Genomic DNA, 144,179 nt, shown 5'->3' with positions numbered 1-144,179 from the left:
GAGGCCATAGTGCTGGACATGGGCTCCATGTACTGGGCCCATGATTGCCCAGGATGTTTCCTCCATCACATCAGAAAAGCTGCCAAAAGTCTCCACCTCCATCTACCTGCCTCATGGGGTTGATGTGTTAAAAATCTTTTTTTGTTTTCACATGGAAAGGCCCTAATCAGTGTGATACATTTCTTAAAAGAAGGAGAAAATTAATGTGATTCATGTTTTCAGACACACGACTGCTTAAATGCTTTGCCAGCGTACACCAGCTACAACCCTCACGATGATTTCCTTAAGATTTAAAAAAACAAAAGAGGGGAAGGAGAGGAGGAGGAAGAACAGGCACTCCCAAACATCCCTGAATTAAAGAAATGGTGTAATTTTTTTGGCCTTGTCGTTATTTTCATTTCCCTCTTCTCCCTCTCCCCTACAAATTATTAAATCATTAAAATGACTTAAAAATATTGTAGCAGATGTGTGGCCTGTTTGATCTTGAGCCTGAATAGGAAAAAAATAAAAAAGAAGCAGGGACTCTGATTATGGAAAAAAAAAATAGAAGAGAGTTTGGAAATGTAGCAGGAAAGCCATGAAGGGGAAGATGTGGCTTTGATCTCGGCCCTGCGCCGGCTTTCCCGCAGGGAGGGCTCTGTCCCGTAAAGCCGGGGCGTTGTGTGACTGTTGCGTAGGATCAGAGGGGCAACGCTTTACATGAACTGCTCAAAGGAAAACTAGTCACCAGGGTGAGATTTCCATCCTTTGGGCAAGAAAAAGGAAAGAAAAAATGGATTTGATGTGTTTAGAATGAACATAGATCTTAGATTGCTGTGCTATTTTGACAAATTTCACCATAAAGACTACTAGGAGACTGCCAACCTTGGCTGGCTTGTTCTTTTTAACTCCTAACTTGTACACCCTCATGTTTGCCCTGCTGAAGGGAATCCAGGGTTTAGGAAACAGCCACTAGAAACTGGAGCTACAGCAGCAAAGAGCATTAGCAGGCGTCTGCAGGTAACCTGCACAAATGTCTCTCAGTAATTCTCAACAGTAAAAAGTGCCAGGGAACAAGAAGGGTCATTTCCCATGCAGGCACAGCTAATGCACTCTCTAGGTGTGCTGGAGAGGCAGAATTTGGGTATTTACACCTTCACCAGGTCCCCATTGCTCCTTTATGTACACAGACCTGCCACTTACACCACAGACTCGAGAGGCTATCTGTACTGCTTTCTAGATCGAAGACTAGAGATGACCTCAGGCCAGAACACATTTCTCAAAACTCTCCAGCATTTGGTGCTTCTGATAAAAACATGAAGCGGAACCATGCCCTTTTGGAGACTGCAAATTCCTTCCCTGTAGCTCCAAATGCAAAGCATCACAAACGTAGTCCAAACCCTTTCCTTAGCTAGCCAGGCTGCCCCCAACCCACCGCCTGAGATGCCTGTGAAATCAGAACAGAATGCAAAATATCCCCAGGCCTGTTTCTCTTTTCTTTTTGTTGGAGAAGCACAGTCATAAGCAGAAGACATGCTAGTAAAAATGGTATAGTCTTGCCTATCACATCCACTTCTTCCTGGAGCATGGATTTTACTTGCTTATCACAGCCCTTTCCCAAGGGGGCCAGGCCCCAGCTCCTCTGCCACCAGCATCCTGCCTCTGAGCAAGCCAAAGCAGATGTTGCAGGAGAAAGAAATGCAGATGTGAGGAAATCTACCCCATAGAGATCCATCTGAACTACTAGCAGTGACTGACTCAGGCTGTGAAACCCACAGCTTCATATTTCTTCAAAAATTCTTTCAGAATTACGCACCTGAAAGGCTGCACGGCTGGAAGGGGGGATTTGCTGTCTTCACCCTGGCAGCAAGGCAGCTCCAGGGGAGAGGGGAGGGTGTTGCCATGCCCTGGATATCAACACCCTCCTGAACACGCTTCTGGCAGCAAAACCACGGTACATGGCAACTTTAGAAGGCGCTGCAAGTGTCTGAATCCATGCATGGCTCATAGGGAGAAACTCATTCCAGGCATTCAGCTTCCAGATAATGCTAGTGGAGGCAAAAGTCTCAACCATTTGGGTACTGAATACAAAAACACAACTTGTTGGCCCAACAGGCACTGTTGCCTTCTCTGCACGCTGGAAAATTTGCCCTTAGGAGTGTGGGTATGATAAAACCTTCCATGAAAATCTGCTGCTTGGAGCAACCAGGCCTGTCATTTTCCAACTGGCAGAATGTTTTGATGAAAATTGAAGACACATGTTCACAGGACACAGAGGACACCTGTGTAAGCATTCAATGAGAAGATCAAGGATAATTCACACCAGAACATCATGTAGTTAACAAGCATCACCTGTACTACAGACTACAGGCACATAGGAGGTTCCAGGGCACCAAACTGCTGCTTTCCATGCATAGGGACCAGCATGACCCTCCACTGTCCCTAGGGATGCTGTGAGATGCTTCAGGGCTTGCTAGGTTCAACGTGGGCTGTGGTGAGACGGCATCACATGCTGCTTCTCTGGGGCCGAGTCTCTTTTTTTCCAACTACGTGTCCCACACACCAGCCCCAGATATGATGGGTGCAGCCAGGGCCCAATTTAAAGCACAACTGTGCCAATTTAAGGCACAGTTGTTCAAACAAAACAAAAAAACAGAAATACTATTCCTACCTAAAAATTCACCCTTCTGTCAGGGTAAACTTCCTTTTCTGTGGGGCTGTGATCTTCTACTGTTTCTCAACAACTAAGAGTCAGAGAGGATGTGACATGGTGGGGGAGCTGAGCACATCAGCGCTATGAACATAGTCAAGTCTAAAAATGGACAAGGCAGCGAAGGGGCACGGGGCAAATTATTCATCCTTTATTGCCTCTCACTGCTCAGACAGCTCAAAGCAGCTCTGCAACAAGAAGAAAGGATTGTATTCGCTCATGCTACCAGCAAACATGTGCTAAACAGACCTGGCTGAAAAATGTGGTGAGAACCCTTCCAAGAACAACATGCAGAATGGACCACTTTTAAAATTGAGATTTTAAAGGAACATTTTCATTGTCTGAAAATGATCTAGTCCTGAAACAAGATTCACTGCTTAGTTTTTGTAAAAGAAAGCATGAAAAGCATTTCTGCATGCAAAATCCAAAATTTAGCTTTTATCCAACTCTATTTCTATAGAAAATACTTCACATTTCCTTGTGTGTTTGATATTGAAAATATCTTGTCTTGCTCACTGATAAAACTACACCTTGTGGGCCCAATCTCATTTCCAAAGAAAACCATATCCGACATTCATCTCTTCTCTCCATGTGGATTTTGCCACTGATTTTAGGGGAAATCCAGATCCAGCCCAGGGTCCCCAGCACAAGCAGTTGGATTTGATTTACTGTGCATCTTGCTTCTTGTTTGTAAGGGTTTAACATAGAGATGGGTTTAAAACAGCCCACCTGAGGACTAGTGGGGTGAGCTGGGGCAGGAGCAGTTACCACCAGCTCTGGCCAGTGCAGGAGCCCTGGGAGGCAGCCTGGGCTCCACGGCACATCCACAGAGTAAGCATCACCCCCACTAGCTCTTTGACGCTTGCCATGACACCATCCTCTTCCCCATGGATTTGCTCTCCAACCTGGTCTCCAGGAGCTCCTCTATGTGCAGGAAATGCTTCTTCCCCAGGGCCATGGGCAGTACCCATCCATGGGCTGCCCAGCCAGTTCTCGCACTCTGACTTCGATCTGACCTGACCTCCCTGAACAGCAAAGAAGGAAAGCTCTGCTGGCTGCCTTAATGCACAAGAGTTTGCATTTTATGCCACAAAGCTTCTGCTTGAAGACCAGCAGGTCTTTGCACACCTACATCAATGGCTTTTCTCTGGGTTGCCATTGGTGCAAATGATATAAATACAATAGAGTCCAAGGCATACGAGAGTGTTTTGGGGCCAGAGCAGCTGCAAGCAATCTGCCAGTGCACAGATAAAGTCTGAACCACTTGGAGCTCATAGCTGGAGCAATGCTGAAAACAAATTTGGGAAGTCTGCAACATTCATGCTTTCAGCTGAGCCAAAAGAACCATGACAGTGTTCTCCTGCCATATCCTGAGCAGAGTCTTTCCTGGACAGGGTGAATATGCATGGAGCAACATCTTTGCTGACCATGGAGGTGGGCATGCTGGATGCTGGAAGCTTCCAGGGAGACCTCTCCCTTTCAGAGTGCTAGCACTCTTTTGGAAATGGAGAATGAAAACCAGAATCATCTTTTCCGTATGGTCCTGCTTCTTCCCTACCTGCTAATGACGGCTTTGCTACTCAAGGTGGCATCTGACTCTGCTTCAGAGCAGAAACACAGGCACATGAAAGCTGAGTTATGGAGAGGTTCCTGACAGGCTGGCAACAGCCTCAGTGACTCACTAACTTGTGATTTCCTCTGTGGTGGTTTTCCAGCACAGCTGCTCCCAGCCACAGCACATGGCAAGCGCTGGCTGAGCGAGCGCAGTGTCATTTCCCAGAAGACCAGGCTCTGCGGGCAACCCGCGCATCGCTCACGCAGAGCCCCACAACGAAATCCAGTAATTGCCTCTATGGATAACAGGCAGTAAATCTGGGCAGCTGCACATGTGGGGCACGCATGGTCTGCCTCCTGGAATCAAAGCACATGTGGTTTTGCTGTTTGCAGTGGCTGAATATGTTTCTTATTCTGGATTTGCTTTTTCAGAGGAAATTCCCTCCCTCCATCCCCCTTACTTCTCTCATCCTCCGTATGTAAAGACTTCAGGCAGCTTGGAAATGTGGGGAGAGATTTACGCTGTTCCTGTGAGACATCCCAAATGTTTAGTGCCACTTGACAGACAAGGAAGTTGCAGACAGAGCAATGGTGCAATTTTTTACCTGAAGCCTGCAGAAGATGCTGGAGCAAAATACAGTTCTCTGTCTTCCAAACATCATCCTTTCTCTTTAGGCTTTAAATCATGGCACCTTTGCTGTACACAGTGTTGAGTACAAAATGCTCATAAAGCCTGTGTTACAGGTTTGTTTGGAAACCTGAAACTTGGCTCTAGAATCACAGACCTATTTTGAGACAACCTGAGCTAAGATTTAAGGAAGAAAGAAATCATTTCCTTAACAACTCCACAGAGGAAAAAAAAGAAATTTAAAGAGGTTTTGTCAAACAATAAGCAGCCTGGCCAGCACAGGATCCTCATACAAAAGGGCACTGTGCTCTGCTTAAGAAATGGCAAGTCCAGCCAGTCAAGGCTTGTCCTGCCAAGACAGCGAGACTCAGGTAGTAAAATAACCTTGTTATCTTCACTTCTGAGAGCCAGCGGAAAAGCATCTTCCTTCCTCCTTTCCACTTCTTTATGGAAGGGACTCATCGGGGCAGACCAGAGTGCAATACTGCATTTCTGTCCCTCTGCCACATCTAGTATCTCGTGCTGTTCCAGCTTGTTCGCAGCCCGTGCACAGAGGACACTGTTCACTGAGGATCAAGAAAACACAGAGCAGTTTTCCGGTTGTCTCTGTGAGGGCTTGCACTGAACTGCCTTAATAAGGAGCCATAGAAACGTGCTCTGCCCCTTGGAAGCAAATCAGCGCCCATTCCCATTTTACAGTGGAACTAAACCAGAAGAAACAAGAGCAGCAGCTCAGATCCCGACGCAGCACGCGCATACGTCACCGCGGCATTTGTGAAGCCTCCCGGGAACCTGCGGCACGCGAAGGGCTGCCAGCATCAGGACGTCTGTGTCCAACCCACTGCAACGCTGCCGTGAACAAGGCAGTCTCCAGAGCCGGGCAGTGCAGAAGGTCCGGCCTCTCCCCCAGCCACGCTGCTTTCCCATAACAGACCTGGGAGCCACTTTAAATGAAGCAGATGTTTTAACCACTTGCAGGGAGGCAGGGAACCCAGACATGCTTTCCTGGCCATGGAAACCACATGAAAACCTCTACAAGAAACTTTCCCCACCATTCCCAGTCTCCTTTTACAGGCCAATCCAAAGGCAGGCTTGGCCGTAAAAAGGAGATTTGCAGAGCTGCATGTCATAAATCCAGGATTTCACTAACATTCAGCAAAGGATTTTCTCCCTTCTGTGGGGGTGCCTGAATCATCCTTGATGGAGGGTTAGGGAATATAGAAGATGTGGTCTGTACAGTTAACAGTACTTATGCAGTCTGTTGCATTTCCAAATCCCTCAGAGGAAGGTGCCTTATCTTGTGCACATGCCTAAATCTCTTATGTCATTTGTTTTTCATCCTCTCTGATATTCTTCCCATTTTCTTTTTAGCCATTCTTTTTATTTATTTTGCTGTCAAGCACAGGAAAAATTTTGTACGTTACCGGAACACGTAACTGGTAATTACAACTAACTACCTCTCAGCTATCCCTATGAGATTGTTTATCTAGTCTATAGAAAGTCTTGTAGTCTGTGAAAAGTCTCCCTAGAACGTAGTCAGATGAAACCTCCTGGGTACTATAAGAATAACTTCTACCTATACAACTGAACATAAAACACTACAAGGCTTTAGAAAAAAGCTACAGCTTTGAAAGATTCAGGTCAGCTTCCATCAGACAAGAGAAGAAAAACAATCATGCAAACAGAGATTTTCTTCAAGGATGAAGCTTTCTCAGAAAGACATAAAACGATGCTGCTCAGCAAAACACCATCCACTTACAGAGGATGTATGCTCAGCTGGTGAAAATACTGTGTGTGGGCTTTCGAATATCCAGCTTAAGAGCTGGCAGGCCCTGAAACACAGGTGAATTCATGGCAGAAGTTTCTCTTAAGCTGGAAAAAAACCCACAAGCTTTTACAGCTGTGACTCAGCCCTGATTAAAAGAACGTATTGCCCGTGCAGGGAACGCAGCCCTCCTCCAGCTCACTCAACCCTGCCCGCGGAAGGAGGCTTGCAAACTTTTGCTGTGCCCTGACCCGTACCCTGGCTGTTTTCATAGCCGTTTGCAACCACTGCAGAAGGGCCTGGATGGGGCCGCGCAGGCCTGTGGGCTTCATTTCCTACTGCCCAGGAGGTGGGATGTGCAGCTTTTGTTCCCCTGAGAAAGGCAGCTCAGCTGGAGGGGGATGCAGGGCTTGGATTGAGAACAGCAAACTGCACACTGCTGTGCTGAACAGCTCAGCCCTCCATCTCCCTGCTCTGCTAGGTACTAATCACCTCTCCCAAATCAGCCACCTTGCCACCCATGCAAAAAACCCACATGTTAAAAAAAAAATAAATCTTTTGCTGTTTTAAAATATTCAGTAATGGCATTGTTATTTGCTTCATTATACACCATTTGCCTTTTCCATTTATTTTGGCTGCATTAGTAATTTTTCTCCCTCTGTATTAAACAGGTTTGTTTTTCTGGTAGATGCAGAAAGGCTGCATTTTGCTCCCCCTATTATCTGGGCTTTCTATTTGCCATTAGGACTGTTTATCACTTTTAATGGCTGTTCCTTTTTTCCTGCACAACAGGACAGGTGAGGAATACTGCCCTATTCTGAGCAGTTCTACAACTTGGCAGAAACCTTCTCAGAGCTTTTCCCAGGCCAGGGCTTCTCAATAGCTACCACGCTGTGCCTGCCACTCTGTGCCTGCTCATTCAGCCACCGCTGTGCCCAGCCTCCTTCCCGGCAGCAGAGCCACGCACCTTGAGTCATCTTTGCAGGTATGGTAGGGCTAGAAAAACCTTACTTTTTTGCCCCAGATGGTATCACAGAAAGCTTATTTCACATTTGGAGGCAAAATTCATTTTTCTCTGTTCGTTGTATTTAAGATCAGCTGCAGGGAATGCCTGTAAAAGGTGAATGGAAAGGTGCGACGGCAGCCAGAGCTACTCCAGAAGACCTGGGCTCAGTGTGGTCTTGGCAAGGCTCAGCACCTCCTCGAGGGAGCTGCTGTGCCAAGGCTGGCTCAAAGGATAGACCCAACAGGCGCCTACCCACCCCCAGGAAAAGCTCGGGCCACCAGAAAAGCAACTTTGCAAAAGTAAAATATTTATTCTCCATTTCCTGTTGAGCTTGGCAGGAACAATAATTTTTTTTAAACTTATAGTATTTTATTAGAATATAGGAAGTTAACTGGAAAGACCAGCAAAACAATTTGCTTTCTGTAGAAAACAGGGTAAGTCGAGACCCATGTTTCCCCTCTCAAGCTTTAACAAGGACACAGGCCTCAACTTTACCCTTGGACATTGCAGGGAAACCTTTGATCTGGTGGCTGGAGGCAGAACTTCACAGCCAGCAGGCCATGAGCAGCAAGCCCCTCAAAAGTACCTTGAGGAATGGCATTTTAGAGAAACTAACTACATCTGGCAAGAGCAGCTGTAGCACTAAGGTCACCGCACAAGCCGCTTGCCCGGTGCTGCGCGGCCGTTGCCAAACCAGGCAGACGCGCAGCCAAGCGCCGTCCCGAAGCAGCCTCTAACCTACAGCAGTCAAAGACAGTGAAACGCAGCAATTTATCCTGGTTGGAAAAAGCTAGAGAGAAATACCATCGTGCTGCTCTGACAGAATCAATGGATTAACTTTTCTCTTCTTTAAAGCACTAGAATAAAATTAAAATAGACATTTGCATGTGTCTTAAGTGCAGCAATAGACACAGCAGACCTCCCCACTTAGGCTGGGCTGTAAACCCAGTGCTTTGATTGAAATATTAGAGGGATTCATCACAGGGTAATTAGGCTTTAATCCAACTGCAAATTTATCCACTCAGTGATTAAACCTGTCCTGATTGCTAAAGACATCCTAATAACAAATGCATTGGTGTTTTGTTTTAATTCAGAGTATCTAAGTCCCATGGCAAGCCATTAACATGAATTGAAGACCAGTTTATAAGATGAGGAAGCAATATAAAGCTATCAACATTCATTTTCAGTAAGGCAGCATGAAAACTGTAGCATTTATCGTGCCATTACTTTGTAGGACAGGTCACATGAGCACAGAAACTGCATGCGCCCACCAGAGCACTGTTCATCTCAGAAAGGCTTTTGCTAGTTCTATTCCTTCTCTTTCATTTCTCCACATATATCCCTTTCCCCAAGCCTCTCTCCTCATAAAGTCTTTTCTGCAGGAAAAAAAAACTTATTTTGCAAGAGAAGAGGACAAAACGCAAGAGGCACCACTCTGTGTCTGAGGAAATACAGGATGAATCATCCTCAGCCAGCTACCACCCATCATGGGCTTATCTCAATTTTCTACTTGGAGCCTCAGCTAAGAGTCCCTTTTTGCTACCCAGCACCTAATCTCAGAGACCCTCTTTTCACATCCATCATTTTCCCTTTCTTCTCACCTGAGAACAGAAGCACCTGGACTACCTGTAGCCAAAGATATAAAAACTCCCATGCCTAAAAAGACATACTAGACCCCCCAGCTCAGAGCAACCTATTCCCCAGCAGCATCACCAACAGGGTAAGGCAGCCTCTTCCCTGGACAGCTTCTATAGGCAGTACAGTTATGTGGCTCACCTGTGTCAGCTGAGGTTGGGCTCCATCACCCTTGCAACAGCAGACCAAAGGCTTTTAACTGCAGTTCCTCCTGTTGATTGACTGCACCTGTAGGCACAGCTGAGGGTCAATAAGGCCAGCACACCCTGCAATTTCTGAGGCAGACCTGTGGGGTGACTATGCATTGTGCTGCTCGGGGAAAAAGGAGTCTGCTGTGGACCTTGAGATTATTTCCACAAATATTCTACTCATCCCAGGACTGTTTCCCCAGCAGTTGGAAAAGTGTATTTCTCAGCATTTTCCTAGGTGTACTGCAAAGTGCATGGAGTGTCTGTAAACAGTTGTCAAAGCACAAGCTCTCCTGTTTGTACCGAGAAACACTTTCTTTGGCATTAATGGCAAGCCAGCTATCACCTTTCTCAAAAGATACCACCTTTTATTTGAGCATGCAGAAGATGAATATAATGAATACAGTGGATTGGCCCTCCTGAGAATTTGAGAAGCGATGGCAGGTACACAGCAAAGGGACTTGCAAGGAAGTAGGATTCCATGGGGAAAAAAACACCCAGATCTCTGGCAACTCAAGGACTGACGAGTAAAAACTGCCTCCATTACCAGGAAAGCAGCTGGCTCGTGCACAGGGGAGGAAATCCTGCTACCTGGGAGCTTTCCACTCACTGCTGGGGAAACCTGCCAGCGCTCTGCAAGCAGCAGGCCAGCTCGTCATTGGATTCTCTCCTGAATTTCCAGCTGGCACGATGTGAGCCAACATAACTCCATTCCGCAGAGCAGGATGTCGCTGCAGGCAGGCAGGCTTGCAAGGTCAGATTGTACCAGCCCTTGGCTGGCAGCACCCCGACTTCTGTACCCGGGACCAGAGCCGCCTGTGTCCCTGGGTGCAGGTCCCCCTGAGGGTGGCTCTCACAGCCAGGGTTTTTGTTTTTTTTTTTTTTTCACTTTGAGTTTGTCCAAAACTGAACGTGAATACAATGGAAAGTTTCAAACTGTGCAAAAGTTCCTTCCCATAAAGCAAATGTGTGGATGGAAAGTTTTCATCCAGTTGAGTGCCAGAGTCCAGTGCAAGGGCTGGGAAAGCAGGGCTGCACAGCCAAACCAGGAGAGAAAACCCTGCAAATTGCTGTCCATGATCCAGGGGAGAAGAGGAGGCAGCTATCTGGAGACTAAACATGTGTGTGGGCAGAAATCACCCTGTAAAATGCCATTTGCTAGCTGTGGCTCAGCACATCCCAGTCTGCCCTCACAAGTTTCTATGGCCTGCACAGGGCCATAACGCACCTCCATTTGAAAGGACCCCCCTCCCTTTCAGCTCCATCGGTTCTGTGTATTTAATGGCTTCAAAGACACTTGTGTTAACAGGCTGAATCTTACCTGGCGAACAAGAGAGCCATCGCAGTGCACTACAGTCAATATTGTAAAGTCAATATTGGCAGAGCTCCCCTTGCTGCATCCTGGCTGGCTGGGAATCCCAGAGGTAGAGGAAAATTCTCCTCCAGGATCTGCTCAGGTGGGGATGAGCGGAGATTAAACAGCAGGAGCCGCAGAGCAAGTTTTACAGGAACTAGCAACTGAGATCTCTCAGTTCCTCAGACACAAGCAGTCTTCTGTCAGCCACCAACATAAAGAAAAAGTTGTGCATGTAAATCATTTTTAGGACAATATGCGCATTGTTGTTTTTAATAATCAGATGCAGATGGAAAGAGCCATTTAGTAATTATCCCCATAGTAAGAAAAAACATACATAAGACATAGGGCCTGACAACTCTGCTGACGGAAGCAGTGCGTAGCCTTACTTTCTCTTTCTGTCTCAGACTTTTTCATTTGCTCCTCTGCCCTAAACACAGGTTCTTCTTTCAATCCCCCTGAGGTTTTCTTTGCAAAATTCCCAGTGTGAAAGGCAAGTCCCTAGCGATACCAACAGGCCTCCCAGAGCTGATATCAGTGCCTAACCTTAACATCCCACCTGGTTGTGGTTCATTTCTCACTAGTCACTCACAGCGCAGTGCTCTGGTTGTAGTGACCAGCGTACAGGGTCACTACAAACCAGGGTTACAGAAGCCACGAGACCCTGCAGCAGGTTGGAGAGATCCTGGCTGGGTCACGTGTGGAAGAACAGGGGTCTTCCCAGTCCTTATGTTCAGCAAGAAAAGGCAATGTCAGGTGATATAAGTGAGGGAACACCCTGTAAATAGCAAGCTTCCAAACCAGCAGCTGCTACAAATAGTTCACAAGCAGCTTCTGCACTGAAATGGCACTTGAGCCGTGCTGAATGATAAATGTTGAAAGGAAAAGTCAGTTCAAAGAGAAGCACTGATCCTCCCACAGGAAAATGAAAAGCCTTGGGGAGAGAAAGAGAAACAATTGAAGAGCAATGGTTATTGAATATACTAACCCTGTCATTAGGTCTCCTGATTCTGTTTATTAGAAGTGGACTGGATACAATTAACATTGCATAGCCAGAAGCACAAATCACTGATGAATTGCGAAGGGCTCTGTCAAAATGAAGCTTGTCTACAAACGCAAATCCTACGTTGTCTAGCAGTATTGCCTGCTGTAAACAGGTAACTTTTGGTGTGAAATACATGGTAAACATCTATCTCCATCATTTAGTTCTGCCCTTCAGAATGAAGACATGAGAAGTAAGTTTGTTCAGCTAGTGCCTTTTCCAAGTCCACCATGGAGAGCAGGATTTGCGATGAGATCTGTTTGCAGGATTGACTCAATGGTTAACCAGTCAGATTAATAAATGCCAGAAGGAGGAAATAACAGGCAAGTTAAACAGAGGAGAAAAATGTCTTCCCACCTGGCTAGATACCAAAAGTCTACAAGAAATCTGTGTCTTGCAGATAATTCTCCCCAGCTCTTATACAGTCTTGTTTTAAAAGAACTAATTGCAGCATCTTTCCAGTAGCAAGGCATTGGGGTTCTCCATGTTGGCATGTTCTTTGAAGATCACAGCTATTTCCACCCTTTCCTTTTCCACACTTCCCAGTGGAAATGAGAGATGGGACAGATGCCAGCTGGCAGGAGCTCCTCTTTCAGCAGCAATCGGACAAGTTCGTGTATAAAGTCAGTGGCGTCTGGCTGCTGCTGAACAGAAACTTTCTGCTGCTGGGGCACTCTGCTCTCAGCCAGACTCTGCAAGCATGGGATCGTGGGGCTGCATCTCCTGTGTGTCACAGCAGCACCTTCCCTTAGCAAAATGCATTAGCTCCTCATCAAGGGCAGTGAGGGACTGCTGTTAATGTTTGCAGCTGGGACAAGGAATACAAACACAGTCTATAGGAATTTTCCAACAACTGGGAATATAAGAAGCAAAACAACAATAGCAGTAAGAAGTCATAAGATCTCTAACGAAAAATGCTCACTGCCTCCACTTCCAGCCACTGTCCCCAGCAGCTCAGCACATCAGTGCAACGAAGGACAGTCTTGCATCAACAGGAGGCCATATCCCTGAGCCCTAGACCATCACTACTGGCCTGAGAAGACAGTGTTCAAACCCTGGCTCTGGCCCTATAGCCTCTGGCTGTCCCTTGCCATTACTAACATAGGGGGCCAGATGCTGGGTCCAGGGAGGCATCATGGAGAAGAGCTGTATGTGTGGCAAAGGCCATATATGTAATAAAACCTTCTAAACACACATTTTATCTCTCAGTTATGAGTAACAGACTCCTTTCCTCAGACATTTCTCTTTTTTTTCAATCTACCCCTAAAACATGAAGTCTTTTTTATGACACCGTAGAAATGAAAGCACACAGACCTTGATATTTAAAGGTTAAGATATATTGGCTTAATCCTGTCAGAACTTTAATGTAGATTATATAGGGACAGGCAATGACCAGAGGGAGGGAGAGGTGTAAATAATCCAGAGGAGTGTGGACTTGTTGGCAGGGTGAATTTATGCCCTGTCTTAATAAAGTGCCCTTTCATCTCTGGAACCTGGGCTCAGAATCTAGTCTAGACAGGAATTAATGGGGCTCCTTCTCTGCTTACAGTTCTCAAGGTTTCCCAACACCCAGTGTTCTCAAATACAGAGAAGTGCAGATTTACAGGATACACCGGGAGCTCAATCAGCCATGGATATTTTTTGCAGTGAGCCTTTAAATACAAGCCCTAACCATTCACACAAGGGGGTCTGCTACTAAACCAGAAGACAAAATTCATTTATGGGTCCTCTTCATGTGATTATTGCACTAAGATGAAGCCAAACATCTTAGTCTAGTGTAAAGGGATGGACCAGAGGATGATAAGAAAGGAAGATACCAATGTGTATTGCTTGGACCAGTGCTTTGTTCTGCCTGAGCACCACACTCAGGGCTAGGGCTGCAGATGAGGAATTGTCTACAGTCTCCCATGGCAAAGGAAACTTTCTTTGCTGCTTGCAGTGGAGCTTCCCCTCTGTTTGCCTTTCCTCCTTAGAAGTCCAAAACTGTGGGTAGGGATGAAGCTTTCAAAAGCATTTCTCAGTGAAGAATCTGGGGCTTCGCTGTGACTACTGGAGAAGGGAAGAAAGCAACGAGGAGGAAAAAAGGCAGATCTGGCGTCATTTAGAGTACTTAAAGCAAAATACTTTGGAGAACAGTTTGTTAGGGATTATCATTTCTTGAACTCTTCGATTGTTATTCATGGAGAGAAGGGCACATCTTAAAATCCCACCTCCAGCCATGCACAAGGACACCCAGATGCAGAGACATTCTGCTCCTAGTTTTTCATCTATTTCATTTTCATCAACATGAGACATAAAGCAGCAGGATACACAGCCAGCTATTAGGAAGCCCCTTTATTATGCAAAACTTGCATCTTGTCTAAGTACAAGGACTGCAACAAATAAAGACAAAAACAGTTAAAGAAAAGGAATCAGAGAACAAAGTGGTCTCTAAAGGCACAGCAAGAGGCAAGGATTCACTGTGGTCAGTGATGGACACTGTGACAGGTTCTCTCCCCAGCATATTTCTCCTGAAGACAGCTGGACAGGACAAATGGAGATGGCCAAAGAACTTCATTCTGGGATCTGGAAGGTTTGCCCCAATAGCTCTTTGCTGGTAGAAAGGCTAGCCCTGGCTTGTGCAATTTGTAAACCCTTAAAGTATGCAGAGGGCACAGGAGGTATATAAGAAAGTGCCTGTCCTCTGTGAAGTGACTTGTTCTGTCAATGAAGCCTAGCTCTCAGAGATAACAGATAAAACACAAGCTTTTCTTCCTGGGCTGCCCAGGATCATGCCCAGACCAAGAGCTGTCTCCTTCCTCTTCCTATTCCCCACGGGGTCAGTTTTCCACAAGAATGGAGGACACTGCTCCATAAAGCTCCTGGTTTTTAGGGAAGGAAAGGTGGCAGAAGCTTGTTTTTAGAGGAATGGTGGCTGTCAGAGCATGCGTGGTAGCACATGTGCGTTAGACAGCAATTGTCCTCCAGCCCAAGAATCTCCTGGGACTGGTCTGCAACCAAAACGCCAACGTCAAAATGCAAACTAGCTCCAGGTCTGGTGAAGAGGAAAGTTTCCTCCCAATGTAAGAAACGGCAGCGAGGTCTTGTGAGAAGCAGGATCCAAACTCAGCTAGGTCACTTCATGAAGAGTACACGCTGTGCAAGAAACCTGCCTTTGCCACCTGGTGCACCTGGTCTATCACAGGCAGGACTCCTCAACTACAGTCAAGAAATGTTAAAGGGGTTAAAAGAAAGGAAGGGTATGAAAGAAGACCAAGGGCTTCATTGTCACACAAGGTTTTCTGCATTAGTAGAATTCATTAGTTTAATGTATAAGTAAGTGCAGTAATAAAGCTAATTAGATCACTTTGCTCCTATAAAGGGGTGCAAAGTTGGCCTATGGCAGGTTGCAGCTATAGACTCACTCAAGCTGCAGCCAGAGCGCAGCCTTTGCTTGATAGCAGAAAAGACCAAACACGTGAAGCCCTTCTGCCATTAGCAGAGCTAAAGAGAACCAGGACAACGCTGTTCTCCCAGATGTGTTTCCCAAACAGCTCCCTTGGGTCAGCTTTCGCTAAGCTCTAGTGTAAAGGAATGTGAACAGTAGGGTGAACCCTACATTTCAGTCTTACATTTATATGGGTACTACTCCACAGATGGTTTGGAAGATGCCATGGCCTCTTCTGAGACAGTATCATAGATGCTCTAGTGTGTTTGGGGCTCTGTGCTGGCCAGCTGTTGTTCCCCAGATTCATCCATGCCCAGAGCTATGTGTGTGGGGATCAGCAGAACCACAGGCACAACTGAAAGCTGCAACACAGAGGGAAAACACATCCCCAATACACATCCTCTCCGAAAAGCTTTTCCCACTTGTGTTCTCATGGCAACTAACAACTTTCTACTACCTGCAGGGGAAGGAAGCCATAGAGAAGTGGGTGAGAGACAGAAGGCATTCCAGGTAATGGGTCATCCAGGAAATTTCCATGGCTTGACCTGGCTCAGCACCTGGTGGGTGGTACCAGAGACCACACCAAGTTTGTGAAGCTGCCTAGAGTCTTTGCTGTTACCATGGCTGCAGCTCACTGCTCTGCTGCCCTTTTCATCCAAGAAGCCTCAATGTTTTCTCACAGATGCATTAGCAAAGGACTAGGCTGCAAGGACTCTAATTTACAACCCTTTTGGCACGAACAGCTTTTCTCTCCTGGGCAAGTGAAGATGTCAGGGACAAGACCTAGGGCACTTTTTCACACCACTGTTCCTGCAGTTGTTGAGTCCAGGTGCCTGCCATTAGCACACACATACAAGGCAATCTCTCCCCATCCCTGATGAGGGGAAGTTGTCACCCGGCACTCCAGCATGGTGACTGATGCAGGCCCCATCTCTCCCTCCAGCACTGCCATCCAACGCAGGGCGAAGAGGCCGTGCTGAGGGGTGAGCCCTGTGATGAGGGGGTAGCAGGGGCTGGGTTTCCTGAGGAGCAGCAATTTGGGCTTACGGCTCCCTGGAGCGCAAGGGCAATTTGCACAACTGAGCAAGATGCCGCCTATTGTGGGGCAAATGGGACTGGCTTGAGCTCTTCCTCCCACCTGCTCTGTCCCCTGCCAGTGCCATGCAGATGCTAATAGGCTCAGGGGAGGCTGCCTCCCTGCTGGGGGATGTTCTGCTGTGAATCTTGCTGGCTCCCCCTGCTCTGACAAACATCCACGAGCCAAGGATCAGGGCCACGTGTCCCCCGTGCCTGCAGATTTTGGACCGCAACTCTCACGTTAAACCTAGCTTTGCTAAGTTCTTCATGTTCTGTTGTAGGGAGGACTGAGGAAATGTAAGGACAACTAGAAAGCGTGATAAACATTGGACTGGATCGGATAGACATTGATGAGATAAAAATGGGTTGTGCTGTGAAAGTGGAATGGGGCAAATCAACCTCAGCAGAGGTGGCTGCTCTTTGGGTGGACCATGAGCAGAAGTCTTCAATGTATGGGACAGGCAGCAGCAAGCTACGATGCTGTTAAGCCATGCAGGAACAATACCAACATCTCTGCAGTGACACTGCTGATGCTACAGGCCAGGATCTGACTGTGTTGAAGAGGGACCTGTGCTCTGAGAGGAGGCTGGAGGAGTTTCCCCCTGTCCCCTCTACCCTGGGCTGTGCCAGTGCCAGACAGGGTGGCCCCATCCATGCTGATAGCCCATCAGACTGAGGTAAAGAGACCTGGGGGAAAAGCAGTCCCAAATCCACTTTAAGGTCCCTCAACAGCCCTAGCTCTAGGTTGCAGGGTTAATTGGTTGCTGTGTATGTGGATAGTCACCACAAACTCCCACTTGCAATTAAATGAGAAAGGTCAGAGTGTGCCAAGCCAAGGGAGTGCTCTCTATAGGTGTTCTCCAAGCATTGCAGGGTGCCACCTTTGTGGTGGTGCCCCGAGCACAGCATAATGACAGGCTGGGAAGCCAGTTTAGTGAAGGGGGCAACTAGTTTTTTGGGGGAAGAAGACTCCTAGCTAATGCCAGTGTTTGACAAAGTGTGAAGCGTCCTATCTGCAGTGCAGGCAGCAGAGGGGCCTGCACAGAGGAAGAAGGCTTCAGCCAGCTGGGACTGAAGCTTTCGTCTTAAAGCAACTGTTTCAGGAGCTTGGACCAATGCAATCTAAAAATTACTGTTAATTACTGACCTTTGCAATGCCAAAAGTGCTGTGTGATAGAGGTGGTGTGTGCATAAAACAAAAGTCTACAACTCAATTCCAACGGTGATTAAGTTGGCAGAGGTTATGTCCTGTAATGCGGCGTTATGAAAGACAAGGCAAACAAGATTAACCTACATTGACAAGACATTTATCCACGGCTAAGAAGGGACCCACGCTGCAGCACCTCTGTCCCACAAGTTTACACCAGCCCACAACGGTCTAATCCCTCATGGCCTGTCAAGCTATTAGGCAAATCTCTGGCTCTCATTTGCCTAATCCAATAGCCCCTAGCTTCATAAGAAAGGCCTCCTAGGGGGCCTTAACAACCATGTTTGTTAGGCCTTATATAAGTAAACAAAGCCCTGAAAGCCAAACAGCTTCCCCTTCCATCTGGGATCCCAACACCCCCTTAACCTGGAGATAAAGCCAGCCACACTCAGGAGTGGAGGATGGGATTATAACAGGTTGAGTTCTGCCAGCACAATAAATAGCATTGGAAGGATTCTACCATCTACAGTTCTGTGCTTAAGGCACGCTGCAGAGGTGCCGGGTGTTTGCTTTCATCTCTGAGTCTTTGTATAGTCAGGACTTCATTGCACAGCTGATAGGACCACAGTGATCATTCCCTTTACCACCAGCTTCACTGGAGGAATAAGCAGTGCCAAAGCATCCTTTCAAGATCAACATGTTTTGTCTGCATGTGTTAGCATAGCTTGATGACCCGCACTTTTAAATGCTTTCTTGAAAACACTCTATAAACATTTTTCTGAATCCAGATGCTCTGGCAGTGATATCTCTGACAAAGAACAGCACAGAGGCAACATCTTAGGACACAGGAAAAGCCTTTGCTACACTGTCAGTGCTGCCCTGCTTCAACCCACCATTTGTATGGGTGCTGTATCGGGCATGGTGTGTATGTATGTATGCCCAGAGCCCTGTACAGGCTTGGCCTGAGGCCAGTGAGAAGCCTGGCTGGCAACGCCTGGCCGCCCTGGGCACATTGGAGCAAGGTTGGTGGGGTCCTCACCTTGTAGCATCATGTCTACAGGCAGCATCACCTCTCCGGAGGCTGGCGTGGGTGGTGGGCACGGCTCCCCAAACACTGATAGCTGTTAAGAGGGCACTTGATCCAGCACTGTAAATCCTTTGCATCCATCAGCTGAACTGCTGTTCAGGTCAGGTCTCATTTGTATGCAAAGCAGGTTAGTCATCAGCAAGGATCTCTAATGATGCAAATCAGTCATGTGTCATCCTAGCAATGAAAGTCAAGGGAGCTGTTACTTGGTTGAATCCGGCACATTTCAGCAAAAGTGCCATTTAGTAAAAGTAAGGGGATTTTTTTTCTGTGGAGTATGGCCCACCACCCTCAGTAACTTTCCAGCTGAGATCACAGCTAAATTGCACATCTTCACATTTCCATACAAATCTGATTATCCATGAACAGTTAATTGTTTCATAAGTGTCGCTTGGAAGCAATCCTTTTCCAGCACAAGTAAAGAAATTGCACTATAAAACTGTCTACCTTCACCATGAGTCACTTCAGCACATAGGATGAATGTTTGGCACTCTGCTTTTTCAGATTAACTCGCATATTTATTTTGGAAGAAAAAAATGGACAGTTTTAATTCCTTCCCCTCAGAATTCCTCATATGTGCTTAGCTTTTTCATAGACCCTGCAGTACATGAATATGTTATATAGCGATTCCTAATGAAGGAGACATTCACATCTCGTTTCATGTGAAGGGAGACAGAAAAAAATCTGTATATGTTGGATACTTAAAGTTATGTCACCTGCCATAAAGAAGGGTTTCTTCCCTTTGGCTGATGCCATAGAGCATCAACAGGTGAAAACTTCAGTGTTTCCTGGATGGAGCATGTGTTTCTCTTTCAAAGAGAAATTCTAATATACTTCAATTAAATTTCTTAAAGGTCTGTTCTGAGCCAGGCTAGGAAAAGCCCAGAGAAGGAAAAGAATTTGGTCTTCAGAAAATAAGTCAGTTTTCCACAGGCAGGAGTCAGTAATAAAATTCTTGTGAACTATAATCAAATAATTATTTCCACATTTCAGTAAAATATTTTCCCTATATAAAACAGATATTTCCTCAGCTGTTCACTCAGTCTCATGAGAAAGGAGTGAGATACCTTTGCAAAACAATACTGCTTAGCCAGAAGAAAAAAAAATGGCCTTGTATTCTCCCAAGCACGTGACTACCTACATTAAGTTAAAGTATTTTTTTAAAAAAGAATTCTGTTTAGCTAAACATCAGTTAACCATACGGTTTGTTAACTTCTTCAAAATACTTTATAAGACAAAAAACTTACCCTTTAAGTGGCCACAAAATATCCTTTTAAGTGGGTAGCTACGTGCCATATCCAGGCACTGAAACAATGAGCTCTGATTTTACTTTTGCTTTATGCCAACTAAAGTCCCTCCAGGCCAGTGGAACTGCAGGAGGAAGAAGCAACAGAAGTCACATGCACCTCCGAAGTGCTAATGGAGATCCAGGATGAGGAACGTGCCTTTTGCGCAGCCCAGGAGCAATGATCACGCTATGTATTTTTAGCCAAGCCAGTTAGATCAATCAGCAAAATGTGGCATTAATTTGAGAATGTCCTGTGAAGAAAACAAAACTATATACACAAGTGGTATATTATTACAAAAAAAAAAAAAAAAAAGGGCTGTGGAATCAAAATCTAATATTTTTGTAAATGTGAGTAAAATGGATCTGTCCAGTGACCTAGGCAAGAACCTGAAAGCTACAGAAATTGGAGGCTACTTCATTCAGGCATGTCCTTCAGTGCTAAAAGATTTCAACTCTGCAAGGGGCTACGTGCTCTCCATTACTATTAACTAAAATGCAGGCGGGGGGTGCTCCTCCCTCTCTAGATCGAAGCCTAAAATTGTCAGTTAAGAAAACAAATGTAGGTACTAGACATCTTTCTGTGAGTGTCAGTTCAGCAATCACTTTATTACAAGTAATTTTAGTATTGAATGTAGTGCAATTTCAGTAATTTAGCAAAGTACAATGATGGATTAAAGTGTCTGGTGATAGACGTTTATTTCACCTCCTGAAACACAATTATTATGCACTTTACTCAATAATAGTGTCTTGTTCCAACTAAAATACACGTCGTGTAATTCTTTAAACCATAGAATCATAGCAATTAGAGAAGGAAATGGCTTATTAGGTCACTGGATCCATCCTGTTGCCAGCCCAAGATTGCTCCCTGCCACGTATTGGCTAGGGTTTCACCCAAACTCCTTGCGTTTACGTGCTTCAGTGACAGAGATATTGATCAAAAAATGGTGAATTCAGCCACAGGTGAAAGACTCAGCTCTTACTGCAGAAAATACTGCGTTTTCACAGTGGAAAAAGCCTGAGGGGTCTTCTCCTTCATGTGGCCAATAGCTGAAATACTTTCAACCAGAATGATGTTCTTCAACAAATTCTCTTTATGACAACAGTTTTGCCTAAAAAAAAAAAAAAAACAAAAAAAACAAAACACACACTTCTCTGATAAATGGAAGCCGTAAGTCCTGCTTTTTAGTCTGAATTCCATTTTTTTTTTTTAAATTTGACACCACAATATCTAGCATCTTTTAAAATGCAAATGACAAGAAAATTAAGCCTGACTGCAATTCTACTCAACAAAGAAAGCAGCAATCCCTCACTAGTTGGCAGATGGGTGTTTGGGTTGAGGTTCCAGCTCCAGGCTGCCCAAGCAGCCTCAGTGCAGGCAGAACCATGGCCCTCCCTGTCCTGGGAGCCTTGGTGCCCGCAGCTTCATCCTAGCAAACGGACAGAGCAGACACCCAGGGCCTGACATTTTACTGCACATGGAGAAATATCTGCCTGCACTTCCCATGGGAACTGCACGTGTGTGGTTGGCTTTGTGCATTCTCCATGTCTATCCCTGGGTCATATCCTGGAGAGCAGGTGCAACCAATGGAAACAGCACAATTTTAAACAAATAACGGGATGTCATGAGAAAGTAATCTTTGGGCCTGAATTATGTAAACAGCAAGCCAGAAAAATGTGCACCTTGGAATTGCATCCATGCAAAGGGGGCAAAGACACATCCCTTCACTCAGGTCAGGATGCAGTTCACTACATACAACTGGAATCAACACACTGGACTAAAATAATCTTCCTTGGTGCAAGCTGATATTAGAATCAGCCTTTTAATGTGCTTTTTTCACCTCTAGATTGTCAGCAACCTGAGCCTTTTTGCCCAGTTATTCTCTACGAGGCCATCCTTCAACTGAGCTGCACACAAAAACATGGCAACTCTCTGGAAAACTGCCCTGGAATGACTGACCCAAAATGAAGCACCAAGCTACTCCCTGCTGAATGTCAGAGGTTTTGAGGCTGTAGCTACGGAGTGAACCCTTGTGAACCTGAAAACTAAGGGAAAATTTTCTCGTGCAACTGTTGGGTGCCATTCAGCTCCAGCCATGAAATCACAACATTTATTTTGTACAGATGTGCCTGTGTCTTGTCAGAAGCGCAGCCTCTCACAGCACAGGAACAGGCTCTGTTCCCGGCTCTACCACAGACTTCCCGCATCTGTCTGGAAAAAAATCACTGAGAATCACATCTGAAAAAATGTTACACGCTCAACTCCAGACATTTGATCTAACACCTGGCCCAGCTCTCAGCAGCGCTGGACAGTGCAAACACTATTGGCTTCAGCTGAGGCACTGCTAAAATCCAGACCTGACGGGCAATGGGGACGGAGGGAACATCTGCTTCTTCACTGCGTTACATAGACTTCACACTAAGGTACCTTTTCAACAGAGCTATGTACAAGTCAAACTAGCTAAACCAGCAAACAGTTGGTCTTTGTTCTGCACACATGCGAGAACATTAACATCTCCCACAGTTTGGCACCAAAAAAGACAGAGATTCAAAGCTAGTGGCTACTTTTGGAAACAGGAGCCATACACCCCTTTTACTTCTGTTTTCCCACGTGTAAACAGGGGATGCCAATTCCCGTTCTCTACTTAGGACTCTCAGGCACTTTCAAAGCACTGAGGGCATCCAGTAGAAGACACAAAAGCAGCATGCAGTACTTCTTGAGTCATTCATCTCATCAAAATATTACTAGGATGCTGGCTGCACACTACAAGGGTTTGTTATATCAGTCACAGAATAAATAAGAGTCTGTTGCTCATGCTATAAAATACCCCAAATCATGCTGAGCACTGTGTACTTTTTGACATTTCACCTGGTGCATTATGTTCTTAAACAAGGAATCAGTATGTGGCAATGGATAAACACACAAGATACTTTAAAAAGAGGAGAAAAATAGAGGAAAGTTTCAAAACCGTTTTTCTGCCTTGTCAGATATCTCTAGTCGTCTTGCTAAAAGTCCCGAGAGGGAATTCACCTGTGGTATTTGTGTTCAACAGGTGTCTTGTTGGAACAATTATGCTGTGTTGTGTGCCATGTTACACACAGTAAAGCTGAGCTGTTACTCTGTAGTGATGGTCTGTAAAAGGCATGAGCCAGAACCTCATGCCCTGTCAGGAATTGGTGCCGAGGAAGTGCTGTCCCAGCCAAGTGGGCAGAAACATGCTGGTTACTCACCACTGATCAATTCTGACGTCGTGATTTTATCAGCCCCAGAGGAACAGTATCTTCCATTGCTAGAGACCCAAGAACGGGCTTGATGGGCGCTCTCTGCTGCCCTGGGGAGAAGAACGATCCCCAAGCTCCCCCGAGACAGGGTGACTTCATGTAGTGCAGACACTGCAGGCACGTCACTTCTCTCCTCCCCGAGGAGAAGTCAGGAAGCTCAGGTTCCTCCTTGTCACACTCTGCTCCTTCTGCTGGAACCTGCCTCCGCCAGGGATCACTCCTCACCAGGGCTTTTTCAAATAGGCAGAAAAAAGAGGAAATGTCAAATAAAATAGAGTAAGAAAAGTAGCACCTTGTGATCCTGCTCTCTTTCATTCCCAAAGGTCTTCATGCCTTAAAAGGCTAGCAACATTTGTGAAAGCAAACCTTTTTGATAAATGAAACAGTTATTTGTTTTGCAGAAAGCCAAGATTTGTCACGATGCCGTTTTCAAAGTAACACAGCATCTAACAAAAAGAATCATAGGCAATTTACTTCATGACACTCCATTCGTCTCTAAGGAAGAAAAACCTTGTTTGACCCTCTCAGGATTTGAACCTGTAATTCCACTGAACCAAGGGCTTTGAAACCTGAAGCTCAGCAGTTTTCTCCCTGAAGATAAGACTAGGTTTTCCTGTTCCTCATGAATCACCACAGCCCCACAAACTGCTGTGGCACATGAATTTGCCGCTGCACAGGAAACACCAGCATCTGTACCTCCCATCAGCAGAAGGTGACAAACAAGACTGTCCATGACAAAGTCCTAACCAGTGGATGCTCCCATGTTGTATGCTGAGATCTGGCAGGTGAGAAGGGGACACATGGTATCTTTTCAGTGCTGCAAATTTCTAACTAGCTCATTGCTTATGCCTGGGAGGTGTCACTTAATCTTCAGCTGGGAGATCTGAAAGGCCAAACTGAGGTTTTCCTTTGCCTATCACTAGCAAGAGCTAGAAAAAAACCAGTTCTGCCTCATGCTGTGTGTGCTGGGGTATGATCTGTTGATACACAAGGAGCAATGTGGGAATCATAGGGGTCATCAATGCCATCCCAGATTTGCATGATTATAAATAGAAAAAAACCCAAGCATATAAACAAATGCAAACTTTGCAATCTGGATCAGCACCTTGCCTCCTCCTGGGAGCATGACCCCATCTGCCTGATGTCTGTTTTGATGCCGCACCGAGGCGCTGCGTCAGTGAGGACCTAATCAAGAGACAAGCCCCAGGGTTGCACAATCATTATAAAATAAAGATACTGAGCTGCACAGCAGATCTCGCAAGGACCCAAGCCTGTGACGCTGGCAGGACCTCACTGTCACTAGCCGCCCCTGCTGAACCGTGAGGCCCCGACCTGCTTGCAGCCAGCGAGGGCAGCGCAGTGCGCTCGGAGGAGCCCGCGGGGCCACGCGCTGCCTTCCAGAGCCAGCTACTCCCTGCGCCCCTGCGAGCGCTGAGCAGCGGCAGGGAGATGAGCCCAGGCAGCTCCCCGGGCTCTCGGAGGACAGAAGCATGCAGTTGTCGACAGCGTTTTCCCCAGTGCTACCCAAATCTGGGACAAGTCATAGCAGGCGTGTAATAAATTTGCCCTGTCAAATACTCCATTGGAAGAGTTTCTCCTGGCACTGAGGAGGGGAGACCTCCTGCCCTAGAGAGGAAGAAAGGAGGAGACTAAGGTTTGTAACCAGATACTACTGCGGTATCTCTTTCCTCTCTGTTGAGCTCAATGCAGCCCATGCAAGGCACATCTTCCCAAAGGTCAGACACCTTCGGATGATGGCTTGCCTGGCCAGACAGGCTGTGGGAAGCACCACCCGGATTGCTGGGGGCTGGCAGACAGGGCCCAGGGCAAGGAGAGGGTGTCTCCTGTTCTGTCTCCTGCTCTCCCTGGTTTTCCTCTCCATCCCTTGGCAGGCAGCTGGGATGCACCACCCACACTGTGGTTTGCAGGCCCCCTCTGTAGGCCCAGAGGCAGAGAGCTGGTTTTCTGTGCACAAGAAGTGCTGTCCTCCTGCACAAGAGCAACTTTCTTCATCCTGCCTGCAGGTTTTCGAACAATCATACATTCAAAGTGAACAGCCTCGTAAGCCGGGCAGGAGGAAAGGCAGGTTATTTCAGGCTTTCTTCTGCTAGGCAAGGACGGAGGTTTATGGCTAGAGCACAGAACTGGGAATTAGGACATCCCAAGCTGCATCCCTGCCAGCAGACTGCTCCTCCCAGCAGGCACAGTGGCAACCCATGTCCTTGGGAGCCCGATGTCACTCAGGGCAAAGCCTCTCCGTGAGGTTTCCCACGCTGGGCTGACCGTGTCCTGCTGGGGCAGCGTGATCTGCAAAGCAGCTCTGAGACACTTACTTTCCTCACCAGCTACTCTGCTTTTTTACAGCAAAACTGAAAGAAAACGTTTCCTGATGCACTAGTTCGGGGAAATGTCTTCCTGATTCACCTCTCCCCATTTCAGTGAAAAAATCACTGGAAGTGACAAAGAAACAGGAATAGCTCCCAAGGGATTTTCAGGTGGAGCAAGAGACAAGGTCTTGGGATAGGGAGGGGGAATTCAGGGTATTCGATGCTTCCAGATCAGCTCCACGTGCTCCTGCGAAGAGCATCCAATCCAGATTTGAATCCCTGACACTTTCCCAAAATACGAGCAGGCACCAATGGGCCCTACTTCAGACGAGCAAGGGAGGGGATATTCCAAGACATGACTTGCCAGGCAGGTATTGGAAGCTGGGGAAACCACCTGCATCCACCAGCACCAGGAACCTGGGGCTAAGAATGAGCCACTTGGGCATCCCTGTGACTGCCTAGTGCTGGGCTGCCAGCACTGCTGCCTGCAGCGCAGCCAGATCAGGACGTGCTCTTTACTGACAAGGCTTTGGTGGCAGCAAGAGTTAGCAGAAAAATTTCTCGGCCTTGGATCTTAATGAGATTCATCTCCAGAAAAGCCCAGGCTTCTCCCTGCACTTTGCAAGCGGAAAGGGATCACCTGAGGACTTCGAAAGAAAAAGAATTAGCACTGCAAGAGGAGAGCTCAGCAAGAACGGAGTTGAGCCCAGGCCATGTACGTGTCAGGGCAGCATTTCACTCCATCTGTGGTATGGACATTCGAGTCTGCTGGAGCCCAGGTTAAAGAAATACACAGTCATGTATCTGCCACAAGCAAGCGAGATGCCACATAAAGGTCACACGGAAACTGACCTCTCTGTGATTCCCTAGGAGTAAAATCGAATTTGTGGCTACAGTAATTTAAGAAAAAATACCAGAATTGCTGTTCAGGCTGCACATAGCTTGGGATCTGGTTTCAGGGGCTTTGCAGGGACATTCCATGCCACTTCCAAATAGTTAAAAAGTACTTTGTACCAGCAGAATTTTGCAGAGTTTTTTTCCAGCTAGTCCTGCAGGCTACCATGGGGAAACTCACCAGCAGGATTTCTGTAGGACTCTGACTCACACAGGAACTTTTATTGCTGCTTTTAAATATTTGACTGCCTTTTGGCTGCTGGCAGCAAAGTTATTAAATGCTTTACCAGACGTGGCCAGAAGCTGTTTTATAAAAACATCTTGGCCTGGCATAAGGCATATGTCTCTACTTATCTCTATATCACGTGTTCAAAGCCTTCACATGTCCCCTAGCAGCAGAAGAAACTTGGGACCTTTATATTTCTAGACTTTGGACAAACAGAGCATCCAATGTCCTGTGCTCATGCGAGTAAATCTTCTGGCTTGCAAATGGTCCAGCTGTAATAAACAGGATGCATCAACTTTGCAGGAGCAAAGACCACAGGGCCCCACTACAGACTTTGGGTTATGGTTCATATCTACAGCTCTGTGGCCTGATCTTGCCAGGATCTGTCTATTTGGATGCTCAGCCCTTGCTCAAGGGATTAGGTTGAGTGAGCTGCTCTTACTCTGACAAGCAGTTCTGTTAATGTCACTGAGTTGGGTGACATTTTTAGTACCGTGTGACACATTTCTTCTTTGCTCAAAGCTCTTTCCCCTCCGTTATTGTTGTTTTCTCCCTTCATGTTCCTCACACAAATTAAAGATGAAACAAAGAAAAAGACTGCCATGAACCAGAGAAGAAATGAACTCCTTTCCAGCACTGCATGGAAGAAAGCAGGAATAAAATCCCAGTCTGTTTCTGATTTCACAACAGCAGTGAATCAGAGTGTTCTCCTAAAGGGGCTGTTCATCATACACGTTCCTGTGTTTGGTTGCATCTCTCCCTGATTATTTTGCACGGTGATTTGGTGATCAAAATAAGAGTGTTAGCGCTAGAAGTGCTCATTACCCACCTGCTCAGATAGGTGTGCTTCAGTAAAGTAACAAATATAGCTTAAACTTTTCTGTAACCCTTAGCAAGCAGTTTAGAGCTGCACACACCTGAAGGGGTGATAAACACATGTGGGTAGGCAGAAGGAGAAAGGATTTGCACAACGTCATTGGCAGAGGAGGCTGGAAGCAGCCTGATTCCTATTGCTTTGAGGAGAGGAAGAAATGCCTAGACCGCCTCTGGGTGGCTTGTGACAATTTACCTCTAAATTGATTAATGCAGGTGCTGCTAAGCATCTCACCTCAGCAGCTCAGAGACTGCCAGATTCACCAGGACAGCCAGGCTCAGGTATCAGGCCTGCACTGAGCTCTTTGCTTCCTTGGTATCAATATTTGAACCAAGTAGCTTGTAACTATCTTAGGTTAGTCTACACAGCCTTTGCTTTCAGCATGTCTTGCATGTGATATAGAGTTAGTGAGGCTAAACTCAGCTGTAAACCAGGGCAGAATGAGCACCAGCCTCCGATGAGAATCATGGCACTGATAATTAATCTTGCATTCCCACCTTTTGCTCGGGTACAGTTGGCCCTGCTGGGCTGCAGGAGCAGAATGAACCCATTTAAGGAATCCAGAAGCCTCACTGGCAGCCTGCTGGGTGCAAGTCCTCCCTGCTCCTGGCCATGCATGTACAGCACCCAACACACACCTTGACCAACTGCATCCAAACCACCGCTCGCCACAAAGGCTGACTTAGGCTTCATTGCAGACACCCACACAGACCTGCTGGTAGGTGCAAATCCCAGCGCAGGCATTTGCCAAAACCTGAGGAGCAGGATGTGCTTTGTTTGAAGGTGTTTTCTCCTCACACCAGAAGACGCACTGAGCAACCCTGCAGGGGCCCAAAGAGCCCGGGCAGGGCAGAGTCCAGCATTATGAAGGGTCGCTGGTGCCCTCTGTTGTCACAAAAAAATATAGGAGTTCCTGACAGCAGGAGTGGGACATGGCACCCAGAGTGGGGTGCAGGGCACCTCTTTTGGCTGCAAATATTGCGACAGAGCTGAGCCTGGCAGCTCCGATGCAACCCCCAACATGGACTGTGCTAGGAGCTGAATAAGTTTAGCTTTGCACTGAGTAGGTTTCGAGTTGCACATACTGGTGGGGCCAGTCCTTGTGTGCACCCCCTCAGTTGTCTTCTAGAACAGCCAAACTCACCACAGTCCAGGTGTCAGTGACATCCACACAGGGCAGGAATGGCTGCTCCTGGCTTGGCTCCATCTCCAAACGGAACTGCTGCACCAGCCACAGGATCTCAGATCTTCTGAAGATACTGTTCTTGCCTGCCTAACTACCAACAAGGACACAACTGAAACACAATGCCCAGGCTTCCTAAGTAAATCTTGCACGTGCATAATAGCCCCTTTTTTCTTTAAAAGAGCAGCATTGCCATATGTCTGAGCCCAATGCCTTGATACACGCAGTAGCACTCAGTAGCATCCACTCAGCAAAGCCCCCCACTGCCCCAGGTCAGTATAGAGCTGCCACTCATCAAGAATTTCTCACAGTCAGAAACAGCTGCACATTCCTGTAGCAGTGCTTGGCATGTCGAGGCGTTGTGACCCAGCACTGTGCTGGGGCCCTGCAGCCCCGTAAGCACCGCTACCAGGGACCCAAAGCTCAGTCACTGGGGCTGGTCAACGCCACTCTCCCAACGTCACCTGGCAAGCTTGAGCAGCATCCAAGGGGACAAAAACCACCTTGACAGGGTGGCTGCCAAGATTTCAGGGGGCATTCTGCATCTCCCACACCGTGCTACTGCTGCCATTGTGCTTGTTAATCATCGCTCCAGAGCTGGTCACTCACCTACAATCTGCTGGGGCAAGCATTGCAAGGATGCAGGTGTTATGGTAGCACAGCTATCACCTTAAAAATTCATATATTAAATCAGGGTCTTAACTGGAGCAGATAGGTTTCATTCTGTTCAAAGCAGAACAGACATCTGTAGGAACTGGGCTGGTTTCTGCCCATGCAGTAATAGTCAGCTTTAAGTTGTAAGGACACTGCAAAGCAATACTATGGAAAGTGACTGCTCTGAATTTATTATGGTTAATTATTATTTTAATAATAGCAGTGGAGTTAGCACCTAACAAAAAGAACCTCTTTAAGGTCTATAAATGTTCATGTAATTAAGTCTTAACATTAGCAGTTTTTTGGAGATGAAAGAAAAATTGCTACCTGGTCAACTCGGTATAAATTTTAACTCTTTGTGAATTATCTCTGCACAAAATGCTTTTTTTTTTTTTCCACATTACTTGCTAAAACCAGATGCAACAATGGTAAGCCTTGCTTGCTTGTTACCTTTTGCTAGTAAAGCAGCACAGGAGTTAAATATAGCAGTTATGTGCCCTATTTTTTTCTGCAGTTCAATAAACTGTAATCAGGAATCATTTCCATATCACAGAGAAAATCTTTCCTCCTAAAACCACTCTGCAATTCTCTCTTCAAATCAAAAGACACTCTTGCCTCCAAAGACCTCGTCCTAGCTGTGGGAACTGTAGGTTAAGAAACTGTAGACAGCGGCAGCAATTCACAACGTCCCATGAATGAACGTCAAGCAAATATCCTCGAACACCAACCACCCTCTCTATAAGCTGGAGCCCTATCTGAGAGGGCAATGGGACCAAGTTTTTCCACTAAGGAGAAGGGTTGTTCTCAATGGGACTTGACAAGCCCCTAGGCCTTGCAAAGACCCCAGGGCAGACATGGGCTCAGATGCTGGAGCAGGGGTAGTGTGGTTCATCCTTATCTCTGTGAACCAGCTTAGGTCACCTGCACCGCTGGTCGTAGGACGGTTGCTGCCTCCACATCCCCCAGGCTGCAAGATGAAGGTTGAGCCCCATTAAGGTTTCCAGAGAGATCTTGGCCCAAATACTAGAGCTCTGTCCTCATTCTTGCTTGCAAATTCAGCCTGTTTGACCCCAAAGGCTCTGATTGTTAAGTGATCATCCTATTCCCCTCTCTGTGGGTCACACTGCTCACAGGGGAGGCGAGCACATCTAGCCCATCTAAACCTACCTTAGGAATTCCTATGTCGGCACTGTCTATTTTCTTTCACAATCCCATTTTCTTTTCCTGAATTTCTGGAAAGGTACTGGCATTTCTCCAGGCTTCTCTCAAGTGCAGCCTACACATGGAAATAAAAACAGTTAGAAAGGGATTGGTCACACTAATTGGCTGAGCACCTCCAGCAGTGCTGAGACACACAGGGAGCAGGAAGAGGTGTGGATCTTCACACCTTCTCTATTAACTACAAAGACTGTCTGTTTCCAGTGCATGTTTGCTTGCTCCACATCTCTTCACCCCCTGCAAAGCTGAGGGATGGTGGCTGTCTGAGCTCCCAGGCCATATAGAGTCCCACATATGCAAAGGCACAAGGTCTAGGAAGGATTGGTTTCTAGACAAGGCCCATGTAGGAGCATGGCATGGGCAACATTCTGCCTCTGTAGGCCACATAGATATGCAGAGCTCCTTGCAGGGGCTCCAATCTCAACTAGACCCAGTACGCACTAATACAGCCAATGATATATAGTGTAATTGCACTGAGCAAGCAGGGAGCCTGACCTTGTCACAGTAGATATCATCTGCACCTGGGCAGGTAGGACCTGGCAAATTGCTGCAAGGTCTTGTGGTGCCATCACAATAGCATCTTCAGGATTCCTGTGTGTGTCTCCACCTGGATCTTCCTCTCCTAAAAGTACATTGGAAATATTCCCTCCAGAGGGCTTATCCACTGCACTAATTTACCTTCCTCTATTTCAAACAAGTTTTAAAACAAAGAGGAGGTATCAGAGGAAGGCAAATCCTGGCAAGAACAGTTATTCCAAAAACTGTTCCATGATGACACAGGTGGAAATTACAACTAAAATGGACAGAAAATAAAGATATTATTTAAAAAAATGGAAGAAACCTTTGAGTGAGGCTTGCCACAGAGTTGGTGGAACTTCAGGAGATGCTTAAGAAAAATGCTACTGGGCTGTAGATGTTACAAGACAACTTTGCCGTGCTTTTCTGAAGCTAGAAAGTCAACCAACGAAAGGAAAGCTATAAAAAAATGAGGCTGATAGCCAGCAAGCAGAGTGCTTTAGTCTGTCAGGCTGCTTTCAATCTGAGTGGGACAATCAGACCAGGCCATCCAAAAACATATATTTTTAGGACAATGTTCAAGAAAATTATGTTTTTGAAAATAAAATTTCACTTTGCCAGTAATATTTTCCATGCTTGCTTCTTTCAAAACATTATGCTAAATATAGCCTTTGACCAGTGCAATTTATTCTGCTTGAGCCTGTCTTTCTTCTTTAAAGCGGGATTTATATATCAACACAACCTTTTTAGAGGGTTTTAGATTCCCAGGTTAAACATACTTTCAAAGCAGATATCTCCCCATGGCAGGCAGAGGAAAGCACAAAATTCGTGATATTTTAATCACACCAGGAAGATCAATGGATGATTTTATGCTTTTCTGCGGAGCAGGCATGTCAGGGGAAAAAAAATCACATATATCGATTCTCAGGCATCAGATAAATGAATAATAGGGTGAAATGTCCTGCGTAAGTTCTTTGCAGGTCTTATGCAAGCTGCCTGCCAAGGAAATGTAGCCGTGCATGTAGGTTGCGATTATGCTAAAGAGGCACTAAATTAGTACATTACATGCCCCATTTAGCGCTACTGTGCAAAATCTGAGAGTGCTAATACATTTTGTTTCTAGGGTCAAGAATCATTAAAGAATGGATTTGTGGTCATTCATTAGCCAGGAAATTAAAGTTTGACAGCTGCTTTTCAGTTCTGATTTCTCTTAAATGGCAGTATTATATTAGAAGACTTTTTTTTCCCCCTCTCTCCCTTTTTTATTTCCAGGCTGTAGAATGGTCATCCATAAAGCACAGTATCCTCAAGTCATCCAGCCATACTTGTTTCCTAGGACTGCTGTAAATCTTAGGAGATTATTTACAGGGGCTGACAACGTTGCTATGTACTATTGTTTCTTTCTTAGCTATATGGTTGTAAATGGTCCGGCTTGGGAGATTTAACTCCACTTCTGCTAGCTTTGCATTACAAAAGAACCATACATGGTGCACTGCAAAAACAAGGCCCTGCAGTCCCCTGTGTTCCAGCAGTCCCAGGAGAGCAAATGGAAGTTATACATGCGTATTTAGAGAGAATAAATCCTTTCATATAAACAAAGGGAATAAATAAATCAACAGGCCTCTCAACTCTAAGCAGAGCTCTGGATAGAAGAAACCCTGCTTGCCCACTAAGGTAGACATGTAAAACTGTCCCCAGTAACCCTGACAATATTCCTCAGATTAGGGTCTCCATTCTGCAAAAGTGTCTGCACGTGAGAAGTCTCACTGAATTCGAGGGTACAACTCGTGTGAATACATGACACGCTGTAGACACAAGTGTTTGCCAAAGTGGCAGCCAGCTGATGAAACACATAATCCAAAGAGAGATCAGCTGTCAGTGGAGATGGATTTGTTCTCCACTCTTTCAGCAGCCACTGCAAAGTAATATATATATATATATAATATATTAAACTCCTCTTTCCTGTTTTATTACCAAATTTATATCAACAGAGTCTTACTTTCCCCACATAATGATCCTAACAAGAGCAGTATTTTACTTCTCCATACCACTGCTCTTTCCATTTCATAAACTACAGCCAACACCTGAGCATCTTAATTGTTCTTCTGAGTTAAATCTCACTTCCTGATGTGAATAAAACTACTTATATAGTTTGTATTTAAGTGTTCAGGTCTCTGCAGAACTGGTTCCTCTCCCTCCAAAAAAACAGCACTGAAAATGCAGCTTTGCATGGGATGACAGCATAAAGAAGGAAGAAAAAAAATTATATGCTGGAGAAAAAAAAAAAAAAAAAACACCACATCTGCCTGGAACCTTTCCCACTGATCAGAGCCCATGGGCTGCCGTTTGATTAATCTCTGCATCAATACCTAAAATCCATGTAATACTCAGATATGTTACATTAATAATGCCAATGTCCAATTGGATTGGTCTCATTATTTGTACTCCCAGAACCACTCACTCCTAGTCAGAAGAATTATGATGTGACTGGCAACATTGCTAATTAACAAAACTTACAAAAAATGTTGTTCTGCATTCCACTCACCACAAACCACTATCCCTCTCAAGCAAACTAGCAAATAACCTCCCAACTGACACAGGACATCTGAGCAGAAACTCAAAGGACTTGCAGAAAAGAAACCGATTAAATCGAGTAATTTATTCATTAGAAATTATTTCCTCTTTTATAAATTGGTAGAATAGACAGGCCATATTTTACAATGATAAAGTATTGCTCACTTCTAAAGACCCCATAGGCTTTGACATATTTATGCTGCATGCATTTCCCTTTCACTGCAAAGTGGCTGTCCCTAGAGCAGAGCAGCAGGCACTGAGCATGACTGTCACACCAACCCACCTCTACCTTTGAGGATTACTCAGCGGCCTTAATACACCTAACTGCTGCTGTGCTCCCAGCCCCAGGCATTACAAGAATCAGGAGAAGGTCCTTGAAATTTCAAAGCCTGGTTAGAAAGAGCTTGGAGGGGATTCTGGCTTGTGTGCAGTGTCCTCACAGGGTACCATGAACGGTACCCTTCATGGTCTGAGATGCTTCTTGGCCACCATGAATGTGCTTGCGTAAAAAGTAGTTGATGGTCTCTTATAGGCAAGCAACTCTGGAAACTGAAGTTTTCCTGAGAACAAGACAATACCCAGAAAACGCACCCAGAAAAAACAATCATCCTCTGATCCTCTGATACAACTACGGGAGATGGAGGAAGCCAGCTTTGGATAGCTGCTAGCCAAGATACTTTCTAAGGCCCTACCTGCCGGTATCGTCATGGTTGAAGGTCATCAGGGATGCAGATACTGAGACCAGGCCTGAGACAGGACCAGTTCTGGGCACTGGCACCCTGTGCGCTTTCCTGTTGCTTGCTGTCACTAGCCCCATCGCAGCCATCCTTCTCCAAAGGGAGCCGAAGGCCAGGCCAGCCTTCACCATACTGCCCACTGCACTCTCGGCAGACTTTAAAAAAAAAAAAAAAAAAAAAAAAAAGAATCCAATCCCGACACCCCCGTACAGATGCTGTAGGAGGCAGATGTGCAGGAGCTAGGTGGTTGCACGGTGCTTGAAAGAACTTGATGAGGCTCCCAGGCCGAGCGTTATCTCCCGTTTCCTTTGAGATCCCCCCCGAGATGGCCTTCCCAAAGCCACCACTGAGGCGGCCCGCTCGGCTTTTGTCTCCGTCGGCAAAGCAGTTTCTGCCCCAGCGGCTCTGAACAAGGCTTCCATTAACTCCGTCCCTGCGAGGGCAGCACGTGGAACAAAAAGCCCAACACCGCGTCCCAGCCCTCAGACAAGCCTGGAAACAAATGGTGCAGGAATTTGTCAGAATAGAATCATCCGCTCAGTGTCACTGCATATATTTACCTACCTCAGCGCCTATTCAGGCCCTCCCAAAAAGGGCAATATTAACAGAGCTGGATGGGACACCATCGCCATGGCAACACCGCTGCAGAAAAATTACGGTTGCCCCGGCAAAGGAAATCCATTTTTTGAGAGCCATCCAAAGTTCAGGGCTACTTTTGATTTTAAAAACAGCTCCCGTTCAACTCCCGTTCATCCCTCAGGATGAAAACATTTAAGCAATAGTCACTGTGCCACCTGTGTGGTAGAAGGCCATGGGAGGATGTTCACTGACGAAGAGGTCTAGCAGATGTGCAACGCTACAAAACACATGCTTGTCAACAAAGTAAATTATTAGCCCACTGGGGGAAACTTGCAGGCTGAGAGAACTTGTTTGATGCCATTAGGCTTGCAGTAAAAGCCAGCGCACAAAAGATATCTGGATGCTGCATCCAAAACTGGGAGAGAAAGCTTAAGGAAAGGTTCCACCTTTCACTAAATCAATAATCATTCCTTTCAAAAAAAATGAATTTAAATAAAATGCCTTTTAATATGGGGGAAAAGAAGGGAGAAAATAGCAAAGAAAGCTGCCAGAAGGCAAGAACTGCAGGAGAAAAGTGGGCCTCATTGAAATGAGAGCTAGACACTGCAGAGGTTATTAAAGCTAATAGCAAAAAAATCCCTTAACTCTAAATCAAGGGGCTGATCTGTCATGTGGGAGATAGAAACTATTGAGAATTTAGGTATGTCCCCAAACCATAGGAGCACAAAGCCCCAGTTTTTGAATACAGGGATGCGAGCAGGAGAGCAGAGCGTAGGTGACTAACAGGAACAAGCACAAGAGACCAAGTCATTTGGGGAAATCAGTCCCTGCAGCTTTCACAGGGGGATGCTGTAAGGCTGGATGCATGCACAGCAAATCCAGCAGGAAGTCTATCTGTCCCGTCATGATGTTTCTGTTCTCATGCACCAAAGTTTAAGGATAAAGAGAAAAAAAGAAAAATCCTATGAAATTAATATCGTGTGTCATTTGTTTGACTTTAGTGGTATAGCTAGAGTTTAGGACACTCTTCCAAAAGAGGGAATAGGGGCATTGAACGAAGCATGTCGAACTTGGTTGAAGAACATAGGAAAGGTCATTCTGCTGGCAGTCATACCAGCACTGAGAAATCCATCACCAAAGGGCACTCTGGATGCCTGAGGAGGCTGTAAAGGTTTTTGAAGCTGTTTACTGAGTTAGGGAAGACAGGACCACTCTAATAGCTATAAGCAGATGTGGGGGATTGAACTGGCTGCAAGTGACTGGAGGGAGATTGCTAGGCTGTAAGAGCAAACCAGTAGGGCACCTCATCAAGAAGACTTGGAGAAGTCTTCTTCAGTGTTGTCTGTTGTGACCTTAGCATGCAGGGTGGAATGCCTATAAAATCAGTCAGGAACAAAAAGTTTGGAGGCACTGTCAAGAGGGAAAGCACTGATAAGGCAGAAGACAAGAGAACTGGATGGTTACAAGGACAGGAGGAAGACAAAACTAATAATAATACATCTAGATAGCAACAGCAGGAATTTCTGCAGATGCCTTGGCACTTTGTTGGAAATAGAAGTTGGAATAATCTCCCCATAGGAGCTGGACAAAGAAAATATGCTATTTTTGAGAGGGAATGTCACCAGCTGGAAATGTAGATCCTTACTGCTGGGCATGGGTTCATCCCTGTTCTGGGTCTGTGTTTCTGGAGCAGTGGATGGACTGGTAGGCCATCTCAGCTACAGAGAGGAGACACAGCAGCTGTAACTTTAGGAACTGTTTTCACTTAGAGGCACATAGCGCAAAAGCCTAGGATCCCTGTTTATAATCCTGTTGTAGGAATTGGATCTGGCTGACTTGCTGAACGTAACAGGGCCTCTGTATTTTCCTTAGTTTTCCACTGAATTTCTGCAGATGTGATGTCCCCTTGTGATGCACAAAGGGACCAGGAGAGGCCCTGCACATCATAACACCTGCAGTTCTTCTTCCCCGTAAAACTCTTCAGTAGGAACTGCTGTTACAGCCCATCTTCTTACTCCCCATAGGGCAGAGGCATTCCAAGACTCCTACAAGGTATGGGGCAGCGTTTGGCTGGGTGATGCTCTACATGCTGAGACTGGACAACGGAGAAGTTAAACAGAGAGGACAATGCTTTTTATGCTGATGGCATGACCCAGACTTTAGCTACTGGTAATGCTTTCAAAAGGTTTGTAGATACACGTGGAGGTCTAGGTGTTAGGTGCTGAATTTATAAATCCAGTGTGAGAAGCAGTTCTGGAAGGGAAGCAGTCCAGCAGCCTCACACTTTCACTTCATGATTCGTGACAATTTACAGCACTGATTTGCATTAAAACCAAAGGAGAATTCTTGAAATAGCGCCATAATTATCCTGCAGAGAAGCCTCAGATGACCTTCTATTAACATCTGCTGTGCACTGAATGCCGAGCATCAATTCACACTAGAATGAAAGCTGGGCTTGTAGCTATGTTTAATATGCCAGAGAGTTCAGCACACTCTGGCTATCCTGGCTGCAGTTTGGCCACCTGCACATAAACATCCTGGTGAAGACACTCTGAATGACAGAAGACTCAACAACCTCTACTGTAGGGCTGTTCGGGTGGCACTGGGAGGAAAAGCTCTGAATTGTAGCTTCACACAGTGACTTTGTGCCACTGAACTTCCAGGTTGTTACTGGAAAGGCTGCTCTATCTGTCCGAGCTACAGCTGGAAAATAAACCTGTCCAGCTGAAATACACTAGAAATACTAATGCTTATCAAGTGTGTGTGCTTAAGTCCTAGGAAGACTGACTAGAGTCGACATGCAAAAGTGCCTCTTCTTGCTTGTTTTGAGCCTTCCATTCAGGAATTTCATTTGATACCCTATATGAGGGGGTATGGATCATGGTCACCCTTTGTTCACCTTACTTGTTCCATAAAAAACTGCTTTTTCAACAGAGGTCAAGCAAACGACTCTGTGTTGCTAAAAAGGTAGTCCTTTCCCCTCACAGCCCTCCACAAAGAAAGTCCTCGTTCAGGGGTAAAGTGACATATACACAGAGTGAAACAGCAGGATCCAAGTCCTCCAGACTTCTGCAGGCAGAGCCCAACACTCCCCACACCACAGCCCCACTCGGCTGCCAGTATCTGCCTTCCTTCACCTGCCATTTAGGGACTGCCAACAGATCAGCTGCTGTCCCCACCTGCCTGTGGCCATGCGCCTGTCTGCTTTCCCAGGATTGGGATCCCAGAATCCCCACTCTCACAGCAACACCAGATTGCTTCCTCTGCTCACTCTTCTTTCCTGACAGGGCCCTATTCTTCCCTCACTCCCCGGTGCGGTGCCCAGCATCAGGAAGGCTCCTTGCCTAGGGCTCTAGGACCCCTTCCCAAGCAGAGGGAATGTAGCAAGTAGCAGGAAACTCCAGGAGAAAATTCTGCTACATCGCTCATGAGACTTCATATCCATGGCCAATGGGCAATCAGAGTTGAGAACATCAAACAACAAGCCCTAGACACCTGCTAAATGCTCTTAAGGATCAGCATGGTCCTAAGACATGCTCCCTTCTGAGTCTCTGTCTCTGTTCTGCCAGATTTCCTGAGTAACCTGCTCTGCACAGCAATTCTCTCAATCCCGATGGCAAGAAATATTTAAGAGACTGACGCTGCATGTGATAAACAGCATGACCCTTGGCAGCAGTAAGGCAGACCCTTTCCCTCAGCTATGACCACAGCGTCTCCATATTAAGCTCTTCATGTCATTAAGTGGCCCTGCAGGGAACAGCGGAAAGCATGATTGGGAAAGGTAATGAATATCTACAGCATTACAAGGAAAGGCTCAATGAATCAATGCCTTTTGTCTTATTCCCATGGCCATGACTTGTTCCCACTAGTAACAGGAGATGTTTTGAAATGGCAGAAATCTTCACTTTTCCCCCTGAAGGGGACTGTACTCCTAAGCACTGATTCCTGCTTGCAGGCCACAAAAGGTGACTCTGGCTGACTTGCTGTCCAAGTGCACCCTTGTGCCAGTTCTCACCCAACACTGCACATGCTAGAAGCCTGCACAGACGCTGGCTCTACCACACATCTCCTCCATGAGCCAGCAGTAGCTATGCTCACACCCACAACAGAAAGCAAATCAGTGGGCACCAAGCCTCAGGAGTGCAGCCAGAAGGTATGAGGCAGAAAGGGTAGATTAACAGATCTGGGGCTGCTTTAGGAAAACCCAGAAAGGATGTGCAAGACACCAGCTTGCATAGATGAGAACAGGAGAGGGGGATAAGCAGGTTTGACCTATTAAAATGAAGATCTGAGGCACAGGTTCAAAGGGTACCACAGGAACCCAGGTGCACAGCCAGGGGATTAGGAAAAGCCTGTACACCTGTCCCCATTCCCTCACAGCTGGATTCACACTCCAGCCAAACAGCTCACACTGGCAGCAGGGAGAGGGGGAGGGAAGGGGTCAGGCGGATGAAGTTTCATGGCTTTTCCAGGGTGATAAAGACAGAGATGCAGCCATAAAGTCACCCTCTACAACTGCCATTGCTTCTCTTCCTGTGCTGCTGCACAGCCCTGGGGAACAGTGACTTCCTCGGGGCAAGGGCCGTGGATCTATGTTTTTCTCTCCTGGGTTAGATGGCCACACCACCGGAACACTTAGACGGCCGTTTGCAGTAATAGTCATCAGCAGAAAAAAATGGTCAAAGTTGCCCATATTTCAGGTACATACCAGAGAAATAAGCCCATGGGCTTGCATCACTCAATCATGTTAAACTTCACATACTTACAGTCATTCAGCGATCAAACTTGGGCAAAAAGACTCAGTTCAGGCAGCTGCTGGGGCAATGAGAAGTTTGTCTGTAAGGATAAGAGTTCCCTCTACAGCAAGGATGGTATGAGAGCTCAAGTGTTCACGTAGGACAGCACTGAGGGGGACACAGAAGTAAAAAGGCATTATAAGAGGGTGGATCAAAGAAGTTGTAGACCTTTAGGGTTTTCTAGCAGGATGGGCAGGAGCATTTGTGGCACACTTGATGCAGGTGCCGGGATACTAGTCTGAGCAGCACTGTCAACCCCATCTTCTCTGGGCCATCTGTCCCCAGCAGTTTACTACTACTTATAGAAGACTACTAGCAATAGTTGCCTTTGGCAAGGAGGAGATGAAAAAAACTCTCAAGTTTATCTCCCTAGATACGCATGTTAGGCAGCCACAGTCACCCCCTCCTAGGCTCCTATACTCTTGACAGTGAAATAAGATCCAAACCCTTCTCCTCATCAGCCTGTTGGTGTCCCTTAGTCCTCCAAGCATCTCCCCACTGTCCCAGTGGGTCACGAGCATCACTTAGTTTGACTTAACATAGGCAGGATGTGCTCCTGTCACTTGTCCAGTGTCAAGTATGGGCTGTTGCTGAGGTGGTGACTATATCTGCTCCTCACAAGACCATTTCCTAAGTAACCAGCCTGATGACTTACAGAGCCAGTATGAGGGACATGGGAAGCTAGAGTCTGCCTGTTATCACATAAGCATTGAAGTGCCTGTAATATTCTGGCCTTGCCACCAGACAAGTTTTACCATCAGCAATTTAACACCTCACAGAGCATTAACCTGACAAGACTTTCCCCTCAGATGCAAAAGTCCAGCAGAAGAGACTGCAAAGCAACCCTTTGCACCAGCCCAGCGTCTCTCACGCCAGGAGGGTCCCAGATCTCCCAAGGAGCAGGGCACGTAGCATGGACATCTATCTTCATCTCTCTGCTGCAAAGCACAATGAGGGAACCAGTTAGCAATTGCTCACACCAAAATCTGCCTTTAGCAACAATACAGTGACCAGTACTGTTCCAGCATTGCCCCTCTCCCTTCATAAACATCATGAGAACCAAGAACGATGTTGGGTTCAGGAGCCCAGCTCCAGCTCACACTGCCTTATTATCTTCTCAGCCTTGTTTAGTCTTTGTCTCCGAAGTAGATGGTAAACTCTGGGGGCAGTGACCATGACTTAGTTCACAGAGTGCCAGGCAACTGCTGGAGTCCAGTTAACGATGAGACAACTCCCATAGGCCTGTTGTCTTAAGTGGGAGTTTGGCATAAGTGAAGACTTCAGGGATTTACCCAATAATAAGTCAGTAATTCAGGATGCACCTAAAGACACATTCAGGGTGCCCTTGCAGCAATAGCCTTGGGAAGTGAGTATTTGTGCTCCAGAGCACAACTGCAGGGAAGTCTAATATTAATTAGGAGGCAAACTCAAGGGTCCTGAATAGGCCCTTGTAACAAAAGATCTTTCACTGAATAACTGTAGAGGAGTGCAATGCCAAAGTTTTCATGCCAAAGTAACAATAAATGAACTGCAATTAATGTCCTCAAGGCCAGTTAGTAAACTCAAACTTAGCTTAAACAAAACAAGAAACTTCTAAAACACATTCAAAAAACTACAAGAGGAAAATAAAGAAAGAATATAAACTAAAATAAAATACACAGGTTGCTTCAACCTGTTTTAGCTGATAAACGGCATGGTACTCGTTCTATGCCAAAGTGACACTTGACCTCTATATATCTTCTTAATGAAGTCAGCAGAGAAAGACACCCAGTGAGCCTTTGTAACACTGCAAGCGAGTTGCAAGCTGGGCTTCACTAATGGGAGCTGTCACTTGTTTTTTTCCAGGTCACAAACTAAGAAGAGCAATTAAATCAAATTGGAGGCCGTACAGATTGGTGCAAGCCTCAATAGACCAGGTACCTAAATCATTAAAGACATAGTTCTTTTCCATGATAAATTGTTGAGGAGAGTGAAACATGCTGCTGGTCATTAATCTAGGCTAATCAGCTTGAAAGCTGGGTTGTTTTATTTAGTAATTAACTGGTTATTTGAAAAAAAATGATACATGGCCTATAGAGCTGCCATCCAGCAGATAATAATGCAGAGCAGTGGGGAATCTCTTGAGGGCAATTCATGCCTTTTCAATTATAGTCATTGGCAAACTCTGAAAAATGGCTCTAGGTTTGTATTGACACATAGCAAAGAAAAACACTCCAATGAACATAGTAGGCATCTTGTTGCATGCTGGTAATTGCTCTGGCCTGCTCCTTACACAAATGGTACTACAGCAAACCAAACATTTTGAAGGTGTCCTCTTCCCTATCCCCTGGATTCAGAGTCTGCTGGAATTGGGGAAAAAAAAAAAAAAAAAAAGGCTGCTGTGAGAAGCTGGCCAGCTGTGCAATAACAGGGGGTGTCAGCCTACCCTTTCACAGGTGCCAGCTACCCCATAGGTGCCATCTCTCCTCATTCCAATGCACAGCAATAACCGGTCAGGACTTCTCCAGCGCTCCATGGGATTCCCAACTGGCTGAGACTAAACAGTCTCAGCAAAGAAGCTGCCAGTATTTTCCCAAGGAACCTGCTGAGCAGGGACACAAGTCAATAAATCTGTGCTGCTCCACATGTTTAATGATAGACTAGATGCACGGGACTGACCCGACTCCTATGGTGCTGCAGCAAGATCACAGTGAGAAAGTTGGTTCTCTTTGGAAGAACATACTACTGGGCCTGTGTTTTTATCCTCTAATTGGGAAGAACCAGTCAGTCCTATCTGTCAAATCAGTGAAAGGGCCATATCCTCCAGACACAGTTCTGACAGGCTTTTCATAGTCAGCTCTTCCAGTCCTTTTGCCAAGGGCTACCCAATTCCCACACACAAATTCTGCAGGCAGCAGCTCGTTATCCTCATGCAGGGGCTGGTGGCAATGACAATGGACTAGTTCATTCCAGAAAATTTGTAACTAAATAACTGTCTTTCATGGATAGAGAGGTATCTCGCCCTCACCAATACTTGCTTCCAAGTGTTCACCCAAACTACCCAGATGCAGGCATCATGCAGGAAAACCACATGTCTCTGGAATGGATTTTTGGCCCTTAAATGCAAACGACAGCAGGGAGGTTAAAATCGAGGGATATTGAATACACAGACAACAGTTCTGGCTCAGGCAGTTCCTGAAGCACAAGCTCTTGGCAGACTACACTGGAATATCATACCTGCTTGTCCTGTTTTTCACTCTCCTCTAGGCATGTGCTGCTGGCCACTGCTAGGGACAGGATGCTGGCCTAACCGGTGGTTTGATGCAGCATGACTACTCTTTTGTCAGGCACGTTCTCTCTCTTGAGATTTAGAGAGAAAGAAGCGTGTGGCTGAGAGAGCAGCAACAGAAATCCAGGCTGGAGAGAAAAGCAGTACCAAGCTAGGTAAGCATGGGGCAGATGGACAGGCATGTTGCTCAGTCACTGTATCAGTTGGTTGACTGTACTTCAAAAATACTCACTCTTTTGAGAGCCTTTGATGGAGATTTTGGAGGCAGGACGAGAAAAGAAAGGGCTCGTTCAATGGGGCAGGAAGCAACATCCACCCTGCACACAAAGCTTGCAGACACAGGCTACACAGTTATTAAACCTGACTGTGGGAGCTGGGAGAGCACCAGAGCCAGCAGCATCCCACGGTGCAAGCCAAGCAAGCACCAGCCAGCTTAAGAAAGCACCCGTTAATGAAAAACTTTAACGGGAAAGCAGATCACATCAAGGCCACACAGAAGTCTCAGATCCTTTAAGCTGCACTTTGAAGACCAGCAGCGACAGACCAACAGATAAAGGCAAGGTCACAGGCCACCAAGACCCCCTCCCAACATACCGTGCAGCTGAGTTGGAAAAAAGAAGAAAAATCATTGTTGCTATTTGACTAAACATTACAAACCAAAAATAGCTGAGTATCTCTGATTAGGAGAATTCCTGGGGCTTACAATTCTTGCCACTTGGGGTCCAATTTTTCTCTCTTTTATTACAGGCATTAGGTTTTGGACAATACCAGGGCTACAGAGGGCATATGTTAAGTTAGTCTAAGCCTACACCACGCGAACCTTTGCACCCTGTAAGGCTACTTTATCGAATATTTCTGTCTCTAAATGAGCTGTAAAGGCTGTGGCTGTTCGGGCGGCAGCCAGCACAGCTCCCATTAACACATGTTTCGTGAGCATAATTTTCAACAGTATTAATAATTGTCCTCGTAAAAGTCCATGAAGGAACTTAATGGACTAGACTATTTTTATTTCCATGAAATTCCTGCTCTCTTAAAAACTCTCCATGCCTGGACTTAATATTTTCTACTTTCAAAACTCAACCAACTGTTTCCAGACATAAACTTTACTACTTAACTGGGCTAGTGCCAAAGAGAAAATAGAGTGATCTAAAGTTCTGCCTGGCCTCGCAAGTTGGGTCAAAAAAGCCAAAGATGAAAGGGGTGCACCTGCCATTCACCCTCAAATAACTGCAGTGGAACTTCAGAGAATTACTAGCTCTGAACAACCTTTATTTATTTATTTGACTGCACTAAAGATCTCAATAGCTATTGGGATTGTCCAATGCAAGGCCTACTCCATGAGGGTTGGGAAATGTCTGGCTATGGCCACATCAGACCAAATCACGACCCAGGCCTGGATCTATAGCCTAGGGCCAGATAGTGGCAGGAGTCCCTACTGCTGCCCTCGTTTGCTCATTCAGCCACTGTCTTAGTTTCCATCTGCAGAGTAAGGTACTGTCTCTTCAGGCACAGAAAGCTGTGTCTATTGGAAAGCAACAGCATGAAGTATTATGGCTGATGCTGGCAGTCTGCTTAGAAACCCAGCTCCAGTAACTTTGCTCAAAAGAGAAAGAAACAGAACTATTAACCTCCAAGTTAGACATTTCAAGGACACGTATCCAATTCAAGGCAGCTCCTAATTCAATAGATAAGAAGTAGAATGAGATCCAAGCCCTGGATGATACAGCACAAACTTAGTCAATATAGGGTATCAATTGTGGAGCTACTGGAGACAGTCCAGCAGAGGGCTACAAGGATGATCGGGGCCTGGAACATCTGCCCTGTGAGGAGAGGCTGAGAGATCTGGGCCTGTTCAGCCTGGAGAAGAGAAGACTGAGAGGGGCTCTAATCAGTGTCTATAAGTACCTCAAAACAGGGAGTGAGAAGGATGGGGCCATCCTCTTTTCAGTGTTGGCCATTGATAGGACAAGAGGAAATGGCCACAAACTGAAGCACCAAAAGTTCCACAGGAGCTTAAGGAAAAAAATCTTGACAGTGAGGGTGACAGAGCACTGGAACAGGCTGCCCAGAGAGGTTGTGGAATCTCCTTCTCTGGAGATCTTCAAAATCCACTTGGACGCAGTCCTGTGCCACGTGCTCTAGGTGACCCTGCGTGTGCAGGGGGGTTGGACTAGATGACCTCTAAAGGTCCCTTCCACCTTAACGATTCTATGATTCCTTGAGGGAAAAAAAATATAGAAATCTTACCTGGGAACAAGATCCATCACTCAGCATTGTTACATCAGCCCTGGACGTCTGTTTCTTGCAGGTCTCCTTTAATCAGAAGTTGGTAAAGAAACTTTTCAATGAAATTAACTGCTTACATGATAGCAGAAGATAGAACAGTTGGTCACAGAGGCCTATTCTGCCCCTTCCATCTATGTGCCTACCAAGCAGTAGGAATTTAAACATTCACAACAAATGCTTACAGGCAGGCCATGGATCTTTATTTGTTTCCTGATGTCTCTCAGATTGCCCAGAAGAACCCGTTGGAAGAAAATAAGGAAGAAATCTAAGAGGTAAAAGTACTCATTTTCTTTATGAAGTATTTATCTTGCTCTGGAAAACGGCCTTGTAAAAACAAACAAGAAAAAGCATAAGAACCGGGATTGGTTCAAATATTTCATGCCAAGGGATCATTGATCCGAAATTTCTGAAGCCAGCAGAAAAAACTTCTTTTAAGTCAGAGGACTCACACTCAAGCAATCCTGAAATCCAAGATTAATGTTGATAGAACAAACCAAGATGACCACAATATGCATTACCCCCCAGAATCTCTCTCCTATTGACCAAGCAAACTCCTCACCTCAGATACACCTCAGACCTAACAGGTTTGTTCTGAAATTAGGCTGTTGGGACAACCTTTTCTAAGCTAATCCTGCCAGTGTTCTTCAGTACTGCAAATGCAAGAAAACCCACGACCTTGGATCACAGTTACGACTGAGCAAAATGCAACTAAGGGGAGTGATATTTTGGAGGGATATACAAAACTGAATACTAGGAAAGATAATGAAAAAACAAACTCACATACGGGGAAAATTACTGAAGAAAAAAAAAAAAGAGAGAGAAATTTCACACAGATCTGAGAATTTATTCTATAGTTTCCCCCTCCCCTGAAAAAACCCTTGACAAGAGCCTGGATATACTTAGCACATTTCCTCAGTTCTCTGTCATTTAACATTATGCAATTCCAAGGGAATCTTTTTGTCTCTTTACTCTAAATTACAGCTTACGTACAGGAAAGCTATTTCCAAGAGGGCTAAGAGAATGCGGATTTTAACCACAGCATACCTCAATAGTGAGGCCTTTCCAGAGAAAAGGCAATAGCAAAGCAATGACTTAAGAATTCTAATAAGTAAGAAAAGCCATCCTTGTATTTTTCATCAGCCACGTGGGTTTGTACAATTAAAACTCAATGGTTTCTTCCAGGGCTTTGTTGGGGCCCCGAATAGCCCTATGTAAGTGTTCAGTGTGGCATACCATGCTCTATTCTCCTTTCTCTGCAGGTCTGTCTGCCTAATATAGCTCCCCTACTCCATGAAAAACTCTTTTTCTCTGCTTGTTGGAAAGGAGTTGTGGTTTTGCTTGGCTGCACTTGAGCAGTGTTTCTGACCAAGTCTAGGGTCAGGTATTGGTAAAATACAGCAATACTTAGTTCAATCACACAGAAACCCTTGTTCAGAAAGCGTTTCCTTAAAGCAGATGACAATTTTCATAGTAGCATTTACCATAGTTATCAGGGTGAAGAAAACTGACAAAAACAACCTCCTACTACACATTTAGAAGGTTCATGAAAGAATTTTGATAGAGAAAATGTTTTGTTGAGGCATTTTTAACCATTTCTCATTCTAAAATAAACTGTGCATGTAACAGCCAGTCTTGCCAACACTTCCAAGTTGAATGCTTACACTACACTCTGTTCCTCTGCATTAGGCTTAATACTTGTTTTTTCTGTCTTGGAGGTGGAGCTGTTGAGGCTACTTAAGAGTGAAGACTGAAGAGTTCTCCTCCATTAGATATCCTGATTATCAGTTGCTGAAAAGCCAAAATATATCTGGTCATGATAATATTTGTCATGCAAATTAGCTCCTTCCAGATGATTTTACTCTTCTGATGAAGACACAATGAAAATGTTGAGAATCTGTAGATTTTCTGTACTGAGGAATCTGGACATTAGATTGTTAAGGAGAGAAAGATTCTCAGTACTTTATTAACTCAAAGCTTGCTTTTTGCTAGGTCAAGATCCAGTTTTAGATTATTCTGAGCACTAAATTTGAAGCCTGGTTGCAAGTCCCCGGTTGCTGGTTGCAAGTCCCTTTCTCTAAGGTTCAAAAAAGTATATGGGAAAGATACACTATCGAAAAGCAAGAGTCACCTAAGCCTAGCTTATTGAAAATAAATAAATAAATAAAAACTTTCATCTTTGAACTTGTGAGAAAGCCAGCAATGGGCTTTGCTGTACACAGCTTTGACAGTCTTGGAAAGAACAACAGCCAGTTCATTTGCCTACATTTGCAGGTAGACATGAAAATACTGGAGCTTTAGAAGATGGGCAGGCTTTTCTCTCTTAAAAAAAAATGATGAATGTGAGCTTCCTTTGTTCACTTACCAACCATTGTTGCAAAAAAGAAAAAAAAAATTGTTTGCTCTTACAAAAGCAAGAAACAGGCCTGCCTTCCTCCTGTCTGGGATTTCAGTCAAGCCCAGCACAGTGAAGGCCTTGTTCTCCCCTGAGAGTCCAGGACAGTTTGGTTCAGGGGATACAGAAGCTTCAGCAGCTGCTTTCTGGTCAAAGGAACCTCATAAACAATAGGTGAATCATGCCCAAAAGCAGTCACTTGACATCAGCCACAAAAGCTTCCAGCTTCATGATCAACGAGCCCCTCTGAACTAGCATAGGAAGAATTACAGTGTATTTTCGGGAAGCATGGAGCTTCCTCTCTCCCTTTTGCTGGGAATACAATTAAATCCCCCTACCCTGTAGCTGTGTATTGCCAAAAACAAGTCTGCTAAATAGCAAAATGCAGAAAGTAGATTGCAGGCCCTGTCCCTTCTCAGCACCTGTCTGCTAACAGAACACTGACCTCTTCCTTATTCTTTGACCTTACAGGCTTATTTTTAGGCTGTGACTGCATCAACCCCAAAGGCAAGGCTGTTGTTTTTTTCTCTGAGACACAAAGGAAAAGGAAATATCAGTAGTTCCGCATAAGAAGGGAGTAAGTAGCACAGCTCACAAGCTCCTCTCATCTATGCGTTCATAAATCTAAACAAACCAACCTAAAGAAGCAGGGTCCAACAGTCCACAAAGGCTCCCTTTTCCCTCCAGATTCAGCTTTGGGTTAATGCTTCTTATATAGTATCTTAACCGCAGCAGGATATTTTTCAAACATGTTCACTAGTATCTAACTTTTCTACCATTTTATCTTGCAAGCTGTGGCCTAAGTAAAGATTCCATGCAGCCCACGTACAAAATAGAAAATGTAGATGAAAGCAGAGATATGCAGAAAAATGAAATCAGATCTGTTTTAATCCCCATGCAAAACTTTGACATGAAGTAAATAGAGAAGAATTAGTGAAGAAGGAGCAAAGGCAGTCCAGAAAAAGAAACTCTATTAATGATAATATTATTTTGGGGCATGTTTCCATTGAACTGCACACAGCCAAACTACTCTGATCTGATCCTGAGTGACTATTCTCATGTTCGCACACAAGTGAGCCAGAGATGATAGTGAAGCAGAAGGAAGAAGATCATGAAATGAAGCTATGGAGGCTAGGACTAATATGACCCTGAACCTTCACAGAAGTTAGGAGTGAAGTTTAACTTTGAAGTGAGGGGAGGTGAGAGGAAAGGATCGATACTCCATTCAGATAGCAAGATGTTTATGGTAGAACCCTTTGTTGTCTCCATCTTGGCTCATAGCCATTTTGTCTCTTCTAACATGCTATCATGAAAGCTATCACGAAAGAAAAAAAAAAAAAAAAGTAACAGTGAATTCCTTCAACAAGAATCCCTAATAGCATTAATTGTACTAATTTCGTGTTTTTTTTTTCCCCCGCCCCCTCCTGCTAAGTATCATTCTTCACATCCCTTGCTTTTGAAGCCTAGTCTGGACTCTTTTGCTGTAAACCTGCAACATAAAGGGGTACAAAAGCTAGCTTTCCAGAACAGAAAACGACTCCAGCAGCAGCTTAGCCAACACCCTCCAGTGTTTGCAGGAAGAGAGGGGCTTGTTTCAGTATGAGCTTGGAGTAACCATAGCAGAAAGAGGATGTTTGGTTTCAGAGAGCAGGCAGTAAGTTTATATTGGCAGAGCAAACACTTGCAACTCCAGATCACAACATCCCTTGTTGTTTACAGAGTGTGCTGTGCCAGAATCAGATGCAAAGATGCACTTCACAGTAACAAAAGAGGACAGCGTCATTATCCTGCAACTGTCAACAGTGTTACAGTGCTGAAGACCTTAGTTCAATATTTGCTAAGCAGTAAAATGAGCAATTCCTGTCAGTTTGTTGACTTAGATGCATCGATTACTAGAAAAACTGAGTAGAGAGCAGTGCAGTTCTAACAGCTGGGAACTGAATTCCAGCTGTAGAAGTAAGTGTCAGTTTAACAAGAAAACTGCTGAAAACCGTTGAAAACACCAGGCTAGAACAAACAAGTGTCATTATGTTGAGACACTTCCAAATTAAGTGTAACACCAGTTTTGTCAGAGCCAGGCACTACAAATTCTGCAGACTGAAATTTGAGGAGGGATTTAAAATGCTGTAAGCATCCTGGAAAGGGTGAAAACCTTAAGAAAGTGTTGCCCTCATCTTCATGCAGAATGATCACTGCACCTTCACTGATGGATGCTCGGCAAACTTAAGGCTACAGCAAGTGTTAGCAGAGTAGTATGTTTGTACCAAACTATATTTCTGTTCACAATCAGCTATGTCTTAGTGCAGCCAGAAAGGTTACAGTTGTCTATATCTTTTGGGAGGCAAATGATCCCACAAAAGATCCCCCTCTCATGCCAGGGCAGGTGGACAAGAAGAGTTAATACTCCAGCCGTGGCCGGTTCAGGTTCAGCATGAAGTCACACACTGTTAAATCACTTCATTATTTATTCATGGCTGCAATCAGTGTATAGGAGAATGAAAAGCTGGTAGAAGGGGGTTGTGCCAAATCACAGAGCACAGTTTTCCAAGGGTCTGACTGGTGAAACTGATTACAAATGGAGCCTTTATGTTTCACCTGGAGATGCTATAGAGATTTTTCTCTGTCTTGCCCAAGGAAATTAATATTCATAAGGATACCCTCCTACCATTCATTGTCCTGGAACATGGGGTCCTGCATCACACTGTGGCTGCTTCCATTCCTAACTTCATGGAATCTAGATACTTCTATCTAGATATTTACTAACTAGTAAACAGCCAAAAACAAGCATCACGAATCGATGGTATAACTAAGGGCAGAGTACCCCCAGTTGGCTTCATCCCTTACTTTCTTAAGACAATGCACATATGTCACAGAGATTCCTCTCCAGCTTATCCAAGTTCTAAGAAAGGCTTTTCTTTAGGTTTTGAAAGAGACCCTCGGATGCTAAGATACCATTCTGTTTTCTTAAATAATGTCACAAGACTTCTTGTTTGGCCACACAGTAGCCCTTTAGAAATGAAAAGGGGAGTCCGTGCTTCTGCTCGGCACAAGTGGCAAGAACACTGCAAACTTTTTTTTTTAAAAGAATGGAATAAAAAATAAATTAAAAGAAATAAAGAGAGAGACAAAAAAGACCAGGAACTCAGTTCAGTCACTCTGGGAACCCAGCCTTTATGTACTGTTTACTAAAAGGATGATCTGCAAAATAGGGTGAAGAGCAAATGGGTGCATTAGATCTCACCTGCTGATACTCAGGAGTCATGAATATTCTTATAATCCCTGTCTCTTGGCCCAACAGGCTACAAGCCTTTTCATTATAAAATTTGATTTCACTGAGGATTCAGGAGACTTCTAAAGTCTAGGAAGTGCTATTATATTCCCTTGTTCTCACAGGAAAATAGCCTCTTGACACCAACCTGTCCCCAAAGATTCTTCTCTGCTGACTGACTACTAACTTCTCTGATACTAATTTCTAATAGCATTTGTTCTTCAGACTAGATTACATGCTTAAATACATTTTATTCTGGGCTATGTGTAGAAAAATGAGCAATTCAATGTTTCTGAGGTAGTCAACATCTTTTTTCGTTGCAAATATATGTATACACGGTACAGATGCTGAAATAGAGATACATTTATGAATTAAGTGCTACACCCTTGTACCGAAAATCAACACACCAAAAAAAAGTGAAGAGGCATGTGAAAAGTCACATGAATTATATAGTATACATTTTTCAAGCCAGACTGCACTATTAAGAATGTCTAATCTGACCTTCAGCACAGAGAATGTCACTCGGCGTGGGTGCGATTTACATGCCAATAGGACAGAGGAAGATAGGGGAAAAAGTGTGTTCTGGTAGGAAAAGCAAACGGGGCATGTGAAAACTGGCAACAAACAGATATAGAGATAGTACTTGATGGATAATCTATGCTTAGCTCTGTTACCATTAAACCTGGCCTGTACCACTTCCCAGAGACCCAGATGATTTTTGGGTATTCGACAACAGAAAAGAGTTTTCTTTTACTGAAAAGTGAAGAAGTATTATTTTCCCCAGCTGAAGTGATAAGACTATGCATCAACTGACAAGAGGCAAAACGACCTTTTTAAACGGAAAGCTCTTATTTTCTTTTGGACAATGGTATCCAGCGATCAGTTACAAGTGATTGTAAGTTATGAAGCACACATTTAAAAGATTTAAAATAAAAATAAAAAATAAAGTAAAAAAACAACTTCCATCACCAGCACTAAAGCCCTGTGAGTCACTTAGCAAGAAATCTGGGCAGAACTGTTTTTTTTGTTTGTATGAAACATTTAGTCCAGAATTAGTCCTAAACTGCAATAATGTGCACAAACAAATACCTTTCATCTGAGGTGCATTTGAGGCTTACAATGATTAGATGAGCTCATCTTCCACATGAGATGCTTAAATGCACCACAGAGGAGCCACAAATGAAGTGTGATCGAAGAGCTTGTCTTGAGGATGCCCTGAATCTTTGCAGGCTGTTGAAGTTTGATTTTCAATCTTAATCCTATTTGTTTCATATCATAGCATTATCAGGAAGTTTTATGAACACCTGCAGAACATATGTCAACACACATAAGAATCAAAATGATAAAAATAGCTTCAGCTTCTACCTTCAAGCTACACTGCACCATTAACATATATGTAGGTTTAAGAGAACACACTTGCCCGGGGCCCTTACACTTTCATTTCAGTTTTTCCTTTTTATGTCTGTATCTTTCCTACTAACCGTACGTACATACTAGCTGAAGTTCTTGCAGATTTGCAGTAGTGTCTGCTTTGCCTTGTGGAAAGCTCTGTAAAACATACATGCAACATAGTGATGCGTTCACACCACAGGCATTCTAATGAATTTCTACTGGTTTAAGCAGATGGCGGTTTTTGGCACATCTGCCATTTTCCTCTCAAAGATACTTGCTGCTGTTGCAATCCAAGTTTTACATAATATTTCAGATAAATACTTTCATGAACACTAAATTTCACTCAAGGTAGATTTTTTTTCCTATGTAATTATAATTTCACATTTCTTTCATACACTTTGAGGGAATAACATTTTATATTTGACACCTTCGGAATCCGTCACTACAGAAGAAAGAATGACCCTCAAACATCACAGTATTTCTGTGCAGAGGGTAAACTTAGGATGACTAGGATAGCTAAGGTGACATTTCCTCCTCAAATTTTGCTCTTGGTCATGTTTCTTTACTCCTCCTTCTGTGAAAGCATCTTCAAGGATGCACAGCTAGCAAGTCCGGTCGAAAGGAATCACTGCTCCTAAAACTCACTCTTGGAATGCAGGAAACCACTACTTTCGTTATAATTAAATATACGATCCAAGATCAATCTCTCACGATTTAACCAATTTCAGGAAAGGATTTGAGAGACTCCTTTGTAGACAGTTGTTGTCTACTGCAACCGTAATCAGCTTTTGCTTCAGCCTCTGCAACTTCTTCCCAACTAGAAACTGAAACACTGGGCTGCTCAAAGGTTGCTTTGCTTTGTTCCTTGTGTGCTCTCAAGACAGATGTTTCATGGCATGAGAGGACACAAACAGATGCACACTGAAAAACAGGTGTCCAGGTGTTCAAGTAATTCCAAATGTGAAAGTAGTCAACCCACTGCTTTCTCCTTTAATCTGGCAATTCCAAGGGACCAAGCGTGTCTGGACGTGTACCCAGAACACTTTCTGCTCGGGTGAATTCAGACAAGGTCTGCATTAACTCCCCAACCTGCAAGAAATTATTTGAAACAAAAGGTTTGTATATGTCCCATTCCCTCCAACAAGCCTGGAAACAAAATAGTACAGGAATGAGGTCAGAAAGGAATCATCCGCCTACCGTACCACTGAATTCATTTACCTACCTCAGAGCCCATTCAAGGAAAGGGGTGGGATGGGGAACAAGAGATGATATAAAGCGGAATGAAGCTCTGGGGTCGCTTGCTACATTACAAGATTTGACAGGCCCTTGCCAGCCTTCAGCTTCTTTGTGTCTTTCACATAATAGAGAAACACAAACTGAGCAGCCTGTGATCTGGGAGTTGCTCTATTAGACATAGCAAAACCTTTGCAAATGCTAATAGTATTGTAGCATCCTGTCAGGCAGTCACACAAAAAAGGATGTTGATTTTCACATGAACCAGAACAGTTTCATTGTATGTAAGGTGGCAATGAATGTTCCATTTCTAAACATCAAAAGCCATAAGCAATTGGCTTGTGAGGATGAGTCAAAATACTGCTATAAGAGTTCTTAAATATACTAAGCATACTTTCACCTTAACATTTTAGGGAGGTTAATGAAAAGAGAACAATATTTCACAGAACCAACTTTCAAGGGGATTACCTTGCATTTTATTTATCTTACCTAATAAAAATTAGCATGGGCTTGATGATCATGATCTATACAGATTTCTGCAAGAGAAGAAAGATTACTAGACTGATGATAAAATAAAACAAGATGTGATAGCTTTAAAATGAAACAAGCAATAAAAATAAACAGGTACCTTACAGGATGGAAAGGCAAGGGCATCCTACCAAGGGAAGCAACAGAATCCATCAATATTTAAGCTGTTCAAAATCTTCATGTCAAGACGAAAAAGGTTAAGCAGCCAGTTAACCTCTATACAAAATATTTTCGTTATGTAGGAGATTAGGTAATCTCATAAAATGTCTTCTAGGCTGGAAAACAAGAATCTAGAACCACCTGTGTACAAGAGATAGCACTACGTGAAAATACAGTAGCTTATGCTAGAAAATACAGTACTTTATGCTAGAAATCATAGCCATTTCCCTCCGGGCTTCAGAGATGTGCAGGTTTCTAATTTTTAATCAGTGGAGCTCTCCAGTCAGCTGCTTCCTGAGGAAATGAAAGTAAGAGGAAAATATTGGGCATGTCTTTATCAGCTGCTGCTCTTTTCAGACAACCATATGTGCTAAACTATGGTGATAGTCTCTAAGATATGAGTAGTTTTCACCACAGAGTCTCCTTTCAGTCATGACCGAAGCTCTTCCTGAAGCACCTCAATAACCAGAAACACATTCCAAATAGTCAAATATCTGCTGCTGTTCTACAAATATGCAGAGATCGTCACTGATTTGGTTCACATGACAATACTTTCTCTGACAGCAAAAGATCCCACACACATCTGCAATACCAAATCTTACTGAGAACAAAGTTTTGACTACCTCAAAGGCTCTTGGTCCAGACCTATGGATCACATATTTCAAGGTTTTTGAAATAGACTGATGAAATCTCTTGTATCTTTCTTAAAACAACCCTAATTGCTTTTGAGATGTATAAAACAAGTCATCTCTAAACCTTTGCTCCAGTAACACGTTATCAGCGCTCAGTTTACATTCAAAATGTACTTGGTCACAAACAGCTCAAAAGATAATGAAAGAGAACACACTAGCTTATTAGGAAGGGCTGGAGAGTTTCCTTGGCATTTTCATCCTCTAAACTAACTTGACACTTTCAGCACATTTCTGAGTCTCATACTCCTGTAATTTAGGATGAGAAGACTAGAAACCACTAAGAAACATCAACTCTGTTGACATTTGTAAAAGCATCATTTGTACCATTTTCGTGAAAAGCTGTCAGAAAAACACTTTGTCATTAATGCTTAACTCTTGTTTCATTAACTGCTCAGTTTATGGGGAAAAAATATCTTACCTACATGATAGCAAGCAACATGCATTGGAAATATTAATTTATGTGATAATTAGATTTGCATTCCTTCATCCCTTTTCTAACCTCAAAAAGTCTCAAAATAAATTAGATTGGTCTTCATTACCCACAAGACATTGGTTTATGCATAACTTTATAACACAGAAAAATATCCTAGACTTATAAAATACATAAGAAAGATTTTTGCAGGTTTAATTAAAAATAATCCAATATATTAACTTGATTAATTTCAAACTTATTTTGCATAGCTACAGTGACTTTGCAAAATATAAGTTTTGGAAATACTTACACTTTTCCATAACACATGAAGCACAGACAGTTCAAACAATTGTTTACACTACATAAAAATTGTGTACAATATAATCAACACATCCTTACTCTCCTGTTGAACATAATTACAGCTAAATATCCACCAAAACACTCTTTACATGGAATGATTTTAAAGTGTCCAGTTAACAGCAATTACCAAAAATATTTTTTATCTTTGATATCTTGTTACCTTACTAAAGAGTTAAGCACAACTTACCATTACTGTTCCTTCCTCTATCCTAAACAGGAGAGAATCCTATAAAAAACAGCATGAAATTACTTATTTATTTGTCAAGATCTTTTTTAGTTTTCTTAGTTGAAGCTATTCAAGAAAACAAATTAATGCAGAATTACAATTCTTTACTGGTACTTAACATGCTTATGTCTACAAATTAAGATTTGCAGAGCAAATATACAGCATGCTCAGTATCACAGATTTACATTGAATATTTTTTCAATTAATTTTGTAACATTTTTTCTTAATCTGCAAAAAAATATTCATTGCATTGAATTCATTAGTTGGTAAGCACACTGCTCTATAATTCTCAAATCCACAGCTCCAGTAAGTATGCTTATTTTAAGTGTAGCTAACATATTCAAGTTCTGCAGCCAATATTCATTTATACTTGGAATATCAGTTCATCATCTAAATTTTGAGGGAGAGAAGCTTTCCACAATCCCATGATGATTTTTATAAGATGTCTTATCTAGCTGCTGTATTATAAAAATGGTAAGGCTATTATTAATTAATATAGTAAAATAACACTTAGCACAATTACCACTAAGTTGGTGCTGACACAGCACTTTAAAATTACACATTTTAATATCATTAACAGTATACCCTTTTTACAGTTTAAGAAAAGAGAAAAAGAAGGCCGAAGTGACTTTTAAATTAGGTGCAACAGCACCATGTTCAAAACCCATATTTTATTATTCCTTCAGTTACATTTGTATTCAATAAATACCTAATTGTCATGGAATACAGCATGCTAAGTCTTCATTGAGCAGCAGAAAAGTCAGAACTGAAACCACAAGGACATCACACTAAAAAGATGAATGCTGGACCACTGGATGTGACATTTTGCAACATTTACATTACACAGAAGTTTCAAACAGTGATCTTTTTACCTGCAAAAGGCTTTTTTTTTTTTTTTTTTTTTTTTACAAAGAGGCATTTAACACAAATACAGATATATTTCACTTGTTAGACAACCTATGGAATCTGCTCTCAAAATTGCACATTCAGATAACAATGACAACAGAACCGAAATTTTCATTTTTCCATCCTCAAGCACTCATTTTCAGAAAGTGGTTTTAAATAGAAAAAAATGTCAAACATGCAGTTAGATGACCTTGAAGTATTTAAACTTTCAATATCATTTTAAGACTAGCCCTGCATTAACTTTTCATGTACTGGACCAAATATTTTGTGTCTGAACATTTGCAAAATTTTCAATGGTTTTTCTCAGAGTAAATAGAAACATCCAGTGTCGTACATGCTCAGACCTCTCTCTCAATTTCCATTAGAAATCAAGATTTTTTTTTCAAAAGAGGACAAGAGACCTATGTCTTTTTTTCAATCCACATGATCAGACAACTGCAAAACTAACTTGTTTAAGTCTAAAACCTTCATAGAAGTATGCAGCAGTGTGTGCAGATCATTTGATAAACATAAGTTTGTTTTATCACAATTGGTTGCGAAGTGTGGGCATAAAAATATGGAGGTGGTAAATCACGAGGCAGCTATGACAGAGTGCCTAAATCATGCTTAAAATTTGTCAGAAGTAACATTTCTATGACAACACTAACTAAAAGACAGTAAAAGAAAAACTATTTTTACTATCCTAAACAGTAGAAATCATGTGGTTGTGGAGGGACTTGTGCAGAACATTTCTAAAACAGCAATTTTGGTCTTACGAAAGCTATTAGAAAAATGAATATAATTTTGCCTTTTCTTTTTAAAGCTTTGGGGATTGGACAAATCAGAGTTGTACAGAATATCGTTCTAAAATCCACACACATTCAATCACTTCACATTGCAACTAAGGAGAAGGAAAGAGTTGACAAGGAAATCGGTCAGTACAATCCTCAAATTGAAATGTAATCGGTTATGATTCAGAGTAACAATATATATTGGGAAAGAATCAGTAAAAGGAGCAGCTGTTGACATTATTTCCTGAGCCAAACCTTTTAAGGTGTCAGTAAAAAGCAGCCTGTAATTTCACTTGAAAGCACTTGAAAAATTCCTTGGCTGACATCTCTCAAGAGTTTAAGAGTTTAACAAAACCCACGACTTCCTCTCAAGATCACTCTTTTCAATACCATGCTTTTAAATCTGTACCAGACTGATCAGAGAATGCTTCAACACACAGCATAACAAATACGAATGGCATTATTTAGAAGGGTATTTTAATATATATATACAAAAAAAAAAAAAAAAACCTATGTCAAATTGCCAGGATCATCTGCAAGCTGAAACTGACTACTGATAAAACCACTTTATGAATCTGATCCAGTGTCACCACACATAACAGATGCCCAAAATAGAAGCCTGTCTTTCTTTTGTGAAAAAAAAAGAAAAAAGAAAAAAAAAAAAGAAAAGAAAAGAAAAGAAAAAACCCAAGACTAACTGTACAACTTAGGCAATCTTCCACATTTCAGCAAGACACAAGTCAGATTCTTCTGCCATGTACATCTAGCTTCAAGAATTAAAAGACTGCATGGGTTTTACTTGAACTTCTTAATCCTCTCAGAAATTTTTTTTTCTCCTTGAACATAGCAGGATGCTCTGCAAAAGATAGGAAAGGAGGGGGTGGGATAGAAAAGCCATTTCATTCAGTTTTCTCGTGCAAGATATCCTGGAAAAGGCTGCATTCTTCTGAAAGATGCTGCTGAAACAGAAAGGAGATGACTTCAGAATGTATGCAAATACAACATAACAACTTCTATGTTTTAATAATTAATAGAAGAGAAATAAATTTGGAAGTGATCCAAATAAATTTTTTTTGTTGTTTGTAATGCATAGTGCCTTTTAGGAAAAGATTTCAAAATGCTTTATATGCAAGAAACATACTACTATAAAATTTCCAACTAGTTTTGGCTTCTTTTTTTTAACAAAATGAAGAACTGAAAGTAAGCAAATAGCTTGCAGTGCTTAACAATATGTCAATAACTGATCAATAATTATACATCTACCAAGCTTCATATCAGCTTGCAGCATAAAAGCTAAAAGTATAAATTAGAAGAAAGAAGAAGCAGTACCCAGGCACTGATATAAACTAAAAAGAAACTTTCACAAAAGCTGTATAAGAACATGTGCCTATAAGTATAGTGGAAAGTAAATTATTTTATACAGAACAAGAGGAAAACTGCAACAACCCACTTAAGACAAAAATGGTTACCTGTTTGATAATCTATTTTTCTTGATGGAGAGCTTCAATGAAGGCTTCAAGTTTTTCCTGGATCTCCCGAACTTTTTCTGAGGGAATTAAGAAGATCACCATTCAAATGTCTAGCTAATTTATTAAGGATATAATCAGGAAGAAAAAAAAATAAAAAGGAAACAACAACCTGCAAGCATGAACAAAATTAAATCTACCATCAATACTATGCAATACATTTCATTCTTTAATAACTAAAATTTAATTAATTTTCTGCAGCAGAAGAAATTAAACCATTTCCCCTTTAAAGAAGTCCTTCAAACACACTTTATCCTTACTATGCTAATTTAATAATTTCAAAATTTACCAAAGCAATCTGATACTAGAAAAACTTTATTTAGAAAAGCTGAAGATTCCATTAATTCATGCGCATTAGAATAACTATACAGCCATTACACATAAGGAGCTGTTATCCATTAAGAAGAGCACACTAATCCCGTTCTCTTTATATCAAATACTCTTATTCTCCACAGTATCACGAACTCCACTGATTCTAAAAAGACTTCAAAGCTGGTGCCCCATTGAGCAGGGACATTTTTAGGGAACCCAACGTCAGTATTCAACTTACCTGTACAAAACAGTATGCCCAATACGCAAGTTATTTAATGCTTACAGGTTAATTCATTGCATTTCAATAACCACCAGATGGATGTGGTCAGAATCATATTTTATTAAATCATGGCTTGAACATAACTACATATAGTTTTTAGGAACAAGAAGCCAACACTGATTGGAAAATACAGGATTTTAGACATTCTTCCCCTCTTTCTCAGTTCCACACAACACTTGTCAGCATATAACCTGCTTGATTTATTGAATTGCTTATGAAGCAAGATTTAGAACCTAGTAGAAATCCAAACCCTGCAAGATTTCCTGCGCCTCTCTCCCCACATCCCTATTTTAAGTTCCTTCTTTGTGTGACTACTGCCATTAAAAATACACACTTAGAAATGTGAAGGGGGGAAAAAAGTTTTAAAACAGAACTAAAGAAAATTTGATGAGTACAAACAAACTTTTTTCCCCCTTACCTTTCAAGTGAAAAACACAATCAGGTTAAAACCTTACATTCCGTTTTATGAGGCAAAAATTTGGGCTTTTTAAATCCTGTATTCATGTCCTCTGCTCTTTAGAAATGCCATGTTATAAACTTGTTTTGACTGAACTAACTAGCAAACAAAGAGAGGAATATAACAGCCTTAAACGGGGCAGATAAGTATTAGGGAAAAAGAACCAAATACAACCTACAAAGAGAATGTGCTAAGAAAAAAAAAATCTAATAAATGTCTGAGGTATTGCCATTTTGTTATTAAATCTATTTTAAAGTAATAATAATAAACCATAACAAAACTCTGTAGCATTGTTTAAATGGAAAGGGAGAAAATTACCTAACATTCAAAATAAAATATGGAATAGTCTGCACAAAAACAAAGAAACTCCAACCTTCTTCCCTGTCTTTACCATGTGATTCTTAAGGGACAATGAACAATCACACTCTCAAACCCACAGTACCCTCTTCCCCAAAAAGAGACAGTTCTTATTTATCTACCAACACAGATGTACAGTGAAGCAGTGGATCCTAAAGACAACACCCCAAAACCTTCTCTAGTTTCAGCTACTTTCAGTACTTTTGAAGTACTGCAGGGGGAGAAAATGTATTTTCAAATCGGAAAAATTCTGGAAGCAATGGTACAGCGCCAGTTGATTTTTTAGCTTTGGTGGGGGTGGCTTGATTCAGTTCAACAGAGAGAATCTTTTGAGTTCTGCCACTGAGAAAAGAGTTCCCACAATCACTTCTTACTAGCTGAGTTGATAAACTGCTTCATTACCATGTTTTTAAACCAAAAAAGAGTAGGCATTATTTGCACTTTGGTATGTTTTCCTTACATGAAGCATTTGCAGATTGATACTCTGCCATTTTTTTTAGGCATATACTTAATAAAGTCAGTAATACTGATGATCTGAGTATATTTATGACAGCAGGCCTTGCAAGAATGTCCTTTGTTTTGGATTTGACATATTTTTGCAAAATATTAATCCTGAACCTCACTCCCCAGATGAGTATCAACTGCCAGAGTAAATCTAATGCACTAAAAAACTTTCCATGTAGTGTTCTCACAAATTGATTTTTGGTGTGGATTTTCTTTCTTTTTTTTACTGTCACTTTTTTTCCCCCAAATATGCCTTTCACATTGATCAAGGCGTTAAACTCACTGAAAGCAGGCAGTTTTAGCAGTATTAAATGCAAATATTTTGCCTTCTCGACCTCAGCTAATGAAAAAAAATAGTAGCATCAGCCAAAATTCCTAATAATTATTTCACCTTAAAAAAAAAAAAAAAGAATTTTGTGCCAATAAAACATATTTTAATTTTCTGATTAGGACATATTAAAATAGCAGGATAGCAAATATTTATCCCACTAGAATGTACGGAATCAGCTGCGTTTGCTCAGCTAGCAGACATACTAAAACTGCCTCCCTATTATGAGCGTTTTATTAGTTTTTACACTTGGACAGAATTTAAGCGATTGTTTAACTGTAATAATTATGAGGTCTTGAGGTAATTTAATACTTTGAAAAAAAAAAAAAGAAAAGAAAAGAAAAAAGCTTGCCAGCTATTCTTAAAGAAAGCAGTTACAGAGTCTGCCAGAGAGTTGCAATTATTCCTGCTAAACTTTGTATTCCTAGAAGTAGTAAAGTCTATGGCAGCAGCAGATAACAGCCAACATGTAACATTTTCCCAGGTGCCTATTCTGTAGTACAAAGAAACAGTATCCCATTTAGTTTACTTTTAAAATAGAGTAATGGCAGGAGTTATGTATTTATGTATTTGCAGTTTTATACGCCGGGAAACGTAAATGCTTGGGAAGGATTTATCTTTCGTGAAGAGTAGGGTCTGCAATAGCTGCCAGCAAATCCCTCAATACCAGGTGACATTCCATCTGCACCAGCAATAACTGTTACAAACTAAGAGCAGGAGGCCACTTGCTTTCAGTTTGGGGAAGATTTGAAAACTCTCTCTGGTGTGAAATACACAAAGTGGACACCCAAACTTTTCAGGGTTATGATTGAGACCTAGATTGAAACATTAATCACAAATCCTCCTCAAAACAAAATATACATTAGTTCACACATGTTTCAACACACGAACTCCAAATGCCGTTTGGGTTTCAAATAAGATCCCTTGTTATATTAAGGGACAGATTAAGGTGACGTGTTGTTCTTGCTTCTTACTTTTACACTGTGTATTTTTAAGTCCTAAGCACCAAGTTTGTTCCAAAGGATTTCTGTAACTGCCCAGTACCGTTATACAATGTTCCAATATCACAGAAGTATTTTGAACTACTATAGTTCTAGTATATTTTTATACAACAAACTACTATATGGTCAGATACATTGCAATCGTAATTTTATTAGATTGTATTTCAGAGGCTTGTGTTTACACTATCATTTTCACTGGATAACAAGACAACAACACGGTCTTTGATGGTTTTAATGAAGACTTGAAGTTATGAACACATAATTCTTCTAGCACCTGTTAAGCAGGGATCAGAAAAATCAATGAAATCAGTGAATAACAACTGTAACAAAATCCTTGTTTCTGCCTTTAAAGCAGTGAAATTCGCAGGCCTAGGGGCAACGAATGGCTATTCTACTCTCCATTTATCCCATGTTTACCTAAAAGATAAACTCTTCCACACATCAACTCATTGTGCTTCTTGATCTGGCGATGAATATTCTCATAATCCTTCCTGCATATCCCATAAAACTTTACTGACAGAATGAGGAAATTCTTTATTCAAATGTCTTGAGATCCTTATTCACGCTTAGCCTCTCCTTATCTCCATATGAAACGATATTGCTGACCAGTCATTTTCTTTTCATTAATCCAGTGACATTAAACCTAAAAAGCTCAAAACCAGACTAATTGATCCATAATTAGGATTTGAATACACTGTGAACACAAAAAGATATGGCCACAGATAAAGTTTGCTTTCCTAATAACATAAGCTGGTCAGAAGGGACCCCCTCAAATATTAAGCCTTACAAGGATTGCTTCCTTACTGACGGAAACCCGAGGGGCGTATAACTAGGACTGTCTACAAATTACCACAGTTCAAAAATAAAAGAATCTATGCTAAGGTGAAACTCAACTAAAAAAGTTACTTACCAAGCAAAACTTCTGAGCTAAACACAAATATTATTAAAATAACAAAAGCACAAAATTACACAGCTAAGGTATGCTACTGAATTATTTCAATGGTATTTAAACTTTACACCATGTCTTAAGTATCAAGAAAGCGTCTTCTGCATGGTTTCCAAATGCATTCATTGATTTAATAAAAGATGCTTTCCTTCTTCACGAAACTGGTCTTCATTATGCTTAAGATAAATGAATTCTGAGACATTCAAAACATATATACCTACCTGTAAGTAAGCAACTGTTTTAGCACAGAATTCTAAAGGAGCTCATGTGCCACAAGAGGGGGAAAACAGTATTTTACACAACTCGAAAAGCTTTCCTTGGCCCTTTAAAGTTTGCCCATATGACAGCAATTTTCAATTGCAGCATCGAAAGAAATCATAAACTCTTCAGGACAAGGATCTGTCTATATTTTGTAACTTGAAAACGTATATAGCACAAAATAACCATGAAAAATGTGTTAGTATTTCCTTAATAACGCTCCTTTTCTACAATAAAGGCATTTCTCCCTTCATACATATTTTTCCTACTTCTAATCTTTTGGTTGTATTTCCTTTTGCTCCTTTTCCTTAATTTTTATTATTTTCCTTGAATTTTCCTTTTTAATCACCTCCTTGCCTATAACATTCTCATTGCTTGCTGTGCTACTTCTATGCTATGGTTAATTAACCATAGAGGGGAAAATGTTAAATCTACTGCTGTGAATGCACCATCTTTCCTCTAGTCAAAAGGGAAGTTGAGTCCGTAGTCAGATTTCACCAGAATATCCAGAAGCACACTTTTAAGATCTGGTAATATTAAGCCTTTTATTTATTTATTTTAAACTGAAAGCTGAATTTTAGCATCGGGCTGCCCTGTATGTAAACCCCATACTCCTATGCAACCCCCTATGCTCAGTCAGGTGAAGAAGTTGTTGCAGTTCAAACGGCTGCAGCGACCTGGTTCAGGGACGGCACGGCGAGAAGTGACTACAGTCTCTGTGGAGCTCAGCCCGTTGCCTCACACGCCTGCCCTCTCGGAGGGCTGTGCAAAGGCTGAGCGCCGCGAGGCTGCACGATAACAGACACTCCAATAACCCCCCAGAAAACAGACTTTCCACCCACGCTTACAAGACCTGCATCGACATGCCTTGTCTCACACCGCCGCAGACTCTAACATCTTCTATAATTTACTGAGCATTGCAGCGTTCCACTGAGTTTTAGAAAATCCTTTGAAACTACCCATCACATTTTTTTGCCAGTTTCCTCTTGTTCACATACCATATTTTCCTCTGGATGTGCCAACAGGAAAACTAAAATTTTAAGTCGGGTGGGGGGGGGGGGGTGAGAGAGGAGAGAGAGGGAAAAAAAAAAAAAAAAGAAAAAGCAAAACCACCCAGGCTGCCCTTAAAGAGACAGAACATCATTTATCAGCTACAAAGACAGATTTATAAGTAGAGGGCCCCCTCAGTTCCTTTAAGGCTGCAAAACAGATGGGAAGTGAATGGACAGTCAAGGGGTCAAGAAAACACATGGGAGGTGCTGCTTGTCTGCTGTATGTATGCTCCCAGCATAAGAAAGAGGTCAAGATTGTAACTGCATGGCTGGGTACTGGAAAGGCCCTTTCTTTAAGCTGTTACAAAGACAAATGCTGTTCCTCATCCTGCTGTCAAACTGCTATAAATATTGGTTTGTCAAAAGGGCTTCAGCAGCTAAAAGTTCTTTAAAAAGAGGCAGAGCAGGAGGATGAATCATGCCAATGATTCTTAAACAATTAGCTCATTAGTGTAATAAAAGCATGGCAGAACTCTGCAAGGTTTAAATGGAATTTATAATAGCCCATATAGGAAATCTGTGAATCATTAAAAATATACAGCTTTTAGAACGCTAGCTTGCAGAAAAAGGCTAGCAAGCTCTCTAGTTACTGGCCAACCAACTGAAGATGCTAATGGATGCTACATGATAGGAAAGCTTTACTGTTATAAAATGTTTCTTGTATCACTGGAACCACCTCCCATGGATGTGAATCAAAACCAGAAACTACACTCACTGTGATGTGAAAATCAAGACAAAAAAGTTTTAAATACTTCCGAAAATTGGGCTTCTCCTTTCAGACATGCAAAACAAGACAAACTATGGCAAACTTTTCTATGTGCTTAAAATTCATCTGCGTTGTAATCTAACTAATACCTAAAATGAGTGCATTCCAGTTACCAGTCACAGAAAGATTATGAGGACAGGAACATGCTTTCATTATGGAAGTGTCATTTTTATATGGATGAAAATAATAATTCAGTGTCCTCTCAGAAATAATTATTATAGACCCTAGAGCAAGAGATAGCACTAGATTCAAACCCTGTAAAACCACTACTAAAATCTCCAGGGGTCATTCAACATCTTAATTTCACACATCACAGTCCCTCTGCAAGAGCCTGCTGGTGACTAGGTTAAATATCTTTAACAAGGCATGAACAGGAAAAAAACAGGAACAGGAACCTACTTCATATAAAAGCATACAAAGCATATATATATGTGTACATATATATATATATATTTCTTTTCCATCTTGTAGATAAGCTCTTCTTTAAAGCAGGGAAAGATTACCACTAGACTGTGTATTTAGCTCGTCATAAAACATACACAAAATCTTAAGTTTTAAGAAGTTGCCCTTAGACAGAAAAATCACAGCTGCCATCACTGACAGTATCACCTTTATTTCGAACTAAAGAGTCCAGCAGCGTTAGAAAGCAGCTTATCTGACAACACCAAAGTCCTTTTTATGAGGTATTGAGTATTGCCACGTTATTTTAGCATTACGAGCAATGTGTCTGAGCATTAAAAACAGGAATTGTGTATTGTGCTGATGAATCTGAAGGTTATTAATCAATCAATGTCTTGACCTATAGTGGCCCCAGATCCACAAGTGAGACCTTTGTAGCTAATGAAACAGCTTCAGCAACACACTTCCCCCGGCGCAGTCCCAGAACAGAAGCTGCCTGTATGGCCTGGAGCGGGTCCCCAGGGCTCTTTCGGCCTGCAGGCACCAAGTGATCTGTCCGTCTGCGGCGGGGCAGGAGCTCAGGAGCGGATCTGAGGAACGTGGCTGAAGCCAAAATGACAGCTACAGACTACTGACCTATACAAGAAACACTTCTATGGGCTCTCGCACACCAGTCCCACTTGCCTACAGGAAAGAACCTAAATATTACCAAAGCAGCATGAGAGCTCACAGACTAGTATGCATTTCCATACTGTCATTAACGTTAGCTTGATGTACAAGTGCAGCTTAATATAGATCAATAATTAAGCTTATGAAAGTCATGAGGTCTGCAATAGCAAGTACGACTTGGGCTCCTTCCAGTCCTCTGTCTCTACAATAGATTTTTAATTAAAAATACTCAAATAGCTCAACCCTTCAGCAGAATTTAGCTATGCTGCTTCCTGGACACTACAAGGTGCTTAGAGGCAGAATGACAGGGAAACCTCATAAAAGAGGAACATCTTGAAACAGACTTACGTACTTACTAAGACTTTGTTTCAGCTTTTGTTAGGCTAGAATGAATGAGCACAAGATAATACTCAAACTTGGGTGCAACACACTAAAAAGTAGAAAATTAAGCTGGCAGAAATATTACTCAGTGATTCATCTGGACGTGTAAGTAGCTTAACTTTTTCTAACTGATGCACAAAGGTTGAATATAGCCACAAATGTGAATTACTTGTGTAAACACTACTGTATCCTTCAAGCTATAAAACCGTAAAGGAAACTTTAACACTCTAAACAGCTGATAAATGTTGGTCTCCACCCAAAATAAATTGCACTCAGTAGATAGCACACCGATTTATTCTCCAGCTAACCGAAATATTTATACGAAGTTCGCTTTAAATAAATGTTAGATAATGAAGCTATGATGAGATACATTTTTGTTAAGAAAAATAATAAACTTCATTACTGATAGTCAGAATGTCAACACACTGAAGAAAAACAGGCTGTTCTATTACTTTTTTCAATGTGCTATTATTTCTAGATGACAATATTTCTTTCCCTTTTATTTTCATATGCATTTCCATATCAGAAGCAAAGTTAATTTCACTACAGTATTAAAAATGTACAGCTTCCATTACATTTTTCCTCAGCTTTTGGAGACCTGAACAGTACACACAGTAGTTCTATACTAATCCAAAACAAACACACATAGTTCAGAAGTTTGCATTTATACAAGTAGCAATAGTCTCTATTATAAATGCATGTTAAGTTTGTTTAATAGCTACCCTAATAAACAACTAGTACTGTAAAGAACATATCCCATTAGATGTTCTGATACCTGCATCATTGAGTGAATTTCAAGAAAAAATAAATTTGGCAGATGCCACCAAGATGAACCTCAAGTACAGAGGCTTTGGTCTCAGGTAAGATTAACAGGCATTAAATGTTATGACTCACGTAACATTTTATCATTAATTTTCAACGTCAACTTTAAGTGATAGACCTGGCTTAGTCAGTGACAAATGTGCTAAACTTTGTAAGGATCCGTTTCAGAGCCTGGACATCAGTGCCTAACTCTTCATCAATAACTTTAAGAAAATCACAGCAGACAGATTTTGGTCATCCGGGATTCTTAACTTAAGTAAACCACCACTCCATCACAGGAGGTTTACAACTCATGTACATTCTCCCTCAAGGATTACTTCCCTTTCTGAGAAGCTGGAGCTTTTTCAAGCACTTTGTGCCATGATATAAAGCAGGAACTACCTTATCTGCACTTTGACACAAACCGTCCTACACATTCTTCTGGATTTAATTCGTTAGCTTCATGCAGCTGCCCTGAAACTGGACGAACAAAGAGCTTAATAATTCAACTAGCTTTTCCTAGGTCAAAGCAGGCTCATTCAGACCATTTCATAAACTGGAATTAAAAACAAGATAACCATGTCAAAAAAAAAAAAAAAAAAAAAGATTTGCATTCTATCAGATTAATGGTGAGTTTGCAAACCTTCTATTAACTTGTCAACTCCCTGGTGGAAGTTGCTGGTGGGGGATTGTGAAGACAGGAGCTACCCTGCACACACTTACTCAAAGTTTGCCAGTCTGCTGAATGATGCCCAGAGGAAAAAGGCTACTTTACTTTTGTCTGGTCAGAAGGCCACAGCATCTTCTGGTGTAAGCTTTTGTCAGCTGAAGATCAGACTATAGCTGTTGTGTTCCTCCCAAGAACACCGCCAAGACCATCGCTTGAGAAATGAGCAAAATGAGGCTGCTGCCGTTTTTCTGAACATCTCACTACTCTGAAGTGATTTCTTTTTAAAGTAGTTTCTAACAGTGCAATGTTCAGGCATCATGGAATAAATGAGAGCTCATAATAATCACAGTTCTGCAGATCCTTATAGCGTGCTCCTCCTCTAGGGTTCTTTAGGATGTATTCTTCCTTTCCATGCCTGTCCCGGGGAGAACTCCTTGTGTGGCTCTAGGTACAACTTCTTATACCCTCTGGGCTCTATACAAGATATCTCAAAATTATACATTTTTTATTTCTTATAAACACTAAACACTATGGTGGCTCTAAATAAACCTTTTAAACACCAATATAAGGGCCATTACCACTTGCCTTTTAACCTGTTTTGTCTGCCTGCTAGTTTCTAGGGGGAAGTTATCAGAGATCTGCATATTTGAAAGACGAAATTCCTTCCTTCAGTGGGACTTTTCCCGTGTAAAACCCTTTAATCTATAGAAGGCAAAGCTCACCAAAAAAAAAAAAAAAAAAAAAAAAAAAGCAAAGGCTCAAGAAAGCCCTGTAGAATATGATTTTAAGGAGGAGATATAATGAACATTGTCTGTTACATAGGATATAGCTCCAATCGAAATACTGTTGACAGGCATCTCAAGAGACGGAAATTTAATTAGACTACAGTAATGACCACAATATAAGATTAGTCTTACACAGCGTTTTTATTCTGCAGTGTATAGCAGCAACAAAAAACTGTAACCACAGAACAAGTTTTTATCATCTGCCAAGTACTTCCCTGAGACATTCTTCTCAGCTTTGCATAAATTCATAACAAAAAAGGTGTCTCACTTGAATTTAAATCAACATTGCTAAACAGACACCTACCATTTTAAAAAGATATTGCAATACAAATACGTATAGACATGCATACGCACACACACACATATACAGACATATATAAACACACACACGCACACTTTGCGTTTTAGATAGAACACTAAAAGCTCCCATTTCTTTTCCCAAATGGTTAAAGCATTCAGTCTGCAATAGTTAATTAGCAAAACAGTTTGTTGAAATAAACCTTGCCATACAGTTAACCCAGTAACTGACAAAAACAAACAGAAACCCCCCCGCAAAACTCCGAGAATCACAAGCATCATAAAGACTATGGAACTGCAAAATGAGAAAACTGAGAGTAGAAAAGAAGGGCATGGCTGGGCAAGGGCACCTTCTTCTTAGAGGAAAAAAAACCCTAACATTGAAGAAACAAATGCTTGCTACCTTTTATGCTCATGCATTAAAACGTTAGACAGGATAACCACAAACAAGCGGCTTGGCACGGGCTCAGCTGGCAGGCTAACCCCCACCACCCCTGAAAGGCCACTCATTGCCATCTTGCGTTGGAAAGCTGCAGAGCACCCTAACTGCAGTAGAAAAGTTCACACTACTAAGGAAGTTTGCTTTGGCCTTTTTTATTAGAGGAGTAAGTCTGGCAGACAGGAATTCTGGAAACAGTTAGATAGTTCTGAGTTCCCAGAGCTATCAGCGGGCTCAAAAATAAAAACTTAAAAACCTTAAGAAGTCAACAGAAAGTTAAAATTTATCTACATGCAATTATTTTTTGTAGATATTTTTATACTGCAATTTACTAAAATTACTACTGCCACTTGTGTTAAGAATAGAATAGCAGGCAGAAGAAATACCTTATCTTGAAATCATTTCATCTATCCACATTTTTTTTTTCAGGGGAAAAAAAATAGCATATTGTCCAATATTGAAAACCATTATATGGATATAGTTCTTTTAAACAAGTAGGGAAGTTTTGACATCCCAAAGAATTCAGGCTTTTATAAATAAATTTAATTCTGACAAGATGCATTTTTATGAGAAAAAAACCTCTTCTAAAAGATGAATGCTTACTATTGCACTTGTAACTCCCTCTTATCCTTTTTCACTTCTTACAGGTGCTAGCTCATCACTGGTTTAACTAAGTGTATAGTAAGATACTAAATTGCACAAAATATAAGTTTCAAGCGAAACTCCCTTGTCCCTTCTCAATGAGGACAATGAAGACAGATGCACCAACTGGAAGGCAACTGTAATTCTCACAGTTGTAGGTGAGGTTACCCAGCATGGGGTGAACCATCTGGGTGTGCTTTTCAGGTGGCAAGACAACTCAATTTAAGAACCTCTTGATATTATAAGTCATGGCAGAGTTATGAAGACTATAAACAGATGCATCAAAACTGGTTCCTACTATTTGCTAAATATGTCTGAAGTACCTATTTAGAAAAGTGAGCGATAAACGGAAGTTTTCTCATTTCCACTGAGCAAACAAAATCCTGAGAAAAGCAATAAAATTCTCAGTTGTCTCTACAGTTTAAAAATACACTATTTTCTATATACAGTATAAAAAATTACTGTGCTGAGGGGTTCTTAACTACGTATCATTCTCACAGAAGAAACTGGAAGTTTTAACAGTTTGGTGCAACCGTGCACTGTTAAGCAGCAATCAAAAAGGGGAATGAACTGCAAGTAAATATTTGTAGAAGGCTACATTAAACAACCCAAAACATCATGCCACTATATAAATGCATAATGTAGATACATCTCGAATACTCTGTGCAGGTCTGCTCCTCCTCTCGACAAGAATTGAGGAGAATTAACAAGAGGACAGGAGTGGCAAGGCTGACAAACTAGGAAATAACGTCCGTGCAAGGAACAGATTAGGACTGTTCAACTCGGGAAAGAGAAGAGCGAGTGCGAGCAGCACAAACATCTATAAAACCGTGAGTGGCACAAGAAATGAATAGAGAAAGATTATTCAATGTTTTCCACAGTGCAGGAACTAAGGAGAACCGTATTTTCTCTAATGAAACTGGCAGGTGGCTCAAAAACAAACAAAAGGAAGTACTTTCTCACACAATGTGTAGTTAAACTCTGGAACTAATTGCCACAGGATGTTGCAGATGCCAAAGTTTACATGAGTTCAAAAAAGCAATTAGAGAAATTCATAGGAAGAAGAAAAAAATCCATGAAGGGTTATTAATCACAAAGATGTTACTTCACAGTTAGGAAACTCTCAGAAGAACAGACTGCTAGATGCTGGGAAAGCAAACCAGGAAAGTATTATTGCATGCTTAACCTGTTCTTATACTGTTTCCTAAGTATCCACACCTGCTCATTGCCAGGAATGGGATACTCAGATCCATAGACCACAGGACTACTTCATTACAGCCATTCTTATAGATTTGAAGCACTGAAAAAAACTTCTAAAGTCACTTTTCCCCAGTTCAGCTACTCATCTTCTGCTCTACTCCTTTTTGAGGATTTAGAATACTGACAAGACAACCTGCTCAATAAGTCCTGAGATTCATCTGAGCTTTCATTGGAAGGTAGGTCACCTATGCTAGAAACACACGTTTGTCATCACACAATTTCTTGAACAAACAATAAAACTCAGTCAATGCTTCAGCATTAAAAACTGTTGTAACATAAGCGAGACAGTGTTCCCATGTTATCTGTATTAAGACAGAAGTGCCTGAACTTCAGATATTTTAAAAATTTATATTTATAAGTAAAGTTTCAAATCAAGAAGCTTTTCGACCCCATATTTTGGCTGGAAATTAAAATAGAGTTTGCAACCATCAGAGGAATAATATTCCAGACTTGCAGTATGAATAGTGAGGAGCAACAACAAGTTAACTCATATAAAGATAGAGCTCAAGAATGAATGAATAAGATTATATAAGCACAGCAGCTGCCTGCAACAGAGGGAAACTCAACTTCATGACTCAGGAGATCCCTTCCATTACATTCCTAATTAAAATACAAACACTTTACGAACATGTGTTGTGGCAGCGAGGATTTTCTTTCCTTAAGCAGATTCCTGATCTGTACTGCATGCTGTAAGAGGAAATTATTTGTAGAGAACTGCACTTGTTGGTGGCTCTTTGCTAACAAAACAGATCTGTCTCAGGAGCATAAAGTATTGTCACAAAGACAAGCATTCTTTCCACTGAGAAAAAGGCAAAGTAGTCCTTTTTTTCCCCTGTCATCTGCTGTTAAAATTATAACCACTTAGCAATAAAAGCATGCAGAAAGTAGAAAATGTTGCTAATTTGATTGTAGAGCTAAGCATTGATAGTTTTAAAATCTTCCCACAGGTACAATAAAACAGAATGGCTCAGCATATATCGCTTTGCACTGAATAATGATTTCTTTAGAAAAATGTGCCTGTCATTTGTGACCTGGATCTGAAGAAATATAGTGCAGGGCTGGTGTTCTAGCTACACTGTGATTTATGAAATGCATACGAAACACATGAAGCATAAATACTAATGCACACATAGTTATGATTATATATACACAGGTAGATTGCTCTTATAGGTTATAGTTTATAGTCATAAAATGAGAAGGTTTGTCTTTGTATGCAGGGATTAAAATCTCTTGGATGGTAAATCAAGGAGATTTCCAACTATTCTGTGTTAAGAGCCAGCAAGCAAAAATATTGCTGTGGGAAAACACTATAAATTACCCAATGAAAGAAAAAAGGTGGGATCAAAACCTTCTTACACTGGCAGGTCTGAATCACCCAGAGACAGCTCTCTTAAGCATGGAGCAACCATGCTGTGTTAGAAGGAAAAACAAACAAACAATACCACTCTCTGTTTGACTATGCTTTTCAATATACTGAGGCAATTAATCAGTGAATTTACATCTAGTTTATAATATGCTGTTTTACACATTGTACCACCCTTGTCCACCACTAAATCAATGATATCTTGTTGTATTTTTTCAAAAAAACCTTCCCTTTGTGACAGTCAAAAGAGTATGAGTGACACACACGGCACTAAGTGAGCTCAACTTGGCTTTTCTGCCTATCAGAACAGTGGTCAGAATTCATTTGTTTCATTTCAAATTCGTTCTTAAACACTAATGGAGCAGGTACTCACTGAGATCCTCTGCCAGCTGGACCCTTTTGCCAGTTAGTAGCTTAACCTTTTTTTCATTGTCTTCAGCAAAGTCTTCCAGTACTTCCTTTACATTCTTCTCTAAGCGTCTTACTGAAGAGAGAAGAAGAAGAAAAAAAAAAAAAAAAAAAAAAAAGAAGAGAAAGATTGGTAAGACTTTGCACCTATAATGATCTAAAGATAAAACTTGGGAAGGTTTGAGAGTAATGTAATATACGTTATCAAACTAATCCAGTTGAAGATAAAAACAACATAATTCTGAACATATAAGTCTCTTGTTCGTGCCATTAAGACAAATTCTTGGAGAGAGATATGTTCAAATTTAAAAAGACATTTTCTCTCTGAATAATTTTATTATTTGATAGCCTTTCTTTTTCAGAAGATACAAATATACCTAAACCTAAAATAGTACTAAAACACACACACACACACACACCCCTCTTTTGGAAAAAGCTATATGTAACAGTACAGTAATATCAGAAATTTCTTTTTTTTTGTTTCAAACACCACAACTGGCTCACCACAACAGTTTTACCTTCAGTGTTAGTAAGCTGCTGCCTCAGAGTATTTGCTGTAATTGCCAGCATTCGCTGTATTCGCCAGAAGAGGACAATATCGTTACATTCAAGCTGAAAGAAGGAAAATTTTAGCATTAAACCTCTGATGTCCAGTGAACATTGTATGCTCTTACAAGAATCCCTTAAAATACCCTTTTATTGACAATGGCAAAATTATGCATACACATCCTGATCTTGCACAATAAACCCACAGAATAACTGCTGTAAGTAACAATGAAACATACCCAAATTTTGTCACTATCTAAGCCACACTTAATTACATTGTATTTTCTCTACACCCACAATTTTCAAGGAACTGTATCAATGTTTGTATTATATTACTTTTATTATACAATTAAAAAGCAATTTGCTCATACTGTATATAAGCTGCTATGTACAGTCTAGGACTCACACCACACTTGTCCCTCACAAGCACCTTGAAAAGACTTCACAAATCTGAAGTCCATATTGTGACTACCAATCTGATGCTTCTGAAGACAGTGTTGGACTAAGGGCTATATTAACTAACAACAAAAGAGAGTTTCTATATTTGTGAGGATGGGAGGAGTATCTTCACAGCAGGACTACTTAAAGCAGGAAATAAGAGGTTGGACACCACAGAGTGGCAGCTCTTTCCATGTTATGATCTCTTTCTTTCCAATTCTTTTTCCTTGGCCTTGGAATCTTAACTGCAGGCAAAGACATTTCTATACTAGTAACGACTTCTGGCTCCATGGTGATGATTGTTTCTCATTTAAAAGTAAAGTAATATGCCAAGGAAAATGAAGGCTTTTACCTTTTCAGCAATTCCTCTTTGATTTAAAAAAAAATAAGCGTGATTCTCATTTGTGTGATTTTGAGTACACTGACATTTGTTTTTATAACCTTGGCTTTACAAAACCATCAAGTAATTTAACCAGAAAAAAACAGTCATAAGCTCTGTGGTTTATTTTTTCTACAAATTAATTGTAGTTCCAAGCATTAACTCAAAAAATATTTTATCTTGCTTACTCCACAAAAAAACACTTTATTTGATGGTTTCTCCAAATTTTATGCATCAGTCAATAGCTGTGCAATATGGTTGTCTGTGCCTTTACAATACACGTGGATAAGTAACAGATGCTTAGTTCATGACTGATATCTAGTGGTCACTCTAGGTAATTACCATCACATCAGATTTTTTTTCAGTTACAAACCTATGTCATAAGTCATCATCAGCTATGCCAAGTCAAAGGTTATAAAAGACAGACTAATTTAAAATAATTGCAGGAGAGGAAGCTGCAATTGACATGTATAAATATTTAGACAAAAATATAGTTCAAGTTACCTCTGAGTCCACAAAGTGCCTTTGATAGTAATAGAAGCCTCTTCGACAGAGATTGCAGTGGCTCAAGGCAGTCTTCAGGAAATATCTCCTATAAATTTGGTGCCATGTGTCTTTAATCTACAAAAACAGTGCTTACATTAACATAAAAATTCACTACTATGCATACTTTAACAGTCACATTTGATTTAAAAATAAAGTTTCAGAGTTCTGCAAACTCTACAATGTAATAAACATTTAAATGTTTCTCAGGAACTGATCATCAATTACGATATGATCAATATCTGAGCTAAATTTGACAAACATTACAGATGATTCTGTCAATTTAAAAGTCCTTCACTTTAGGAATATATTTGAGTAGAGCACATTAATTTATTAGCTAAACTAGATTAAAGCATACAGAAATATTTAATGGTTTTCAGTAAACTACATAAACAAACATTTTTAACTTTCCTTGATTTGGTTTATTTACGTTTCAGTTCTTCAAATTAAATGCACATATTGATACGGCTCTTCAAAAAAGCTGAGTGCCCGTTCTTTTTTGTTTCTAGCTAAGCAACTGGGTTTTTTTTGTTCATTCACTTAATTAGATTAGTTTAATTAGTTTTTTTGTTCATTGCACTTAATTAGATAAAGGGTCCAAATATAGGTAAGAGTCTTGCACTAAAAAAAAAAAAATCCAGACCATTTTAAACCTACATTACTCTCTCTTAGGGTAAGCTGCCTTTTCACAACTATTTTTACAAAATTTCCCTCTTTTAGATGAAGCTACGATCTTCAAACTGAACATACAACTACAAAGAACATCTTAGTAATGCAGAACATGCTTTATGTTATCTTGCTTACAAGGGCTTTGCTTCCACTGTATAGCACATGCATAAAGACTTTAAAGGGAGTCTTGCCACAATTCATGCCTCTACTGTAGGCGAGAAAATCTGCTGAGTAGATTTTGACTTCAGTCTAAACTGTCAGATTCCAGAGTGTTGTACTGTACTTGTCTGACAGCCAACAGAAGAGAGTGAATTGCGTGCAAGCAGTAATTTAACAATTCATTTGGAAACATCTGGATTACAAACTCAGTATTTAGATACAGCCTTTTTAATGCTATCTAGAAAGAGGATACAAATGTTCACAGAAAGCTTCCATATGTTTTATGACAATGTGTCTTACCAGACATGGGTCCACTGTTACTCCTCTTGCTTCAAGATTCTTTCTGACAGTCGTCACTTCATCATTCGCCAGATAAGCTGCATGATCTTCATTGCATTTGATTAATTTCTCAAGTTCATTTTTCGTTTCATTACGAACATGCTGGAATAAAAATGTGCAGTTAAAGTTATTAATCAAGTTCCTCAGAGAGAAACAATGGCAGGAGGTAGACTTAATGTCTCTCAGTAATGAGTTAGAGCAGAAAATTCCCTTACAACTAATAGCTCTTAATTGTATTTGATCTAAAAGTGTATTTTATGCACAGACAACTCAAACACAGTATTTTAAAATGCTAACTATCTGTCAATTTTTCATACTTTTGTTCCTGTTCTTGTGGGCAGAAATGTAGAAGAGGAAAGGAAGGGAAAAAAACATGGTTTTAAGTCTTCCTTTCCCTCCACGAGCATCAGCAGGTGTGGTTCACATTTTCTTACTAAATGACACGATTTTGCAGATTTGAAAACCTCTATTTAGTTTGGAAATACACCTGCCCTGCTGCAGTAGACCTAAGTGAGATTTCATGCAAATCATTACTTCTGTCATTTTTCTTTTGATACAAACAGCAAAAAAAGAAAGGCTTTATGCTTTCTGAAAAGATAAGCAAGGTAATAAACACACTCAGCATCAGCAGTGACACTGATGAAAATGTCATCTTCACCAAGCAGGAAGTCTGTCTAGTCTCTAATTCCATGCATCCAAACCTTCAGATTATTGCTCATTAAATTCAAGACAGGTTGAATTGACTGTCTTTCTCCTATACCCGGCTGCACACAACTGACTCAAAAACCTTCCCTCTGAAACAACTTTATTTATTTATTTTTTTAAAGTATTCTTTTAAAATCTGCTTATTTCTTAAATGTATTATTCAGTTTTAGAAATATCTAGAGAAAGTAACATAGAAAGGCCATCACTGGACAGTGAAAGCAAGTAGCTATTTACATTTAAAAGGAGATAATTTCCAAAGCTGAATAAAGTGAGAATAGAGCTTATGATGGAAATGGTCAAGCAGAATTTACAACGGTGACTAAGTTACTAGCGACAATACTCTCACATATTAATGAAATTCAATGAAGCACGATAGGAAACTGCACAAGATTTCTGCTTCAGAGGAAATGCTTGGAAATATGCAAAAGAATAGCCCATTTTCTGGCCCATTTTTTCTTAATTTCTCTCCATTAGAAGAACTATAATGTATTGAGCTCAATGAGAGTAAAGATGTAATTCAGGAAAAAAATGGAAACACATTTGCAAATCCATACATATTTATATTAAAAATGTATGCAATTCTTTCTGGTGTAAAATTTTAAACTTGAACACTTAACAGGTTTAAAACTTTTTAAATTCATGCAAGTGGGAGGAAGTATGAAAAAGATTTTTTTTTTTAATGTAGTGAATTATAATCAAAGTTTTCCAAAATAGACTGAACTACATTTTTATTTATTTATTCTTTTTTTTTTTTTTTTACCTGTTCTTTGGTGCGGGCTACCCAGTATAACCACCTTTTCTTCCAGTCTGGACCTATCATATCTTCAATAACAGATTCAGCTGGAAAAAGAAACATGATGTTAACCATCACTCAAAATACATGCAAGTAGTGAAATGTGTGCAGTACTAAAATTAGGTACAAGAGCATGAAGGGACATTATATGCCCAAGAACATAAGATATGCCCTACGTGCTCAAGTCACGTGTCTTATTAAATTGCACTAAGACATTAGCGTTAAAAAATGACTGAGTGAGAGCTGGTACGTCTACCAAGAAAAAAAACACACCTGCTATCCCTCCACTGGAGACAGCCCTCTGGATTTCACTAAGTCCAAAGTTACACTCTCTTGCAACTTGCATCAAAACTGTTATACCACAAAACCATAATGGACTAGCTATTCTCTTGAAATTATTCAATACTTCTCCACGCCTGGTATATATCTTTCAATTCTACAGATCTCTTCCACTTATCTTTCAACTGCCTTTTTTAAGAGCAAGAGCACTAGGCTGCCCTAGCTGCAATTTGCCAAACCCATCCATCAGTAACAACGTTAACTTAAACTGCCTCCACTATCTCGGTTATGCTGATAAACTCACACTGTCTTGAAGTTGACCAGATCAGGAAATTGTCACGGATTTAAAAAAAAAAAAAAAAAAAAAAAAAAAAAACACAAGCAGAGTAAATCTCATTACTCACTGTCTTTGAGACGACTTTGGAGGGTCTCTTCCATAAAATGAATAGCTGCATCCCACTGCTGCTTATCAGATATTGACCGATCTTCTAAGGCATTGTGCTGGATCACTCGCTGCAATACAGGACAAATCTTTAGCCAAAATTATCATTCAGGAAAAAATAATTCTGACATTTTCTTCACTTTGATATTTATAAAAATAGAATTTAGTGTGTATACTGGATTTATTCAAGATACACCTTCAAGGGCACCAAAAATATATTCCTGTGCTGTTAATTTAACTCTCTTCTCCTAGTCTAAGTAACAAAAAAAGGTGAAAATTCCTCAGAGTCCATAGAGTTAAAATAAATAAATAACAACAACAAAAAAGACTACATCATACCAGGCTATCTTCTGCTCTTTCATTCCATCTATGACGCTTAATGCTTTCTTCTTTGACGGCTTGTTTCAGTTTATCAAAGATATCATCGTGCTCTTTTCCTTTTTGTTCTGTCATGAATCGGGAAAATTCTTCTTGCAATGTCTCCCACGCCACCTGGAAGTTCAGGAGACAATCTGGACTGCAGTGGACCATTACGTCATGTATCAGCAGTACTGACATACGAAAAATTAAGTGCATTCTGAAGATGATGCACAAGCAAAAGTCACCGATTTTTCCTTGGCTGCCTTATCTGCTAGTAAGAAAGTTAATGCTGAAAAAATCTACTACATTGTGTTGGCAACTGGAATTCTGTTAAATTTGCATACATCTTAAATATGAACACACATAGATTGAAGGGGTTTTTTAAATGCTTGAAAAGGAATTCACTTTTTATGCTTTGTTTTTAATGAGGAAATATTCACTAAGAGAGCAAAAGAACTTCTGAAGTGTTCTTGTTATATATGCTACTTGAAACGAGGGTTATGTCAACTTCCTGGCAAGTAAGTCGATTAGAAGAAATTCAGCTTTTTTTTTTTTTTTTTTTTTTAAAGATATGGTAAATAGGAAAGTGAAACACATCTTTAGAGAGATGAAATATCTTAAGTTCTAACCTCCACTGCTTTATTAGGCAATTGCTTGTCAGTCCACTGCTTCAGCTTGATGTCCACAGTGGTGTTAAACGTCCCCGAGTTCATAGTCTGTGCTGCTGGAAGGTAGATATTCTCAATCACATGAGTAGATACCCTTTCCCACAGTGTTTTCTGAAGAATCTCCTCCCTATGATGGAAAGATAGAGACGTGTAAGATGGCTTCCAATAAAAAGTATTTAACAGGTAGGTATTCAAATCATGGAAAACACTGAGAGAACAGACATATAGAACACAGGAAATTAACATCAGCACATAGCTTCAAAAATATGTAGTTGTAACTAAGGATGCAGCTACACATTGTGTTCAGCAGCAAAGCCAGCTTTGTAAGGTCACCTCTGCTGCTTAGGGATAACAGTCCTTGAACTTTTTAATTACACTGGCATAACCAGGCTGAGCTCTGCGTGCATGTAAAGGAAGGTGGTAGAGTGACAAAGCAGCAGCTGTCTAGCATTAAAAATCATCCAACTAAAAAGTCCACACTCCCAAAACATATGAGTTTTGTTTCTGGAGCCTTCCAATTTGTCTATTGGAATGTACCATAATTTTTCACTTGGGATTTTCATTGGTTGCTTCCAGGCTTTAAAAAAAAAAAAGAAAAAGAAAAAGAAAGTTACTGTACCAGTGCTTTGGTGTGACCTGAGTCAGACTTATGACTTCATCAAGGATCTCATTCTTGGCTTTTTCAAACAACTCATTCTATGCAAAAGGAAAAATATGAAAAATGATTTTAAGTACAGTGAGACAATATTTTCATATGAGGAGTATGAAAAAACCTTTTCTTATGGCCTTAAAGCCTAAGATGATACCTTCTGGTCATGTTCTGGACAATGTATGTGCTTGTCATAAGCTACCCTGGTTAACCATGCATCTTCCCACCCATCTGTTGCATGCCGCTGGCCAGGCAGGGCATTTGCTTATTCAGGGGACTCTATAAAAGAATTAGAGAATGGGATCATGATTGTCTTGTAATGCTCCATCTGAAAGAACAGGGAGTATAACTTATCTTTGCCAGATTTAACCATTACAATCGAAAAGAAAAAGATCTATTCCAGTGGGTAAATTAAGCTGAGTAAACATGCAGTAAAAGGAGGAGTTTATTTTTGTTAAGGGTTAAATTACCACAGTTCTGAAACACAGTATTCATAGCAAGAACTGTGTTTGCTCCCCCTAGAATAATTTACACTGTCCTCATATGTCAAAATGCTGGTACTTTATGATAATTTTAAGGAACTTTAAAAACGGAGATTAAAAAGCATGAATTCTAATATACAGTCTTCAATACTTTTTAACATACAATTTGAACCAGAAGTGTAATTTACCCTGTCAAGCTCTCGCAATCGAGGGTAGTTGTTTTTCCATTCAGTCTCAAGATTAAAACGTGTGGCTGAAAAAGAAGAATCAGCAATGTGGCCTTAAAATTTGAGATTATCTATGGAAACTTCATGGCTATTTTAAAAAATTAAAATGTATGAGTATATATATAATTTTCATATTCATGTAGATAAAGTTAGAGCCAAATCAGAACTATTAAATATTTCAGTCAAGACAATATTTATAAAAGGTAGTTAAAGACCTGCAAGCAGTAAGTTATTTTCTGTCATTCCATGTACTAAAACCAATGTACAAACATACATTTAAAGCATATCCTGAGTTACTACTATCATGTAAAAATTTGCTAATTCATTCTTTTCTATAGCTAAAAATGGAAAGTGAATGTTGCTCTTTCACCGGGTCTTGTGAAACACTGTAGAAAAAGTTTACCTTTAAAAGCATCTGCCTGCTGCTCCACCGACTCTCTCACCATTTTCCAAAAGCAATCTGACACAGCAAGACTCAAGTTTTTTGTTGTTACCTGGTGTGCCTTCAGCATAGATGTCCTAGAAAGACAGACAGCTGTAGAAAATTCTACTATTTACACCCATCCTTGTCCCCATTTTCTCTTCACAAGAATAAAGCTTCACTTCTTGTGCAGGAAAATAGCAAGCAACTTTCACCTAAACTAAAATCCGAGAGGATTGATCCTTCAAATGCACTGAAGTTGATATGCAGGGCTGGATTCATGCCTCCTAACTGTCTCAGAAGCCTTAGATACAGATAGAGAATTTGGTTCTTCTGGAGCCAAAGAAATGATACAGAGGCTCAGATCTGCAGTAGAATGAACTGCTGCTTGAAGCCAAATGTCTCTCCATTGCCTTACAGGCTAACTTGTGCCAGGCTAACTTGTTCGCCACTGTTCACCACAGTAAGACATATAGAATAAATGGAAGAGATCTTAAATAGCATCCTCATACTGCAATCCTTGGGAGAGAGAAGAAAACAAAACAAAACAAAAACAACACACCACACAGCTAGAAAAACTGATGCTAGCATTTTCCAACATGGGATCATTTTAGTAAAAGAATAAATAGCAACGTACTTTAAGAGCTTTGAATTTTGAAAAAATTCCTCTTCATACTCTTTAATAGAGTCAATACTTTCACTGCTGTTTCCTGGAGAAAGAAGAGAGTGCTGCAACAGTTCCATTTAAACAATTATGCTACACTATAGAGGAGAAAATAAGCAGAGCCATAACTCTTTACCTTTTCCTGTAACGACTGCAAAATAACCCAAAGCTTTCATTGGGAAGAGTTTGCCTTCAATTATTTGCTGGATCTATGATAACAGAGGATAAAAAAAATAGTGATTTTGTACAGTGATATTCATTCCTGGAGTTTTAAAGGCAACTCTAATTATAGAAGCACACAGATTACTGTAAGAAGCAGTTTGTATATAAAACTAAACAATCAAACGTGTAAAACAGATAGGTTAGGTCAATACTTTTGACTGCATCTGAATTTTGTGTGTGTGTGTGTGTGCGCGCGCGTGTGTGTGTGTGACTTTTCAACTCACCCTGCTTGGGCTAGCCACATTTTTCTCAGCAAGATCAACTTTAGTCAAAACAAAAATTGTCCTTTTTCCTTGGGGATCCATTTGGCTCACTAAGTCAGTGACAATACTGCGTTCTGCATCCACTGATCCATCTGTTTTTTTTAAAAAAAGAAAAATAGAAAAAAAATTAAACTGTTTTCTTCTAAAAAAAAAATTGGAGAAATCTTGAATTTGATTATTGTCATTTTTTTTAACTGCTAAATGTATTACTGAAGTTTGTTTTTGCTGCTAATACTAAAAGTGCCCTAACTTATAAACAGAAATTCCACAATTGGTACACAATACAGAACTAAAAGTATTAATAAATCTGCTACTTGAATTACCATGTAGACTTCAATTACCTTGAATACAGAGGATGATGGCATTAGGGTTCTGCATATAGGCCTTGCTGATACTAAAGATAGTTTCTTTTGTATCTGGAGCCATACCTGATGTCACAGTCTTAAAAAAAAAAAAAAAAAAAAAAAAAAAAGTACAAGTTGTCAAAGAAAAGGTTAAAACTCACAGATCTGAGACATATTTATTTTTGTAATGTACTTACACTAATGACACCAGGTAAATCAACCAATACCATTCTCTGCAAACCAGGACCTTTGACACTTAAGGAGATGGTCTGTAAAATAAAATTGAAATAATTATACATTCACATATAGACTCATATCTACCTTACTGCACAATATAATAAATAGTATTATATCGTGTAATATACATTATGTGATATATATAGAGACCTTTATATAATTACACATATATAAAAATAATAGAGATATATCTATAAGTATAGATATATCTATAAACATAGATATATCTATGAATAGATCAAAACAAAATTTACACATACATATGCTTTAAACTAGCAATGATCTATAATTTCAAAGTCAAATTTTATAGTCATGCATTTGTGATATAAAACTGATTTTTAACAACCCAAATACATTCTGTATACAACAAAACCCACAAGTACATACAAACTGGATCGGCCAGTCTCGTATTTGAAGGAACAGTTGCAGAAGACCTGCACATGCAGATATTTGGCACTACATATTTATCAAGTCTTACCTCAGTGCTAACAGTGCACCCTTCTTTCACACTATTTCTCATTCTGATTTCTATTTCATTTCTCAAAGCTGCAAGCTGTTTTGACAAAGGCAAAATGTCAAATGTAAACTCTTTGTAATCCTAACACCGACATAATAAAAAACACGACCCAGAAATTATGCTAAATCTTTGCTTGTAACTGCTGACAAAAATCTCAAGTGCACCAGGAAAACAAACATATATTGACTAACTAGTTTGGTAAATGGGGCACAACAAGATACCTGCCCACTCTTGCATACTCCAAAAAACATCCTGATACAGGAGTTCTTTCTCTCTTCTACACACTCCAGTACCAGCCCAAAACAATACTGAGAGATAAAACAGTGTCTGGCTTAATACACTGTCCCATTCAATGTTTCACTTTAATAAAACAGGGTATAACAGTCTATAACAACTTTTAATTTTTCAGATAATTAATCAATAACACAGTAACTTCAAGCCACATCATTATACTTACATCTTCTTCCTTGGTCAGATCAAACTCCCGAGAGCTGTCTTTGAATAAAGCCACATGATGGGGACCTTCACTAAGGGTTACCTAAGTGGTGAAAGCCTTACTTGAGAAAGCATGGTAAATCTAACACACAGAAATATCAGAAGTCCATGGCATGTATACATCTCACTACAAATATATGACTATGTAATGCTTATATAGCACAGAGCAATTTATAGTATAAGCTATTCATACAAAACCACATACACTGCAAACTATTACTACTCTGTGACAGTACATATGGACCTTATACAAACCTGCAGAACTTTCATCATTGACTGCAACAACTCACTTGATTCAAGGCCACTTTACAACCAAATTTCTATATAGACTTCATTAAAGCATGCCATTAGAGAAAGTACTATATGGTGAATTCTGATACAGAGATTACGAAGCATTTCCTACCTTAACAGGGGAACGTGTCATCATCTCCCCAGATCCTCGAGGGAATATGCGAGCTTGGGCGATCATTTCTAACACACTGGTTTTTCCTGCACTTTGATCTCCAACAACTACCACCTTAAGTGAGAGTTTAAATGAACATTATTTTTTGGTAAAACATTTTAGAAGCTTAGATAAAACATGACTAAAGAACCATAATCCATAATAACATAAGCTGCATTATGTTTGAAAATAAATACAATGTTTTAAATATGGTGTCCTTGATGAAGAACTTTTAGTCATACAAAAACTTTCACTACTGTGGGAAATGACAGGGGGTTACCCCCTCAGCTCACAGGTATATATATTCTGAAAACCATACTCATTTTATTGTGCTTAGAAAGCTGAGGTGCCTGGATGCTATTTCTGCCAATTTAAAAACGGAGGCTGAGCACAGCAGCAACATCTAAACCAAGTTTTATCGTGATTTGGGACAGACTTAGTGTACCTTACATAGATTAGCCTTGTCACATCTAAAATATGTCTCAAAGACATATTTGCTGGGGTTTTAAAAAAACATGACCAAGTTGTATTTATTAAAATTTCAAATGCACAAATCAGTACCAGTAACTTGCTTTCACAAGGTATCCTCTCCCAAAGCACTGGTACTTTTTACTAGAAGTACAAATACCTTGAATTCTTACTTACTCGAGGTAGATGATCTTGCGTGTTATAGCTGGCATCATAATCAGACAAGATGTCAAGTACTTCAGAATACATATCAATCAAAGATTTCTAAAAGAAGAAAAGCAAAAAATAAACACTCCATTGATTAACAGAGCAAAGATCAAATTCAAGATGATTTCATCTATTATTCTGTAAGAGTGTGTTTTATTTTCTCCTAAGTATTTGAACCCTAAACTATCTATACTGCAGCACAGACCTGTTTTAAAAACTTCAATTTCCAGCAAAATTAAGCAAGCAAAGTAGGCCTTTATCTTCTGGGGACAAAAACATTGCAGTTCTGGGTGCATCTTAATGAAACAGCAACATGAATATTTGCAAAGTGAGGGATTTTACATAAAGCCTAAGAGACTCACTCAGACTTCACAGGTTTCAAGCTAAGGTGAACTGCATTCCTTCCATTAAACAGCTAGACTGAAGTTTCCATCTGGTTCAAGAGTAAAGATTAAAAGGGCACAGAACTATAAGTGAAAATAAGAAATCAACTCATTGTCTTCTAACTTCTAAAGGATGCAAAAAGAGGCAAAAAATGTCCCATTTTTAGAGTGTTCCGGATGCTGACAAACAAAAGCCAAAAGGACACTTAGTTAAAACTCCATGGATTTATACTGGACCATAAACAGACTCTTTCCTGAACTCATAATTATATTCCTACCAATTTTAATAAGATCCACTACAGATTGTGAAGGTGTTGGACTACGTATATATAAAGAGCTGAAAGCATATTTATTATCAAATGCAGTGAACTTGCATAAAAAAGTCCAATCCACATTTTTTACCTACTTAAGCAATTTATTTAGTTAGAATTCATAATCTGTGTGCTCTTCTGCTGAAATTACTTTCAGAAGTCACACAGTTTGAAAAACCAACTTGCAAAAGCGAAAAGAAAAAGAGATTTTTTAAGCTAGGTGACATTTAATACATGAATATGCTAAAATAAATGTTAAAAGTTCAAATATGAATCACCAAATAAAATTTAAAATAGCATGACAAAATCCATGGCATAATTATATTTCTACACTGATGTGCAAAACAAAAATACCTTTAACTTCCTCTGATGAATTCCCTTGTCATCTCTTTGCAGTACTAGTTTTCTTAATTCTTTGTTCTCCTTCTCTAGTCGTTCCAGCATTCGTTGGTATTTGAGCTTCAAAACAGTGGTACAAATACACTACTTTAATATGAAAATAATACACTCACACAAGCAAAGTTTTACCAATGAAAATACACTGCTCTTCAGGCAAGTCTTTCAAAACTATAAAAACCTGCATGATCACTGGAGTTTTCTCTAAAATACAAGGTCATCAAGAGAAGACCATTAGAAATATTTTCTTCAGCAATACCACACCTTGACTTCAAAAGCTTCAATAAAATCACAGTGTTCAAATTTGGGGGCACACAATTCAATATTTAGACAAGAGGAGCTACACAGTCAGGTAGAATTTAAGGTCACTGGAAACTGAGATTGCTTAATCAAGATGACAGAGCCTAAACACAACTTTGCATACACAGTCTAGAACCTGCCTTCTATACTTATCCTCAGTTCAAGAAGCAACTGTACCAGCTCAATTAGTGTCGAAAAAATGATTACGATAGTCCTGTGAAGTTAAAGACATGGATGTAGTTCTGCCACCTTACTCTGGAAACTGTTTTCTACATTCAAATGCAGGCAGATACAGGTTAGAAATTGATGGGACAGAAAGAAGCAGTCTCAACTAATAGCCAGTTTGCACTGAGAAGTCCAGTTCAGGTATGTAACAGCAAGCTGTACCTCAATTTCTGCCTCTTCTGTAAAATAACGAGCCTAGAGGACGAGGCCATGTGCATGAAGAAACACGGTCCTTGTTCTTTAAGGATTGCTTAAGAGATGAAATAATTCTTTGCAAACAGGATGTGCAGCTAAACACTGTACTGTCCACTACTATGAAAGCTACATTCCAGAAGGGGTGGAAATGCTCCTCTGTTCAGCTCATGTATGAAAGTCCTAATGGAACTACTGAACATTAGACCAAATTTCAGATAATAGGAAAACTTATTTTGTGACCTTGCTCTTACAAGACACAAGCTCACACCTATTTGAAATTTTGATATAAGGTAGGAGATTTATTACTATTTTATCTTGTCTAGTAGCAAGTATAAGCTTTAAATAAAAGTGAATGCACACACGTCACTGATTCCACATATACAGAAATTCACATACAAATGGACTTTCCTGTCGTGTGCACGCCTGTCATTGCACTTCTGAACTGTACAAATTATGGTGGGCACTTTCTCAAATGTCACATTGAAAAGCAGTGATCCCAAAGTTAATCTCTAGAGTTCTCTTCCATTCCTGATAACCAACAAGCAAGCTTCTATGGTGAGTAACCAAAAAAATACTCAAAACGGGACTTAGCAAATGCACTTAAAGAGTTTCCCTAAATTAAGAGATTAAAATACAACAAACTTATTTCCTTGCTGCAACAAAATGTGCCAATTAAACATGTAAGATATCAGAGAGATGTATATAAAGCACTGAAGTTACAAAACAGAAGTAAAATATTAAGGGTAAATTTAATATGCATTATAAGTTAAAAAGAGGAATATCATACTTGCACAGAGATAAGACTAACTTTCAGAAATACACAGTGTTTGAAAGCAAGAAAAGCATTAAGGGAAAGTAGGATTACACATCTGCTTTACTGAACAGACTGAAAGTCTCTTATATGCTTTTGATTACAGACAGAGAGAGAATAACAGCTTGCATGGCCTTTGCTCTGAGCAAACAATATCAGCCCAGTGCACTGATGAACTCTGCGATCCAGCAATAATTAAGAAAATCTTCATTTTGGCCAAATACTTTACTTTCAGGATTTTTTTTCCAGTAAAATTCAGCTTGATGTACACAAGCCTCTATGCTTAAAGTACTCATTAATTCAGAAAAACCTACCTGAGTGCGCAAAAGTTCTTCTTGAAGTTGGTCAATCTTTTCTTTGTCAGAAACCTACAAAGAAAAAGAATTATGACTCCCAACACATGGCTTCGTTTATCCCCTGCAAGTAACCGCATCCCAGACTGAAAGCTTCATTCCACATAAGAGTATTGGCTTTACATGCATCTTAAAGTAACTAAATTTTCCAATTAGCATTTGAGATTTAATGCAGATGAAAAGTTCCATTTGCAACAAGACAATCACATGAAGAAACTTCTAAGTTCCAGCGCATGCAAATGCAAAGATTAACCATTCAAGACATAACGGGAAAGTGGGTCTACGGACAACCAATATTTTGTTTAGCGCTCAAAGATTCATGGCCACTGGCTGACATGCAGTGTAGAGGTCAAACTGAGAGGTTCTCATATGTTCATATTTGGAATAAGAACAATCTCTATCACCAAAACACCTTCTGGCTTCAGAAATTACTTTCAAATGACCACTGGAAGGAGAAATGGAATCTTATTCAGATTTATTTTTCAAATTGTAATCTAAATGGGCATGCTAAACTCAATAAATTGTAGTTAGGATAGTCTTGAAGGGTTATTTTACAATCTTTTTTTTTCCATTGATAACTGGAAAAAATAGGACATATTATAATACAAAATATTTTGAAGTTCAAGGTAGAAATGTAAAGATTGGGTAGAGATTCTTAATCATATATCTAAAAGATAGGTTATTTGAGAAGATGTAATAAAAAACAGAAATGTTCAAAACAACCCATTTTTAATAACACAAGCACAAAAGCATGAATGGTGCGATACAAATTCTTATATAAATATTTATAAGCAATATAAACCCAATGACTAACTGGTAAAACAGTAAATTTATAAAAAATGATAATCAAAACAATTACTAAAGAGAATGTTACAGGTAAAAATTTCAATTGGAAAATAAAGATTATGTAACATTGCATCTCAAATTAATTTCACATCAGGAAGAGCACATCATTTACCATGCAGAGCATTGATCATTTAGAAGTCACAGATCAATTTAGTTACTTTAATTGCACATGTTACAGATTAATAAAGAAGTCTCATTCATAGCAATTGACATTATTAAGACACTAAATTGTAATACAAAGGATCATGTATGCACTTCACAGCAGGCAATCCCAGCTGACACTCCCATCTATACCCAATTATCCCCTTGAGCAGGATAGGTTCTGCAAATTTACTTTCTTATCGCTTCTGCTAATTAGTTCAATGATAGCAAGAGTGAATTAGAAACAGGATGAGATTAGCATATGATCAATTTGATGCCTGTAGCAACAGTATGATATATGTAAATAATCATTTACAAATACACATACTTTAAACATCTCAGAGACATATGGGTGGGGGGAGGGAAGCAAAGAAAATGGTAAACTATGGGAATTGGGAAAAAAACAAGAAACAACAGGGAGGGAAAACAAAGTGTTTCCATGCAGTGCAGATTCTCAAAGCAGCTAACATTTTTCCACTCTTTGCTTCTAAGCAAATTCCTGAGGTTTCTGAAAATATTTCTGGAGCTTTGATGCATTTCTGAAGTAGGTATAGACAGATGAGCTCTGACTGCTCTCATATGCCGTTGACTTATGGGTTGTACATTAATGTTAAACCTAGCACGCAAATATACTGACCTAAAGGAAACAATTACCTAGCAATGCACAGTTCCAAAAAGGCCAGTTAGGCATGTTATGTCAGGAATAATGAACATCTCGAGAATGATGTCTCTGGTTCTGGTGTGCTTTGAACATTCAAATGCCATTATCATATTGAATATTTTGAGCATCTGAATATTATGAACATTTTTAAGTGTATCAGCCAATAAAAGCTATTGCTATCATAACATCATGAAGTACTAATAGAGTCTACATGCCTAAACTGTGATTTCCATTCACTGGAAAACATATAATCTATTAAATACATATATTTATATGTATATATACACTTATCAATTTATTTGCTTGATCTAATACAGCATGTTTGGTATGTCCAGTGTATTCCCTCTTTCCCCAATGCCATCATAAATTTATTAAAAAAGTAAAACAAAAAAAAATTTTGCTTTTAATACTGTCTCATTATTATAAGCAAGATGTGTTACTTGTCTCCATATTATTCATCTTACAACTGAAATAGATTTAATACTGAAGAATTAAGTTAAAATGCAATATTTGTAAACAAATCAGGCACTAGGACTTTAAAGAACGGTATTGAAATGATCATGTTCTTTAGCAGGCAGGCAAGTCAATTAAGTTACAAAATAATGTTAATTATGGGGGTATAAATGAATTCAGCATAATTCAATGCAAAAGGACACAAAGTGATTTATTTCAATGACAGTAACAGCTTGGATAATGATTGGAATCTTTTAAGTTAAATCCTCATGTTAAGGTGTTAAAGAAAATGGTTTACCACATCTTTCAATTTGTTTCAAACAAAAATACATTCCTGGTCATTAGCCTTGTTTACCAAACAGCACTTTTGGAAGTTTAATTAGAATTCTATACGCAGGGACAGTTAGGTTTTCAACACAGAAAATACGTGGAGTACCTGACATTGTAGGACAGGACAGCATTTACAGCAATAGCCTTAAATCTATTCTACAATTCCCAAGCTGTGAAATTAGTCCAAAGAAAGTAATAACAAGGTAGAATTTCCAACAGAAATAAATGTAATATCAACTTCCCCTTTCCTTTCCCTTATGTATCTGTTTAGTATGCAAACAAGGAACTTTCAGACCACTGAAGACACCTATCCTTGTCTAGAAAAATGCTCAACTGAAAGGGAATGAATACAAGAATTATACGATACCTTTTGAGACAGAAATGAATATCAAAAGACTGCCTATTATATTTTGTTATATAGTATTTAGTTTAACCCTAAGATTGAAACACATCAGTATTATTTTAAATCTAGAGAGGATATTCATTAAATAAATTTGGAATGTAAAATATAAGGAATTTCATTATCCTTTCATTATCTTTTTTATTAGCATTGTTAAAGGAAGAATATCAGTTTAGAGTAACCAAAGGTTGTAATTCTAAATCATGGCAAGAGTAAAATGCTTGAATTTAAAATACTATTAGGTTCAAAGAAGAAAGTGATTTCCTCCAGACTTCCACTAAAAAACACGGTAGTGTGACACTAAGTGTGATCCACATATACTGCAATCCTCTCTGGGGCACTGTGTTCAGATACATGTAAGATTACATCTGCATCCAGTGTAGAAATCTAAAACTACTTAAAAATGTGAGGAATCAGATTTCTTTGAGTACAGAAATAGTCAACAAAGAAACATGGTTAAGAACTACAGGTTGCAACAAATTAGACTACTTAAAGTTTCCCAATTTCAGAAGCATTTGCAATTCATTTCAGCTGCTACACTCTGAATAAGAAGATTAGAGCTTAAATTAAGTAAAGTCATATGCAACAGTCAAGCACGTCAAGATGAATTGTTCTTTACAGTGGAGAGTAGATTAAAACACCTTGATATATTGTAGAGAGTGTTATTCACAGAATCACAGAATGGTTGAGGTTGGAAGGGACCTCCAGAGATCATCTAGTCCAACCCCCCTGCACACGCAGGGTCACCTAGAGCACGTGGCACAGGGTGGCATCCAGGCGGGTTTTGAAAATCTCCAGAGGAGACTCCACAACCTCTCTGGACAGCCTGTTCCAGGGTGCTGTTACCCTCACTGTTAAGAAGTTCTTCCTCACATGGTGGTGGAACTTCCTGTGTTTCAACTTGTAACTGCAATATTTAAATGCCTGTGCAATATTGCTTCTAAGAAGCCGCGGTCATTATCAGATTGTTTACAGTATGAAGGAGGAAAAAAATGTTTCCAGAGAAACATTGTCAGTGAATACCTATATTCTCACAAGACAGTGCTGCAAGAACCAATAAAGAAAACAGATTTGACTGGTTTTGACTATTCAAATATTTTCCTTAAATCCATTTTTAACATAAGCACTATTAATACTTTTTATAGAGGTAGAGAACATACAATGTCTAAAACAGTTACACAAAGAATTTGTCCTACTTTTAACACAATGTTTTAAATGCAACTAGGTTAAACTGAAGCAAGGCTAACAACTTGTTGTAAGGTTGGCTGAAATAATTATTTTTGGCCCACAATTTAATGTTAGACTCTTCTAGCTCAAATGCATGAGAGGCTGAAGTATTTGATTAGTGTGAATATAGTACATATGGTCCCTTAAGCCATCACCTTTCTCTTCTGCTGGGAAGAGCCCGTGTTATATTGGCCAGCAGCTCTGCGTGCTTCTTCTTCATGTTGCTGGATTTGTTGTTGCAACAGAATGAGTTCGCCAAGCAGGCCCTGCCGTGAGTTTATAATAAAAAGGAGAGGAAAAGTTTGGGGTGTAAGGAGGACAAAGTTAAATCAAAGGGCATGACATAAAGACAGATGAAAAACAGGAATGAATGGATCAGTTCAAACAAAATGGAAATTTCATTTGCAAGACCTCTTGCTAGCTACCTGGGACTGCATATAGCTAGCAAAACCATGCATTTTGCAAATCCAAGTACAATAAATATTTAGCTACATTTTTACAACAAAATTCAACTTTAAGTCATCACTTAAATCCTAAAAAAGTTCAACTACCCTGGTTTTAAGATATTCTAAAAGGTTTCAGCATCCTATTTCAATAATTTATACCAAAATTTCTTAAGTATCAGCTGCTTTTCAAAATTTAACCATGCAAGTTCAAGCAGCAGTGTTTTTTATATGCTACAGAAAGTTGGGCACAACAGTTCACATGCTCGATTTTATTGGGAACATGCAAGTTCTTATTCTGTTCTTGCTGTCAGCAACAAAGATTGTTTATCAAAGGTTATTTGTCCTGCTACGTAACCTTCAAACTAAATTTGAAAGAGATAATCTCTCTTTTACTTATAGTCCAGTTTAAATTACTGCTATCATAGTTCTTCCTGATTATTTCAAAATCCCTGAAACTTAATGCTTACTTCTTCACTCATTCCGCATTTCTTTGAAGTTTAGTTTTTTTCTTTTTTCCTTCCATACCAAATAACCTCGCAATGGTAAGCTATCTTTCAAAAAGTCTATGCTGGTTCAGAGATGCTACACTAGCTTCCCACTGGAACTTTCTTTATAATTTATTCCAGAGAATGTAGATACAAGTATTAATAAGCTATTTACATAAAGTCAGTTAAGTATTATAATACCATACTTCCCTCCCCCCAAGAAAGCATTCACTAAAACAAAAGGTTTCAAACAAACATGACAGGAATTCAAATCCTGAAACAGAACTTTTGTGTAACATATTCACATCTACGCTCAAAGTATACGTCTGTTATACAAAATACACACACAGGCATGTACACATAAGGATAAACCACACAGGAGAGAATGGATAAAAGGAGAGAGACAATCAAATGACCAAATGTAAATATTTGTTTAAAAAATGTGATATGTGTATAGCACTGCACGAATAGAACAATATTCACATTTGTATTTCATTGAAGCACTTTAAGTATTAACTAATATCTACACTGCTGGACTAGAAAACATATTAGGGTTGTATCAAAAAAGAGCCAAAACGCAAGTGATGTCAATAACTTCCTTAAACAGTAGTATTACTGTAAATACTTGAAATGTCTTAACTTGGAGCAGAAAATCTTTTCTTAATGGATTTTGAGAGCCATTTATTTTCTAATGTAATTAGCTCAGTCATTTTTTGCCTACAAATTACATCAGTATGCAGTTTTTTGTTTTTCCTTTCAATGCATGCTACTTCAGAACAACTTGTAGAATATTCAATTACTACTTTCAAACTAACTTTTCTTTTTGTATGTGTGGGGACATCAAATGCAGGCAAGAATGGGCAGACCTTTTATGTTATCTGAATGACAAAATACCTATTTTAAACAGAACTCTGCAGTCTGGAATTGAAGCAGCTCAAGAAGGACTTAGTGGTGATTACTAACTTAAGACTGAGACTAAAAGGAATAACAAAGACTGCATAGTTTCTTTTATTTTCCTGCCCATTTGGACACCAGCCAACCAAGCTCCAGGGAAATAATTAGCAGAGATTCTGCCCATAAGAACTTAACCATCAGCAACTCATCAATACAAAAGAGAAAGCTACAAGAATTCAGGGCACAAATAGGTTGTGAATTTCCTGAAAGCTAAAATAGATGCTAGACAGACTATTTAATAGAACTGAAACACAGTTATAGTACAGCATTATTTTCAAATCTGTCTGAAATGCTATCTAAAGAGCAGAAGTGTTATAGGAGTCAAGTGATATGTGGTATTCCTTATTAAAGCTTCTTTCTTCTTCTCCATCACTTAGCTTTTGAAGAACTGCAGAATTCAGGTACTGCTGCTAATACTTACTGAAGTGTAAGACCCTCTGCTGTCTGATAAAGGCAGTTTAAATATTGCCAGATCCTCAGGAGTGAATCAGCTTCTCCAAGTCATGATATTTTATCACAGCACCAAAGATAGAGAAAAGTTTGTGCTGTCAGCTTTGAATAATACACACTGAACTGTTTATCTACCTTCCAAGTCCCAAATCAATAATTCAGTCACATTTTCACTTTCACCCACTTCATCACAGTTATAATGACCTAGCTTCCTTTATAAAGTAGGCTATAAACTACCAAATTTGCTTGACGTAAGAGAGGCCTGAAATTCTCCAGGAAGGTTTTCTTGAAGATAGCTTTCAATTAGAAAATTATGTTATTTTCTAAGAAGCAAACACTGCCATTTCAGTAACAGTTTGAACCACTCCTACAGCACAAATACAAAATATTTTCCCATTGGCTTTATAGCCATTTTCTCTTTCTCTGAAAACTGCAACTATAGCATTTTATGCATTCATACAATCACAGTTCTTAAACTAGAAGTGATTGGAAGTGACAAGTATTCTATGAAGAAAGGTGATCTAATTGTCTAGAAAATAATTTGCTTGCCAATAAACTAAGTGATTTTTCTATGATAGCTGTATGCAAGTGCTGCATTTAAAATATGAATACAAAAACCAGAACATTCAGATAGCAAACCATCACTTCAAGCATAACATGCTGGGTGTAATTGGAAAAATAAAAATTAATAACCCATACCAAATTTTGTAGATCATAATGGTTTAATAAAAGCTGATATTTTCTTTTTCTATCAAAGTTATGTTGGCAAAATTAAAATGCAGTTGCCACTGCATTTTGAAAAACAGAATAGTAAGTATTTATGTATTAGCTGTACCCAGAATAAAACTGAACTAGTTCAGCTACCAAAGCTACTGAATAAATTAAGATAACCATTCTTTAAAAGTCAATATTATTATCTGAACTATCTATGCTAAGCCATCCATGTGGAAACAACAAACCCTAATAGAATATCTTACTGACACTGCTACTAACGAGGCGGTAGCAAAAAGCTGTATGTATTTCTAATGTAGAAATCTGTCACTGTTCCAAAGGGAAAATTTGACTATAAAAAGTGGTCTTTGCACAAGTTTCAAGATACATACACATGCAGAATTAACACAGAACAAATGCATACATGCCTGAACATGTAGAAAAGTCTTTCATGTAAAAGCCCCATTTACAGTTCAGGAAAAACTAGGAACTTATCAGTTGCAAAAATAAATTCCCCAAAATATATTGCTGCTGTTCCAATTTTTTTTTAGAAAATGTTTAAACGTACACAGGCAAAATGAAAAATTTTATAAGCAAAAGTTGTTGCTTAGCAATTCAATAAAAATGAGATCTGCTATTCATAAGAGCAAAAAAATTAAACTTCGTTTTCTTTACTGGAATGAAAGGAAATCAAAAAACTATCAGTTATCAAAATATAGTAATAATGTTTCCAGAAAATGATTTTTAAAAGTTTTATAGAATTTCTAAATGCAGAAATTAAAAGGACAGATTCCTTATGAAATACAGGCTTTTTATTAAGGCAGATTCGGATACAAGAACCACAAGCCTGAAAATGCCGAAAGGAGGTTGCAAGAGAAAAAGCTTCAAAACGAATATAAAAGCCTAAGCCAACATCTTATAAGCTCAGGTGCCGCTAGGAACATATCTTGGAAAATTAGAAATGCACAGAAAGATACATAAAATCACACGTTCATCATAATCCAAGCTCCTGAGAATGTAATTTTGAGAGATTTTTATGACTACCTTGTATCTTAGAACATGCCTATTGTCATTACACTGTTTATATATCAATAACAGCAATGCAGTCTCAAGCCATTTTCAGTGATAAATTCTATTCAAGCTGCTTTGAATAAATAACTACAACTAGTTACCTAAGTACTTCAACAAAAAATTGTGATGTCAAGACATTTCTATCTTTGAAAAAGCAATCATTTACCTTCTTGTACTGTTTGTCATTTTCATATCCTTGGTCTGTAGCTCTGAATGCCGTTTCTCCTGAAGAGCCTAGGGCATAATTACAGAAAATCATTAGAACATCCAAAATGCACCCAAAAATTTCTCAGAATACAACTAATCAATATAAAAGTTTCACCCCCTAATTACTATAACATCAACAATCTCTGAAGTTGCAAATAACTCCAAAAGATTTACTGTATGTAAAGAAAAAGGAATTCAGTTTAAAACTCATCTGAAAAAAAAAAATGTAACCGATCTAGTGTGTGACTCAATGAAGATATAATAAGGGAATAGGCAACTTCAGCTAGACTATTCACGTTCTGAAAGCATCTAAGCGAATATATTGTATAGACAGATCATAGTACCAATTCTATTTTACAAGGAGAAACAGAATACTCTCTCCTATTGGAAGGCCAAAGATTTTCCAAGCAAGCTTCTGAAAAATGTCTGAAATAAAAGGCACCTGCTAAGGACTGGCAGAGAAATATCAACTTCATTTTCAAAGTGGGATATCTGTATTTTTAGAACAACTGGATGGTATTTGTAATTCAATACGGAATTGCTGTAAGTTTGCTCACTCCCTCTTAGCATAGCAGAGTTAAGGGCAGTAAAAAGGGCTTTTTACACACCTAACAACAGAAGCAGATCAGAAGCTCCTATGACTTCACTAACCAAATTGTAACCTGTGAAAAATCAGCAAAAGAGGGGAAATAAAAATTATAAATACAAAACAAAACGGAAAACAAAGATGATGGATCTTTGTCTCATTTGGAGTATCACATAACCAAAATGGTAGTTATGCCCACGTGAGTCTGATAACAAACACGTAACATCTCTCGATCCCAGTCACTGATACACTACAATTCTAAGCAGGCAAAATACAGGCAATTGCCAACTACTGGTCGCTATTTAACTTGATCTCTATTTAGGTGTTCTCTGATTCTCTAATAAGATGAAAAAAAAAAAAAAAAAACAGTTCCACAACAACCTATTTAGAGCAACAGTTAAGAAACTTCATATATACAGTCTTTTATGAATACAAATTTATGTGCTTTTGCAAATATTTACATATATTAGGAAGAATCACTATAGGAACGTTCGGGTGAACTTTTGAGCTCTACTAAAGAACAAGTAAAATATGAAAATCAAAACCATCATTTCTGGTTTTCAAAAAGAAGTCTGATCAGGAATGTATTACATAGATCTCCTGAAATTTGAAAAAATACACACACAACAACACACACGACTTAGCCTACTAAACCTACTGTATATGGACATACTCAGTTGGGAGTACATCCCACTTTTTTCCTGGATGTTACTCTTACAATTCTTCAGTCTGCTTACCCAGAAATGTATCCCCCATTTAAACTCAAACTTCCAGTAGGTCCTTCTGTAGTACCACCCAAATGGATAATACCACTCAACCCATAATAACACGTTACTGCAGTTACAAATCATTTATTTCACATGCTCCCAACACTAACGACGACAGTTCTTTAATAATCCAACCATAACTCCGTAGTTAGTCAGGCACTGAACAGTAAAGTATCAATCTGACTTTTTCCAAACTCCAGCTGGACCCCTAGCAGTTCTCTGAAACGACCTAGCTTCCAATTTACTTGTTTGAGGTTGAACAAGAATTCTGGTTTTCTGTTCACTTACATATTTTTTTTTTCAGCACTGGCTGGTAGAAATCTTGCTTTTAAAAATACATTACACTTACCTGTGTCCAAAACATTTTTCAGATGAGATATTCAATGAAAGGCATGCATTTTTCAGGATCCTTTATCTTTTAGGTCTAGAGATACATCTGTGACCTCCTCTTGTAATAATATATCTTTTCAAAATTAAAACTAAGCTGAAAAATTGTTCTCACCAGGAGAAAAAAATCCTTTCAGTGAAGTGAAGCTTTCTCCAATCTTCTCAAAATCAGGTAGAAGTTTGGCAAGGTCATCCGCATCAGGAAGGGCTTTGATAAATTTATCTAGAAAAACAGGATAAGAACTAATAAAGACACTTTTTTTGTTAACAAGAACAGCTTAAGCAGTCAAACTTGGTAAGTGCTTCAGCATATGGCTTTTCTTGATTTTGTTTTAAAGAAACAAAGAGTTTCTTTCTGCCTGCTCCTCTGCCCATTCCCCGCCATCCAGCTACTGTTGAGAAAGGTTATCAGATCTGAAAAACAAACCGCTTTTCTAGACTTTGAACTTGCTGATAACTTAGTTACAGCTTTTCACCATTTCTGATATGTTATACTTCCATATACTTAGGAAATGGTGCTTCTAAAGTACAGGACGCCATAACCTGTGTCACTCTGCAAAAGTTTTAGGGAAAGCTTACTTTTCCAATTTCATGTATAAGCCAATTTTGTAATCCTTCAGAAAATCATATTAGTTCCACAGCACTATAAAAATGAAATATTCACTAACAGCACTAACAAAATAAACAAGAAAAATTAATCTCCGTTATTCAATCTCTTCATTTATCTATACAACACTTACAGTGGAAGCCTTCAAACATCAAAAAAAAAAATGACACCTGCTTAATACCCTGCATACATAAGAAGTGACTCCATGTTTGTTTCTTTACATTTATATCTTTGAGCAGACAACATGTGCTAGAAAACTACTGTAACGAAAAGATTCAGGAAAAATAGATTTAAGCTTCTCTATTTCTTAATTCTATGTTTTCAAGATGATTTTGTAGCTAGGTAGCTTCTTTTGCATTTCCAGTTAGATCTGTTAACTATATTTTTACTTCTCCATTTATGTATTTTTTACCTTATAGGAGCCACCATATAGAAAGAGAGAATTTGTACATATTTCTACTAAAACGTGCCCAAAACTAAGTCCCTCGCTCATGCTGAAAGTCTCCTCTGAATAATGTTAGAAAGCTCACGGGTTAAATGGATTGAATACATTCACTCCATACATGTAGTGGATTGAATGCATTTTCAAACTACAGGATAGATTACAGAATGTCAGTACTAAATGAGACTTATTTTCCTGCAGAAACATTGGTACATATATCTTGTCAAAACACAACTCAAACCCTTTAATAACTCAAGTGCACTAAGGCTAAGCTATGAAAATACTATTTCATTGAAGAGAATCAAGATCCTATGTCTTATGCGATAGTCTACAGGTACAGAGTAACATTTTAGCTTTTGTGATACCGAAGTCAATATGTTCATCAAGTTCCCAAACGAAGTCTGGAACAATCCACTTATAGTCATCAAGATCAGGCATCATGTCCTTCCACTGATCGTATGTCTAATACAAAAACGAAGTGTACAGAGATAAACATATAAGAACATAATAATACATTCAGTAACATAAAACATATTATCCCACCACCAGATATGAACCATGCCACTGAGGTCCTTTTAAATTTATTCTAGTTCTCTAAACAATGTATTTTTCCTTTTCACTCACCTCAAACTCTTACTGTCATTAGTTAACCAAGCAATGACATGCCAAGAATACCATTTTGAAACATATAACAAAAAGAAAATGCATATAAAATAGCCTCTACAGATAAATACCTTCTTAGCTGTATAACCACCACCTACAGCAGATCCTAATACAATATAGCGGAGTTTGAGAAGCCTTGAGGCCAGTCTCACTAGCCAAAAGTTCCTGTGGGACTGGAATCCATACTTTACATACAAAAGTTTTGTTTTCCTTATGGGAAGACGACTAAGAGAAGAGAACAGCTGAAGAGAGATCCTTAGTGGAGGTCTTTGATATTTTGAACTTGGATAGTAGGGATGATGTATACTTCGGGAAACGAGATGCAAGCTTTGTAGTGGTGATTTTCTTTTTATTCCACAGCTGCTATTTGCTAGACTCCGGCAGATGGCACTGAGAAAAAGAAATAAAAACTCTAAGCAACAGATGACTCAACTCACCATTAACTCAATAACATATTTAGAAGCCTTGCACATTACATATTAGTCAGTTACAAATAAAAGAGAGTATCATTCTAAACGTAAAATTTGAAGCTGTCCCCTCTATGCTATAAGAAACAAAAAAAACTGCAAAGCTGCAACAGTGTTAACAGGAGTGATAGAAAAATTTAAATACCATTTACTAAATAAGCCTTTTGTTCAGTGAATTTAACTTCCACACAGAACTAAGGCAAAAGGAACTTTTTTTTTCTTCAAAATACTTTTGTCCTAGAGTCCACAGGAAACTATGACTGACTTGCCATGTAAAAAAAGGCTTAACAGTTTTGTGTCTCTTGTTATGTGAAACTAACTTACAAAGTCCTCTGCAAAGTTAACATTCTTTATAACTTCAAAAATGATACAAAAATGAAAATTCCTTTTGCAAAATAAGCAATTTTTTTTTTGGCAGAGCTAGCTCTCCCTTGGAGCAGAAGGAACTGGATGACAATTTTTCAGTTTGTTTTACTGCTATTTTCTGTGGTTCTAAGATCACAACATGATTGTTTTGTCTTAGGTCATTCACAGACAAAATCACTTCTGGACATGCCTTTATCATGGTTGATGAAGGTTCAAAAAGTAGTTCAGAACAATCTGTGTTTGGCAAAATAAAAGCAAGGTTCAACCATGTGTCAAACACAGAAATTTTGCCAATGCTGCCCATACTAAAACACACATAAAAACTGGAATAAAGCTCCCTGTCTCCTTCAGTTCCTGCTTTATGCATGTCTCCATATTTTGTGGTAACTCTAGTTTAGAGAAAAGTCAAGAGATATGGCAAAATAATTTCTTCTGTGCTAGTCCTTTCTCACCATATCAGAGTGGCTAATTCTAAATCATTCAGAGAACACAAAATATGAATGAAGTTACAGTTCTTAAAATTAACGCTTACTGGAAGACTCTTTGTTATAGAAGTGCTTTTTATGCAGAAACTGATCTTATACAGGTGGAATACAAGTTAAATAAGAACTATGTGAATTGAGATATTTTCCTCTTCTAAAAGGCTACCCTAACTACATCTACACATAAGCATTCCTTCATCCTAATAGCAATTTTTAAAGGAGTCTGTTATGAAGCTCCTCTTTTATAAAAGCCAGTATTCCCCTGCTGCCATAAACTACTGATAAAAACTGACAAGACCTCTAAGACCTTTGAAAAGTGCTCTTAGGTGGACTAGGGAGCTAGAATGGTGAGATTAAATGAAGCGCTTCTGCAGCCCTAAATTTAAAGCCTGGGGGAAGCTGTTTTTAACAAAAAAAAAAAAAAAAAAAAAAATCAGCTTTCTGGACTCAACTAGCTCTACCACTGAAATCTGCCTAATTACTGGCCAGCAACCAGACTACTTGGCGTTGCAGGGATTAACGACCACTTTTATTTTACATGGTGTTTATTATTGTGATAGATGCACTCCACCTGGAAGTTGTAATGGCTACATTTCATGCATATTGCAATATTTTCCAAGATGAAAAAAAAAAAAAAAACAAAGCTCACTTCTGCTAAGGGAAATCATAGAATCATAGAAATGCCGCAGTTGTAAACATCTTTAATAGCTACAACTACAAAATAACACCTGAAACAGATACAAGCAAAACCCATTGTAGCATTTTTCTTCCTGAGTCACTACTAGACAACATTTATATCCCTGCCGTTGCTCCCAAGCCTTCAGAAAAAGGGCGCAAGATTAGAAACCCTCAGTTTCACAGCTCCTATCGGGAATTATGCAGGAAACCCCCCTAAAAACATGAGCGTAAGGCGGCCGCTTGAGAAGGCGCCGAGGCGGCCGAGCGGAGCCTTGCGGGGGCAGGGACGCGGGAGGCGGGCGACTCCTCTCCGCCTCCCGGTGCAAGGGGCAGGGAAGGGCCCGGGGCCGGGGGGTGTCCCGGTCGGGGAGGCGGCTCCGCGCAGCAGCCCCTTCCGGTCGCCGCCGCTGGGGCCCGGCCGCGCTGCCGGCTCCCGCCGCGGCCCGCGAAACGGCGGCCCCGGGGCCGGGCGGAGCCGCGGGGCCTCGCTCGGCACCGCGGGGCCCTGCGCCGCTGCAGCCCTGTGCCGCCCGCTCGGAGCCGCGCCGCGGCCGCGCTCTCACCAGGCCGCCGCGGGCCGGGTCCGCCACATCCTGGCGGCCGCGAAGGGGCCGCCCGCACCGCGGGGCTGCGACGCCGCCGCCACCGGCGCCCGGGCAAGGGCAGGCGGGAGCCGCCGCTGCCGGCCTCGCAGCGCCGCTTCCGGCCGCCGCGGTCCGCGCCGCAGGGCCCTGCTGGAAACAGCGCCTCTGCGCGCAAAGGTTCCGGCCGCCGCGGGGATGGGGTTAATGGGAGCGCCGCTACCCCGGGGGCGGGGCTGGGCGGGGCTAGGATGGGATAGGGATGGACTAGGATGGGATAGGGATGGACTAGGATGGGATAGGGATGGGATGGAGGGTGAGGGTATGGCTCCCCACAGATGGGCATTGTGGCCCCCTGCTTCATGGCCACCCTTAAGCCCTGGCCAGGGCTGGCCCTCGATGAGAGTTCTTTGGCTGTTCCCGTTGCCTCTCTCATTGCTCAAATCAGTGAAAACTTCCCAAATGGGACCTGGTCACTGCAGCACTACCCAAGGGCTCGAGGCAGCCCCCAGAATTGCCTCAAGAGCTGGGAAACAGAGCGAGGAACCATGGCCTTGGGGTCCCTTTGGCTGCCACTGGCCAGGAATGGCGGAGGCGGGAGGAGGCAGCCGGATGGGTCTGTCCCTCTGCCCTTGGGCAGCATCGGTGTCACTTGTGTCACTTCTCAGGAGGGCGGGGGTGTGGGTCTGGCCTCTTCCTGGAAACCTGGCACGGAAGGTTCCCAGCAGTGCCTGTGCTTGCAGACATTCATATATACTTTTCCCTTCTGCCTAATTTGAGTTTTCCTTGTAGCAAGTTAGCCCTGTGCACCTGGGCATGGAGAGCATTACGTTCCTCTTCCTCGCAGCTGACATTTACATGTTGGATTATTGCTATAACTCTTCTCAGCCACCTCCTCTTTAAACAACCCTAGCTCCTTCTTCCTTGTAGATCACGTTTTCTTAATCCTTCCTCATTTTTATCTGTTCTGTGGACTGTTACCGTCTGCTTCACAACTTCTTTCCATGCAACACCCAGCACAGGGCACCGTGCTCCACCTAAGTGGAAAAAAATGATTTGGGGTGTTTTATAGGTCATGCTTTTGTTTGCATAATGTGATGTTTGCCTTTTTTCAGAGCAAAATAATTTGCACAGGGATGACACAAAACATGCATGTGTTTTTAGCACTGATATAAAAATTGTAGGGATGAGGCAAGGCTCTTTCCTTCTTTCATTTGCATCTATTTATTTATTTACACTTTTAAGGGGTTGTCTTTGTTTTGAATCATGTCTTTGCTTTTGTATTTTAATTGACCAGTTACTGTTGTGATTGATATCTCTTCTTTAGGCAATTTCCTTTTTAAAATAGTTATTATGATACTCCGTAGGAGATTATATGCAAAACGGGTTTAATTTATGAACTAATTTGTAATGATTACTTTGAACAATAGAGGGCATCAGTTAACTAAGCTTCCGTGTTTAGGAAGCTTTAGAGGAATTCTCTCCATGAGATAGAAACTGAACGTCCTTAAGAAAATGGACAAAAAACAGCTTTTTCATTGGTTCTGGCTTTATGTATTATAGTAGAATATTGATTAATATACGTCAGGTTGCCAAACTAGAGAAGTAGTGAATGTTTTATGCCTCTAATCAAATTTTCCTTTGTTTTCCATTATGAAGATATAAATCTCTGAGAAGGGTGTTCTGTAAAAGCAGATTTTTTTAATAGATGCTGAACTAAACCTATAAACAGTGACTAGATTAGATGCGTCTTCATTCTTCCCTCGAGACCCAGGTTTGGTGAGCTATTCTGCACGAAAGGGCAGCCCAGGGAGCACTAGTGCACCCTATTCCTCTGCTATGGACAGTACAAAGAGCAAGGCTGACATTTGTGGAAGCACCAAAAGCTGATTGGGCAGTAAAAGCGTATGTGGCAGTCTGCCTCTCCAGTCCTCACCTCCTAAAATGATGAGTCATTTTCCAAAGTAATCATCCTGCTTTGGAAAAGGTACCTTTGGAGTTGTGTGTTGCATTTTATAGCTTTTAGATGACACTTAGCAGCCTTCTCCTATAAACAGAATTATCATGAATGGACTTTATTGCCTTCTTTATTTTTATTTTTAATTGAAAATTGGATGTAATACTCCATATAACAACCGGAGTTCATCTTGCTAGGTCTCAGAAGAACCAAATAATAAAATAAGAGTCTCAGAGTTGCCATGGAGATAAGGAGAGGGTAGCACTGAGGTATGGAGCGTGCCTTGCTTCCCCTCTGTCTTGTGGGAAGAAATCACAGTTAATGTAGGTTAGTATAGTTATATCCTTTCACATCCTGCCTTTAGTCTGTGTTCCTGTGGGAAGTGTGCTGGGTGACAAGACCAAACAGCTTAGATTCAATTCAAACTGCTTGTCATGTCCATCTTCCAGATGTAATTGTCTCTGTGCCACACACAAACGTACATCTGGTTTGCAGGTCAGTCACTGGTTCACGTTATCAGCAATGGGTAGCTTTTCTTGTGTTGATTAATCTAGACCCCTCATTTTATTTTCTCTTCTACATTTCTTCCATTTCGTTTCTCTGAATCTTCCAGTCCTGCTCTCTGCGGGAAATAGGTATAGGATTGTTTCTTTTCTGGTGCTTGGGATATTTGGGAATTGCACAAGTTCATGTCTCATGGGGTAAAGTGCTCATAAATAGGAGTCAGTTTGATACCTCTTGATCTACGTGTCTCTGTAGCCTTAAATATATTTTAATTTCTTTAACATATTTCCGGAAGACAGTTTTTTCCTCTCCTGGACTCATTCCTACAGTAATTGGTCATAACTTCTTAAAAATCAAGAACGAGGAAGAAGTAGCAAGTAGGGGAATGAATCACAAGACTAATAAACAAACAAACAGCCCGAAACAACAACAACAACAAAGAGGGTAAAACTCCTCAATGCTGCTTTTCTGCCTGCTTCCTTTTGGGACTGATTTGGAGATCAGAGAGACCTGTTTCCAGCTCACTACTAACAGTGGGGAACTCCAGTGTCTCTAAGATGGGAATCTTCCACAAAGCTATACATGGAGCTCAGAAAATTTTGTGTGACGATATTATTAGTAATTAATAAAAAAAAATTGATACAAATCCTACATTGTTGGATCCTGACACACAGACAGTGCATAAATCCACCTGCACCAACTGGGATTGTGCTTTGCCATGCCAGAGCTTGAGTTTCTACGTATGGAGTATGAGGGGGTCACTGTGGGACTCTCAGTTCAGGTAAGTTGCGAGGAGTATAACAATAACGATAACAATGCCTGATTTTCTTCTCAGCTGGACAGACTCTCTAGTACCCAGTGATTCCATAGACTCTCCCCTTCTGCTCTCCCATGAAAGTTACTTGTCAGCAATGCTTGCTGCACTCTGAGAGTTATGAGTTATATTCTAGCAAACACTCAGCAGATCTAACTTTTTATTTTCCCCACTGTCCTTGAGTGAGTTTTGCATATCCTGGATATCTCCTCAGTCACAAAACCCCAACAACGGAGCAAAGGGAGGAGGGATGAATGTTACCTGCTAGCCCCACAAAGAGGGAGGAGCTCTATTTTTCAAGCATCAGCAGAGTTATAAGGAAGGTGTGTGCTTAGAGCACTTCCTTAATGTGGAAGTTCAAGCACACAACGCTGAACATCGGTCCCAAAGGTGCTCTAGAAAGTCTCCAGAAGGTCATTTCATGGAGGCCAATAGCCATCATGCACAGCTTAACAAGGGAGAGGAGAATGAGATGGTAAGTTGTTTTATCTCTGCCTAGGTCTTTCTGAATTCAAGGCAGCAGATGGCATGTGTTCTGCAATAAAATGCGCAGGTGAGGTTGTTCCTGTAGCAGTAAAGTACAGTTAGAATGGATTATATTTTTTATTCAAAAAAAAAAAAAAACAGAAGTTGTATATGTCTGCTGCATTTAATTGGTTATACCCTCCAACAGGGGATGCCTCAGGAAAGTCTTGGAAGGAAATGATAGATTTTTGATGTAGCATTACAAATCTTGGTGGAGCTGGTCCAGCTTCAGCTAGAGGATGGGCTACAGCACTGTTTCTAACCATTTGAAAGCTGAGTCTCTCTAGGGTCAGCTCTAATTGGATGAGAACCGGGGATGTTGACTTTTTTTGGAATATAAAAAAAAACTTGTTATGTTTGCACGGATTATTAGCAAATGCAGTCTGTAGTCGGAGTCATTTTGTAGTACTGACAACACTTTTCCAATCTAAGCGCCTGTATAAAGCTGAATTTCTAAGCACAGAGCTACCGTATTTCTTTCCAGAGTTTCCCAGGGAGGAATACATTTATATGCATTACGTGGCATTTGGAAATAGTCCCATATTTCGAGGAAGCATCTGATCTGCTCCATGGTGCTGCTCTTAAATAGGAAGTCTGTTCTTGGGATTCCCAAATGTGTGAAAATCACAAATGATTGAAAAAAAAAAACAGTAGAGTGGTAGATGATACTTCAAACCACAGTAATCTTTTGTGCTAGATTTGGCAGGTATGTATATGCCTGTTTGTGTTACATGTAAGAGAGAGAGAAAGAAGAAAAACTTACGTGTATGAAAGAGATGAAGAGATCTACGTGGTTGTCTGAGGCAATGTATGAGAATGAGGAAGAAAGCAATGTGTAAAGAGAGAGAACAGCTAGTTACGTGCTTGTATGAGAAAGAAAGCAATATGTAGGTGAGAGAAGGTATGAAGAGACAAGTAAGGCTGTGTTTAAATAGAGGACAGAAAGATAGTGCGTATGGGTAAAGAGCATGGATATAATTTCTTTGCTAAAATCACGTCTTTTAGACTATTGTCAGCTTCAGAAGGTAACACTGGCAAATAATTTCTCAGTGACATTGCAATAGCTTTTTAAAGCTATTACAGCATTTTTCTACATTATACTTAACACACCTTTTAATCTAGCTGCACCAAATTATCGACATGTAATTCTTGAGTCTTCAGAAAGATCATATCGCTTCATGTAATAATATAATGGCTGACATTGCACAGATGCCTGTTCTTACAAAGGAAAATAGTTCATGAATTTTGAAAGCGTGCAAGCAATTCACTTGGATTCTGGACAAGCACTGCCTTCTTTAGTAGAACTACTAATTTTTACTGCTCCATTTTACTGGAGACATTTGGGGAACTCTAATGAGCAGAAATTCTTCTAGGTGTTGTCCAGTGTTGTCCCATTTCTTGCTAAAGCTGAGACCTGTATTTAAGAGCAATCATTCTGACACAAGAAATGTGTCCTTGTGCACATCTTTGGGACTGCTCATATTGGTGAAGCATGCTTGCTTGAATGAGAGCTGCAGGAATGGATGCCTCTCCAGAAATTCATTCTCCTACTACCCAACAGAGGCTGAGCAACTTATATTCAGAGCATGAGGTAATATCCCCATTTGTAATCCTGAAGAGATTTCAATAACATGAGAAGGCACTCTGTACACAGTGGCTTGCTTATGTTAGAAAGGATGGGACAGCCACAGTTAGCCAGCTGGTAAACCCCAATCTGCTCTTGCACATTTGAAACTCTGCTTCCTTTAGTATGCCAAAATTGTGAGGGAAATATAGTTCAGGAATTTTACATACTTAGAGCTTGAAAAATTCAAATCTTAAGATAGAAACTGAAATGCACAATCTTGCTTCTGCTGCAGCAACTATGAATGTTGCTACTGGCTTCAGAGGGAATGGAAACAAGCCTGTAATGAAACAGATTCCAGCTGCTAAGAATGAGATGCAGTTATTAAATTCTTTGTGAATCTTAACCACTCTTTCTAGTCTAATCCTATTATCTGTTGTTATAGCAACAGGTTACTCATAATACGGTACCTGATGATTGGATTGCCAGAAGTGTAATATTTTTCCAGGCACTATTTAGACTCCTTGCCCCTTGGTAGCTCTATGACATTTTTTTTTTTTCACCAAGGAAAAGTGTGCCTAAACTTTGCAATTTTTGCAGGCAAACTTGTTTGTAAATTTTGCATTTAACTTCTGACAAGTGGATGACCTGAAAGTTCCATGCAATTTTTCTTTCAACCGCAAGTAACAAGGACATGCTGGCCATAAGAGTGAAAAGCTCTTTGGCACTGCTTTTGGATGCTTGTACATTCAAATACAGTTAAGAGGCTTTTCAATAAGCCCCTCTTCTGCCAAATGAACAGGTATGGCAGCTTTTTCTGTCCAACAACCCATGGCCAAAGAATCCCAGGAATACTGATATGTGTTTGATTTTATGAAGAAGCTTCTTGAGATTTATGGCACCGGAATGTTTTTTGAGGGAAGTTGTTCTGAAAAAACAAAGGCCTGGAAACATATGCAACTGTAAACAGAGCCCACATACATATTTTGGTGCATAAGTGTATGGTTTCCTAGACAGAGTCTGTTCTGGCTCTGTGCTTCTTTTTAGCTTGTTGTTTTGTTTGCATGTTTTTCTATGGATGCTTTGTGGTGCACCAGGATGCAGGTTTGTTTTGCTGCATATTTTTGTTGCAGCCCTTTCAGGGGCAATAAAAAATTTGCATAAAGCAGGAAGCTTCATTTCAAGAAGAGCAAAAATTGGACTTACGTGTTGCATCACATGACTAATCCCAACATTGCATTATGAATGCCATTATCTCCCCAAGCACACCTCTTTGGTGGGTGGACCTCTTGGATATGTTGTCATGTCAAGCTTGGGTTATTGTTCAGCATCTCAGTGTACTTAGAGCAGGGAAGAACACTGCAAGATGAAGATGATTGTAAACGATGACAATAACATGCTGATGCCCACCCTCCCCTTTATTAATTATGTTAGCATATACATATAATGATTAACATATTATTAACAATAAACCTTATTGACTTATCAGACTTTGAGTGTAAGATACAAAAGCTAGAAATTACAAGAATGATTCACTCATGGCAGCAAGGTGAACATAGCAGCAATCTCATCCTTCCCCACCCTGATATTCCTGCCCATCCCTATTTGAGAAGATTATTCCAGTTATTCCAGGTTCAGCCATTTACTGGAGGAAGTCCAACAGTACGTTCTTTTGACAATTTTTCTCTTAAACTTCTCTGTCTCCTCATGAACTTCTTTGCCATGCTGACAAAACATAATGCTTAGATCTGGGCACCTGGATCTTGCTAGTAAGCCATTGCTGCAAACAATGTTAGCATCATTGTATAGTCTAACATGTGTGCTGCTGCTGACACCAGTTTTGTAACCTTTCTGTTAAGAACCTGACAGATGTGAGTAGAGTTCCCTTTCCCTTTCTGTGGGAGGATGTGAATACTAATAGCATGTGACTGATACACTAACAACCTATTAACAACTTTGCCAACCTGCTTTCAATATGAGCTTGACTTTATATGCTGCAGGGTTGCCCTGTATCTTATTCTTATGGGCTGGTCAGAGACTATAGGAACTTTGAAAATGTTGAGCATGTGCATCTCAAGGTGATATTAACAGGTCCCATGCAATGCAGACTTCTTCCACACTTAGTTTGCAGTACTTTTTGTCACAGTTACCCATTTCCTTCTTTTAGAAACCGTATGGACACCACTTATGATGCCTTTTTGGAAGATGAGTAGATAGGCCATGGCAGTGAGATGAACTACTGGGTAGGGCCTGCATGTTGCATGCCAAGCAGAGGCACCAACACAGAACCAGGAGTTATGCATTACTCATCCTTCCAATAACATCGCCTTTTCTTATCCTCTTATGAATGGATTTTGCAATCTCTGTGGCTGAAGATATCTGATCTTCAGAAGTGGATTGCACAATAGCTGCAGGTATACTAGGAAGAAAGAGATTGAGGAATCTTAACCCTTATGTTAGCTTACTGCCCTAGTCACTTGATGTAATTGCAGCCATGCAATCTCCCATTTCAGATCAGAGCTGGATCAGCTCTATACATTCACTATATGCTACACTCTGCTGGTGCTACTGACAGGGAATTTGGCAGTGGTTCCAAGACCTGACATCTCTCAAAGTATAATGCTGACAGTCATCCCTTTGAAGTTTTGGGCAAGTCACCTTGCCTCGGTGTAACAATTTCCCCACCTTTAAAAATGGAATAATAATACCTACTCACATGGCTTCAGTGAGCTGGCTTCCTTCAGCCCTCTGAACATGTAAAGCATTCTGCAAGTGTTCATTAATTGTTATGACTAACAGTTATTATTTTTATTATTATTGTTATTATTTTGGGATGTTAGAACAGCAGCACATTGGCAAGACCCGAAAGCCCCACACTGGAGCTGTCATGAAAGGTGGTAACTACCCTACAAGGTTATGTCTGTGCCAAGCTATTTCAAGCAGCTCCGTCTCATTCAAGGATCCAGTGTGATTCAGAACCATGCAGAGACATATCTGACTCTCTAAAGAAGTGTACTATTAGAAAGTGGATTAAAGAAGTGGATTATTAGAATGCATGACTTTTTTTCCTTGTTTTTGCTCTACAGGAGATATTCGGCTATAAAAGCCAGGGCAGCCGGAGAGCCTTGTGCATTGCTGGATACATCTTGTCCTGTGGGGCTCTGCTGCTGCTGTTTTACTGGAAGCCGGAATGGGATGTGTGGGCAAACTGCATCCCCTGCAGCTTGGAAGAAGCAGATGTTGTACTGCTTAGAACAACAGTAAGTGCCTATTTTAATCTGTAAACTAGTCCCTAGTATGCAGTTAATTGCAAGGTGAGGGAATCCAGTTATCTGAAATCTCTCACACTGCTGATGTCTTGCAATAATATCTTGCATTTGGCATCATTCATCTAAAGAACACTCGAGTATTCCACAAATACCAATTATATACAAGAAGGTGATGGGAATGGAGGGCAACAGCTCATCTAGCAAGAGACTGAAAGAAATCGGTGTGAAAGAACCTGTAGTATCTGTGGTTTCATAGCTATGTTGTTTGCTGTCTTCCTTCCTCCTCCCTTCTGCCATTCCTGTGTTCCCCACATTGCAGACCTCTGCTCCAGATTCTAAACTATCTCTTTACTTGGTCTTCTCTAGAAGGTCCCTTTTTTTTCCACAACTGGGTGTCTTGGTGGACCTGCCTCTGTCTGCCCAAATTTATGCGTGGAATTTAGAGGACACGTTGCTGCTTTGTTCAACGTCTCCAAATTTCCAAGTCTGCTACCCCTTTCTCAGCCATGTCTAGGTTCATCACTGTCTCCACAGTGCTGCTGACTGATGCATTTCAGTGTTCCTAGGAAAGGATTACCTCAGTGTTTCATAGCATATTTCTTGGATATGAGAAAAGCTTTACTGGGCTGGGCCAAAGATTTGTCTAGCTCAGCACCCTCTTCCCAGTTGTGATCAATAGTCCATGGTGAGGGATCAGTGCAACAAACAGGGCAAGTGCAGTCTGCTTGTTTTCTTGGCCTTGGTTACATTCTTCATTTTCCGTCAGTCCCTCTCATGCCAAATAACCTGTAATCATGCAGGTAATGTTTTTAGGGTTTTTTTTTTTTTTTTTGTAGTAGTAGTTTCTTAGTAGACATTTCTATCCACTGAGGACTGGACTGAAACTCTGCAACCTACACAAAGCCTTGTTTCATTTCATTCAATCTATGGAAAAAAGGAAAAAAAAAAAAAAAAAGGTAACTGAAACTTCACTCAGAAGCCAAGCAGAACCTGCATGCTTTGGGAACTGGGAAGGTTGTTTTAATTACAAAAGTTTGATTTGTTCTGCTTTTATGATTTTAAAACAACAGCATGTGAAATTGCAAAATTACTAAGTTGGTATTATTGTATTTGAGTTGTCTTTTTCAAGTGAGCACAACAGCATGTAATAAGAAGCTTTCATTTTGAAAATCATGAGCTGTCCTGTTAAATGTTCTGTATTGAAGAAACATGTATTCTAATAGGCCTGGGTAGAGGTCTTTGAAAAATATATCGTATTAGGTCTAATCTGCTTTTTTAATATTCAGTTCAGTTTTCATTTTTAATTACATATTCTTGTGTATTATTTTAAATGGATTAGCCATGCCAAATACTTTTCAAGTAAATTACTTTTTATATGAATCTTTATGTAACTGAAGAAGAATTGAATTAGATCTTACATTCGTGTTATCAGGAAATTCTCTGAAAGTAAGTTGTGGATATCTGACAATTTCAGATTTCCTTCTTGGGTTCTCTGTGTGAAAATGAGTTTTTTACCTACTATTTTTTTTTTCTAATTATGTCAGTTCTAAAATGTGATAGCTTCCACTGATGAAGACACAAGTAACTCCATTAACTTGATCCTTGGCTTTTTTCTCCTCTTCATGTAACTTCATTCATAATTTATCATCATCTCTGCAATGGTAATTTAAGAGCCTATTAACACACTTTTGTTATTGAAGTTTGAGTCACTTGAGCTCAAATTACAAGCACCTGTGTCATACAGTGCTTCCCATCTCAATCTGAATCTCAATGTCTACTAAGTCTGCTATTTAAACATAAATATCAGAACATAAATGTTATTGTACTCAAAATATGGGTTTAAGAGGAAAAGTGCACAAGTAAGTAAGCTATGTAAACAGTCTTAAAACCATTTTTGAATCTTCAAGTTAATCAAAGGGACACTCCTTTAGTACAGAATAATGATGTTTGCAGAACCTCACCAATGAGGAGGCTTTTATTCTCCCCATAATTAAAAACTTATGTCTGACTCTAATGTCTAAAGCAGTCCTCCTCATTCCTGATGGATGGCAAAGATTTTTTTGTCTAGTATCAGCAGTCACCACAAGACATCTCCTCTGTCCATCTCTTCTGTTACCTTCTCAGAAGTTGGTCTTTGGAGACAATTATCCTTTTACTGGAATGCTGGGCACTGAGAGAATGGTTTGTATCCTGGTTTTAAAAACTGCCATACTCTCAAGAACAGAACACCAGTGTCTATTCTACCCTCTACACAATCCAGATTAAAATAACCCATTGTGGACAATGTGATTAAAAAAGTTTTATAGAACGTTTTTGAGAAGCTGAGAAAAGATCTGTTCTTCTCCACCTTCTCCTCTTCTTTTTCCTCTTCTGTGACATATTTTGTCAAAGCAAGGATAGGCAGTTCTAATGCAAATGATAAGTCTGCATGTTTGTCTTCAAAGAGAAGAACCTTGATTTGAAGGTAATTCATTCCTTTTTATAACCTGATCATCCTTGGGTTCTGTTAATGCTTGAATATAACAGGTTTCTAGACTAGTAATCTCAGTCTTTGTGTTCACGTAGCACAAATGACAATCTGGGTAGAGCTTTCTCCTGTCTGATAATAGGCAGAAAATATCAACACTTGCCCTATAGATATGTTGCTAAGTTATTTTAAGGTAACCATCTTTTTTTCCACATGTGAAGGTGACAATTTCTCACACTGAATATGATGTATTGCTTAAATTAGCCCCTTAGCTGGTTTCTGCGCCCGTGGTTCCGTGTTCCTGACCGAGACTTAAAGTGATAGTATTTGTTACAGTAGCTGCCCTATTCATGAGGACTGCATTAACAATACTATTTGTGTTGGGCATTTACAATGTTGAACATATAAAAATATGTTGAATATATAAAAAACATAAGATTACGAACTCACTTTAGTGGCAAAGGCTTATCTAGGGTTACTGGAAGCAAGCCATGGTGCTAACTCACTAGTTGCAGTAAGCAGTTAAAGAATGACAGAGAAGGTATTGATATTAAACCACATTCATTCTGCGGTGCAGAGTTATGTGCTTTTGACCCTCCCGTTACAGTACAGTCACTGCATCTCGGACTGTCCCATACTGTTTGCCTGTCCCACAGCATGACCTGGCTGATGACATTCCACCCTTATCAGTCAGGCACCAGACCTGTACTGCGGGGATTGCGCTGCATAACTCACATTTTGACAGTACCACACCTCTGCTCCTACTCTGCTGATTTCACCAGGACGTTCTGACCTCTGCAAATGGTGTATCAGTCGCAGGTGTGGGGAAGCCCATGTTGGTTAGCACTTTATCAAAGTTAAAGCAGTGCTCTAGAAGGGCGTACAGTAATCATTTACTGTGAGGTAGCAGTGAGTTTGGTCTGCTTGCATGGGAAATTCTGACAATTCTTTTCTATATTTGTTTAGGATGAATACCGGAATTATTCTCGTAAGAAAGTGACTTGGATCTCTGTGTCTGCAATTATAAAAAATAGACCAGATTATCCAGCCATTGTTGGGGAAGATTCAATCTTCAATGAAGCCATAATGAAGCCAAGTTTACAAGTAAGCAGATTTATCCTAGCAGTGTCTGGGACATGATAGCAAGTCTCAGCTATGCTTTATATGGTAGAAGTGGACTGTGAAACAACAAAACAAGCTAAGATACCCCTGTTGAATACAGTGAGCTGTGGCAAAATAAGCTAGAGATTTCATCAAACTGTACTCTTTCAAATCCTCTCTCTCACTGCAAGGGAAAAAAAAATCATCACTTCTTGACAGAAGACCTACATTATAAACGGGAGAGATCTAAGTCACTGTAATGTGCCTGGAATGAAGAATCTGAGCTCTGAAACAAAACCTCATTTCTGACACGGGGATCAAGGAACGTAGGGGTACTTGTATGTTGAAAGGGAAGCTGTGAGGAGCTGTACATCATAGCTTCAACAGCAACATGAAAACACAGAAGAGTGCAGCTTTGAGCTTATTTCATCTAGGCTGCTGATAGAGAGGAAACAGAGCAGCCAAGCACCTAGGCAGAGCTGCATCAGCATCTTTAGAGATGCTTCATCAGGAGTCTCTGAAGCACATTTTGTTCTCTTGTTTTTTATGCACTACTTTGTGCTTTAAAGTACCATTGCTGGAGTAAGGGCCTGTGCTGCTGATTGCTCCTGCAAAACATGTATTCTGGTCTTTGCCATTTCCACATTTGGAGAGCCCAGCATGGCACTGAGGAGAAGGCAGGGGATTAATTGATCCAAGAAGTTCACAAATACCCTGATGAACTGAGTAGATACAATTATTCCCATTTTAGAAAAAGTACCAGACAGAGCAGGTATATCTCTTGCTTAGCATTACTTCAGGTTCATGAAATCTATGTGTGTGCAACAGGAATGCAGCGGCAGATTTCCTCATTTCTACCTCTTGGTTATAGACACTAGATCACTACACTGGAAGTCTATAAAATAGTTTTATATCACTCCACAAAGTAGATTTCTGACTTGTTAGCATGTATTTTTGAACCTATGGCATTTTTTAGGAGAAGTTTTCACTATAAACCTAACTTAAGCTAAGAAGAGTTGTTGTTGCTATTTTGTGTGGGCGCATAATAAGGTGCGCAAGAAAGTTTAGTGCCAGGTAGTTTAATCAACTGGCACAATATGAAAGTGAAGATTGATTTCCAACATTCTTAGAGGGTTGAATTAGTAACATATAAAGCCCAGTATAGCCCTCAGATAACAGGGCCTTTGGACAACAGTTTCATATCAGTCAAAATATCTAGGTAGAAAAAAACAGATTTCAAAGAAGCCAAGAGCAAACAATATAATCCTTCACTAGCAATCCAAAAGCTCCTACTTACACATCAATTATAAAACCTCTTTGCCTTTTAAGCCACGTAAGTCCACAGAGCATTGTGTGGCGTCTGACAGATATCCAAGGACCTGTTCCTGCAATAAGTTGAACCTCTCATTTCCCACTTCAGTTTTTAGCATTGCAAATATTGCAACTCCTCTTGCATGAAATTTTAACCACAGGCCTCTTGTTAGGTCAATGACTATGACTGTAATTCTACTCTGAGTCAGTGCGCAAGTTGCATATTCATTTTATAGGCCTAAAGTAGTGCTTATCGCACGAGATAGGAAGAGTCCTGTAGAGCTAGTTGCTTTCTGAGTTACCTGTTTAGCCTTGCCTTCCTTCAGCTGATATGAGGCAGTATTATTTCTAACAGACTAGGTAATTTTTACATGGGGCAGGACAGACTCATTTTGTCAGTCATAAACAGCAGCGTATGGATATCCTCATGGATATTGTTCTGCAAAGGCTTAACATTAGCAGTGACTCAGGAAGTCTCCTAGAATAGGATGAAAAATGCTGTTTTAGTATTGCTTGACCTAAAGATTTGCAACACTTCCTGCGTACTGCAACACTCCAATAGGGTGGGGATCCCATGCTATTACAAAAATAGAGAGTTAGTAAATGCAGTCCTGCTTACTCCCCCCACCCATTTGCTTTATTTGCACTCTGACACAGTGAGGATGTCTGGCTTTCTAGCATATCTGAGGCCTATGAGCTGACCTGGAAGTATTTTTGTTTGCTATTTTACCAATGTTGTTGCCCCTGTTTTGCTTTTTAGGTGAAAAGCATCCAAGTACAAAAAATCCGGTATGTCTGGAATATCTCTGTAAAACAGTTCCAGAAAGTTGGGTAAGTTCATTGAATGGGTAATGCAGTTTCTAAGGAAATCAAGATGCTTTGGGATAGACTTCCTAAGGAAAACACTCCATTTATATTGTAGAGCTCTGGAAGATCACCACACATGTTCAGCAATACATTCCAAATTCGGTTCTGGTCTCACCTGTGATGAACAGAATGTCAGGTACAATTTAAAACTTCCTGAGTGCTCAACAAATGCTTTTTAAGGGACCTGAATACCCTGCTATTTGTGTACTTTCCTTGATTTTTTTTGTACCCATACACATTAGTATATGCAAAAATTTAGAAGAAATAGATGTGCATGAAGAATTGAATGCAAAGACCTAGAGAAATTATGAAGAATTATTTGGGTTTAGAACACATAGATTTAGTTGTGGAAATTTTTTTTTTCTTTTGCACTTCAAAGGAGTTTTTGTGTGACAGAACTATATGTCTAAAAGGCTATATTGTACCTCTTTTTCTAAACAGCCTTCACTGATACTGTCATTTCTGACACACGTACCATGAGAGTCTTTTAATCATTTCTCTTTTTCTTGGGGCAGGATGCCTGAAGCCTTTAGATTAGGATCAATACGAGCTCTCAGAACAATTGAAAGATACAGTTTCTTGTGCTCCATTTTCACTGTTGGATCTCTAAGTGACATATCTTTATGCCATGCAGGAGACTGATATGTGGGCCAAACACTATTGATGTTCCAGTGATCCCTATTTGGAAACTACTCATCAAAGAGGTATTGAGCATTTCTCCTGCTTTTATCCTTGAGGCTGCTTGGGAGGCAGAATATGCATATAGCATATGGTAAATACTATATCTAATTTAGCCTCTCCTCACCCACCAAGTACATCCTCCGTTCGTGCCTTCTTTAAAGTTGTTCTTTGAACCCACCATAAATAAATTTCATCCGTGTAGTTCCCTCTCCTCCATCCCTATGCCAAACGCTAAATACTACTGCTCAGTGTTTGTTCATATCTGTGTCCTGAGAGCTCATTCTATTGGCCTTGCAATAGTCAGTGAATTTTTCCAAACCACGCTGGAAATGAAACCACAGGGACAAGATCTCTGTCTTAAACAGCAGACTTGAAATGAACAACATTGGCTGGCACAGGCCTTCAGGTGCAAAGAGCTCCACTGAGCTCATGACTCTGTGCACAGCACTGTGTAAAGCACCAATATGTTTTCCAGACTGGAGCTGGCTGTGTCTGGCCTAAGCAGAGTGTTTTTGAAGATAGGTGCCTGTGGTGTGCAAGCTGCACCCACACTTCACAGCTTGTACTTTTCTCAGTTCTGTCACTTATTTTAAGAATAGGGTAAAAAAAAAAAAAAAAAGAATAGGAGATTCACAACTCAGATAACATCTTTATTGGACCAATTATTTGACTCTTCTTTTGAATGGAGATGGACAGCCCAATTAGACTGAAGCCGCTGCTAACAAAATTAGAAGGTAGGAGGGAAAGCCCCTGGCACTTAACTCGGGAGCTTTTATTCCAGCCCATCTCCAGCAGATTGAAGCCATTTAAATGTGACAATGCTTGAGTATTGTTCTCTCTCCAAACAGGTCTTAAATCCATTTTACGTGTTCCAGCTATTCAGTGTGTGTCTGTGGTTTGCTGAAGATTATAAGGAGTATGCCATTGCCATCATAATCATGTCTCTGCTCTCCATTGCTTTGACTATTTATGATCTTAGACAGGTGAGATACCTCAGCTTTCACTGCATTTATTTCCAATACCTGGGAAAGCCTGGGATGTTGCAACACACATGTACTGTGCTATGAAAGTTAGTCACAATTTTAGTCTCGTGACATTATGTAGTAGCAGATGCAATGGTCTGGCTTAGTGGTCATAATAATCTGTGTGGTTCTTTACCACATCCTCCCTTCCCTATTCCAGTGCTTAGCTTTGTAACCCTTTCGTTACACCTTCTCCATAATTAAGGGCAGGGAGTTTCTTTCTCTGTATAATTGCAAAGTTCCTGTCAGGGCCAGACCCCAGTTCATATGAGGGCTCTCATAAACACAACTAACAAAAAGCAGTAATTGTTAATGTATGAATTGCATCATGTAGTAAATTGTAACCCTTTTCTGTGTTCTCCTTTAATTTATAGCAATCATTTAAGCTGCACGGACTGGTTGAGTCTCATAACAACGTCACGGTCACTGTCTGCAGAAATAAAGAAGGTGACTCCTGCACAATTTTTCTTAATATACATTTCATTTCCCTAGCTGTTCAGTTTCCAACTGAGAATTTCTAGTATCAGATTCCTTCCACAACAATTTCCTTTTCTGCCCATCAGCCTGTTTAATTAGTTTCTGCAGATTGGGTTAATTTGACATAGAAGCATGTTGTAATGCATCAGACATATACATGAGCAAAGTCTTATCATAAAACTAGCAGGAAAAACTACGTAATTTTTCTAAAAGCAGTGCTGTCAAAGTCTACTGCATGATTAGAGATTCAATAGCTGTAACTCCAGCTGATGGGTGCATTTGAGGTCTGTTCTCTGCCATTCTATTTGGAATGCAACTGAAAAGATGGAGTCAGATTTAGAAGTGTGGATCCAAACATCTTTAGTTAAGTGAGCACCCTGGAACAATAACTATTGCTTGCACTCCTGAAGAGATAAGAAAGAATTTTGGAGTCTGAATCATGCTCAGACCTTTCTCAATATGGGAGATTGTAGTCTTAGGTCCCGTTTGCAGTCCTGTGTCTGTTTTCAGCTATTACAAAGAATTACAAGCTATTCAATTGGTAGTTTCTTTAATTTCTTTTCTCTTACTGCTTAGAAACATATGAAGCAGAAACTTTACATTATATGTCATCTACAGGTTTTAAAGAACTGGAATCACGCCTTCTTGTCCCTGGAGACATGCTGGTTTTGAAAGAGGGCAGAGCTCTTTTACCATGTGATGCCATCCTGATCAGCGGACAGTGCATTGTAAATGAGAGCATGCTGACAGGTACAGCTCTTCCCTCAGGTTTACCAGCAAAACATCACCATAGTCCTAAGCTTCAGCCAGTGCCATAGAACACATGCCATTATAATATATCATCCTTGATATATGTGTCCATAGGTAGCCCAGAAGAGGATTTTCCGGGATATTTGCTGTCACAAAGACTGAATTGCAGTTAACTCTAGCTTATCTAAATAGGCAAGATGGACTTTGAGAAGGGCTTTACTTCCTTTCTGGGATGAGGCATTTAGAAAGGGTTTCTATAACGAGAAAAGAAAGAAGATTGGACAGTAAATTACAGGACAGGAGAAGAGGGGGTACATATTGAACAAAGCTGTTCCCACAAAGGGCATTCAGTCTAGTAAGTCTATGTGGGTTACAGTCACTCTGAATGTTTCCTCTCTGGCCACTGTAACTGCTCCAGCTTGTTGGAATGTCTTCCTAGCTCTTGTGGCAATTATGCCCCCGTCTATGTGATAGCACGAAAGGAGACACCAGGACTTTAACAAAAACCAGGATTTTTAGTGCAGGAGGTTTTCATAGTTCTGTTTCTTATTTTTAAGTTTGGCCTCACTCTGAGTCAAACTAAAACCAATAGTTCTTAAATTTAATGTAAGTGAAAAATTCCAGATACCTCTTTATTACAGAAAGCCTCAGATGCTGATTGCTCAGTAAAAATATTTCTGCTTTTTTACCTGAATGTATCTGCTCTGATTGTAGGATATTTGTCATTTGTCAGACACTGAGTAACAGGCTCCTTCTTTTCCTTAGGAAGGGAAACAGGCAATGTCGTGTTTAATCTACCTAAGGGAATAAAATAGTGCCCAGCACATGAGGTTCAAACTAGGTAAACAGTTTGCTGCCATTATCTGGAGTCATGCGATATCAGTTCAGTTCTTAGGTCTGCTCATCTATAACCAGGGTTTGGAGTCCTTGGCGTGTTTTCAGTTCTTGGATGTACAAGAAGCTGCTGTCCTGATGTAAAGGAGAGCTATTATCTGGCATAGTGTGAATCTTTGCTTGTTATGCTCCAAAGTCTTATTTTATCTGAAGGCGTCACCATACAAATGTAACTTTACTCTAAAATGATTTCTCTAGTGAATCCCTATCACCTGCCATCTGTCCAGATGCTGTACTTTTTTGAAAATCGGTAGGGTAATTTTAAGGTTAAAATCTGAGGTAATCTCTCCTAGGAGAAAGTATTCCAGTAACAAAGACCCACCTACCACTAGCCGATAACATCAAGCCCTGGAGAATTCATTGTGCAGAGGATTACAAAAAACATGTCATCTTCTGTGGAACAGAGGTCATACAGACCAAGGCAGATGACAGAGGACACGTGAAAGCTGTGGTGCTGCGGACTGGTCAGTCAACACTTCAGTTTGTTTTAATTTTCATGCCTTTTCTAGCTGGACCAGAGTTTGACTTAAAGGTCTGTTGTGCCTAGTCGCACTAAGTTAAAGGAGTTAATCCAAACTCACAACAGTTAACCTGAGAACTGATATATCAGGCTGGACAGAGCTAATATGCATTGTTCTAGTTTGCCTGGTATGATCTTTACAGAAACCACTAACATAGGATTAGGAAGAAAAACCTACCTTTTTTCTCTCATTGAAAACTCTCATCTTGCTTAAGAAAAATATAAATATGCACTGTAGTGGAAGATTTGGACCTTCTTTTTTAAGTTAAGCCACTGTGTGCAATTTCAAAGCCATCATTTTTTTCTTAGAGAACTTCTGGAAATAGTTTCACCTTAAAATGATTTTGGTTTGTCTTTCCAGGTTTCAATACAGCCAAAGGGGATCTGGTGAGATCCATTCTCTACCCTAAACCCATGAACTTCAAGCTGTACAGAGATGCTCTTCGGTTCCTGATGATCCTCATAGCATTTGCAACAGTTGGAATGATCTATGGAGTGTGTGTATTTGCACTTGGTGGGGTGAGTTACTTTCTAGAATGTGGGACACATCATCACACCAAGTTAAAAGACTTGAAACTTGAGTGGCTGTATATACATTTCTTCGAGAATAATTATATGAGACATTTATGTAAGATTACATAAATTTATGTACATTTATGTAAGATTTACATTTATGTAAGATTTATGGTCCTCTTCAGTCTTCTTCTTGCCTTAATAACTGTCTCAGTCTGTGGCACGTATCAGTGAGCACAGACTAGATAAGAAAATATGTGTGGTGAGCAGATTGGTTCCTAGAAATGGAATATCCTAAGAGCTTAGCACTTTCCAAGCAGTTTTTATAGAGTTCTAGTAAGATTTTTTTGCACATTCCAAGAAAAATTATGGATCATGGATTACATTGGACACAGATTAATGTGCTTCCAAAAGCTGTAGTTTATTATATCAAAGATCTGTCTACCCCAGTCCATTATCTTTCATTATAGCAGATGTCAGATGTGTATAGAAATAGCATAGGAAATGGGGCAAGTATAGAGCAATTCTTTCCTGGTATAGTCTTCTAGTTTTTGGGAGATAAAAGTACACTAAGATAGCTTTTTTATCTGCAACACCTAGCTTTAATAGCCACTATTGAATTGTGCCCCAGAGCTAGGCTTAATACCTTTGTGAAATCACTTACGCTTTGGCCTTGACAACACCTGTGGGGGTTACTTCCCATTTCATTAGGTACCGCATGCCAGTATTTTACTATCTGCTGTCTGGTAAATCCTCTGAAGGCACTTTAGATTTTTATTTTAGAGATTTAACAAATAACTGCTTTTTATTTGATATTTCCCTAGCATTCATGCTTTGAGACCATTGTTCACCCATTCAGCTACCTTTCTTCCATGTTACAGAGTCTTTAGGAGTACAGTCCTGAACACAGATTCCTGAGGTTTATTGCTGTCATAAGAACTCCCCAGTTACTCCTGAACTTTGTTTCATATCTTTCTACAGTCATTTATGAGAAAATATTGCCTTCACTTAGTTATCACCCAGCTTAGAGATAACTTCCTTGAGAACTTTTGGGAAATAGCATCATCAATAGATTTTGAAAAGCCAAAGGTCCTGTATTAAGTGGGTCACATACCCATGTGACCATTGTTTTTTTTCCAGAGTTTTCAAAGAGGTTTATGGGATATGAATTCCCCCTGAAAAGGCTGACACTTCCCTAGTGTATCATTTAAATCAAGGGTCCATTAATTCTCTAGTATAATTTTAATCAGGTTTCTTAATGTAGAATTTAGAATTACTGTGTTAGAGATCAGCAAGGGCCAGCTGCTCCACGAGACAGGGCCAGTCACGAACCTAGAATGATCGCAGCACAGGTAGTGCCCTCACCAACCAGAGTGCAATTCAACAGCATCTAAATGTGACAATCAAAACCAGGTGCTGGTAAGAGGGTCCATCAATAGCAACAAACAAGGTAACCTGATAAATCAGGTCTAGGGTCCAGTCAGGAGCAGCAGGAGATTGGGCCAGAGACAGGATCAGACAAGTGTGAGAGGGTCCTAGTAGAAGGCAATGCCAAACACCCACACTTCTACACAGCGCAGGCAAGGAATGAAGGCCCAAGCCTGAGCTTAAATGGATTTCCTGAACCCATGGTGGAAGGGGTGGATGGGGCCCCAGTGAGCCTGATGAGGGTAATTAAAGCCTATAGATTCACCTAGGGTTCTGGTATACTGGTCTTTATATCTCTGAAGATCCTCTGAAACCCTTTCAGAAAGAGTTCACACATGCTAATTTCCATTTTTCAATATGACTCAGACCAGCATAAGACATAGTTGCACATGGTAAATAGTAGGTAAGCAAAACTGGCAATCAGTTTTGCACCAACCTCTAAGCCCCTAAATTAGAGATTGTTTTTAGAAATGCGACTTCTACTTCTGTGTCTCTTCCTGAAGATAAAAGCTATTTCTTTTCACACCTCCTAGAACATAAGGTCAGGAGGGATCATTAGCTTGCACATCTGTTTTACTTTTCAGCACAACCACATGTGTCTCATCTGTTACTCCAATATGGAGCCCGGAGTTGTGTCTATAAGCAGTTGGTTGGATGTCCATAAAAATGGCAGGCTACTGTGTGCTGCCTTATGAGGAGCTAGACTTTCCAGGAGGTACCTTAGCCTGCCTGGCATGTTTGAATTCATGTCCTTTGGAGGAGACTGTCAGCTCAGTCATTTTAGAACGCATGAGAAGGAAGCTCTAGAGGTTATTGTATAGCGGTAGTGTAGACTCAAAGTCATTGGTTAAATCAAAATAATTAATTTCTTATGGAGATGAGTATGTGATATAGCTTGGGCAGAAAACACCTCTGGCAAAGGGGAGGAGAGATGATGTGGTCTGTACTTAAATGATCCAAGGGCTGGTGCCTGCTATCCTCTCGCTGATAACTACCCCTGGTTTTCTGTCAGGAGGAGGCAGGTGAAGTAGTGAAGAAGGCCCTGGATGTTATCACTATTGCTGTCCCTCCAGCTTTGCCAGCTGCCTTGACAACAGGGATCATTTATTCCCAGAGGAGGCTGAAGAAAAAGGGCATCTTCTGCATCAGCCCGCAGCGGATCAACATGTGTGGACAGCTAAACCTCGTCTGCTTTGATAAAGTATCTGCCCTGTGTTGATTACTCTCTTATTACTGATGGGAGCAATGCTAGGGTTGAGAGAGGGTGGATTTTGGTCAGGTATTTGCCTTGTTATTTACAAACACATCGATCAGTCCTATGTGCATGAGTTTGTGCTGTCTGAACACGCAATATTCAACATCGGTGTCTTCCTTGGAGCATAAGAATTGGCTGATAGCACCTTTGCATGCTCTAAGTTGGCATTTTGTAGATGATAACTTCATAAAATGAACTTGATTTTTATTTTTCTTGGAACTCTCATGTAGAAAGTTAATTTGAATGTGTATTTTAACTTAGACTGGCACCTTAACAGAAGATGGCCTGGATCTCTGGGGCTTGCTGCCCTCTGAAAGAAACTGGTAAGGCTTCTTGGCAAGCAATGGCATTAAAGTTTAGTGGGAGAATGACTGGATTCTCTTCCTAGGTATATGAACAATATAGGGACTGCTAATTTCAAGCATCTGTTTGAATGAAATGTTTCAATTTCCAATATTTTTGCTATGGCATTTGTGAAGAGAGTTGGTTACCTCATCCCAGATTCTGCTCCACATGAAAAGATGCAGCTAATGTCAGAATTTGGCACAGCGCTCTCAGGCAGGGTAGTCGAGAGTAGACGTGCTATATCAGATCTCAGAGCTACAGCAGTGTCCCAACCCTTTTTGCCAGTCCTTGTTACCCATGAGGTTGTCATTCTTTTCCTGCAGTGCCTGTAACATTTGCCCATTTACATATCCAAGTATGCGCATGCACAAATATGCTTAAACTTGTACCAGGCACACAGCTCAGAGTCCCTCCACAACCTTCCAGCAAGGTTTTAAACAGTAATCTGTTTCTCAGATTGTTCCATCCCAATGGACTTCCAAAGTACTTAAAATTTGCCTACTCAGGATATGCCTATTGCGAGCATGCAAATCCCATCCTTTGACAAGTGAGTGAGGAATAACTCATGAAGGAGGACAAGTCCCCAGAAACACGCTCATGGTCTGATCACAGGGTGGGGTTTTAATAGTCTCTAATTTTTGTATTTTTGTTTTCACTTTTAATTTTTGCTGTTAGTGAGATATTGTTTGGTGTTCTGTGATGACCCTTTTTTTTCTGGTCTCTTTGCATTAGCTTCCAGGATGTTCACAGCTTTCCTGCAGACCGCAGCCTGCCTTGGGCCCCAGTGTTGAGAGCAATGGTAGTCTGTCATTCACTAGTTGTACTGGATGGCAAAATTCAAGGAGACCCACTAGACCTGAAAATGTTTGAGGCAACTGACTGGGTAAAGTTTTGCTTTGCTTTATGCTAATTATGTGTGTTGAGGGGGAAGTTTTGGTGCTATTGCAAAGGAGAAGTGTCCCAAGTCCTCCCTTGCAAATCGCCAGTTTTCACACAGAAGTAAAACAGCATAAACCCTGGAAGGTTTTTAAGAAATGTTTCTTATTTCTGACCAAACCTTGTATCTTGGGGAAATTTGAGGATTTAAATAATTCGTCTGGATTTTTTTTTGATATTATGTAAATTCTGCTAGGGTATCAATTTCAGCTGTAGCTGCCAGATGACAGGGAATACGCTCATGTACAGATGCACACTGGTTTTACAGAGCATGTAAGAGACTGCTGCCAGCTTTGAAATGGATGCAGAACTTTCACCTTTGTTAGAGCCCTGTCATTGTGGAGATATTTCTTACAGGCACAACACCTCAAACCTGAACATGGCACAAGGGTTTGAACAGAAGCCACATGTCCTACTGCTTGCTGTGAAGTCATATAAACAGCATCAGCACGGCAGATCGCAAAGTGCCGTATTCAGTCTTTGTCCCATTGCCTGCAAAGCACCATCAATGTTCTTATTTACTACCTGATCAAGCACAAAAAAAACCCCCAAAACAATAAATAAATAAATAAAAAGGGATCATTTGCAAAAACTGACAGGCTGCAAATCTGAAATAAGCATGAGAAAAACAGCTCATGATTACCTGGTGGAAGGTGTAGCCACAAGCCATTGCCACAAGACAAGAGATGAAGGGCAGTGACAGTGCACTGAAGAGCTGTCTCTTTTCTATCTGCAAAATGCATAAAAAGAGCCAAGTTTAAGGGAATAGGCTGTCCAGTAATGACAGGAGTTAAAGGATGATTTTCCCCAGGGGCACTACCATGCTATTTCAGCCTTAGGCAGCATCTGGCAAAGTCATAAATTATTTGAAACAGGATTTATCTTGTGGCCTTTGACATCATCATCATTTGTGTTCTTCACAGTCATGCTGTGAGGATTAAAAAATGCATCTAGTTCATGGAAGACTTGGAGAGTAGAGGACGGTGTTTTCTACATTAATACAAACTTTTACTTTGTTGCCAGGGGAGACACTGTATTCTCTGTCAGTTCCTTAATGTGAGGTTAGATTAACCCTTCTCAGAAATAAAGGAAATATCTTGCTCTGGTGCAAGGAAAGGCTCTAAGTGATCCATTTATGTTCCTGTCTATTCTACTGGTGTGTGTGATTTAAAAGATTTTTGTCTTTCTATTCACAGGTGATAGATGGCTCCAGTGCATACCAGAGTGAAGGTCAAGGATCTGCACATACTACAATTGTTAGACCTGGGCCTAAAGCCAGCAGTGTAAGCAATTTGAAAGATACACATCCATGAACAAGTTAAACTGTCAGTGTGAGTGTTACCTTTCAGTAATGTAATGTTTGGTTGTTCTAATTCAAGATACTTCATGTTTGCACTACCTTCAAAGAGATCACCTCATTCTCTCTGATGGGAGAGAGAATTGAGGAGGAATTTGTTGCTCATATCAGAAATAGAGCTTAGAGCAGGGAGATGTTGCCTGGCATAATTGTCCATATCAGAAATTCAACTCTCCTGGTGGCTCCAGGCTCAGTTCAAACTCAGGGAGTAATGGAGATGATAAAAGCAGTATGGAAACTGCAGTATGGAGTATGGCAGCTGATGACTAGTGATGTACACGGAGGGAGGGCTTTCAGATATTCCTTTTTACTTCTCAAGACCAGTGTAAGACCTGGCAGAGTCTGTTAAAGTAAAAGGATATTCACTACTGAGTTCCTTTCAGTAAAATATATCCAAAAGTCTGCTAAAACTGGCAGTGAGCTTTTCCTACTGCTTAAGCTAGACATTTCTGTCCAGTTTCATCCGCTCTTCATCCACAGTCCTTTCTATTCCACTGTGAGAAATCAACCCATATATTCAAGGACAAAAGTGAATCATATTTTGGGTAAGCCTCTCACCATGGCCCAGAGGAGAGCTCTAAAATCCTTTGGTTTGAGTTTAAAATTCTTGCCGCAGTGACTAATCCCCTTGCTTTTCTTCTAGGCACCAGTAGAAGGCATTACCATTTTGCAGCAGTTTCCATTTTCTTCAGCCTTGCAGAGAATGTCTGTCATTGCTCAGGAAATCGGTGGGGAAAAAGAAGTTTTCACAAAAGGAGCTCCAGAAACAGTAGCCAAGTTATGTAGAGCAGAAACAGGTAAATAACGTTTGTAAATGTTTCCTAGAAACACATATGTATAAGTGACTTTTAATAGAGTAATGGAATGGAACGTCCAAAAATGTTTTCTGGGTCCAAAACACTATACCTCAGTATGACAAGTCAAAATCTCCCTATTGTGCCCCAACAAATCTAAAGATAAGCTCTTATTCAGCCCTTCTCAGCAAAGACGTCCTGCTAAGGGACAAGAGCAGATACAAAGAGTTGCACAAGATGTGCATTCTCTGCCAGAATAGATATCTGAAAAAAATGTCTAGAGGGCTGATGCACACCAAAAAAGTTTTATTTTCTCTCTAAGCCTCAGGAGAAGTGCACAGCTCTTTCATTCAAGACTTTGCACAACAGCTTAGGATCCTAAGTACAGAGGAACAGGAGAGGCAATGATTTTCTTACTGAGCAAAGCTCGGTCCAACAGTTTTCCTTAATGTCTTTGGCCTATTGTAAATGGTAGGCGTACCCTTTGCAATTCTCCTAGTTCTCCAGGACAGGAATATATCCTATTCCAAGGCTTTCAAGATTATTCCCCTTTTATTTTATCTTTTTTAGAAAGTAGACAAATGCCCTGATGCTCTTTTCTCTTTTGCACAGTCCCATTGAACTTCGAAAGCAAACTTCTGCTCTATACAGCGCAAGGCTTTAGGGTCATTGGACTGGCATATAAACCTCTACAGGCAGACAGGCAATCTCTTGATTTAACAAGGTAAGCACTGGGTTGCTTTTTATCAGCCACATTCAGCCTCAGATAATACAGTTACCATAGCGCATCTGCCAAGAGCAGAGCTGTAGGGCAGACAGTTTTGGTGGAATCTAATCAAATAGAATCTCATTCAAACCTGGACATTCATCTGTCTGAGAATGGGTAGAGGGCAGTTCATTAACCCATGCTCTAAGTCCACACCTAAAATCTTGGGACATTTCTTAACAATTGATCAACATGAGGAGGATAAGTGTAGTATACCCTGAACTAGCATAACTCTAGTACACCTTCAGTCCACCACTTCTGCCACCTCTTTTTCTTGTTGATGCATCCAGGCTTTCTGCCTCTTCCTCCGTTGTTCTAGCTTCTTGATTAAGCAAAGGCAGCAGAGGACCCCATCACACCAACTGTTCTCTAGCAGGCAGCCAACTTTTCTACTACTCTCCTAGTTCTAAACAAGCCTCACTCAGCAACACTGACACACATATTCATATGCCCTTCCCAAATCTGTGTAGTTCTTGCCTGTAATACTCTCCAAACATCATTTATTAAATATTTGTGGCTACTTATGGCATCTGCTGTCCATTCTGTTCATTAGATGCAGGCCCTAGTCCAGATGGGTTTCACTTGCTTTTTCACAGGATTCTTTCTTGCTGAAAGGGCCAGTGGCACTGGCACTGAAGCAAAGTGCAAGCAGTTTTGTGACATTAAGTATCACTGACTTACCCAGTCCTGTGAGCAAATGTTTATGATACGTCTCATATTTTGCAGTTGTGTGTGCCATCATAAAATGGCACATATATTGCCATGGGAAAAAAAAAAAAGAAAACTGAAGGTCAAACACAGTCAGTCCTGCTGTGAAAGCACTGACTGTTCAGATGCCACCTGACTTGGCTACTCTGACTGCCGTGCAGTGTTTGACATCACCTCCTTCTTTCTACAGTAGCTAAAATAAGTGCTTAAAAGCTTTTAGCTTTCAGGCCTTTCAAAGGAAACCCATTTCCCTGGAGCAACCCCAATTCTCTCTAGTATATACTTCAGTGATGGGATCATTTTCTAAATTCTATCTTCGCTTGAATTTATCAACTGTAAAAAAGGCAAAGGATAGGTATAAAGAGAATAGGAGAGAGATCAATTTCCCACATGCTGTTTGCTCAGATATGATTGTCAGGAATAGCAAGTGTCATTTGTTAATATGGATATCTTTTCTATATGGTCCAGAAATGAAAAAGGCATGAACTTTCCAAATCAGAGCACTGCAATTCAAGAATCCAGCAGGAAATTACAGGAGTTTTTTGGCACTGACTAGTGAAAGTGCATGAATAGAAAAAAGTCCAGCTTACCAGTCAGCCTTCATGTTGGTTTGTAAAATAGATAGCTCCAAATTGACTCTTTTATTTATGTGGTGATTAAGCAAAGATGGGCTGGAAACTGATTATGTCCTAAGCTCACCCTACAGAATAAGGGAAGAACAGAATAAAAGGATGAGAAATCAAGTGATGTTTCTCCACACACAACCAGCACCACCTGCTGCTTTTGGATACAAACCCCCACGATGTGGAAATAGCATCATAATTGTCAGGCAGCTTGGGACTACTGAGAGCTATCTCATTATCTGAATTCTTCTGAATTAGATTCAGTGTTTAATAGCTACAGCTAGCCATCAGCAAATTCAATGCAAAAGCAGTCCAAAGGGACAGAAAAGAATTGGAACTGCCTCTCTGTTCTCTCTAAGGGAGGAGATGGAATCTGATCTGACATTCCTGGGCCTGCTGATAATGGAGAATCGACTGAAGAAAGAAACAAAGTCCGTCCTAGAGGAGCTCAGTGCTGCACGCATCAGGAATGTTATGGTCACAGGTATCTAAATAGTTGGGATCATTTATATGGCCACTGGCCTAGACATGATGGAATTCAACCATCTATGATTGAACAAGCAGCCTACTGCTTCATCACCACCACTGGCAGGAACATGGAGAAATTTGTATCTCTCAGATAATTATGTTCCAACAAATATCTCTGCTATAGTAATGAAACGTGTGCATGTTTATGTCCCTAACAAATACACCAGGGTTTGTCAGATACCTAACTTTTAATCTATCCTATCACACTTTCACCATGGATCAGAGTCTTGCAGTTCCTCTGCTGCTGTCCAGTGAGTCCAATTGTTCTCCTTGATTAGGATTGACAGATGATGTGCATAAATACATATCCCACAAGCTCCCTTTTTTTGTTGGGCCTCATGATATCCTGTGGTCATAAACCAGCCCAGATAGAGCATGGGTGCCAGGATGAATTATCAGCCCCTATTTGTTCCAGGTTTTCCTTGAAGGGCTAGTTTGAATTTGAGCAGAAGAAATAGCAGAGGGAGTGTTTTCATGGTTCAAAGACATTCTTCTTTCCAGAGATTACACAGATCTTGTTTTCTTGTGTGTCACTCCCTTCAGCACCCATCTGACACCAATGCAAACTAAGTGCAATTGAGGAGTGTCAGTGATACCAGCAGCAACTTAACAGTGAATCCCTTGTAGTTCATTGAATAAAACAGAACCTTTTTCTGCTTAAGTTACAGATATTCTGTATCCAAATAAAACAGAAGCACAATATCCAGCTCAATTTCTTCAAGCTCAGGACAAATGAAATAAATATATATACTTAACTATTAAGACAGACCTCATATGCAAAGTTTTAATCTTTATCCAAAATTATAGTTTGTTATTTCTTATATACAGACACTGGAATTTGACTGGTATCTATGAGTATACATGGAAACTCAAAAATCAGGAGAAGCCTAATGTTTTCCCCCTGAATAATTCCTCATGGATGAAATATGTGGATAACACTCCCCTTGGTTTTTGTAGGTGACAATATTCAGACAGCTATAACTGTTGCCAGAAATGCTGGGATGATTTCTCCAACCAACACAGTGGTTCTTGTGGAAGCAAACAAAACACCTAGGTCTTTTTCAGCATCTGTAACGTGGAAACTACTAGAAGAAAACAAAACTAAAGATTATGGAAGCTTGGTGAGCATAAGACAAGGGGGTGCTGCGTAACAAGAAAACCATCTAAGCTGGAATGCTTTAAATAATATTTAAAGAATAGTGGGATTATGCTAGTGTAACACAGACTAGTCATTTACCACCATCTGCACTACAGAATGTAATTTTCCAGGGAAGTGTTTAAAAAGAAAGTGATCTTTATAACGATGTGTCCCAGCAGAGCTTCCTCCTAGCATTTTATCTTCTGAACAGTATTTGTGCAAACTGCCTACGCTAACCTTGAGGATATCTTTGCAGAAACTCATAAAAGTTTGTTTCAAGCCCTTGGAATGGTCTGATGCCAGTTGCAAGAATGTTTCCCTTCACAGATGTGAAGTCAAAATCTGTGGCACTGCTCTGCCATCCCTTCTTGAGCAAGTGGAGAGTTAGTGTTTTGCCATACATGCAAAATTAAAACAGATACTGTTGAGAAATTTTATATACACAGTGAAGCATAAGCTAAGTTTGATAAGAAATTATATTAATCAAATCAAATATCTGCACAATGAACCTGAGACAAAGACCGGTTACTCTCTCTTTGAAGGGTATGTATGAAGGAGCTGAGAGATAGCAGGGTCAGGCAGATGGTAGGGAATCTGTTTCTGTTGATGGGCTGCCATTACAAGTTCCCAGTCTGAGCAGCATCTTCACCATCGTTCCCTGCAAAAAGACATGCCTAGTTATGAGGTCCATATGCTCTCTCTGGTGTCTCTAACTCACTGTGCAGCCCAAAAGGCTGACACTTTTAACGAAGGAGCTAAAACAGAGCTATGCCAAGGCGCAGTTTTAAAAGACATAGAAATAGCCAGTTCACACTGAAATTAGTGGTTTTATATGCTTAAATTCCTTTACAAATCCTGGCCTACAAAAGGGACCAGGCCTGGCATCCAGACCCCCTAGGGCCTTCACAAGCACCCTACCTATGGGATATCATTTTCTTTGTTATAGTTTGTGGAGAAATGTGCATAGCAGTCTAGGAACAGCACTCACTCTTGCCTGATTTATAGGATGATTGCAGTCAGGCAGGAAGAAGAATCAGGCTCGCAGCTGGATCAGGCCAATACCATTTTGCCATGAGTGGAAAATCGTATCAAATTGTGGCACAGTATTTCAGCCACTTACTTCCAAAGGTAAGATCTGGGTTATTTAATTTAGGCAAACTTGTCATTCAGCAGATTTGGATTTTGCTGATGTTATTAAGTGAAGACATCCAGATTTACTCAGAACTCTAATTTGTAAACAAATCTAATCTATTTAAACTCCCAAAGCTGTGGGCTGGTTTTATCTTAGGTTATCAAACTTTCCTGCTTCGGAGTCTAAAGCAACTGTTTGGAAACGTGGATTTTTGGTTGTTTCCATTCCAGATCATAGCCGAAATCATTGTGACTGTTGTAGCAAATAATTAAAAAAATTACTTCCTTCCTCTCCTTACAGCTCCTGCTGAATGGAACAGTTTTTGCTAGAATGTCTCCCAGTCAAAAATCCAGCCTCGTAGAAGAGTTTCAAAAGCTGGAGTAAGTTCATATTGAACACTAGAGGTTTGAAAGTATTTGATGAATGAATATCGTAAGAGCTAGTTTTTGTGCGCCCTAAAAGTGTACAAAAACTACAACTTCTAACACAGTGTCACCCACATACTTCTAACACAGCCATTAAATTCCAAAAGCCCATTAAAGGGATGCTGAAGCTCCCATTAGTTTGGCAACACAACAAAGACCTTACATTGCCATGAGTTTGAGTTTCCTTTGCTCACATCACTCTTCTACTTCTCTTTCTGAGCCTGAAGTAGGGGCACTTGTTTACTTTACTTGTTTGCCCAGGCACACCCAGAGTCCAGAGTCCTGGACTTGTGATGCTTCAGTCCATCTAGATTAGCTTTTAACCAAAAAAAAAAAAAAAAAAAAGGGTGGGGGGGGTGTAGAGGGGCTTTGATTCCCTCCTGTTTACAGGTCTCACCTTCCCCAACACTGAATTTCAGGTCAATTTATTTTTTAGTTACTTTGTGGGCATGTGCGGAGATGGAGCCAATGACTGTGGGGTAAGTGAAATCTGTTTCCAGTGTATTTATTTTTAAAATTAATGCAATGTCAAACTGAGCACACATTGGAGATGGGAGTCCTGTACTTATTCACAGAGCAGCTGTCCTGGATCAGTATTGATTCAGATCTGATTCCATAGTGTGGTCCTTACCATGCAGAAGCTATTCCAGGCAGAGACAGTTATAAATTGTGGTCTCAAGTACTGAATCATTTTTCTTCACAAAAATACCCAAAGACTCTCTAAATCCTCCACTGCAATTTCTAGCAACACCTTCAATGGCTGAAGAAGGAGAAGATTGGGGTTAAGATGAATTCCCTCAAGGAACAGCTGTAGCCCTATCTTTTTATTCTGTTTTGGTACATCTTTTAAAAGCGCAAGTATATTTGTTTCCCTCAAAAGGAAGGGTCAATATTCAGAGAGGAGCCCATAACTTCCTTTGGCTTCTCTGTTCACGCCTGTGTCTTCACACGTCCTTGTGTCGATGGGAGCAATGCCACCCAAGCAGAGAAGCACTCTGATTCAGGGTATATGCACCTAGGCTGTCTGTGTAAGATGTGATTACAGTGAAGCACTGACAAAGGAAGCACAGCTACACTTGTCTTCTGCAGGTGGTGTGGATGGTTTGGGGGCCTGTGGGGAATGGACTTTGCTCATGCTGTCATCCCCTTGTTGCTTCTGTACATCTGCTGCAACCTTATGTCACCAGAGGAAACTTAGGGGTGGAGCACAGCCAGGGAATGAGGAGGGACTGCTGTTCGCAAAAAGTATCCTGTTGTAAGGGGTTTGGTTCTAGTTTCGCATACCAGTCACTGTGTCTTCCTTGCTTGTGAGTACTGAAGAAGAATGTGCCTTTCAGGCTTTGAAAATGGCACATGCAGGGATATCACTGTCAGAGCAGGAGGCATCTGTAGCTTCACCTTTCACATCACGAACTCCCAGCATAGCATGTGTGCCAGAGCTAATCAGGTAAGTGTGGATTCTTGTGCCCTGTTATGTCAAGGAGACACTCGTGACTCCTCTCTAATGTTAGTGTTCCCACCAGGCCAGGCTGTACATACAGAGGGAAAAATAAAATTGTTTGACCTTGAAATTGCCTTGGAAGTGTTCCTCTCTAAACTTCCTTTAAGAAAAATCTTTGGGTTTTTTTGTTTGTTTTTCCTCAAAACTACAGGAGGACAACTGCAGCTGAGCATGACATTATTGTCAATATTTTAAGTTCAAAAGATATAGCAAAATAAGCACTGCTCTATAAGTTGAATTCAGTCCACAATAGCACCCTGTGCACTATTATTAGGCACAACATTTGATATACTATGCAAACACAAAATAGATTTGAATTGGTTGAGTCATTTTCTTAGCTAAGTTTTGCAAGAGGTTACCTGTTCTTTCCTCAGTAAAACATAGGGGATCGAGACCATGCCAAACTTGAAGACTTCATGCAATGAATATCAGGAATCACGTGAAGTCAGTATTTAAAACTAAAAGTTTCATTAAATACAGCTTTAGCACTAGATCTTTTGGCTACTTTAGCATTGTGCCCCTCTAGAACTTCTCCAAACACTGCTCAAAGGGGCAATGCTTCTGGCTAATACTGTGAGCCAGGGTGAAGCTGGGAACAGATTCAGTAACTAACATTCATGCTCTAATCACTGAGCATGCTATCTTCCAAAGGGTCTGTAACAGTGAATAGGGCTACTCCTTATTCTGGTAGGTTTTCCTGTAAATTCCACAACGTATTTGATGGTGGTGTGAAGAAGGCCAAGGTCCTCATTTTGCTTAACGGGCAGATGATACTAGAGAGCATTTGGAAAGAATCTGTTTCCCCATACAGTCAGATAACATAGTATCTGACCATAGAGGACGTGTCAGTTGAAATGTGAGAGCAGCTGTGGGTGTTTTCCTAGAATTTTTTACTTGCATTACTAATGTCAGCAGGAAAAGCTGCTGCAATAAATCCTAGTCTTGGGAATGTGAATGTCTGGAATCAAGTTCTTTTGCTTGCAGCAGCATTTCTACAAGAGAAACTTTTACTTTCATTCAGACCAAATTTTATTTAATTCACTTCCCAACAAAATACTGGCAGAGACTTCCCTCCTGTGACAAATATCCTGTTTTTCAATAGCATTTCAGGAGTATTGGCACTAGGCCGACCCATCACCTAATTGCTGTCATTTATTCACCTTTTTGCACAGGGAAGGCCGTGCTGCCCTTGTCACTTCCTTCTGCATGTTCAAGTACATGGCACTGTACAGTATCATCCAGTACCTTGGTGTTCTTCTGCTGTACTGGGTATGTCTTGGGAATGTGGGACTTGTTGGCTAGAAGGATGGACTATCCCTGTAGGGTCAACATAGGATAAAAGCCACGATAAAATTAGCAAATAGAGTTCTTCCACTCTTACTCCTCTCCTCTCCTCTCCTCTCCTCTCCTCTCCTCTCCTCTCCTCTCCTCTCCTCTCCTCTCCTCTCCTCTCCTCTCCTCTCCTCTCTTCTCGCGCTCTGTCTTGACTATCATGTGATCCTTCTGTATCCTCGTTTGAAAACTGGAAAGCTTCTTCCTATTACCTTCAGACAAACGGATTCGGGTCCCAGCTAGACAAAAGGGAAGATGGGATATTGAGCAGTAGTTCAGAAGAAGTAATATGTTTGTGAAAAGGGAGGATTTGATATTAGCTTATGAGGTTGCAATTTATTCAGCGTTTAAAGCATGAATTAATTTGACGGTAAGTAGATTCCCCAGGGTGCCTGAAGCCACTTCTGTATGGCTTCTTCCCAATTAGGGAGGAGGGTTTTGCAGTCAGAAGTCATGCAGCATTGGGAAAGGATATATCTCTTCAAATGGGATTCTTTTCCTGTTACACTGAGTGAATTGGAAGCATCATTAGCCTAAACAATGCACAAAATAAGAATATTCACTGCTGGCCCAATAACGATGAATATATTGGCAGGGTGATGGGTTGTGTGGTCCCCTTATCTCCCGAATAGTATATTCTTGGAATTTCAGAAAAAAGAGCAGAGCATTAGCTCCATGAAAATAATACAGCTTCTGGAAATAAGTAGGGCCATGGCAAATGTCTGATTTGTGATTTTCATTTTCATTGTTTTTCTCTTTTCAGCAACTAAACTCCTTCGGGAATTACCAATTTTTATTCCAAGATCTGGCTATTACCACTGTAATTGGTGTGACAAGTAAGCTCCTTAGTCATCTTATGTATTAGTGAGAGAGCGGATCTCAGATATTTTTCATTTCTCCAGAAATGCATAATCCGATGTATAGCAATGAGAAAAGAGAGAGACTGCATGCTACAGGAATATTGGATCAATAGAGAAGGCTTCTTGTTTGAGAAAAGAAAGCTCTGAATTAAAAATAGGCAATGCTTAGCAATGGAGTTGCTGAGCATGTAAGTTGTTGATGACTGGGAGGTTTTCTCTAGAGAGAAAGAGAACAAACAGACCTAATGAAGTAGAGAGGAACATTCAGGCTTTTTTTTTTTTTTTTTTTTTTCCTGGCTTGTGGACTTGAGAAGCCAGATCACGAAAATGGTGAAGGATCCATGCTGAAAGAAAAGAGGTTGCACTGTATGGAGACCAACTTGCATTCCAGGCTGTGAAGCCATGTAGACAGGGAGCACAAAAGGAAAGAGGAAAGAGATATGAGAACGGGCAGAAAAAAGTGGCAGGTGTCAGACACTTCAGAGGAGAACATTATAAGCAAAGAATGAGAGAAGAGACCAGGGTTGGACAAGGAGGGGAAAGGAAAGCGGCAGGTTGCCAGGATAGAGTAAATTAAGGGTGGGGGGAAGGGAAAGGATTAGAAGCAGGAATGGCAAGGCCTGGGGCATGAAAAGTATGTCAAAAGCACAGAATTGTCTTCCATTCCTGTGGGTTCACAGACAACTAGAAAAGGTCTTGATTAAATCAGTCCTAAAGGGTGAGTCACCACACTGGGTGATGAAAGCTATCTTGCTATAAGTAGTCCATTTTGCAACCCTGCATCAAGGCTTTCTGTATCATAACTTCACTCAAAGGCTCAGTAAGCCTAACTGATGTGGTGAAACTTTAGAAAAGAGGATTTAAACTTAAAACAAAGGGAAATCTTTTGGGTCCTCAACAAGCTCAAATAAGCAAGCAACAGTCCAGGAGGACCAGAAGGATAGAGGGGACATGCACAGCAATCTATCCCAAACCCCAGATGACAACAAATAACAGAGAGAACAGGAGAATCTGAGCATATCTTTATATCCTTGTACCTGAACAAAGACAAGTAAAATCAAGATTCAACTCCTTTTTTCCAAAAATGCTTAACAAGAGTCAAGTAACATTAATTAACCTCTTCTGTGGCCAGTAAGATTTGATGAGAAAATAACTATAATTTGTAATTGAAATAGTATCGGTATATGCTACAGCGAACCTTGTAAACTAAAAAGAGCTGGCCATTAATAGCAGTCAATAATAGACAGCATCACTGCTGGTATTTTGGGCACACTAGTAAACAATGTCTATGCATGTTTCAGTGAGTTTCACAGATGCCTATCCAAAGCTGGTTCCCTACAGACCTCCTAGCCAGCTCGTCTCACCCCCGTTGCTGCTTTCCGTCATACTTAACATCTTCTTCAGTCTCAGCATCCAAATTCTAGGGTTTGTCGTGGTCCAGAAGCAGCCCTGGTATTCCAAGACCAATATACACAGGTAAGTCCCCTTCTTTGACTTATGGGGGACCCAGGAGGATGCAGTGGGGCAGCTCTGCATGATACTGTTCATCAGCATCACCATGATGCTCTTCTGCATCTGCAGGCAGCCCCTCTATTCCCCCATAGTGTGCTAAGTAAATGGTGATGTCTGCAGGTCCCAACTTCTCCAGAAAGTCTGCTTTGCAGCACAGTATTTGTAGTGAGATTATTTCTGCAGAGCATAAAGAGGAGCATTTGACTGCAGGGGAGGTCAGGGTATCCAAGCGGGTTTGAACTCAGACTGCCAAGTTCAGCAAACTCAACCCAATGGGTGAGACTGAGGGCACTAGTAATAACCCACATCCTTGTGATAGCATGGGAAGTATGAGGATTCATGATAGTGATAGTGGAAGCAGGGAGAAATAACTAGGCGATGATCATTTGCTAATCAGAGTGACTTTTTTACAGTGCCTGCCTCTCAGGAAATGACAGCTATGCAAAGAATTCTTCCACTATTTCCAGCCTTGACTTCCATGGGATGAGAGACGGAGCCTTGAGGGAAGTGGACAATGGCTATAAGAGCTATGAAAACACCACAGTGTGGCTGCTAAGTACTATCAACTGCCTCATCGTAGCACTAGTTTTTTCCAAAGGAAAACCTTTCAGGCAGCCTGTCTACACAAACTGTAAGTATGGGAAGAAATCTGTGGCACACTCAGCTCAGGAGCTCAGTTCACTAGAGAAAAATTAAAACTTGACCAAAGCGATACCAGCTAAAACAGCAGGAGACCAATATAACATTCCTAAATCTCTATTTTGTTGCCTAATGACAACCTTTTCTGAAGTGTCGGTCTCATTTGCATCCTGTGGTCGGCACCTCTCTGAGCCGGGCTGATGCTTCAGTGTCAAGCACAGTGCTCCTGCACTGCTGCAAGTTTGGCCCTGGCGTTTGGATTTCTGAAGCAAAAAAATCAAAAGTGTTAACAAGCAGCAGGCAGGCACTGTTGACTGGCAGAAGTGTCCTGTTACTAAAGAGAACTCGACTGGTACATCTTAAGTAGAGAACTAGATTTAGATTTAGTCACTTTGCTCTTGACCATAATTTTATGACCACTGTCTCCATTAAAGATAAAACATCCAGAGTTGCATAATATTTGACACAGAAAATGGTGTCTACATTCCTCTTCAGCAAAGGAAAGCAGCTGAGAATGCTTGTAAATCCAGGGTTTTATTTGTTTTCTCTCATCCCTTCAGATGTATTTGTACCGGTGCTCACAGTGCAGCTGGGTGTTTGCCTCTTCTTGGTGTTTGCTGATATTGATGGTCTCTACTCAAAGATGGATGTAAGTAATGATCCAGGGCAGGTTTTCATATTACTGTCAACCCACTGTAAGTGTACTAGGACTGTTTTTAGCACAAGGCATAGACTTTAGCAGGGATATACAGCGTTTCTAAAGACAAGTCAAAAAGTGGATTTTAGATTACGAGAATGGAGAACATTCTGAGAATATGCTAGCTGCACAACTATTAGGAGGATATCGAACAAACAAAGATATGTGCATTCTGACACCCAGCTGTCTATTCAAGCACCTCAGTTTGATTGTTTCAGTGCTTTGGCCATCCAACAGAAGTCCACGATGATGAACTTACCATGCTTGATACGTTGGTGGCTTGGTCTTCAGTAGCGAGGCCAGGGGAAGAAAGCAGCTGGGCCCTTGAAATTAAGCTGAAGTACTATGCTCTTCTGCTTCTCAGGCTGTACTTGCTCTGCAGGCAAAATACATGCAGAAATTCTGCCAGGCTGTACTCACTGCAGCTTTTGGTTCCCAGTTTCTCACATTTTCAGACATCCTGTCTAGATTTCAGATCTGGGTGGAGCCCACAGGTTCCTAAAGCATCATTTGGGTTTAGAACAGTTGTGGTGAAAGACTAGTGAGATTGTCATGGGAATAGAGCATCTGTGTTCAAAGATATAAAGAGCCTGACAGAAGGCAGGTTGGGAGTTGCCATGTACAAATGTATCCCAGGGTAGATACCATGGAGAGCTATGTCAACCACAGGACGAGGTTTTCAGTAAAACGGATATGAGTACATTCACACTAAAATTGGAAGGAAAATGTTAACCTCTTCTCTGTGACTCTTGTACAGCCTTGTAGTAGGCATCATAGGAACAAAACAAATCACACAAATTGTGATAATTCTAAGTGTTGGAAAGAGGATCCAGAAATTGGAATAATGAAATGTAGGAACAGATAGATAGGCCAGGAGAACAGACCTGGAGTTTGATTGCCAAGCAGTCTAGCTATGGCTGCCTCACTGTGTAACAGCTCCCAGAACAGAAGCTCCACAAGAAGACACAGTTAAAGGACTCAGCCACGAGATGGCACTTTTAGGCAAGTCTTAGTCCTGTTGTGGATTGTGGTGACAAGCGACATTGTCAAGATTGCAGCTCTGAGGAACTAAAATGGCTTTGGGAAGAACTGCAAAACTCTCAGTCTGTCTGGAGGGAATGTACTGGATTTGCTGGGAAGAGAAAATGAGGCAGTGGCAAAAAGACAAAAGCTTGAAGTAGCCTAGCGCTGGAGAAACTGCTGATCCAAATTTTGGATCTGAACCATGTCTCTGAAATAAGTTGAGCTACAGCCAGAAACCCAGTGTCCGAGCTATGGAAAGCTGGACAGAATTGAAATACTCAGGCCCATTTCTTATTTTAAGAAGAAAGAAATCATTTAGGTTTTCTGTAGTAGTTCTGGAGTACAGTTTTCTCTTATAAGTTTAAATACCCATACCCAGCTCATACACACATTGAAGAAGCACCACTTCTGCTTTCTTTACAGCTTGTCTGCACTCCCACCACATGGCGAGTCTTCATGGTGATAATTCTTGCAGTGACACTTGCTGTGTCCTTCATAACTGAGGTGAGTGAGCTGCTTTCAACATACCTATCAGCACTATTTGGAGAGCAGAAAGGGTCAGGTCTCACCCTCTCTCCAACCTTCTCAGGCTAGCTTGGAAATATTTTGTAAAACAGGAGCCATTGCCTTATGCATCCTCTCTCCCTTCAAAGTCTCCCTCTGCTCTCAAAGCCCCACATCAGAATGATCAGATATTAGTAAGCATGTCCCTAACTACCTTTTCTTTCCAACGACGAACAGAATGTAACAGGCCCCTCCCCAGGTCAGGGAAATACGGGAAATGTTTAATATTTTCTACTCAAATCCTGGAAACTGTCAGGAGGAACCAGTCCTTGCTTTCCAGTGGAGAACTCTAAATAAGCAGGACATGGTGGGAGATCCGACTCTCCAGTACTTTCCCTGTATATGTCCTGAGAATGAAGAGGGTCTTCTAAAATCTTTCATCTGCTCTTGCTTTTACAGGAAGCTGTCATTGAGAACAGAGCCCTGTGGCTGCTGCTGAAAAAGACCTTCAGGTACTATTCGAAGAGCCATTACAAGAGGCTGCAACGAATGTTAGAGAGGGACTCAGCCTGGCCACCTCTGAATGAAACTTTCTTCTCAGATTCTGTTGCAATATCAATAGATGAAAATATGGGAGGTCACAGCAATCCAACATTTGACAGCAATGAGAACACACTCTGAAGGAAACATATCCAGGACAGTTGTAGCTGAGCGATAGGACTGTTCCAGAGACTTTAGAAAAAGGAAGGACTGACTCGCTCCTGCCCCCTGATTCCGAGTGTCCAGAAGCATAAAATCAAACTACAGAAGCATGAATGGTTCTCTTGTCCCCTAACTGACAGATGAGTGACTGCTGGCAGCTAGCTGTAAATGGAGCAGCCTGGAAAGATTGGCAAAGTATATCCATGGTTGGAATTCCCAGTGCTGCGTCTCTCTCCCAAGCTGTGTTATACAGTCTGTAAGGATGGTGGATCTTCCTGATGACAAGTAGCTAATTCAGATTCCAGCACTCCTACTTCCCTTTAGAGAAATCAGCTAGAACTTGCTCCTTTTGAGGCTGTTGAACACAAACAGGTCCTTGTAATCCTACAGTTCCCACAGTTTCAGATACTGCTACCTCATGTCTGGGGTTTGTTGTTTCCTTCTCCATCAGTGCTTCACTTTCTGGAGCTGGAAGGAGCTACAAATAGCCAGAGCCTTCTCCTAGAATCATCCACTCTCCCACCATCCTGTCTTTCCCATCCTTGAGCTACCATGATGGGAACAGTGTAGAGCTCTGTAATAGCTCCCTGCTACCAGGCAACCCACTTGCACTAAGCAAGAGCAACTAGCTCTGAATACCAAACGCAAATATGTGTAGACTATGTATTGCTTTGATACAACAGCTGATCCAGAACCATGTTTGAAAAAAAAAGTTTAGCTTGAATCAAAAAATAAGAGTTCCTGTGCATGAAACAAACTCCTTGTTCAAGAATGGGCTGGCTCTGCTTTCAAGGTGTCCTCTCTCTGGGAAAGAATGCTCCAAGGAAACACTGATTCTTGGTATTTCACAATTTTTCTTCATGCAGTGAGATTCAGGTTACGTGTCTCAGAGCTCTGGTGACCCTAGGCATTTCAGTCTCACACATTAAAACTTCAGCAAGGCTACACAGCTCAGCACAAATCAGAAAAAGGTTCACATTTGTTCAAGATGAGTTTCCAGTTTTTAACAAAACCCATTAGCAGGTGAAGGCTAGAGGCTTTAGCTCTTGCTTTATACAGTCCTTGCAGCTTCAAGAGACACTACAAGCACAGGCTAATGGAGTTACTCCTGCCATCCTCTCTTCAAATTACAGTAACATTTCCTTAGAGAACAAATGGATTGCCCTATTTCTGAAACCCGGCACATAAGAAATAAACTGCTGCATGTGATAAACTAGCAATGACGGGTTGGTAAACTGTATCACAACTGACAACAGTGCAGCAAAGTCAACTCCTGGCAAACCTATGGCATTTGCAGGGCCAACGAGATAAAGTCTGCTTGCCTACTGCTGAAACACAGTTTTGCCTACATGAAAACGGACCTAAGATGACAGGTGATATTTAACTATGTAAGGTGTCAATCTTATGTTCCACCTGCCTATCTAAGTCCAATGTCCCCAGTCATACTGGGGTAATTTCTGAAAAATGAGTCACTCTCATAACTCCTCACTGACCTCAGCCCATGTTTAATCAGCTGAGCTATGTGGTGTGTCTCCAGCTGCAGCCAGCTGCTTACTCAGCACAGCTCTGTGGCCATCAGGAGATGAGGAAGGTGCCACACACAGCTTTCCTGCCGACCAGCTCATGTGCACATGTCAGTGCACATGGGTTATGGTCCCTCCCTTCTGGTTAAGCATCTACAGGAGACCCAGTCCACTTCCCTATGTCATGGTGGTCCCTTCAGTCTTGGACTGGGAAAGTATTTACCATCAGGAAGAGGAATAGATTTAAGTTAAAGTATAAGCTTCAAGTCTGCCCAGGATTCTCTTCTACATTTTGAATTTAGAGGCTCTCTTATTTGATTTTATACTTCTAGATACTA

General features: G+C 40.6%; 2 protein-coding genes across 6 annotated transcripts; one reads left to right on the top strand and one right to left on the bottom strand.

Annotated features, from left to right (window-relative positions):
* Positions 1–59,109: 59,109 nt before the first annotated feature.
* Positions 59,110–102,888, bottom strand: OPA1 (OPA1 mitochondrial dynamin like GTPase). 4 transcript variants are annotated; one of them, XM_088525524.1, is made up of 30 exons: positions 102,860–102,888; positions 100,375–100,693; positions 100,006–100,102; positions 98,707–98,814; positions 97,460–97,513; positions 96,811–96,878; positions 92,683–92,793; positions 88,431–88,484; positions 86,544–86,648; positions 85,466–85,552; positions 84,782–84,895; positions 84,341–84,421; positions 83,845–83,919; positions 83,327–83,398; positions 83,127–83,226; positions 82,747–82,877; positions 82,437–82,509; positions 82,274–82,346; positions 81,619–81,734; positions 81,177–81,241; positions 80,477–80,553; positions 79,819–79,984; positions 79,169–79,321; positions 78,792–78,900; positions 78,076–78,155; positions 76,572–76,712; positions 75,405–75,521; positions 74,056–74,149; positions 73,503–73,613; positions 59,110–59,182 (listed from the first exon to the last, which is right to left on the bottom strand). In XM_088525524.1, the coding sequence occupies exons 1-30, from the start codon at positions 102,886–102,888 to the stop codon at positions 59,118–59,120; spliced, it is 3,045 nt and encodes a 1,014-aa protein (XP_088381650.1). In that variant the 3' UTR covers positions 59,110–59,117. The 4 variants fall into 4 exon arrangements, with proteins under 4 accessions (XP_088381650.1, XP_088381652.1, XP_088381651.1 ...); XM_088525526.1 differs by lacking the exon at positions 92,683–92,793; XM_088525525.1 differs by lacking the exon at positions 97,460–97,513.
* A 3,518-nt stretch (positions 102,889–106,406) lies between these two features.
* On the top strand, positions 106,407–142,297 carry LOC104579120 (putative cation-transporting ATPase 13A4). 2 transcript variants are annotated; one of them, XM_088525606.1, is made up of 30 exons: positions 106,407–106,475; positions 111,328–111,501; positions 114,944–115,081; positions 117,150–117,220; positions 117,312–117,392; positions 117,891–117,960; positions 118,786–118,920; positions 119,334–119,406; positions 120,055–120,186; positions 121,374–121,544; positions 121,962–122,119; positions 124,554–124,742; positions 125,058–125,119; positions 125,874–126,024; positions 127,274–127,360; positions 128,078–128,231; positions 128,841–128,952; positions 130,685–130,809; positions 131,811–131,974; positions 132,997–133,119; positions 133,424–133,503; positions 133,985–134,027; positions 134,886–134,995; positions 136,222–136,318; positions 137,145–137,217; positions 138,543–138,717; positions 139,167–139,384; positions 139,953–140,041; positions 141,536–141,616; positions 142,076–142,297. In XM_088525606.1, exons 1-30 carry the CDS (start codon positions 106,407–106,409, stop codon positions 142,295–142,297), a joined length of 3,627 nt encoding a protein of 1,208 aa, XP_088381732.1. The 2 variants fall into 2 exon arrangements, with proteins under 2 accessions (XP_088381732.1, XP_010225023.2); XM_010226721.2 differs by lacking the exon at positions 106,407–106,475 and adding an exon at positions 106,565–106,627.
* Positions 142,298–144,179: the final 1,882 nt, after the last annotated feature.

The sequence above is a fragment of the Tinamus guttatus genome, unplaced genomic scaffold, assembly GCF_059628265.1.
Source record: "Tinamus guttatus ecotype Peru unplaced genomic scaffold, ASM5962826v1 Tinamus_guttatus_pri_ptg000227l, whole genome shotgun sequence".
In the NCBI taxonomy this organism is placed as follows: Eukaryota; Metazoa; Chordata; class Aves; order Tinamiformes; family Tinamidae; genus Tinamus; species Tinamus guttatus.
The sequence above is the reverse complement of the archived record's forward strand: the minus strand, read 5'-3'. Positions and strand labels throughout refer to the sequence as shown.

Bases quoted from the DNA above. Each gene is read 5' to 3' on its own strand.
- OPA1 (XM_088525524.1), bottom strand. From the start codon at position 102,888: ATGTGGCGGACCCGGCCCGCGGCGGCCTG. The intron at 80,554-81,176 runs GTAAATTACACT...CCTTTTGCATAG, and splicing joins GATTGCGAGAGCTTGACAGG to AATGAGTTGTTTGAAAAAGC. The intron at 59,183-73,502 runs GTGAGTACCTGC...TAATTCCCTCAG, and splicing joins CCAGCTGGCAGAGGATCTCA to AAAAAGTTCGGGAGATCCAG.
- LOC104579120 (XM_088525606.1), top strand. From the start codon at position 106,407: ATGTTACCTGCTAGCCCCACAAAGAGGGAGGAGCTCTATTTTTCAAGC. The intron at 117,221-117,311 runs GTAAGTTCATTG...TTTATATTGTAG, and splicing joins AAACAGTTCCAGAAAGTTGG to AGCTCTGGAAGATCACCACA. The intron at 119,407-120,054 runs GTGACTCCTGCA...TGTCATCTACAG, and splicing joins TGTCTGCAGAAATAAAGAAG to GTTTTAAAGAACTGGAATCA.